We start from the raw sequence: 122,712 nt of genomic DNA on the forward strand, positions 1-122,712 counted from the left end.
GGAACCTAGAGAGGTCTTAAGGTGGCTGCAATGTTGGGTGAGGAGTGCAGGTGCACTTTTTATGGAATAGATCCTCGGTTTTCATCCCATTCTCAAAATTGTTTTTGATTGAAAAAGGGTAGGAATGCCTCTCTATTTCTGATTGGGCTTTCTGCCCTTTCTCCGTGATGGACCAGCCTTTTTTGGGTTGTTCTTTCTGGCTGGGGCCTGGAAGGAGAGGGGCTACAGGACTAGGTGGCAGAGCTGTCCTGCACGTGTGCCCCCAGGTTTGCAGGGTCAGGGCCCTGCGAGTCTTCTGACCTGGGGGGACCCCTGAAGATGGGTCTGCTGAGTCTGATGAGGTCAAGGGAAGATTGGAGGCATGTGGAGGCCCGTTCTGAGCAGAAGCAGACAGAGCAGAGCTAGCCCATGTTCTGCCAGCTGCCCTGGATTTTCTGTGGTGACTTCGAGAGTCGCTGAGAGAGAGCTGGCTCTTACCAGGCAAGACTTGAGTTACGACGCTGAGTAGCCGCAAATGCACTGGAGTGAGAGTCCAGAGACCCAGGTTCTGGTCCCACCCTGCCATTAACTAGCTGGGTCACCTAAACTCTTGCTTTTTCCTCATCTGTAAGTTTAAGGAGATGGATGAGATGCTGCCTCTCAAACTCCTGACTCAGACTCTTCGGGGTGGGGCCTGGGAAGTGGCAGTGATCCTTACACAACCACCTAGGTGTGTCTGGGAACCTTGGACCAGCTCAGTGATTCTCACCGACTGCTCGTTAGAAAGAATCATCAGGGGAGGGGACCTGTTGAAAAATGGCGATGCCTAGCTTCCATCCAGCCAGGCCAATTGAAATCGCCCCTCTGGAGGTGCATCCCAGGCAGAGATTCTGGTGATTTTGATGTCCGGTGAGCACCAAGATCTCGCCTGAGCTCCATGGGGAAAGGCCTGCAGTGGGCCCTCAAGATGGTTGATTGCATGAACGAGCGAGCTTTTCCCGGGGTCTCAGATGAGGTGCAGGACCTGGGTGCTGGCAGACTGTCTCGTAAGACTCCCAGGGACAAGCCAGAGAGTCTGGCTGTCTCTCTGTCTTTGTGGTGGTCCTGTGAACAGAGATCCCTCCTTGCCCGCTCAACCAGCCTTCCTCGGCCCAGTTCAAAGGGAAACAAGGCCAGTCAAATAAGAAACAGAGAGAAATATGGAGCCTTATTGATTTATTACAAAAACTAGTAAACGGGTTTCCTCTGGTTGGTGGAAGCACGTTGAGCAGGTGGAGGACAGGCCCGGCCGGCCCCGGGGCCAGCCCCCCAACAGATTGCATGGTCTGTGCCCAACAGGGTTGCAGTCCTCTGCAGCCACCTCCTCCCTTGCATCCTCCCTGAGCTTGCTTGTCCAAGGGACCGAGCCCTGTGGTCCTCTGGATCTCTGCCCCCTCCCACTGAAGGGAGGAGGGAGATCCAGGACCAGCCTCGGGGGGACCCCCAGTTGCCCTCCAATAGGCAGGAAGGAAAAGTGGTGGGGCAGGGAAGCAGAGCCCTCCACAGGCCTCCTGTAATGGGTGCTAGGGGAGTGGGAAGCCCTAGGACCCTCCACGCCCCCCTCAGCCAGAGTGAGTTGAGGCCAGGGGATGAAGGGGAAGGAGAGAGGGAAGGACGACTGCCTGGCCATGCCCAGAAGGAGCTTCCTCTAAACTGCCCTGGGGAGAAAGCCTGGTATGCTGGTGTGGACTGGAGCTGTCGCGGCTTGTTTGGGAACACTGTCCAAGACTGCAAAGTAGAAAATGAAAGGAAACCTTGCCAGGGCACTTAGCCCCCGTGTGGCACAGAGTCTCCCAAAGTTGGGCGCCTGCAGTTTCAGTCCAGTTGGTTGGGTGCCTTGGGGCCTGTGTGATGTGGGGGGATGCGTGGGGAGCTGGCAATAGATGGTGGGTCACATGCAGCTGGCTGCCTTTGCCCAGCCGGGGGACCTGAGGGTGGCAAAATCCTAGCTCTCCCTTTGGGACTCTTCCATTCTTGGGTCTGTGGAGTTGCTGGAAATCCCTCACTTCAGGTGCTACTTTGGCACACATGGAGGGGACAGGGTGACCCTTTGTCCCTTGGCTCCCTAGAGACACCCAGGGGGACAGTTGAGGGAGACTCCTGCTACCATTTGCTCTTCAGCAAGGAGCGTGCTCTCTGCCCTGGAGCAGATGCACCAAAGGCCTTCTTCATTGCCAGGTGAGTACAGTCACCTCACTGCCTCCTGCCTTGGTTTCCCCAGGTCTAGAAAGAGGCTGGTGAATGGTATACCCTAGATTCCCTGTAGGTGCAAAGAGGGCCGTAGGATTAAATGCAGAGAGGCCAAATGAAGACCTCGGCTACAGAGGTGGGACACCTGATCTGAGGATGTTGGGCTCCATCAGAGAACTTCCCTCCCATAGTTCTTGTCTGTTGAAGTTGGCTTCACCTTGACATGGTGGTACTGACCTCCGAGCTGTGCCTGCACTAAGGGCACCTGGGAAGGCCTAGCTAGTAACTCTGGATGCCCACCCCTGTGGTTTCTACGGAGCCTCACCCACTTCCGGAGGAATCATCTCAGTGTGTCTAAGCCTCCCTCCCATGGGAAGGTGAAGGGAACAGCAACTGCGGGCCTCAGTTATGGTCTCCCCAGGGGAAAGCGCCTGCTGCCCCCAAATTGACCCCTGTTGGACCTAACCCCAGTTAAGATGCTGGGCTGGAGCTGTGTTGCTTTCAGAGTGGCGGGGGAAGACCCTTGTGGAAGGAATGGTCTCTTCCCTCCAGAATCTGACTGTAGCAGCATGGGGAAGCCTGTCCCTGGGGATAGAGGTTGCAGGGCCCCTTCTGGCTGTGCTTGGGGCTGGGGGGCAGTAGGTGTCTGAAGACCTCTGTACCCATGTGACACTCCCCCTCCCCAAGACCCAAGGCCAGGACCTTCAGGAGAAGCTGATCAAGGGGTGCCACACCTTGTGGCTCTGGCCCCAGCATTTGTCCCAGCTGTCCAGGAGTTGTGTTACATGGGTGGTAATAGCCAGATGTGGCCACATTTGCCACCCCGGGGTGACAGGTCATAAACTTTGCTGTTTGTCCAGCCAGTACCCTCAGATGGTACCAGCTGCAGACAGTACACCTTGGGCATTTGGCTTTGGGAGGCTTTACTCCAGGTGCTGGGGTGTCCATCTTGCATCTGGGGTCCTGGGTCAGTCAGATATTGCTGGTTTGGCCACTACTGGGAGTGGGGGAGGGTCCCCGAGTGGAGAGGCAGGGCCTTAGGCAGTGTGGAGACTCTCTACCTCCTTCAGGTCTGAGCCAAGCCCTAAGCTCTAGCTCGAGTTTTAACAGAGGCCACGTGAGAGCTTCCTGATGCTCCCTCTCCCACCTGCGGTGGCAGCAAAGGGTGCCGGAGGCCCCTTGCTGTTAGGACACACTGACCTTGGAGGGTGCCCCCCCATATTTTTTTGGCGCATGGAGGAGAGAGGAAGGGATGTGGTGGCCCCTGAGGTGAGAGCCCCAATTCTAAGGAAGCCCAATGGGGAGGAGGCCTGTCCCTCAGTCCCCAGCAGCCCCAGGCCCAGAGCTAGGTTTCTGTGGGCCCACCTGAAGGCTCCTTCCTCATGCCCCTAAGAGGCAGGTCAGGCATTTCCAGTGTCCTCTTCCCTTTCCCTTTCCCTGGCTATGACCAAGTGAGTGGTGACCCCAAGCAAGACTGGCTTTGGGAGTGGACAGCGTCTGAGGAACCCCAGCTTTTCCTCCAGCCTTTATGGGGCTCTTGGGGGCTGGCGCGCCCTCGGCTGGGGAGGTGGGGTTGGGGAGAGGAGGGCGTGTGCCCCGGAGGAGAACCGTCTCCTGCCCCCAGGCCGGGGACCCCCACCCCCCACCCCGGTCCCTGGGCGCTGGCCCTCTGGGGGGCGGAGGGCGCGAGGCAGCGTCGGGCCGGCGGGCGAAGGCAGCCATCGCAGCCCAGCGGGGCCGGCGGCCGGAGCAGGCAGGCGGCAGGCAGCGGGCGGGGACTGGGCTGCGGCCGAGCGTCAGGCCGCGGGAGCCCCGGCCCGTCGGGGCGGCCCAGGGAGGCTCGTCCCTGCACGTCCCCGTGCACCGCGCGCCGCCGCCCGGCCCCACCCGCGGGCGCCGAGACGAGGCTATTTCTTTTTCGGGAAGAAGCTGAATCTCTTCTCCTTGTCTTTCTTGCCAAGGCTGGCGTCGGGGCCGGTGATGGAGGGCAGGGGCAGGCTCTGTGCCTTGACGCGGATGCTCTGCGACTCGTTGATGGCGGTGCTCACTCCCTGCAGCCAGGACAGCATCTCCTCCTGCAGGGAGGGAGGTCAGGGGCCCGCAAAGGATGGGGGGCCCTAGGGCTGCCCGTTCTGAAGGAGCCTTGAGATCAAGTGGCTTGGGTCTCCTCCACCTGCCCCTTTGTTGGCGGGGTCTGGGCTCGGCCTCCTGCACTTACCTCATCTTTGCCATGGAAGAGCCACTCGCTGCCATTGCTCAGCCTAGCGGGACAAAGAGTTTCCTGTCATGTGGCCACCTCTGGAGCCCTCTGCCTGGACACAGGGCTGGCTCTGATCCCACAAACCCCTGAGCCTCCTCAGACCAGAACCCTCTCAGGCAGCACAGCACCTTCTGAGAGAGGTAAAAATCTAGACCATCAGCCTCTTTGATTTGAAAAATCCCTGAGGGGAAACCCAGGCCTGGAGCTGGTCCCATATAATGGGCCTCTGCCTGGCCACTAATGCCAAATCAAGCCACCAGGGAAGGGGCAGTGGACAGGAGGGGCCTCACCTCAGCTTGAAGACGTGCTTCTTCTTCTTGTAGTTGGCAGCAATCTCACAGATGGCATGTCTCAGGGCCAAGGGCTCCTCCCCATGGTAGGGCACCCCCAGGGCCAGGTTCTTGGCATCCTTGTAGAAAGTCAGTTCGCTGTTTCTGAGCACACAGTACAGGTTGTTCCAGGACCTGCGAAGATGCAGACAGGCAGGTCACCCACAGTCCTGATCAGCATCTCTATAATCAATTCCTATAGCTTTACCATTTTTTCCATTACACCATTTGTGCCCTGATAAATGCACATTTTACTGTAAAAAAATTGGAAATTAAAATGATCTGCATATAATTTTACTACTAAAAGTTAACTATTATTAACACTATGTATTTCTTTCTAGTTTCTTTTCTATTCAACATACACTTTTTTATATTCACATATATAGCTAAAATTGGATTATACTGTATATTCAATTTTATGTCCTGCTTTTAAGCTTAACACTATATGATGAGTATTTCCCCATATCCTCAAATATTTCTTGAAAATAATTTTGAATAGCTATATGGTATCTATCATACATATAAATACTCCCTTTATTGGTGGACCTTATAATACTGGAAAATTCATCCACAATTTAAATAGCAATGTGATAAACATTCTTGTGCATAAATCTTTGCTTATAATTCTGATCTTACCTTGAGATGCATTTCTAGAAGCAGAATTATCAAGTCTAAGACCAACAATGTAAACTTAACTTTTCAAAGTATTTCCACATCATTAGCATCTTAGATTCTCACTACAGAACTGTGAAGTGAGTTGAGCAGGGTTTTGTTTTGTTTTGTTGCTGGTATATGCCCAATGTACTGTACTAGCACTTTTTAAAGAAACACATTTGTGCAAATCAAGGCTCATCTCAGCTGGTAAGTTTGGTGAGAACAAGAAGCTCGTAAGCTATGTGGGCTGACCTGACTCCACTGACAAACGGGAAACATGTTGCACTTTCACAGTAATGAACACTGAGGAACATTCAACTTTTCTTTTTCCTCCTCCTCCTCTTTCTCCCTTCCCCCTCCCTCCCTTTGGACGGCAGGAAGGTGGAGATCTAGTGGGGCACACAGCAAGGAGGACTGGAAGGTCAACCAGAGAACTTGACCCTACAAAGCCAGCTGCAGAGCCCTTTTACGAAGCCCAGCTTGGGATCCTTCCTCCAGCCCTCACCACCTTCTTTGAGCCCAAGTAAAGCAGTTGCTAAGAAGGAGCAGGGTCTTGGAGTTAAAATCCTGCCTTGGATGAATGACATAACCTCCCTGGGACTCTGTTTCCTCGTCCGGAATATGGAACCTCTATATCACAGGGTGACTGTGCAGACTGCATCAGTCCTAATAATGCCAGGCCTAGAGCAAGTGTTCAGTAAATGCTAGTTTCCTTTTCCTGGTAGACTCTCCATCTAAGCAGTAAACCCCTTCAGGCTGTTGGGCCCCTGAATTCATTTTTGGAATTTCAGATCGCTTTGGCGTGTCCCCCAGGACAGGCTCTGTGTGCTGCCAGTTGGCCTGGGAATATGGCTGCCCTGTTTCCCTGGAACCCTGGACTGCCACCTGAGGCATCCCTGGATAGACTGAATCCCAGAATATGAGTGCCTCAGGGTCGGGAATGGACACAGCCTCTGAATGAATTCCTCAGGGTCACAGAGTCACTGCGTGACCGCACTAGGAGGGACCTCTGGAAGGCATCTACGCTAACCCCACTCTTCCTCCTCTCCTACTTTACAGCTGGGGAAAGTGAGGCCCAGATTGGTTAAAAAGTGGGAGTTGATCAAGGATATGTTGTTAGGGCCAAGACCTACCTACCTATTACCCAGCCCTGGGATAACCACAGCTAGCATTCACTGGGTTCCTGCTCTGCACCAGGCGTGCTATCTACCGAAGGGGCTGTTCTCATCATCCCCATTTTACAAACGGGGAAACTAACTTAGGCTGAGTCACTTGTACAGGTCATGAGATTTGAACTCAGGACCAGAACGGAAGCTAGCCTTTTCCCATCATGCCAGGTAGCCCGGGGCTGGCCCAGACCAGAAGCAGAGGGCACCCCTTCCCCACACAGCCATGTTGCTGAGGCTCTGTTGGTGGAGAAGCCCCTGGGACCGCCCACCCCGCCCACCTGGGGCCCCTCCCCCACACACCTGTTGGATGCCTTCTTGTTGGGCCCCTCCAAGTCATGCTTGCGGCCCAGGTAGCCCTCCATCTGCACGCTGTGCCCGTGGTCCCGCTGGGCCGGCAGCGTTGTGGGCTCGTCACCCTCACTCAGAGGCGTGTCCAGGACCTTAAAGCGGGGCTCGGTGGTGGGCCTCTCATCCCCGCTGGATTTCTCGTGTCCTTTCTCCTGCTGCCCTGGCGGGGGTGGCGGCTGCAGGTCCTGAGGCCCCTGCCTCTCTTCTTCTGCCTGCTCAGGGGCATATGGGAGGAGCACAGCTTGCTGAGGGTTCTGACCCAGAGATTCTACTTGGCAAAACTGGGCAGTCCGCAGGTCCCCACCTAAGCCTGGCTCCTTTCTCCTGTGCGCCTTCTGGCTCTTCCTCAACCTGCTGTGGTGCCCACCTGGCCTGCTTCCGAGACTCTGCCCACACCTCTGCTCCAGTCCCACCTCCCCCCTACCTGGTCTAACAGAGCAACAGAAGGTTCTTAGGGTGAGCTAAAGGGGCCTGAGTGAGCTCTCCTCCAGGGGGGTTTCCAAAGCTGCCGGCAGAGCTCTGGCAGAACCCCACCTGGCTCCAGGCCCCTGGCGCTGCTTCAGCCAGGTACTCCAACTCTGACTGTATTATGCGTGGGCTCTGGCAAGGTTTCACATGAAGAAAGGTTCTGTTGCTATGACAGTTGAGAAAACACTTGTACTAGGGTGTTGAGTGGGAACTCTTCTGTCACCTTCAAACAGCGTCTAAAGCCCCTGTTCAAGCTGAGACTGTTCAAGCTAAGACACCAGGCCCTAAGTCTCCCCCACCACCTCATAAAGGGAGACCCAGACCCTCCCAGGCCACGGGGCAGGACTAACCCTGGCTGCCTTACAATCACCTCAGGAGCTTTAACAAAATATGCCCAGGACCCACCCTCAAGATGCTGCGTTAACTGGCCTGGAGTGGGGTCAGCACAGTGGTATTTCTTCATAAGCTTTTCATGCCCTCTGATGTGCAGCAGGGGTGGAGAATCAACACATACGGAGTCATTGTCCCGGGGAAAGGCTGTGGCTTTTACCTCCTGGCACCTTGCTGTGGAGGGCAGGGTGCCCCTGGTCCCTACCCAAGCCAAGTGAGGGGCTTCCAGTGGGGCCATGCACCATGTGTCAGGAGCCCACGAGAAGGGGAAGTGGACATCCCGTTCCCCAGCTGGGCACCTCCTTATATAGACGCCTTGCTGATCTGCCCTTGTACCTAATGCAGCAAGCAAGAGAGGACAGGACAGACTGGGGCAGCAGGGGCAGCCAGCCTCCCACTGCCCGGGTGGGGCAAGAATGCGTTAGGTGTATAGCCATCTGGCCAGAGCCCTGCCCCAAAGGCCTGACTGCTGGAGACCTTACAGCACCAGATAGGAAGCGTCCTGTATGCCCCCAAGCAGGTCGTGTCTGGATGCCTGAAGGACCAAGGGCATCGACAGCTAAGGAGGACCAGAGCCACCCCAGCCAGTAAGGAGACTCTGCCCCTTTTTCTACTCCCTACTCCTTGCCCCAACAACTGAATATGGAGTTCCAGAAGAATGCCAGGGAGGAGCCAGAAAAGAACAGAATGTGCTGCCCATTGTGGGTCCTTCAGACCATGGGTCAAAACCTGCAGTAGAGAAATGGAGGATGCGGGTTCCATATTGGACATCAGATTGAAGCTTTAAACTGAAACAGACTGGGTAGACTTTCAGTCTGCCTGAGATGGCATTAAGGAATGGGAAGGGGAGGCTCAATGGAGACAGGGGTTGGAAGAAATGTTTGTAGCCCATCAAATTAGGACTGTTCAATAAAAGGGTTATAAGTTGAGGTTGCAGTAAGATCTCATTTAAAGAAAGGCTAATGTGGCTGGTAAAGTTGAAAACCACTACCCTAGTCTAACACCTTCAATCTATGAGAAAACTGATGCTCAGCGAGGTTAAGTGACTTACCCAAGGTCACACAGCCAATGGATATAGGAGGCAATTAAGAACATGAATTCCAGAATTGGACAGGTCTGAGTTTTTAATCACATCTTTAGGGCTCTCATCTTTTCCTGCCTAAAGCCCCTTGAGAGTTGTGGCCAGGCCACACTCATCTTTATGCATCTTGCAGTATTTATATCTTTGAGTGTCTGCAATGAGCCAGGATTGGCCACAAGGACCTGGAGGTCCTAATGCCCTGCTCGGATCATTCTCTAGGAGGGAGGAAGGGCAGGTGTGGCAGGGATGGGGCAGGGAGCCTGTGGACCCAATCAGGCCAACCCTCTGACTTCGGTATAAAGGTCGGGGAGGTGGTTGATTAATGCAGAAAGTGAAGCCTCTTTTCACCCCCCACCTCTCCAGGGCTGCACTGCTCCTCCTGGTGATGGGCCAGAGCCCTCCCGCCCCTGCCCAGGGTCTCAGGGAAGGTGCGGTGGTAGACGGCGGAAGGGAAGCCCAGCAGACCCTCACAGCCATGTTCACCCCTCCCCGCAGCCTCTACTCTCCCGGGACTGGTTTTACTAGAGACCTGTGTGCCCACATTTTCTTCCTATACTTTCATTTCCATTTTCCTTCCTTTCAAGAACTGCCCTCTGAAAATAAAGGTGGGTTTTGCCAGGACTGCCTCCTGACTTAATCTTCTCTTTTGTCTGCTTCCTCCCAATGGGTGCCTGGCCCACATTCCCTGGCAGGGACATTCAGAGGCCATGGCCAGTGTGATCAAAAGTTATATGGCTGCATCATGGGTTGGCTTTGGAAAATGGGGGGTTTCCAATGTATGCAAAGATTTCTTCTGTGCTCTTGACTGTTCACGAGGGGACAATGTAAAATGCCCCGTCCCCTCCACCCTGAAGGCTGAGGCCTGAGGAGGAGCCAAGAATGGGGGTGAGAGTGCAGGTGTTTGGTGCGGCTGCTGACCGCTCCCCCCAGGCCCAGGGTTGGCAGGACCTCTCTTTCTCCCTGGCCTGGGGGACGGGACACAGATGAGAAAGATGGGGCATGCTTTGGGCAGGAGGGCCTCCTTTCCCAGGCCCCAGCGGTAAATATGCTTTGTGCTGTCTTCCAAGGAAGAGCTGGAGGAGGGAGGGGACGAGGTGACAGTTCTCCTGACCTGGAACCATGCCACGCTCTGATACAGAGATTCTGCTGTGGCCAAGGGGTGGAGGGATCTGTGGACAGAGCGCCAGGAGGGGGTGCTGCCTGAGGAGCCAGGGCCCAGAGCTGGCTACTCGTGTTGCCGTGGGGACAGGCAGGTTCTGCCCAGAGGCCCTAGATAGATGAGATGATCTAAGATTCCCTTCTATCCTCCATGCTGCAAGGTAGGAGGCCGGCTGCTTCAGCGCTCAGGTCATTAGGAGGATGCACAGATTACACCTACACTGCTGGGGTGTACCCAGCCTAGAGCCATCACCCAGAGAAGCTGGGGACACTCTGAAGGAGACGATGAAGCTACTTGGAGGAAATTCTGGGTGTCAGGCTAGGGTGGCTGGGGAATCTAGACCATAAATGGCAGTGACAGATGAGGGAGAATGGCCCAGGTTTGGGGGCTGGAGTAAGGGGAGGTGTTGCCTGCAGCGTGGAGCCAGGTTCTCTGGCTTGGGGAACAGGTGGGTGGGTGGGGCGTCTGAGAGGAGGGCGTGTGTGCTGGCTGCTGGGATCATGACGTCAGAGGAGGGCAAGGGACACAGTACTGGCTGCTAGTTGGGGGACATCAGGGGAGGAAAGGGCACAGACAGGAGAGCCTTTTAGGACCTCACAGGATTGTAGTCAAACAGGGAGAGGCCCCAGCTCCTGAAGGTTGGGGGATGGCCACCTCCGAGTCTTTGCTGTCTTGTAAGCTTGACTTTTTAGGGTCCTGCCTTGCTAGGAAGCTAGCTCGGGCAGGGGAAGCAGGCAGCGGTGGGGGAAGCAGGCAGAGGGGTTGAACCACAAAAGAGGTTCAAGAAGGGGAGGGAAGGCGGGCAGGACCCATACATTTCTTCTCTGGACTAAAGAAATTGAAGGTGTACTTCCAGGCCTTGCCAGCAGGTGGCGTAGGGGAAGAAACACAGGCTAACTCTCCAGCTCCCACCAGAAAAATAACCTGGTGTGTGACCACAGGGTTTTTGGAGATTTTAGAAGATGTTGAGTGAACCCAGATACATCAACAAGCAAGAAAACACAAGTGAGGGGCTTCTCTCTAAAGGAAATGGCGGTGAGAACCAAGGCATGAGGATGCACCCCAGAAAGAGACTGTTCTACCTTAGCCATACAGTGGTCTTGCCCACCTATAACACGGCAAGGCCTGAGCCCAGATTGTGTTGCGGGGGGTGGGGGGGGTCTCAAGGGAGGGGCACTCCAGGAAGGCTGGTTTGGGAGGCTTTGGCAATGGATGTTAGAATGCATATGAGGATGTTTAAGAGATGAAGCACTTCAGTGAGGGATGGTGAAAAAATGAAGGGAAAAATGAAGGACCAAATAACCACCTGGTAGGTGCCAGATGGCCTAACTCCATCTTCTCTTCCAGTCCTCATGCCCCCTCTGCAAGTAAGGCGGGTATCATCACTACCCCTATTTTACAGATGAGGGAACCCGGGGGTCAGGAGAATGAGTAACTTGCCCACAGTCACACATCTAGTGAGTGGAAGGTTGAGAATGCAGATCTGTCTGGTCCCAAACTCTGTGCTCTTGCTACTAAATCCTGCTGCAAGTGGGGCAGGTACTTTGCTCCAGAGGAAGGTACCCACCTGATGGGGCTCACGGTCTAAATGAGACAAGCCCAACTTATGTAAGACACATGGCTGACTAGCTGAGGCAGCATGATCACGTCAGAGACACACGGGAAGGGGCTGGAATTGGGGCTTGGGGCCAGATAAGACCTACTGCAGGACGCCTTAGGCAATCAAATAGCGCTGCGAGACTGGGGTGGGGTAAATGGCCACTTCTGCAGCCGAGGACTTTTACCCTTCCCCAGCATCCGATGTCTGGGCTCTGGTCCTCTGGGTGAGAGGTAGGTGAGAGAGGCTGTCAGCAGACAGGTTGGGAAGGCTGTTCAAAAGACAAGTGTTTGCAAGAGAAGAAAAGGAGATGGTTTGTTGAGTTGAGAGCAGCCAAAGAGATGAAGAGATGGCAACTTAGACTGGGCAGAAACAAATGCCTAAGGAGAGAAGGGAGAAGTTGTTGCTGAACAGGGGAAAGAGCACGGGAGGAGCTGCGGCTGGAGCAGGCCGTGAGGGGTCCCCGAGGATGGTGAGGTGCTCTCACAAGAAGTGGCATGCGGGGGCAGAGTGACTCAACACCGGGCCCCAGGGGCCGTCTGTCTGAGACGACAACTGGGAAGCCAGGGAAGACAACGGGAGGGGACACAGAGCAGAAAGCCACCAGGTAAGGTGAGTGAGGGGGAGTGGCAGACCCGGTCCACTGCCATCACAGGGAAGAGGAGAGCCAGGCTTCCTCTGGAGCCATCCTCACCACTCCCATCGCCGGTGTGGGCTCTTCAGGCCCCTGCCCTGCAGGAGTTGGTGGCTGCTTGATCCCTTGCTGACCCTGAGCCAGCCACTCATCATTAGAAGGACTAAGAAGAGTTAGAGAACATGACTCCCCCATCCAGATCCACCACCCAGTGGTCAAGTCAACAGCTTCAAATCCCACTTCTGCGATGCCTCCAGTGTCAACTGAGTCCCATCCTGACTCCATCAGTATCTGGGATGCTCTGAAACACAGCTTGGAAGAAAGAACTTAGGAGGAGCCTTTGGAGCGGTGGGGCCAGGAAGACCACATCTGACCAGAGCAAAGAGAGCTGGGCACACCCAGCAGCGGACAGATGTCCAGAAAGAGCCTAGAGCGGGTTTCTCTGGGGAGCCTGGAGTACCAGGGCACAGGGGCCAGACTGCAGGCAGACACACCCCTGCCACGCTGACTCAGGCATCCTGGGGAGACAGGGACACGCCCAGGTTTAGGGGAAAACTGACGTTCTTTCCAGGTCAGGTCTGCTCGTTAGGAACAAATACATGATTTGCATTTACTGCAAAATGCCTGAGACAGCAGCTCAGCTCCATCCTCACAGGGGAGGGGAGAAAGGACTGGGGAAGCTTGCTCAGGCAAGAAGAAACACAGCTGCGGCCTCCACACCCACTCCCTTCCATCCGAGGACGTCAGAGCCCTGCCGCTGGCCACTGATTAAAGCCCCGGGTCTGCCAGGGAGGCTGCAGCTGGGGGGAGTTACCCAGGTTGCCAAGAAGGCGACAGCAGCTGTCTGCAAGCCCAGTGCCACTCAGCCCCTGGGGCACCGTCCCTCACATTCACCAGTGCTGGTTACCTCCCTGCAGCCACAGCATCCTCTGAGACTACGGAAGGGAGAGGCAAGGGACCTAGGAGTCTCGACTCACCGTGTTCATCCCTGACAAGCTGCCCAGTCCTCTCTCTGGGGAAGCCAGCTGCAGGCAGACTTGGAAAGTCACGGGAAGAGTGACATCTGCGAGCTGGCTTGATAAGAGTTTTCCCTGACAACCTGATGATGAACAGCACCCAGGTAGTTGCTTTCTGGAGTGGCCTCGTGCCCCAGGGTTGCCCCTGTACCACAAACTGGATCTAGCCTTGAGGCTAGGAGGCAGACAGGGCATAATTGCCCCAAACCATGAACCCTGAAGACAGACTCTTGTCATAGCCCCTAGGAGCACCAATCCCTTTCAGGGGTGTCACTCCAGTTGTCACAGCAGCCCTGTTGGGAGAATTCCTAGAGCTGGCCCCGCTTCCCATCTGAAGCAGGGAACCAGGCACAGTGCTGGGGAGACTGCCCAAGGCTGTTTGCTGGGGGCCTGGAAGAGGTGGGTGACGGATCCTCTGCAACACCGTTTCTTCTCTGTGAAGCCAACCTCAACAATCATCTCACCAAAAATGTGACACGACGGGTTCTGAGGCACCCAGAGCCTGGAAGACGGGGACACTTAGCAGGACCCCCAAGCCCTTGCCAGAGCCACACTCAGGATAAGGGGAGACACATAAGATGGAGGGTGATGGGGTGAGGATGCCCCAGGCCCCGAGAGGAAGGGGAATGGCTGCGCCTGCTGCCCGGCTCCCCACCAGTACCAGGGGGCTGTCTTCAGGGCACAGACCTTGGCAGGATCCGAGGTCCGCCCCGCCCCTCTTCCCGAAACAGGACAAACACCCAGCCCTCTGCCTCTTCTTCCTCATCTCCAGCCTCACAGCGGCTGGCAACTGACAAATGAGCCAGATTTCTTAGAGCTCAAGACTCAGGACAAGATGAGAGGAAAGTGGGGAAAACCACCTCTCCCAGCCTCTCCCTCGATTCAGGCACACTGCCGGCATTCAGGAATGTTCTGGACTTTCTGTAATCCTGCAGAGAGGGTTGTATGAAGGCAAGGAGACCAAGGAGGATTAGGTGGTTTGTCTGAAGGTTCCGGCAGAATTAAGGACTAGAACCCAACGTCCTGACTCCCACATCTGCCTTTTCTAATACTTCGTTTCTTCTGCTTGGCCCCACACGCACTTACGTACTTACCTGCATGAACAGGTTAGTTTTTACCAGAACATGCTCTAACGTGGAAAGGCAATGAATTACACAATGATGTGCTTGAGGAAAAGACTGATGCAGGAAACAGTGCTCCTCTCCCTGCATGTACCCATGTGAGCATGCACACACGGGGGAAGGGAGGGTGGGGTGGGGCCTGCAGGGTGGCCCCTAGCAGTGTGCAGTCTAGACAGGGGTTCAGGCGTCTGGTCCACTCCCCTCTGTTCCCCAAGCAGGAAGCTGGCATGCACTAGTGATGTATTTCACATGAAGCAGCACCGCATGGGTCTATTCTACAGGGCACCGACACAGACCACACACGTGGGACAGCAGGAGAGCCACCATCAGTAATCCAGGCCTACCCCAGGGAGGAGGGGCAGCAGACAGCCGGCCCTTCCTGGGGGAGGCCTGCGGTTGCTGTAAAGGTTTCCCAGCCTGTGTGGGATCCATTCTCTTCTCCTCATATCAGAGACCAACTGGGTATCACGCCCTCCCTCGGAGTTTTGTGGGCTCAACAAAGGGCTTAGAAAGGAGCAGCAGCAGGAAATCTGTTTCCGTGAGGCCCCGGGCCTGGTGGTCATCTGATTCACCATCTGGTTTCTTCCTGGTACCGGGCACAGGCCAGTTTTCCCATCTGGGGGAGTGGCTTGCTCCCTGGGAAGGGTCTCAAATGTGGGCTCACTCTCTCCTTCCAGAGAGGTACTCAGGTCCAACCAAATTTTATTCCCCCAAACCCAGTGACGTTCAGGTGTTGGATGGAGGCGGCTCTGATGCACATGTAATTACATTTGACAGACGTACATGACAATGACACAAACAATGGATGGAGTTGCTCAGGTGGTCACAAAGGAGCCCGCAGACCCGGGACACCACTGCACGCAGACACATAGGGATGCACAGCTGAAGCGTAGGTGGGGGCAGGAGGCAGGGAAGGTTCCAGCCCCAGTGTCCGCAGTCCGTGCCAGCCTCCAGAGTTCTGTCTCCTTCCAGCGGGGACTGTTGCTGGGAAAAAGGGGCTGGGACAAAGTCCACCAGAGACCCCCACAGGTGACGACGAGAGCTTCAGAGGGAACATCTGGGAGAGACCCTCCAGTGGGAGCCCAGCAATGCCCTCTGCTGGACATAAAGGGCTGGTGCAGCTCAGAAAGGGAGGCTCTGGCCAGGCTGGAGGCAGCAGAGTGAGCTCCGAGTGTTAAGTGTTAAGTGTGAGTGTGTGTCTCACTCTCAGAAGTGTGAGAAGGGCTGAAATCTGGACCTGACAGGGATTTTGCACAGGAATACTCATTATATGTGCATTTTTCTGGAGTGGTTGGTGTACCAGAAATTTCCACCTAGAATAACAATCTCCCTAAACCCCCAAAAGTTCAGGCAAGCTCACCTGGGCCCCTGGAGAGGTGGGGTACATGCAGGGTGAAGCCATGCAAGGCAAATGCTGAATTCTTGCTGCCTTCTCAGTCAGCATCTCCCCTGGGCATTTCCCCAAAACCTGGGGTACAGCCTCCCAGGCCCCCTGCACAGACCCCTAGGTCCTTTTAGCTAAGGGACCACATGAAGCCATACGCCCCAGGCCTCTGGCAACTGGTCTGTCTTGGGTCTCTCCCTCCCCTCCCCTCAGCCACGACTCCAACACACCCTCCTTTTCTACAAGTTGTGGGGTCTGGCCCTGTGACCCAGAAGCCCCGGGCTCTCCCTCACTCCTGCAGGGCTCCTTCAAGTCTGTTCTTGCCTCAGAACCAGCTCCATATCCAAACTCACTGCCCCACAGGCATCAGGTGAGGAAGGGGCAAAGCAGAGGGGGCTCTGCACAGGAGGGAGGAATCTGCTACAGGGGGTGGCCCTGCTTCACTGCCCTACACGCCCCAGGCTGGGGCAGGTGAGACGGGATGGTCTATGTGTGAGTGTGTGCAGGGGGGACTGTGTTGGGATGGAGTGAGAGGGAAGATGGGGAACAGGACAGTGTATACAAATGAATCAGCCCTGTATAAACTGCTTCCCCTGATGAAGAGGGAGATGTCTTTATACAATAAAATTTATTACACCAGACAAAACCAAGCTAAGAGAGTCATGTCAGTGGGCTGGAATGTCAGTTTCTTCTGGGTTGAAGGGACGAGAGGAATTATTCTAGGAATTAAGAAATCCTAAGTAAAAAAGGAAGACTGATCTGAAGGAGGAGTCTGGGGGGTGGGGCAGCACGTTCCGTCCTTGCCTTCCACCCTGGCTGAGCCTAGTAGGGATGACCGGGCTCTGGCAGCAGCGACTCCCAGGAACTAGACAAATGGGACATGAAACTGACCGGGGATGTTCTCTCGGTAGCGGTGTGATGGGGACCTCGGGGAGCCTCCCCTGCTGTTTCGCCTTCCTCTTCTTGAGGCCTACAGAAGACACGGCGCCTTTAGAAACAAGCACCTCCCAAGGCAGTGCCGACCTCCAAGGCCTAGCTCCTCCCACCACCCCCCAGCCCAGAGCACGTGTCTCCCACCCCGGCCTCCTGGCAGCCGGCAGCAGTTTAGCAGGGAGCTGTTTAATCTGCCTTAAACTGAGAAATTAAGGCAGGTACTTTAGAAATGGACCTGGTTCCATGCAGAACGGGCCCCAAGGGCACGTGTTCAGGTGGCCCCCAGAGGGGGAGGCAATTCTCAGCAGCAGATTTGGGGGAAACAAAAGCTCCTCTCTGCCCTCAGGCACTGGATTTCTCTGACTAGGGGCCCAGGAGTGAGAAGTCACACGTGCATTTGTTCTAACGTCAGGGGGCCTGTTTCTGAGTAAGGGTACCCTCCTCCTCCCCGCCACCCCCCCCCCCCGGCCCCGCCTCAACAGAGTGCCCCCCACGGCCTGGTGCTCCCGCACTCACCTGGTCTCCTCCACAGGTCTGTCTGGGGTCTGGCGTTCTTTTAGCTCAAGCTAGAGGAGGAAAAGGCCAAGGGGGTCAGAGCGCCCACGAGGGGAGACGGCTCTCAGACAAGCTTTCTCTAAAGATGGCTCCCCGTACCCGACACACCCTGGAGCATTATCCCCTTTTGTCTCCTGCATTCAAAGGTCAGTACTTTCTACCTCTCCCATTTCCTTCCCTCTCTCCCCCCTGGGCAAGCCTTTTACACTGTCCATAGGTGCCTAATAACTGGCTGAGAGTTCCTGACTTGAGATACCCCCGAGGCGAGGCTGCCCTCCGCCCCAGCCCCCCAGCTCACTGTGGTGGGCTTCTCCAGGGCAGCAAAGCGCTCCGCCCAGCTGGCCGTGGACTTCTCAAAAGCCTCATGTCTCTTGATGAGCTTCTCCACACTGTCCACCGTGTGTCCAAAGTCCCGGCTGGCCAGGTAGGGTTCCTGGGCGATGAGCCACGCTTCTGCCACGGAGGCGTCCCTCGAGAACTGGCACACTTCCAGCACTGCCACGGAGAACAAGCCAGAGACCCACCCACAAGGCCCAGGGGTCTGTCAGCACACAGAGCTAATAGCGGCCACTCAGCAGACAGACATGGAGCTGGCGGTCAGGCAGGAGGCCTGCACAGGTGTCTCTGAACCGTATGGACACCCTGCTCAGCGGTGACCTGCTGCCCGAGGCCACTCCATCGCCACACTGGGCACTGCCTCATCTTCATTGATAGTTGTATTTTAAAAACACGTTAATTAGAACAAACTCTATTCTGAAAACAAAATGTAGTTTAGATGTCTCCCTTTGAGGAGGGCTCTCTTCCAGCCCTTAGCTGTCTCACATAATCGTGCATAAGCGGCCATGGCGCCAGGCCAGGCCTTCTTGGCTCAGGGCTCTGACCTGAATGGTGGGATTTTCTCCTGAGGGACCTCTCCTGAGCCCCCAGCTGCAGAGGACCGAGCTCCTTCTGTGCCCGACATGCCTCAGACCAAACATCTGGGATGCACCTGACCCCACCCCAGGCCGCAGCTCTACGGGGACACCAGCCCTGCACGAGGCGGGGGGGCAGGGGGGCAGAAGGCGGGCAGGGCGCAGGTGCACTGGCTGGTTAGAGGTAGGCTTCCAGCAGCGTGTCTGCAGGTCTTCTCTGTGGACCCTGCAGCCCTGGGCCCCAGAGCTTTGCTATGAGTGGTGCTGTGAGGGCTTTTCTCCAGGCAGCAGTGAAAATCCACCATGTTGTGACATCAACCCCCTCACCCCCACAGGGTTCTGGCCCTGCCCCTACTGGTTCCCGGGCTCCCAGGCTACACTCACACATGCAGAGCTGCTCCCAGCGAGTCTTCCACTTTTCGTCCATCTCCTTCCTCCTGGACACCACCTGCTGCAGCTTCTCTCTGACCTGTGGGGAGGAAGGGGGAAAGCTCAGGCTTCGGCAGCCTTCCCCCCCCCTCTGAGGTGGTATGCAGGGGAGCCCTGCAAAGAATGCTGGGCTTGGTCACGCAGACCTAACTTCAAGCCCTGGCCCTGCCACTTGTCAGCTCTGCAGCCTTGGGCAAGTTACTTAACCTCTCTGAGGCCAGGTGTGCCTCGCCTAGGAAGTGTGTTTCGCCAGCTCCAAAGCACACACACATGTGGGCGTTAGGCAGGCTGCGAGCCTGCTCTCCCCACTAAGCAGCCAGCTCCTTGGGTGGGTTTGGTGGGGCTCTAATTCCCAGGCCTGTACATTGCCCGATGCTCCACGAGTGAAAGACAGATGAGCCTCCTTGGAGGAACCAGAGCTCTCTCCCAGGAAGCTCTCTGGCCAGGCCAGAGGGGGCAAGGACCTGGAGAAGGCTCGTCTCTGTCCCGCCGTCTCCCTCACCTCCTCCGAGGCCTCGTGCTGCCGCTGCAGCAGGGACTCGCCGAGCTCCAGGCAGGCGCTGAAGTTCTTGCTTCGGGTTTCGATCTCCGCCTTGATGCCCTGGTGATACTTCATGAGCAGCTCCACCGAGGAGACATCCCTGGGGGTGGCGGGTGGGGAGGGAGTTTGGGGAAGGGGAAACTCGGGGTCACCCCGGCCTGCCTGACGCCCCCCACCTGCCTGGAGTCTGACCCCACTCCCTCCTCTCTCTGGCCAGCCAGGGTGTCCTCTGCCAGCCCCACCCCAGCAGGAACACTCATGCCCCAGTTCCTTCCATTGGTCAGTGGCCAGGGCACGGGCAGGGGCTGCAGGGACCCCAAAAGAAGCCTGGAAATGTTATTTGGCAGTAAAAAGGAAGGAAGTACTGATCCATGCTACAACACGGACGAACCCTGAAAAGATTACGCCAAGCGAAAGAAGCCGTCACAAAAGGCCACATATTACATGATTCTATTCAAATGAAAAGTCCAGAATGGGCAAATCTAGAGAGACAGAAAGCAGAGTAGTGGTTGCCAGGGGCTAGAAGGCGGCGCGGTGGGGACTGATGATGGCTACGGGGGACAGGGTTTCTTTCTGGGCTGATGAAAATCTTCTAAACTTAGATTGTGGTGATGGCTGTACAACTGTGAATAAACGAAAAACCACTGAACGGTACATTTTAAATGGCTGAATTGTATGGTTGTGAATTATAGCTCCATAAAGATGTTAAATATAAAGCTTGGTTATCAGGACACGCACCTTCGGGGCAGAGGGACAGAGACGGACCAACAATAATTGCTAACATGATGCAAAGTGCGTAGAGAGCCGTGGTCCCTGCCAAGGCTGCCCCCACCTCTCACAGACAACGAGCTCCTTCCTGAGTTGTGGGGGAACGGCCTCCCACATCCCAGCACTGGGGAAGAGGGAACAGTCTCAGACCTGCCCAGCTCTGGACATGTGAACCACTTATTTTCACCAACAACTGTGGTCAATGCCCTCACTGCAGAATCTGAATGGCAGATGTCTTTCTCGCCATGCTCAGGACTCCCTTTACTCTGAAATGGTCAGTCTTCCCAGCAGAAGCTGAGCCCCTCTATTTCTGCCTGGACCCAGCCTCACTTGCCCCCCGGGGATGCCTGTGCACCCACAGTCCAGGACTGTCTCTCCAGGGTGGAGCCCCAGTGCAGCACCCTGGTCTGCCAGCCTCAAGGACAAAGTGGCTGAGGAGTGGAGCTGCCCTGAGGACGCCCCCCTCACCTGGGCCTCTCCTGGGTCTCGATCTGCCGGATGATGCTCTCCATCCAGGAGAGGAGGTCTCGGACCATGCTGAAGAAGCGGAATTTGTCCGCCGTGTCCACCAGCTGCGTGCGGCGCCCGGCACAGGCATCGAGCAGCGCCTGCCACGCGGCAGACACCTCCTGCTCCTTCTTCTGGATGGTGTCTGCATTCTCCCCAGCGTAGGCCATCTGCAGTTCGGCGGCCACATCCTGGAACTGCTGTACCTGTGGTCGGGCAAAACCGGATGCTGTTGCCCAGGCAGACATGTCTCGGGCCGCTGATGGGCGAGGAGACTGCCTCCTCCTGGCCTCCTTCCCCAGGGCACTGGGTCTTCGGCCTCCCACCCAGTGGGTGCTGGGGGAGAAGGCTCCTTGCTTTGGTACCTCTGCCAACCCAAGGCACCCCTGGGGCTTTGATGAGGATTTGGGAATAAGAGGGACTCTCTGCTCTTTGATCTCCTCAGGATATGATAGTCAGAGTAACTACGTACCACACACTGTTCTAAACATGTTCTATTTAACAGCTCTCTCCATCTTCACAACAACTCCCTGAAGGAGGCACTATTATTACCCTTGTTTTTGAGATGAGGAAACTGAGGCACAGGAGGCTCAGTGACTGGCCAGTCACTCACACCAGTAGAGGGGCACGGTTGGGATTGGAAGCCTGCACTGAGTGCCTGTCCTTAACCACCATGCAGGCTGCCTGTCCAACGAAGGGGCTGTACCAGACCCCCTGTTAGAGGGCGGCCCCATGGCGATGAAGCCTCCTTCCTGAGACCTCAGTGGGGCTATACGTGCCTCAGGGTCTCTGGTACCCCCAAGGCACAAGAGCGGCACCCCAGGCCCCACCTCCAGCCAAAGGCCAAATCCGTCAGAGGTCCCCTTCTGGTTGAACCAGGGGCCCAACCTACCTTGGGGTTCCATCTCTCAGCCCCACTGGGTCGGTGCAGGACTGCACAGCCAGCCCATCTCTCCCTGCTCCACTGGAAGCCTGGCAAGCTCCTGGCAGCTGGGGCCACCCTCACCCTTTCTATCATACTCAGTTCTACGGAACCCTAAGACCCTGTGGAGGTGCCTCTGGGGGCACCCCAGTGATGGGAGGATGGGGGTCTAAGCAGATCTTGGGGTCCCCCAGCTCCCATGTGGAAAAGCTCAACAGCCCGGTGGCTGAGGGCATGGTGTCTACAGCCAGACTGTAGGATCTGAATCTGGCTCCACTGCTTAGCTACACATTCCCCGGGCAACTTATTTATCTTCTTGATGCCTTGCTTTCCTCATTCCCAAAATGCAGAAAATATCAGTACCCCGCTAGGAGGGAGGCTGCGAGGATTCAGTGACTGCACACATTGCTCAGAATGGTACCTGACACTAGAAGAGCGCTATACTCTTCGTGTGTTTGCTAATCACACTGCTACATAACCAGAGAAACTGCATTGTAAGGTATTTTATGCTTTGGGTTTTTGTGCAAGTTCAGCTTAAAGAATTAGTTCGGAAGCTAGGGAATGTGTGAAAGCCCCTGCTCCCTGCCTTCCTGCCCTGACCTGTTGCCTCTCTAAGGAGGCAAAATCTCCTAGTGCTCATTCTGGAGGTTTCCCCTCTGGAAGCCCGGAGGGCCCCGGGGAGTTGGTTGTGGGGAAGACGTGGAAGACAGGTCCCTGGAGCCTGCGGGTGGGCCACGAGGGGCAGGAGGCACCTGCACGCCCAGCTGGTGGAGCTCCCGCTCGAAGGCCGTGTGCACGCGGTGGAAGGACTCGGCGGTGCTGGCATCCAGCCCCACGTCCTCAGGCAGCTCGCGGTGCTTCTCGTCGATGAGGCTCAGGATCTCGGTGCCCGTGTAGAAGTAGCGGTGCAGGTCGTAGGAGGCGGCCAGCAGCTGCACACGGGTGTCGATGAGCTCCAGCAGGTCGGCCCACATCTCGTTCAGCCCGTCCTTCCACTCGGCAATGGTGGCCGCCTCGCTGTGGCCCGCGTCGATGAGCCGCTCGATGGTGGCATTCACGTTGTCCACCCGCTCCTGCCCAATCGCCCCAGTCTCCCGCGCAAAGTCCCGGAACTTGTCCCGGAGCAGCTGCACAGGGGGTAGAGAGAGATGTGGTTATGGGGGCTTGGGGGCGGGATGCAGTCATCACACCAGCCGCAGACCTTCCCAGGCGGCCACCACAACCACCTGGAGCCGCGCTCGCACACCCTCCCCAGGGCGGCCTGAGCTCACACGGGTGTGCCTGCATCTCTGCGGCATTTGGCAACTGGCAGGGTGTTGTGTGTGTGGAATGACGGCTCCTGCATCTAGTGCAGTCAGGGAAGACAAAGAAAGCGGTCGCTGTGAGTACTCACAGTAACGTGGTCAAAGTCTTGCCCCATTTCTGAGGAGGAGGCCACCACCTCCTTTTCTGCAATCCACTGCTCCAGGTCATCCGCCTCCCGCTTCAGCTGGAACAGGTGGTACATGTTTTCCAGCTTCCGCTTACGTTCCTCTGCCGCGTCCTTCAGCCCTGCGTACTGCTTGTCCACTTGCCCCTGAAGTCTGATAATCTGTTCCCTGGAATTCCAAACAAGACAGCTCTCAGAGACGGCGACGGAGGAGCCAGAGCAGCCAGCTCAGAGGAGCTGACTCCTCCCCAACCCTGCGGTAGGGAGAGGTGGGGACGCGAAGCACAGGAGAAATGGCAGCCACAGAAGGAACCATCCCTTAGACCGTGATGCCTCAGGGGATGACAGAAATATGTGCCCCTGGGAGGTGGTTCCTCCACACCATCCCTCACTCTGGGGAGCTCAGAGAGACACAGGAGGAACTTCTCCAGTACTCTTCCACAGAGGCCGATGGAGCAGCGCTGTCTGAGCGGGACTCCAGTAGCAGCAGGCCCTGCTCAGCAACTCAGGGAGGGACACGCAGCACCAGGGGCTCAGGCCTTGGGCAACTGGGGAGATGTTGGGGTGGCTGCTGAGGACACGCAGTCGTGAACGCCCTAAAGGCAACTGAGGACTGGGCCACGTCTGGGGGCAGCCTGAGGGGTCTGGTCCAGTGGGCTCCTGTTTACGGAGAACCCACACAACTGAACAGTCTAGAAGGGTGTAGGTTTGCTACTTTCACTCCCATGTAATGATTTTGCTGAGACACTGTGAGACCCTGAAGTACCTTCTGGACCATAAAAAGAAAAGCGAAGTTAGTCTTCGGTGTCTCTTAGCAGTGGAACTCTTCAAAAGACTGGAGTTCTCGGCTCACCAAGAGGGCAGTTCTGCTATTTCATTTTCTGATCTCTTTGCAAACCAGGCCTCAGTTGGCCCTGTTTGAAGTTCCTCACACAAAACCATGACATAAAAGGGAATGGGACCAGAAAGCAGTTTTCTCAAATCCACAGTTTTCGGGAAAACTGTTCTCGTTTTCCCACTTGGACCTGAAGCGGTCCTGGTTGGTGGGGCCCTGGCCTGACGCCCATGACCTGCCCACGTCACCAGGGAGGCACCCGCACCCCTCGGGGTGGCCTGCGGACAGCAGGCTCTGGGCCCGGCCGGCCAGCTGCTTGATGCTCCTCTCGTAGTCCTCCACCGCCCGCTGCTGCCGCAGGTGCCGCTTCAGCATCACGATGGCGCCCTCTTCATCCTAGGAGGCAGCGACCGTCAGCGCAGGCTCAGCCCGCCCAGGTACAGCCCCGCTCCTGGAGACGCCCGAGGAGGGGGAGCCAGGCTCGTGGGACACCCTACAGGAGGACCGTGCACAACACCTTCCTGCTACCCTCGTTTCCCAGCAATGCCCACACCCTATCCTCCTCTCGACTCGCCCGACCCTATCTGATATCTGCGCTTCCAGGCCCAGCTCCAACCCTCTGTCCCGTGAAAACTTCCTATATCATTCCAGCTCTTAGAGATCCCACACCTCACCCCTCCCCACTCCCCTAGCAGTTCATCAGCACAGAATTCATCGCACAAAAAAGGTGAAGAACCCTTGGGTTAGAGCAAATCTCAGCTGGCACATGGGGCACTGGCTGTGTACGTGCGCTGCAGGGTGTTCTCAAGAGGTGGGGTGTCCCGAGGAGGAGGGCTCCCCTGGACACTCTCCCCCTGCCCTCACGCCTCACACACCTGGACTTACAACGATGGGACTGCCCCCAACAGCCCCCCAGCTCTTCCTCTCGGCCTTGGCACCCCGCCCGAGCCCACCTCGGGGGTCTCGTCGGAGATGACGTAGAGCTCCTGCTCGCTGATCCAGGCCTTGGCCTCGCCCGCGTCCAGGTAGTACTGCTGCGCCTCGCTGGCGTCCCGCAGGCGCTGCAGCCGCCCGGCCGCTGCCTCCCGCAGTGTGTCCCACGAGGACTGCAGGTGCCCCAGACGCTCCTCGATGTCCCGGCAGTCGATCTCCGCCGCCTCCACCAGCTGCTGCCCTCTCTGCAGCACGTCCTCGACCCGTGGCGCATGGCCCAGGATCTCGTTCTGCAGTGTCTGCGGCCGGACAGCAAGGGCTCGGAGGCCAGGCCTTCCCACTGGGCGGGGGAGGCCAGCGCGACACCACACACCTCTCGCCCTCCCACTCAGGGAAGCTGGAGTGGAGCAAGGGGTGGCCATAAAGACTGCCCATGACCACGTGCCAGGCACTTCTCGTCGTTCTCCTGGGACTCAGAAACCGGCACAGATCAGTTAAGTAAGCCGAGGCAGGCGTGGCAGAGCCGGGATTTGAACATGGCTCTCCCTGATCCCAGAGCCTGTGCTCTTGACTGTCCCTATTCTTCCCATGTTTCAGCAGAGCTTGACTTCTTAGTTGTACACGGTGGAGGAAAGGAAAACACTTTTTAAATACCCTTTTGATATCTCATTTTAGTGGCCTCCATTCCATATAAAACAACAGTCAACAGTTGCCCGCTGTTCAGAGTTTAGGATTTTGTTTTGTTTTTCTCCATTTCTATTTCTCAAATCTTTTGTGAGCTTTGTATTATTTCCTGTTTGAGCCTTGGTCACCAAAATGGCATTTTTCTCCCACTCTGGTGACTGAGTCACCTTTGCCTTCAGGAGCCCACGTGTTACCTTCTGGGTCCCAGAGGCCCGAGGCTAGCTGCTTCCTGCACAGGGACTCTCGACTCCTTATACCTCCTCTCCTCCCTTTCTACAATGTCCCCACGGCCTTTGAAACCATCTGGAGGATGGGGCCAAGAGCAGTACACATGGGCAGTACAGTGACATCAGAATTTAAAATATAGAGAAAGCAACAACCACAAGTCCCCTAACTCGCTCAAACGCATTTTTACACTTTATGCTTGGAATCTCAATTCTGACAATTTCCCGTGGTCTACGCGATTGTGTTCATGCAACCCCTGGTGTCAGCTCCACGTGCCTCTTTACTTTCCCTGAGATCTTATGACCTCTCAAGGTATCTCAAAAAGGCGTTTCTCTTTCTCTTTGTAAGCCATTCTTTCTTAGACTCCTGTGCAGTGTGCTTACTTATGATGTCTTCTTCCCTGACTTCATTCATTCAACACAGATTTACTAAGTTATTTTCTAGGTACCAGACCCTGTTCTAGGTTCTAGGGACAATATGGAAACAAGATAAACAAAACCCTTGCCCTCATAAAACTTACACTCTAGGGGCCAGCCCCGTGACTTAGCGGTTAAGTGCGCGCGCTCCGCTACTGGCGGCCTGGGTTCGGATCCCGGGCGCGCACCAACACACCGCTTCTCCAGCCATGCTGAGGCTGCGTCCCACATACGGCAACTAGAAGGATGTGCAACTATGACGTACAACTATCTACTGGGGCTTTGAGGAAAAAAAAAAGGAGGAGGATTGGCAGTAGATGTTAGCTCAGAGCCGGTCTTTCTCAGCAAAAAGAGGAGGATTAGCAAGATGTTAGCTCAAGGCTGATCTTCCTCACAAAAAAAAAAAAAAACTTACACTCTAGTAGAGGAAACAGACGGCAAGCATGTAAATAAGTGAATGAATGTAGATAATGGGTTCGCTGGGGTGGACGCAAGCCTGGACTATCTAAAGGCCAGGGAGAGGGCCAGAATAGCTGAACACCGTGAAGGAAGGCAAAGTGAGAAGAGATGAAATTTAGAGGCAGGCAGAGGCCAGAGCAGGCAGCACAGTGGTTCTCAACCCTGGTTGCTCCCTGAATAATCTGGGAAAACAGACACAGCCAGGGCCCCCCCGAGAGATCCTAATTAATTGATCTGAGGGGGGACCTGGTGATTCTATTGTGCAGCCAAAATTGAGAACCATTGATGTGGCACCTCGCAGGATTTGTTCTGGCTGCAATACATAGCTATTAGAGCAGTGGTTCTCAAAGTGGGGTCCCAGGCCAGGAGCATCAACATCATGGAGGATCTTGATAGAAATGCAGATTACCAGGCTCTACTCCCAGCGTTTAATCCAGTAGATTGGGGTGGAGCCTGGGCAACTGTACTTTAACAAGCCCTCTGGGTGAGTCTGACACACACTGAAGTTTGAGAACCATGGCAATAGAGGGAATGATGAAATGGGATTTTGGCTTTAGCTAGGCTAGCCTAACATAGTCTTTACTAGGGCAGCCACGTTCTCCCAAGAAGTGATATTTCCCTTCCTGGTTAGGGGAACCCCATCCATATTTGTCTTGCCCTTCGCCTGAAATAGCATCCTTCAGGCCAGGGAATTGAAAATCCTTTGGCAATAATACTTATTGAGGCTTAAAAGAGTCAAAATCTTCAGGGTTGGAAAGACTAGGGTTGGCTCATTTTACAGTGGAGGAAACTGAGGCCCTGAGTACACTACTTTCTACCAGCCTCCCTCCTTTAACTGGAGGTTGTGGTGTTAACTGAACCCCAACCTCTACCATCTTCCAGCTCAGGTCCCTGCATGTGGCTGCTGGAGCCTCTGTGACCAGATCACGTCAACTGGAAGCAAAGGGTCTGAAGGAGCTTTTAAGAAACTTCCTTTTTTTTTTTTTTTTTTGTGAGGAAGAGCAGCCCTGAGCTAACATCCATGCCAATCCTCCTCTTTTTGCTGAGGAAGACTGGCCCTGAGCTAACATCCATGCCGATCTTCCTCCACTTTATGTGGGACGCCACCACAGCATGGCCTGACAAGTGGTGCGTCGGTGCACGCCCAGGATCCGAACCCGGGCCACCAGCAGTGGAGCGTGCGCACTTAACCGCTACGCCACAGGGCAGGCCCCAGAAACTTCTTTGAATATAATTCATTCAGGCCCTTGCACAGTGGCTGGGCCCGTGAGCGGATATTCTGGGGAAGAGGGTACTGTCTGCCATGACCTTCCTTCCCCAAGGAGCTGCAATACCAACTGGCACTTGGGGACACACCACTCTTCTATGGGGTAAGGACACTCCCCTTGCTCGTGGCTGTGGCTGCCCCCACTTCCTGACCCAGAGAGCAGACCAGGCAGGAGGGACTCTCCGCCCAAGAGTAGGGTCTGTGGCCAGCCCCTGGCCGAGCTCGGCGGTACTGCAACCCCATGCAGCTGGCCTTCCTGGAGGATGCAGGCTTCCCCTGCAACCCTGATACAAGAGGAAGTACACGTGCTCACTTCCAGAATTCTGACCAGGGCCCCAGATGTTCCCAATCAGGCCTAAGAGAGAGCAGATCAGCTGACGGATGTTTCCCCCAATGGCTCAGAGTCCAAGTTTAGTGGCTTCCTAATGGGGTTAGGAGCTCCATAAGTATCCTCATGTGTCTAGAAAAATGGGGCCTACTTACCCCGAGGACACTCAACAGGCCAAGCTCAGCCCTGGAAGAGGCAAGGCAGTGGTGGAGAGAAACCAGGAGCTACAGGCCTCTCTCAGGGAGGCCACGGATACAGAAGCTGTACAGCACATTAAAACCCCAGGCCAGGGCCTCCAGGTCCTGCACTCACCAGTGCCCTGATGAGTCTGAATGGCCCCAAATCCCAAAGCACCTGGACCCCCTCTCCTCTGTTGTCCTCCCAGAATTCTCTCTGCCATCACCAAAGCTGCTCTTTCTGCTATGAGACTACAAATACAGCCTGGGGACCCCAGAGCTACCAACAAGAACAGTAACCTGTAACCTGCTGTCACCAGCCTTCTGCAGGTCAGGGCTGGGCCTTCCTCCCTTGGGGGAGCAGGGGTAGGGAGGGGGCAGGTGGAACTGACGAGGTGAGGCAGGACTCACCTGGTTCTTCTTCATGAGCAGCTGCACAGTTTGCAGATTAGTGCCATAGTCGACCGACTGGGCCAGAGGCAGCCTCTCCTCCACCCAGAGCTGCAGAGACCAGAAGGCAGGGGACAGCTGATAACAATCATGGCCACCCTTTCCTGAGCACTCACCATGGGCCAGACTGAGCTCTGCCTGCCATGTCTCAATGCTTCTTCCCAACACTCCATCAGGGTTTTGCTCCCATTTTACAGATGGTACATTTTGATATTTTGAATTGAAGTGGCAAATAACTTGCTCCCCGTCACAAAGGGGGAAGGTAATGTAGCTGGATCTTGAACCCAGGTCTGTCTGGCCCCAAAGTCCATGAGTGAGTTACCCTTCACAAAGCACTGGCTTTACTTTTACATATAATGTAATCATCACAACAACCCTATGAGATAAGGGGGTGAGAGGACGAGACATCTGCTGCCAAGAATCGCCCTGGGCGGCAGCTAGTTATCCCGATGACAGCTGCCGGCTCAGCTGCGGCGGGTAGGGGCTGCGGCCCACGCACCGTCTCATCCTCTAGGTCCCGGCTGATCTGCAGCTTGGCTCTAGATGACTCCAGCTGCTGCTTCCTCCTCCCTAGGGGCTCCAAGAGGTCCAGGAACCGCTTCTCGATGCTCAAGTCCATGTCCCCCGCCTCCTCTCCTTGTGAGGGCACCTGGGCAAACAGCTCCCCTAGCTCCTCCTTCCGCACGTTCACTTGGTCCTCCACACGCTGAGACATGAGGGGACAGTGTCAGCACCAGCCCTGGCACCTGGGCAGTCCCTCCTTCTCTTCATCATCCATATCCCACTCATCCTCACAGGCCTGGTTTGAGCTCAGCCTCCCCAGGAAGCCTCCCTGGATGCCCCCCTCATCTCCTCCACAGAGTGTCTGTCCTGTTCTTCTCATGTGTGCTTTTATTAATCTAGTGGGACCCCTGTCTTACCCATTGCCAAGGGGTAGGAGATGGGTTATGAACCAGGAGACATTTCTGCATGATAAAGCAAGCCCAGCTAGGAGGAATGGATGGAGTACTCACTTTCAGGTTTCAGATTTGCTCCCCGAGACCCCCTATATTCCAACGTGCTCACGTGCCTTCAGCTTGGCCAACATCCGGTTGACGCTGGTCAGGTCCCTGCCCGGGTCGTCCGACCGCAGCTGGTCCTCCATGGCGCTGATCCACTTGTTGAGGTCGGCATGGGTCCGTGAGCGCAGGTCAGAGCTCCTAGCGGCTAAGAGGCGTTGGGTCTTCTCCTGCGTGGTGGCCTGAAGCTCATCCCAGAGCCGGTGCAAGGCTTCCAGCTTCTGGGACACCAGGGCCGCAAACTGAGGCTTCTCCTCCATCAGCTGCTTTCCTTCCTGTGTGGCGGAGGAGGAGAGCTCACCCTATGAGGCTGGATGGCCTTGGAGCAGCCCTGCTCCAGGTGGGTACACGGGGCTAACTGAGGGGAAGTCAGCGGGGCAGAATCTGCCTAGAACTTGGGTGAGGCTCAGCTGAAAGACTATGTACCCCCAGAATTATCTGCAGTGGGAGGCGGGACAGGGAGGGACATGGTTGGGAGACTGCAGTACGGGGAGCTGCAGATAAGGGTCAGCTGGTCCTAAAATTTTTTTTTTAATTAAAAAAAAATCCAAGATCCATCCAGGCACAGCCAGCATGGAAACCTCCCTGGGAATTCCACCCTGTCTAGATCATCTTCCCAGAGACTGTGCACTAACCTCTGGTGACATCTTTTAGTTACTGGGTTTCTCTTATCTGTTTTTCACCTGCATAAATGTGCCTCTTTTGGGTGGGTGCAGAATAATGTGACTTGGGCCCCGGAATACCTACAGCTAATAACAGTCATTACTTATGGAGTGCCTAATAATGCCAAGCACTACTCTAAGTGCTCACAACTCCCTCGGGGAGGTACTGTTATTATCTGCATTTGACAGATGAAGACACTTAGGCACAGGGAGGTTGAGGAGTCAGAAAGTATGGCTTGGAGCCTGCACCTTGAACCACTATGGACATGGCCTCGTGTGGATCCTAGGCCTCCTTCTTCCTGGACAGTCGCAGCAGGGAGGAGCAAAGGCAATTGACCCCCGGATCTGACTCCAGCCACATTTTGACTTGGGTGACTGGGCAAGCTCATTACTGAGGGGACCCTTGGTTCCCCAGCTACTAGGAGGATGAATGATCACTCCTCGGGAGTTCTGCCTATCTAAATGGTGAGGGTCAATGGTCCCCTGGACCACCTTGCTTATCTCACATACTGCCCTGGGCCTGGGCAGGAAAGCACCGGGGGCCCTGTTGAAGATGATGGAAGGCACACAGAAATAGCTGCTGTCCTGGCACTGGGGACGCTGAAGCTCTAACTAGGGTATCCTCAGTGTCCTGGACTGTGCCCAGACTCAGGTCACCCAGAAGAGGCACCAATTCTGAGCAGGCTTAACAAGACTGGACATATCAGGAGCTCTGCAGGTTTAACTACTATTTAGAAAGGTTTTTTTTACTTCCAAGGTCTATACTGTCCAGCAAGCTTCAGGACAGTCTCTACGCCCTGGGTGAAGCCCATTCAAGTAAGTCCAGCTGGGCAGAGAGCCCCCACCACTTGCTATACTTACTGCGTCGATGTTCTCCAGCCACCCTTGGTGGGAAGCCAGCTCTGCCGCAAACGCCTGGTGCTTCAGCCACTTGTTATGAAGGTTTCGCACTTCATCATAGGAGTCATCCTGAGATGTCAGCAGCTTGTCGTTGATCCAGAGAGTGAGCTGTGGGCAGAAAGTGGGTCCAAGGGTCCCTGAGTGCACCACTTTGGCCAGGGGCTCAGGGCAGGACCTGCTGCCCACCTCTGGCTACAGATGGAGAAGGCCAAGGGGAGGGAGTAAGAACACAGCAGGGTACTACTCTTCCCTCCGGATCCCTAACTCCCAGCACAGGCAACTTAACTCGTGTTGTCTCAGGGCTAAAAGATGGGCACTAGCGTGTCTCCCCAACTAGAGTGTGTGCGATGACACCAGGGATATTTATTCTCTCCATAGTTCTAGGACCTAGGACAAGGCCTGGCCTATTGCAGGAACTCAACGAGTGTTTACTGGAAGGATAGATGAATCCACCTTTTGGCAGTAGGGTGAGAAGTCACTAATAAACACAGGGAAAATGCTATCAGAGGAAGAAGCCAAGGGCAGATCCTATAATTAACATTGAGGGCTGCACTGTGATGAGCATCCAATGTTTCCAAGATGTCCTGGCACCATACCAGGGCAGGTTTGTGCCAAGGGCAGAGGCAGATAAAAACAAAGTCATTTGGGCTAAGAGGAAAGGGGTATGAGGACGGGAGCAGGAAAGAAGTCAGGGAAAGCCCCATTCCACAGGGATGTACTGCTAATAGAGGGGCCTGGAACGCAGGTTATAGTCCTGCCCTGTACAGCTCATTCCAGGCTAAGCAAAAGCCTTCTGAGTCAGCAGTTCTCCAGCTGGGAGGCTTGTTGGAAATGCTGCTTTCTCTCTCTCACCCATTAAGGTCTGATTCATCTGGGCTTGAGTGGGGCCCAGGAGTCCTCATTTCACTAGGGCCACGACTGGCTCCATAATTTGCAGGGCCCAGTACAAAACAGAAATGTTCAAAATTATTAAGAATTTCAAGACGGCAATAGCCGAGCACTAAACCAAGTGTGGGGCCTTTCTCAGCACGGGGCCCTGTGCAAATGCACAGGTCACACACCCTTGAAGCCAGCCCTGACCAGGGCTCTAGGTGACTCTGATATAGACAGTCCTCAGGCCACTCTTTGAGAAACCCTGTCCTCGACTTGACAAGTTAAAAGGTTTACAGATCTGAAAAAAATAATTGTGGAACCAAAGACTCTAGAGGCTGACTTCAGCTGTCAAGTACTTAGAGTTCCCCGCTCATGGAATCCCAGACTCCCGAGTTACAAAGGATCCCTGTGGACTTCCCACCTCGAGGGCACTCTGCTCCTCAAAAGGACTCTCCCACAAAGGGGCCTGCCTTGCTTGGGCCTCACCTCCTGGCAGTTCTGGAGGAAGTTCTGGAGCTCCAGGTTGTCTCTCAGAAGAACTGAGGCCTCCTGGGCCTTCTCGTCGTTCTTCTTGTGCCTGGAAGGGAAGCCCGAAGCCATAGTCACACAGAGCTGAGCCTGGGCTCCTTGCACAGCACGCCCGCCCTACCTGGCTCTGGCTCATGACCTTGGGGGCGGAGAGTACCTGTCCTCAATCAGCTGCACCTTCTCTTTGATCTTGTCTGAGTAGAGGTTTCCCTCAGCTACCAGCTTGTTTCCAGAGTCCACAGGACTCAAGACCTTATCCCGGTTGTTCTCCATAGACACCAAGAAATCCTCAAACTTCCGGATCCCCACCTCTGCAGCTTCCAGGGAGTCTGGGGGCTCCAAGTGAGCCAGAGTATATTCCTGTTGAAGCAAGTTTCCAGACAAGGCATGAAGACAAGCTAGGAGGTGGTGAGGGCACCAGCCAGGCAGGAGGGCCGTGTGCAGCCATACAGCCTATAGCGTGAATGGCGCCCCCTGGAGTTGTGCAAGGAAGAAGCTTCTCAGGCCTTGTCACCCCACCCCCATCCAAGGGCACCTGATGAACAGTGACCCTAAAGCCAAATGGAAGGGTAACCACCCAAGGGAAATGTCACTTCTCTAGCCTCTAACCGACCCAAGAATAAGGCACAGTTTGGGACACACAGCTGGAAAAGGCACGTCATAAGGAACAAAGAGGACTGTCCCCCTAATTAGCAGCTAGAGAGTCCAAGAAAAGCATAATTGGTTCCTGAGCCCTGTAGCACATTCGTAGACTCGCCAGTGCTGTTACTCATGGGGTGTCCCCGTCCCTGCTCCCCAACCCTGAATGCTTCTCCCTACCTGGTTGCTGAGGATGGCTTCAGCCTGCTTGGCATCTTTCTGAAACTCCCGGAAGCCGAGGCACTGGGTGAGGGAGCGGCTGCGGCTCTCCCACATCCGGTGCAGGGCGTCCCAGTCGGTATCCAGGCCCTCCAGCCGCTGGCCCAGGAGTAGGTACTCTGGGTCCGTCTGGCCGTGGATCGCCTTTTCCCCAGATGCCTTGACGTGCTGGTAGCTCCCTTGGTGCCCGTCAATGTCGTCCTTGATGGCTGCATGCTGCTGCAGGAGCTGCTCAGCCTCCGGGAGGGACTCGGGCATGTCCTCGGAGGCCACGGCCTTCTGGGTCACGGACAGCCAGGACTGGAAGTTATCCAGATCCTGCAGGAAGGCCTGCAGCTGGCTGGCTTCACCCAGCGAGGCCTCCTGGCCCTCCAGGGCTCGCTCCAGGCCCTGCCACAGCTCCATCACATACTTCTGCCGCCCATCAATCTCCTCCCTCTGCTCAGGGTGTGACTCCATCAGCTGCCGCGACTCACGTTCCAGGGCACCCACGCGGTCCCGGATGGCGGTCACATCTCGCTCCAGCCCTGACAACTTCCGCTGGATGGCGATGACGCCCGCCAGGTCTCGGCCCAGGTCCTTTGTGGACTCCACTACCTTTGTCTTGTCCGTGATCCACTTGCCAGTCTCCTCGCAGTCCACGCAGTAGTTGTGCACCCGGAGGGCCGAGGCCACTGCCGCCCGCCGTTCTGACACCATGGCCTGGAATGCCTGCCACCTGCCAAGGGGCACACAGTGGGGGGACACTCTTCCTTAACTCTTAATCCCTTCCCAGATTTCCCACCAGAGTCTCTCCCCATAGACCTTGTATGCTGAAAAAAGTCATCTACCGAACAAACTGTGGTGAGTAAAATTCATTTATCCAATTTTACCCAAGATATATATAACTGCCAATCAGATCTTTCCACCAGCAGGAGGCGAGCAGTGATGTGATTCCAACCATAAGCAAAGGAACACGACGCTTAGTTAGGCTCTGTATGTAGCTAAATTTCAGGCAAATATACAATTTCACTAGATTTTTTTAAACACTAAAGATAATTAGAAAGCCCACATTATCAACTTCAAGAACGCTTCAGGACGTAGGGACCCAGCTGCTCTAGAGGGACCACACAGATGCCTAAGACCACATTCAAAGTGCCCAGGGCCAGAAAAAATCACCTTGAATCTAAGGGAAAAGAGGCCTGATGAAGAAGAGGAGGAGGAAGAGGAAAGGGGGAGGGTAGAAGCTGGGATTATAATTAAAATGGATAACATAATCTTAACCTTCAAGTGCAGTGCCGGAATGAACCTGGGAAATGTGCAAAATTCTGGCAGATGCCCTGGGGCCTGGGGTTGGTCTGCAGCCTACAAGAAGCCCTTTCTAAAGAGCTGCCCATCAGCTTAGGCCCACCAGGGACCACCACCCTTGAACCTGGGTTTACTCATTCTGCATCACTGTATCACATAAGCACAAGAGAGTATGCTGAATGCCCATTCGCTAATCGAACCCATCTCTCTTGAATACCCACAAGGTTTAAGCATTATGTTAGCCTTTAGGATACTACAGACACAGCCAGACTTTGCCTTATGGACTGCATAATTTAGAGAAATTAAGAGCTCTCAAAATAAGTACATAAAATAAGTACAGTACAAAGTACTATGTACACAGCACATACTGGGCAGAGAGGACTAAGGGAGCTATAGGAGTGACAGGTGTGATGGTGGCAGGTGGCAGGTTTCGTGGTGGTCATCTGAGCTGTATCTCAATGACCAGCCAGTGCCTCCACTGGAGTGATCTACTTAAGGGTGGGGCACCGAGTACCTGGCTCATCTTTGTATCCCCGCACCTGGGGGATGGAGGTGGAGGGACTGGGCAGATGGACTGGGTAGTGCATTGTGAGCATTTCCAAAGTGTTACAACAGCTGCTAGCCTGGGTTGAAAGACAGGTCTGCAAACAGAAGTGAGAGATCGGCTGGGAAGGACCAAGACTGTCAGGAGAGAAGAGTGAGAGCCCAGAGATTTCTCAGCTCGCCTCCTAGACTGAAGTCCTGAGCTCTGGGGAATTCTGTGCCTGGCACACAGATGGTGCTGAGGCTGGGAAGTCAAGGGAAAGGAGCTGAAGATTTTCTCCAAGTTGGTCTGGAACCACCGTGAAGTGACAGTGAGCTGCTCCAGGGCTGTGAGATCTCCTGGGCCCGTCCAGAAGTCATAGGAGAGGGTCTGGCTGTGCACCCAGGCAAGAGGCCCTGGCCTCTTGGTGTGGCCTTTCCTTGGTGTGGCCTCACTGCAGCCACCCAGCAGAGGCACACAGGGGACGTGCTGGGGTTCGCGTCTAGTCTGCCTCCCAAACCCACTTTCTCCCTCTATTGCACCAACTCCAAAAGGGAGGAAGTTGACAGACCCACTCTAATCAGCATCGGCCAGGCCATGCTGGGAGTCCAGGTTGGGTCCTGGGCCCAAGATTATTACAAAAACGTTGGTGAACTGGAATACGTACTGTGGAAGGTGATCACCCATTCAATAAGTGTTTGAATGACTCATATGTGCCAAGCTTGGCAGAAGATATTTCAATTTTGTCCTTGTTCACTCGTTCACTAAGCAATTATCACGCAACTCCCATGTGCCTTGTGCCAGGCACTGTTCTAGGCTCTAGGATACAGCAATGAACAAAGCGAGTGCTTGCTCTCATTCGAGTAGGCAGAGACAAATCAGTAAGCCTGCAATCCATCGGGTGGTGATAAGTACAATGAAAAAATACAGCAAGGTAATAGGATAGAAGCAGAGGGGCTGGGAGGGAGGGAGGAATGTGACATTTCAATGGGCTGGTCAGTGAGGACTGCTCCAATAAGCCGACATGTGAGCTGACATCTAAATAAAGTAAGGGAGTAAGCCAAGTGGATGTCTGAGAAAAGAACATTGCAAACAGAGGGAACCTCAGACAATAATGCGCCTGGTGCGCAAAGCATGGTGGGCAATACATGAAGACACAGCTCTTTACCTGCTTACGGTCTGTTAGGAAAGTGCTTCAGGAAGAAAGTAACTGTAAAACAGGTAGAATGTGAAGCTCTAAACCAGTACAAAGGAGGGAAAGACAGATTTTCATCTGGGACATTGGGAGGGAGAGGAACACGCACTGGCTTAAAGGACAGACAGGACCTGAAACGTGTAGTTGGAGGAGAACGCACTCTGGTGCAGAGCACAGCTGGGCATGGAGGCAGGACTGCGGGTGGAGGTGAAGAATGACAGTTGTTTTTAAAAATATTTGAAGAGTTATTACATCAAAGAATCAGAATAAGTTTTGATATCTCTAAAGGGCAGAGCCAGAACCAACATGTACAAATTTCACTTCAATATGAGATCAAACTTTCTAACCAAAAAGAGTTGCCCCCAAATGGGATTGGTTGCATGGTGAGGGGGTGAGCTCCCCATCCCTGGAAACGTCTGTGTGGGTACATGGCTAGACTAGAGGACTCCTCAGGGACATTTCAACTCTCAGATTCAATGGAAAGCCATCTTACCAGTTCATCCCTCAGGTTCTCTCTCACCTAAGGACGGCAAGGACTTTGATGGACTTCACTTAGGAGCGTGCAAGATCAACATTCTCTGACTATAGCTCATTAAGGCAACAGATATATAGCCAACAAGTTCTTCCTGTGTCTCGCATATGCGCACACTCGCACACACATATACACACGCACACATGCGCACCCCCATTACCTCCAAGCCTAAAGGAGAGCAAAAAGGCATCCTCCTCCTCTGCATAAACCTCAGAGTTACAGAGGAATCTGCTGAACTACATCCCCATGTTTGGAGGCTGAGACAGTTGGCCCCGTTCTAGTGGCTCCAAGTGTCCCAGTCACCCCCTGCCTCCCTGTAGGTCTCCACTGTGCTGACCATTTTCTTCCCTAACCCCCTCCCAGACTGCCTCAGCTGGAGCAGGGCTTGGGCACAAGTGTGGGGAAAGGGAATGGCCATGGGGAGGTGGTGACCAGTTGGCATTGTGTGTGCGGGGCCCCGGGGAACACACGCGTGTGCTCTGTCCTCAGAGATCCCAAGGAACTCGTCGGCAATTATGCCCTGTACTGAAAGCACCCCCTCTCCAGAGGCTCCTCAGGGCCTGTTTTTTGTTCTGGCTATGAAACATGCTCAAGGCTTCCTGCTAAATATCCTCTCCATTCAGGCCAGCCTCATTATCGACGCTGCATTTTGGCGCAGGCAGGAGCTGTCTTTTACGGACAGTACTTAAGAGCTCTCAGAAAGCAATCTTCCCTGCCTAAGAACGTCTGGGGAAATGTGGCATGAGTACCATATGACCTGATTCTACGGGCGCACTCAGAACATCCTCTCCATCACATGGGATACCCATCCCCCGCAAAGGCACAGCATTTGCAGCTCTGTGAACACATTTCTCTTCCTGGGACGATCATCACACAAGTCTCTCCTCCTTGCTGCTATAGGTCCAGTGTCAGAAGGAGACTGTGGCTGAGAAAGTCAGGAGTTCTGAGGCTTCAAACCTGGCAGTGCATAGCAGGTGTCCTGACTTTTAGGCCACATCCCCGGGGGTGAGTCATGTGCCAGGAGAGGATGCCCCCAACCCCCAGCCCTACCCACACTCTACCTGGTGTTCAGGTGATCCTGGTACTTCTTCACTTCCCCACTGCGTGGGTGGCCACTGTCTACCAGGCTGTTGGCAGCGAGGTTCACGCCATCAATCTGAGCCATCAGTGGCTTCATCTCCTGGTCCAGAATGTCGAACCTGACATGGGCAGAGAAAATGAGGACTGGGGAGGCGGCAGCAGGCACTTCACTGCCAGTGGCCACCTAGTCTCCAGAACACGTTGCTCTTGCTTTTTCCTTCCACCTCCGAAATACATTTGACCAGGTAAGGGGGGCAGAGCAGAAAGATATGCTGACACACCCTATACCCTATTTTCTGGTTCATGGGTCCAATTTCATGCTAGCGTTTCCTGGACCAGGCTAGGAGAGAGTTGGTTACTTACTACATGGGCCACTAGCTCAACAGGGAGGCGTAGGGGGAAAAAGAGGTATGTGGCGGGAGCGGGGACCGGGGGCGTTAATTGCCACAGAGGCCTCCACCGCCCCAGCTGCTGCTCTTGGACTCTAATTCTACTGCCTTGACACCTTGACCTGAAGGATACCCTCCCCAGGCAGGTGCTCCGTCCCTGGGTAGGAGAAGGGAGAGCTGCTGCGGGGAGAGGCATTGTGTGGTGATAAAAGCTGACCCTTCTGGGAGAAGAGCCCAGGACCATACACCATCAGCGTGGGACCATCTCAGCATGCTCCAGGGAGTGACCTCTCCTCCTCGACTCCCCGGATTCTGTACTCAGAACGCTGGGATGCCATACAGACCTCCACAGAGTGAGAGCTTGTGGGGTTCCAGCCTCTCTCCTCCCCCTTAACCAGACCAGCTCCACTTTCCTCTGTGTTATATGTCAGGCTTTCAAATACAATTCATTTTAACAAAGGCTGCTGTAGCTGAAAAGTAACTGAATGCCTGGACTAGAAAGAGCCCCTTTGTTTTATTTTGAGGAAGGCCCCAGGGGGTGAAGTACCCAAAGCCACAGAGCCAGATTAGAACTCAAGACTCCCAGTGCCTGGCCTCTGCAAGAAAGGGCATCCCAGGACCCCTCAAAGAGACCCTTGCTGACCCAGAGGCAGTTCTCACACTAGGCGGCGGTGGAGCACAGGCCATGGTGCGGGCAGGCGAGGAAGAGAAGGGCCGGCTCTGACCTGTGCTGCACGACCTCCAGGTCCTCCAGCGTGTCTGGGATATCCACCTGGGCCAGCCACTTCTCTTTCTCGCCCATCCATAGCTCACAGGCGTCCGACTCCCCAAACACCGTGTACAGGTCCAGGGCGTCCTGCAGCTTCCGCTGACGCAGGTCCGCCTGGGCCACCACCTGCTGGTAGAGCTCCTGGAGGGCCTGCAGCCGATTGGTCACATCTGGGGAATCCCGAAACTCTTGTGGGAAGTCCTGGGCCTGCTGCTCCAGGTGCTCCATCACCCCCTGACTCTCCTTCAGCTCCTCCATGAAGTCCTTGTGCTTCTTCCCCAGGGCCCGCGTGGCCCCTTCATCCTGCCCCACGTCTTCGCCTGAGAGCAGCCGGTGGGCATCCTGCAGCCAGGCCTTCAGGTCGTCCGCATCGCCCTGGAACTGGAAGAAGTTCTCAGCGTCCTGGAGGTTCCTCTTACGAAAGGCGGCCAGCTCCTTCAGCTGGTCCCATTGGGCGGCCACCTCCTTGATTCGGGCCTCTATCTGAGGGTACCCAAACTGCTTGCGTGTGACCATGCCTTCAGCTTCCTGGAAGATCTGCCCCAGGTGGGCGTCTAGCCCACGGAGCTCATCCTCAAAGGCCTTGTGCTTGCGCTGCAGGATGAGCACACTGGTCAGGTCCTTGCCATAGTCCAAGGAGGAGTAAATCTGCTCCTTCTCCTTGATCCAGCTCTCAGCCTCATCCATCTCCCAGAAGAACTTCCAGAGCCGCTTGGACTGCTCCAGTTGGGCCTTCCTCCCAGCTGCCATGTTGCTCAGCTCCTCAAAGCACTGCTCCAGGTGGCTGACACGGTCCTGGATGACCTGGGGGTCGCAAGGCTGGTACCCTGGGAGAAACGGGAGGAGGGAGGACAAAAGGGGTAAAGGCTTCATTTATGGGCAAGTTGTCAGTCTAGAACCACATGATCTAGAACCTGTCTTTTCACTGGAGCTTTGGGATTGGATACAGGGGTTCCCAGTTCAGAGGGCAGGCCAGGTTCTTTATAATTAATTCCCACTACAACTTCAAGAATAAGGGAGGTTAAAAGTTTGGTCATCTGTTACTAGAAATGCACAACGTGAAATTATTTTTTAAAAAGCGCAGACACAAATTTCAAGATGATTCTTCAAGGAGGCAGCAGGGTCTCCTATTTAAGACCCAAAGCTATAAATCTAAACTGTCTCTGCTGTAACTTGAACTAGCAAAGAGGATGAAAGATGGACAATGCCTTATCGGTGCTTACAAACCCCTTCTGATTATAGATCACCAAAGCAGTTGCCTGCTCTCCAGAGAGTTCTGCTATGCCCCAGGCTTCCTTCTTGCACCATTAGTTGATGAAAGAAGCAGAATTCTAAAGCTAGATTTATCCAAGCTGAGGTGCTGGAGTGCTGAGCCAGTGGATGGGGCTCTGGCACCACAGGCCTCAACAGGGAGATATCTGCGGCCTCACCATTCCCCTCAGTGAACTGCAGGGTAGCCGCGGTGATGGCCTTCACTTTGTCCCCTTGGATGGCAATGTCAGCCTCCATCAACTTGTGCTTCTGTAGCAAGTCCTCGACCTCCAACAAGTGTTTCCCGAACTCGGCAGACAAGAGGTGAGCCTGGCAAAGAGGACAGACAGGGTAGAGGGATTGAAGAGAGGTGAAGAACCTACACACTAGGAGAAGAGACCCCTCCAAAGGGAGTGTCCGTGGTCTCTGGGCCAGGGTGAGTCAGATGCAGCTGGAAAATGGCTGCAGCTCAATATGGAAGATGCTACAGAGCAGGAACTCCTACTGGGGGTGCCCATCAGAATCATTCATGGATCATCTTACAGCTCAGGCTCCCCACTCAATCTCCTGCATGTCCCCTAGGTTTGGGGCCTGGGCATGTGTATTTTTAGAAAGCTCCACAGTCTGATGTGTATCCTCAGTTGAGAGCCACTGCAATAGAGGGAGAGGAGATTCAGACTTCCTGGTTGCCCCTGTCCTGGGAGGTCTGGATTCTAACCAGTCAGATTGTGATTACTCAGGGCCTGAGTTTCCAGGCTCCTGATTAATGTCTGTCTCTTCTGGGTCCTACAGGTTGATGCCTGTGCTACTATTAACCCAAGATTTCTTGATCACTAGGGATACAGGGGACCTGGGCTGGCGACTTGTCTGGAGCCCAGTGAGCCAAGCAGTCGATCGATAGATGCAGCCAGATACTGTGCTGCCTCAGTTTCTCCATTCTGACTCAGGGACGTGATTGGCTGAGAGGCATCTAAGGAAGCGCACCCTAAATGCAGGGCCAGCACTGAGGCCCGAGGGGGATGCCGGGAGTGTGGGGGATGGGTGGTCCCAGGGCTCACCTTGATCTCGTCCATCCAGTTGATGCTGTGCAGCATGTCCTGGAAGAGCTTCTGCAGCGCCAGTGTCGTCTCGAGTCTCTGGCGCCGGGCCTGCAGCAGCTCCTGCAGGTAGTTCCACAGGCGCAGGATGTTGTCCTTGCGCGCCGTGATGCGCTTCTGGTCGTGGTAATTCTCCTTCTCCAGCTCCTGGGCCAGGTCCTCCAGGGCCCTCACCCGCTCCTCGTAGGCGGCCGTGTCTGTCTCGATGGCCTCGTGCTTCTTCTTGGCGGCCTCCACGGCTGCCAGGTCGTACCCGAAGTTATCCTGCCCACAGGGAGAGAACAGGCAGCTCAGTGAGGCTCCCCTTGGCTCATCCCAGACGCAGAGACATGGCAGGTCCCTTCAGAACAATTGCTGGACGGGAAAGCCCATTCCCAAGGAGTTAGTCCTGCGTCTTTTTCAGGCAATCTTCTCGGAGCCCAGTTCCAAAAACTAAATGTCTCACAAGAACCTTTTTAAAAGAAGCTCAAGATTTTGCTCCTGTGCCATACATGTGAGGATGCTGTGTGTTATTACTAACGGAGCCCTTTCGAAGCCTGCTGGCACTACTACTCTGCCTCAAGTGGACCTGCCCAATTCTGGGCAGGAAGGGGCTTCTCCATCGGACTCCATGCAGCTATAAACAGACAGCCTGCCCCCATGCTACGTGGGGTGCACGCACACCCTCCAGATCTCTCAGAACGCTCGCTTTCCCCTTTCTGGGTGGAATTTAATTTGATTCCAAGCTCCAAGTGGGAAGGAACAGATGCTCTCATGGAGAATCAGCCCTGGGGTCAATTTTTAGCTAGGGAAATACGACACGGTTCTAGAGGCCAGAGTCCAGAAGGCACGTCTAACACACACAAGGCGCACTCTGTGTTCACCGTCTCCCCAGAGGACGAGTGTTTAAGGTCAACTTGAACCCCAGCTTTAGCTGATGCTACTGGCCCACAAAAGACCCATTTTTGGACTGTGAGGGTTGTTCCTAAAAATGAGACTCAGTAATCCTGGCGAGTTCTTCCTCAGAAGCGAATCTTGATCCACCCAATCACAGTGAGCAGGGCTGCAAGGCCTGTGAGAGGCTTATCCCGCTGCTGCTGGGAGGCCAGCTCGGGCTGCAGCCCAGCTGACTGCTGGGGGCCCTGGAAAGCTTCCCCTCTCCTGCCATCCCCAGAGCACCCCCACTACCTGGGCCACAAGGCGCTGGTTTTCATTGAGCCAGGTCTCTCTCATAGCGGCCTTTCGGTCAAAGCGCCGGGCCAGCTGCTCCAGCTTCTCCTGCCGAATGAGCTCATTTCTCAGGGCCAGCTCCCGCCGATACTCAGCTTCCTCCAGGCTTTCCCAGGCCTGCGTGAGGGACAGAGGAGAATCCTTGGGGCACAAGAGGAACACCTGGCTTTGGGGGTTCCATCTCTTTTGCCCGACTGTGGGATTTCTGAGGGATTTCAGAAATCATGCTCCTGGGTGAGGTGGTGGCAGATTCAAGTTCAGTAACAGCCTTTTGGCTTTCACGTCTGGGCAACCAAAGATTGGGGAGCATTGATCACGACCTCCCAGTTCCCTCTTCCCCTAAACCTGCCTCAGAACCTTGGCCTAATATGTTATTTTTCTCTGTGGGTGCTCTGTAAATTCCTATTGACTAAATGGATATCTCCATTCTATTTGAACTTCCAGCTGGTGTCAAGCCTCCAAACCTGTAAAATGTCATAAGGCATCTCCTTCCTGTTATAGGTAGTTAATATTCCATACTCCAAGAAACCCAAGGTTCAATAGAGAATAGGCGATAAAGCTGGCTCCAAAAAACGGACTCTGGGCATCTGAACAGGGGCTGAATTGACGGATGGTGGGTGGAGTTGGACCTCTAAGAACTAGGTTCAGATAGCACCCCCAAGTTGCCAGCATGTGTCATTAATAAAACCAAAGAAAGTGGCTTGGTTTAACCCTGTCCAGTGACCACTCCTTGTGCCCTTATCAGGAACTCAGTCCACTCAAGACAGTGTGTAATGGAAAACGTGCTGTACCCGGTTGATGTCAGACACCAGTTTCCCATCATGGGGCGTGTACACTTTCTGATTGTTGGCTCTCATCCGGGACTGGATAGTAAAAAGTAGGACTTCCAGATTCCCCTTCTCCTGAAACCTGTCAAGAAAGCAGAGGAAAGGAAATTTGTGTCAAGATCCCCATAGCCAAATTTTTTGCTGAAGACAGCATGGAATCCTGGCATCTCAGAGCTTGGATAGCAAAGCATATTTCCCTTAAAAACAACAAAAAAACTAAAGGGGAGCCATAGGTCTACTTCCCTGTGAAAACATCTATTATCCTCACCAACTGAGACCTAACAGGGGTTGTCTTTACAATACAAATCAGAGCAAACACAACAGCCACCACAGCGTTCACTTATCATTTGCTTCCACAGGGCAACAGCTAACTGGAGGAACCTGGTAATTCCTGTAGACATCAAGTTTTGCCAATCGATACAAAGAATCTCTCCCCTGTTCTGCAAATGATGAAGGCTTCTGACGCACTTTTGTCCGTCTCTCATTGAGTCAGTAAAAGCTTAAAAGCAGCGTTATCCACATAAGAATGTATCGCACTGAAAGTAACTTTCACCTGAGTACTAATGAGCCAGCTCTCCTGACAAGTCCCCAAGGCCAGATGCTTCCCAGGGAGGAGGAAAGGCTGGGCTCCGGGAAGCTTTTAGGTGTAGGAGATGAGAACTGGCAGCAGAATGGATGTCTGGGACTCAGGGTCCAAGCTCCAGGTAACTGGGCGCTTTCACACTTATGCATGAATGCAAGAATCTTGCCACTTCTACATCCCCCATGTGGCAGGTGAGGATCGGCTGTAAGCAGGGTCCCCACCCTGAGGCTAGCCTAATAGATCTGATTGCTCTCAGGCGCTTCAAGAGACTTGTGGCTCTGGATACTGTCTACATAGCCTAGAGATGTCACCCCTGTGTGCAGTGCCTGGTAGACACACAGGGGATGTTATCTCTACTGAATTTAGGACTTTAAAAGTGGGTTAGTGTCAGACCAGAAATCAGATAACTTGTTTATAGTGCATTCTAGACTCTGTGTCTCACCTTTCCCTGTTTGAGAGTCATGAATGAAGAGTGTGGAAGATGAGAGAGGGAGGAACAAGGCAGAGGGTACCACTGAGGAGCTAGAAATAGGCTTCAGGAGACCTGGACAAGCTAAGGGTGGGCGAGCTGGAATGCCCCATGTGTGTGTGTGCCTGTGCAAGATGTGCATTGTGTATGCACACGTGCACAGCCCCTGCACACACTGGAGTGGAGCAGAGGTCCCAAGATGCAGGCGAATGCTCTGCTGATGAGCAGTGACAGACGGGAGAGAAAAACAAGGATGTACTTGATGATCAACAAGGCCCCACACAGAGTGCTCTGGGGCTGAGAATAGAGGTCATTACCAGAAAACAAACCTGCAGCTCAGTGCACAGACGAGAGAGGAACTGTCTAGCACAGGTTCTTAGAAGAGACTCAGAAGCCTGAGATTTCACTCCTGCCCCTCCTCAGGAGTCTGGGAAAGGACTTTCTTTGGCTATGAGTTGGGGGTTACCCATCAATGCCCATTTCCTATAGGCTGATGGCTTGGGAGCAGGGGGACAAGGAGGGGATGAACTAAGTGACAGATGTGAAGCTCCCTAACCTCTAGGATATGCCTTGTGGATACACTTCTCAAGGCCCAGAGCCTGGCTCTAGCTTTTGGCAGTCAGTTTCTCAGCCACTGATGACCACTATCCTGAGTGCAAGGGCCTTACTTGGGCGGCTTCTCCACGGTCCTATAGGTGCTGAAGGCCTGCAGCTGCTGCTGGACGCCAGCCAGGGAGTTGGCGAACTTGCGGCTATTCAAGACAGCGATGGTCTGCTCGATCCAGGTGAGCAGGTCCGAGGCCAGCCCGCTGTACTTTTCAATCATCTTCTCGGTCTCAATGGCGTGGTCGATTACCTAGGGAATCACGTTATTATTCAGTATCATTAGAAGGGCAATGGGGACCACAATCAAGGTGCCCCCGAAATGGGGCTCCCGCTCTCAAGCCCTGGAGTGCTCTATGTTGGGTTTGTCCCCTGACCCCAAGACTCGTTAAGGCGGAAGGAGTGGACTGGAAGTGGGTGAAGCCCTCCACGTGCAATGACAACATCAGCACTCGGGCTCAGAAGCAGCTCCCCCCTTCCCTCAACCCTAGAAAAGATTGGTAAGTTCGCTCTGCTAGGACATCAGCCCCTAGAGGGGCCGAGGTCTTGTTTATTTTAAAATGCGTCTTAGAAATTGAGGGCTTCCAGGCACCATCTTTGCTAAACACCAGACGGCCAAAGATGAATGAGAAATGGTCCCTACGCTCGAGGAGCTAGGACCCAGCAGGGGAAAGGAATATGGCCTGAGGGCCTGTCCAGTGGGGCGGGTTCCTCGTATACCACGGGAGCCTAAGGGGCCTGAGACCACAATAAACCAACAGAAGAAAGCTCGTTTTGTTCCTGTGGGAATGTTCAGGAGACATGGGTCTGAGGGTGGAAGATGGGCTCAGAGCTGTGGGCTATGACGTCTTTCAGGACAGACCATCAACTTGCTTTGGAATTCAGCTTGGGAAACAGGAAGCTGACAATGCCTGGCTTCAGAGGAAGTTGGTGGGGGTGATCCGCACCCCCCACCACAGCTGGTGCCAGACATGAAGCTCTTAGGACGGAAAGGGAGCATCTCAGTCAGGGCCTGGGTGTGGCAAACAGGCAAACAAGATGACAGCCTGGTTACGAAATAGCTGGTTACCTTGCCGACACGCTTGCCCTCCACCGCCAGCACCTTCATCTTGGAGAAGTAGTGGTAAAATGCCACCACGTAGGTAATAATGGATTTCTCATCAGGATTTTCTGTGAAGACATCTGCAAAGGGAAAGGGTGTGCTCTCAGGACCAAACTAGAAGTCAGAAATGAAGTGCTCAGAGGATTTATCTCCTGTTCCTCTGCACGAAGTTCAACTATAGGCACCAAGTGACAACCAGGGGGGCAAGAATGGAAAAGTAACGAATGGGTCTGCAATTTCAGCGAGAGGACGAAATCCATATTAGGACACAAACTATGAAAGAAGAAAAGAGAAAGATCCCAAGACTATGATGGGCTCCCAATTGGGCCAGGTGAAGCGTCGGGAACCAACCTGGACCTGAAGAGCAGGCCTGGGGCGGAGCCCTGGCCCGTCCACCATCCCCTCGCTGTGCCCACGGCTTGCCTTGCACCTGGCCTAGACTCCTCCAGGTGCCCTGGCAGTCTGGCACTCCCTCTAGCACAGTGAGCGCCATCTCCCACCGTTACAGCAAAGGAATGGGTGCCAGCTCACCTTCAGGGTCGAGGAGCGGGATGATGCCCAGCTGACGCTCAGCCACGTTGAATGCGTGCTCCAGGTTGTGTCGGGCATTGGAGTCCTTCAGCTTATCAAAGTCAATCAGGTCAGGCCTGGGGATGAAGCCAGACTGTTAGACAGGTGTGGCCACAGCACCCCCACCAACAGGGCAGCCCTAGCATGAAGCAAAGACACTGGGCAGATGCAGGTGGCTCAGTGGGAGAAGTAGAAGGAGGAGATGGGAGCAGAGAAGGGGGAAGCTGTGAGCCCCAGCATGTTGGGAGGGGACAGTGGGCATGACTAGAAGCTTGAACAGTAACCTCCAGGTTGAGCGCAACACGTCCAAATACCCCCACGGGTTCTGCCTCATTCCCACAGCGCCCCTTCCTTCTTACCGGTGTTTGTGTATCAGGGCATTAAAGGCGAGGCCATCCTTCCAGCTGGAGGTGAAGTTGGTGACATTGACTTGGGGGTAGCTGCAGCCAAGAGAAACATTAAGACCTATAAAATCAATTCTTTTGGGATCCCAAGCAAGTGTACGAACTGAGGGGCCAATACACCAGGAGAGGTATGGACCCATCCCTTCTCGAGCCACTTCAACATGAGGGCAACAGTTAAGCCACATAAAGGGGCTCCCCCATAGGGTGGGCCCAAGAGACTCACACCCAACAGACCCTACATCTGACCCAGGCAACTCTGGAAAGGAATCTTGTATTCCAGGCCTCAAAGAATCAGGTCAGGATAGACTTTGCATCAGTTACGTGGAAGCTGCTACAGTTCTGGGTGATGATGTCTATGTCCCTTAGGGACGACAGTGCTTGCGGGGAGCAAGGGAGGAGGGACGTGGTAGCGGCTGGTTCCCAGAGCATACTCTGCCGTCTTCATCTGACACCATAACAGCAACGCATCCTTGGCCGAGCGCGTCTCATGACCTTCCTGAGTTTGGACAACGATGTCCTGAATCTGGGGGTGCGGGAACAAGAGAGAGAGGAATTAGATTTACATCTGGCTCCGTGCCTTCCTGCTCTCCCTGGAAGGCTCCCTGCTTTCCGCCTCCAGAGCCATCCATCTGCATCACCAGCTCTGCAGCAAGACCACACCCTGAGGCCCTGGGTCCCAGTGGCCTCTTTCCCTGCCTTGGTCAGCTGCAACAGCACAAGGACGGCTTCCTCTGTCAGAGAAGACAGCTCTCCCTTGACAACTCTAACAGGATGCTGAGACCAAACGACAAGACACCCTGATTCCTCCTTGGGAAGTACAATGCCCCGCAAGGCCGTGAACAACACGGAAGTTGGAAGGTACTGTATTTTGATTAGTAGCACCTCCTGCCTTTCCATTCTTCTCAATTCTGCTGTTATTACTGTTTAATCGTACGCACCCACGGAGAGTGAGACTGGACACCCAAGACCACTTGGATGAGATCTACAGTCCGCGAATTGTGTGCTCTCTTCTTCCTTCCTGCTCTTCCCCCCTCCCACTAGGTTCTTTCTGTCCCCAAACCAGCAGGTGGAAGGCCCTGCTCTCCTTCCCTCGCACTTTCTAATTTCCTTACCAACAATCTGGACCTTGAATTTCAGGGTGGGAAGAGAAAAGTTTCTGACTGAAAAACATAAAAGCAGATCATCTGTACTGTTTTTGCAATTTCTGAATCAAGCTATTTGAAAAACTGAAAAGTTACACATGTGAGGGGAAGTGGATAAAAAGCCGCTCTTCCAGCCAGATCTCAGCCCAGCTACCAATTTCTATCCTCTCCCTCAAAAGACTACATTACTGACTGAATGGCTCGCCCTGAGCTTCAGCGATTTGCGATGCAGAAGACGGTCACTCCCTCCTACAAGCATCATCCCACAGGACAGGTTTCTAGCCTCCTAGAACGTGCACAAATGCTCACACTCAATTCAGCAGTTTGTAAGATTCCTGAGCCCTGTCCGGCCCAGAGAGTCTCCCTCCACCCACCCTGCCTCCCCACCCCCGGAACCCACCTGGAAGCGTAGGATGATGGTCCAGATGAGGCCCAGGACCAGGCGGTGGTTGCCATCCACGATGTCGTGGGAGCCCATGTTCTCCAGGTGCACGCGCTGCTCCCTGAGGAACTGCAGGGCCTTGTCCACATTCTCCAGGCAGTGGATGCGCATCTTCCCCTTGGTGGGCTTTGGCTGAGGGACAGCATTGGCCCCCGTGGGCATGGAGGAACCTCACAGTCACCCAAGAGGCGGCTGCAGCCTGGACATAGCTCTTGTCATCTGCCTCCACCCTCAACCCTCCTGGCCAAACTCCAACTCCCATGCTCACTTCTTGACACTTTCCAACCCCATCCTTTCAGCAAAGTTCAGAGGTTCTCTCTCTTGAGCACCTGGAGCTCTACAACCAGGGTGCATCGGTACCGTTCCCAGGTCTGAGCAAAGCCTCCTGAGTGGGTGATAGATGGCATTCAGACACAAGGACACAACAGATGGTTAACTGAGCACTATGTGCCAGGCACAGTTCTAAGACTAGTTACTGCTGGTTGGTGACAACAGTGGCTTTTAATTTGGTGACTGATAATGAGTTCATCATCCCATTATCCTTTCTTCCCACCCATGAATGGCCCCAGCCAAAACTCAAGGGAACCACCATTGATGAGTAACCATATCATCTGAATGGCTGCAGTGGTCACTCTCTCTAGTGGGCTTTCAATGCAAGGTAAGAGAGAGAACTTCAGCCTGGAGTTGAAAAGGCAAGAAAGGAATGTGCGACCTTTTCATTCAAACCCTGAGGATCTTAGAGTACTTCATCAGGTACAGCTATCTTTCCCTCCACTTTACACGTGGGGGAAATGAGGCAAAGATAGGCCTGATAGGCCCAAGGTCACAGTGGAAGTAACTGAGCAAAACATGAACCTTAATCTGGTTCTCCCTCAGGGGCAACATTACTGCCAGGCAGGTTACAACCGAGGGGCCCATAATAAATTTCCACATGTAACACTGATAGAACACACAGGAAAATATCTTCCATGCTTTCCTCTTGGTTCCAAGAAGGATGCAAATTTCTCCAGCTAGGTAATGGAATCCAACTTAGCCTGTATGAGGAGGCTAAGGGTGGGCCCACTGAAGGCCAGGCACAGACGCCCAGACCCCAAGTGGAGCAAGTTAGGAGCTCTGTATGGCTTTTGGGAGAAACATGAAGGGGTGGGAGTGGCCAGGAGGAGGCAAGAAATTCTGAGAAGAGGTCAAACAACTCAGTCAGCCACTTGGACACCTCACATCAGTACGTATTGAAACCTCCCAAAAGAAGAGGGAGAAACCTTGGAAGTCTATGAGAACTGGAGATACTCCCAGACCATGTCTTTCCTAAAGAGAAGACATAGCATCAGCCACAGGGCCTCAGGAAAGGAGCCACGGCATAGGAAGGGACTTTACCAGCGTCTCTCCAGAGAGCACCTCCAGCAGCCTGATGAGCATCCGCCCATCCCGCAGGTCCTTGTAGAGGTCGGTGATGCGGCAGGGCACACGACTCAGGTGCGAGTTCACCCATTTCGTGAAGGTCTTCTTCTGAACAACTTCCCGCTCATCTGGGTGGGGAAGAGAGTCCTGGGTTAGGTGCCCGAGGTCTGCAAGGTCAATGTGCAATAATGTGGGGCCAGAAGGTTTTACCTTAATCCCAGGTCCCCCAATCCACGGCAGAGGAGGTTGAGGGATCTATTCTACCCGCTTCCTGGGAGCATATGTGATCAGCGTGTTGCCTTTTGGCAACATGGGTCCATGTGCCATGACTGGGGCAATAAAGAGGTAACTTTCGCCACCACATTCTATGCACAGTATCAAGACACCCCTAATTCAGCCACCTGTTTCCCTGTGCCCGTCAGAACGCTCTGTACCACTGTGCCAGTGAACTCAGATTCCAATGCCAGGTTTACCCATCCACCCAATATTCCCTCTGCCCAGAATGGTTTCTCTTGGCCCCTCCACCCCACCCTACTCCCTACACCTAACTCCTCATCATCCTTTAGGAGTCAGTGTAAACAGTGCTTCTCCAGAAAGCTTTTCCTGACCTCTAGCCTGGGTCAGGTCTCCCCCGTGTGCCCAGACCCCTCCATTTGCATTTCTCATTTATATCTCTCTTCATATTCGTATTAGTTGGAAGTCTGCCTCTCCTGCAAGTCTGGAGGCTCCTTGAGCCCAGGGAAGTCTGTCTGTCTTGTTCACTCTATATCCCCAAGGCCTGGAGCCTGGCACACAGTAGGTGCTCCAGAGCTGGAGTGTAGCTGACTGTATAGACATTTATTTGGCTCCTATTGATGGCAGGCCTGTGCTAGCCTGATGCTACATGAACTAAGATAAACTGCTTGCCCTCAAAGAGCCCCTGGTAGGTAGAGGAGATGATGAGCAAGGAAATAGTGAGACTACATGAAATGTATGGTCCACATGGGGTCAGGGACCCTGGAGGCTTGGCTGGGGTCTGTCCATGGATTATGCTATCTTTTTCACCCCCAGGATGGCAGGCAGGTTCTCCATCTTCAGACCTGAGAAGCTGACATGACACTCCCCCACCCCAAATCAGCATCAGCCCAAACCAGGCTTCTGGCCTATGTCGTACAGTTCAGACAGGGTACCTCTTTGCACTTCTGTGCAAATAAATGCCGTAACATGTCTAGTTAGGGCTGGGAGGTTTGGACAAGATGCTGGGGATAGGACAGAAGGCTGAGACAGCAGAAAGAAAGAGGGAAGGGTGAAAGATAAAGAGAGAGAAGAATGCCAGAAAAGATGGAGATGAAGGGTGAGAACAGAGGAGGAGGAGCGACCCTCTCCCTGCTGGGTTTAGTGAACCGTCTATGGCAACCGGCTTCTTGGCACTTTGGTTGAAGATTCCAGGCAGAAGTTGACCCGGCAGTGTGGCTGGGCCTCGGGCCACCGAGGATCCCTGGGGAGTGAGCGTGGGGGTTTGTGGGGGCCAGGGCAGACTCAGAGTGGCCCAGCCAGGAGGGACTGTCAGTGCCGTGGGAGCGGGTTAAATGTGTGCTCAGCTGAGCCCAAACCATGGAAGGGTTGGCTTCTTAAATTATTAAATATCTGATTTAACAACAACAAAAAGAGTTGCCCAGCCAGCATGGCCTCAAGGGTATAATGCTGGCGGTTCCTGAGGCTCACAGCATCAAATTCTTTCCTACTGTGTGGCTATTTTAGTGTTAGGAACTCAGAGCCTTTATTCACTTATTTATTCATTCAGCAAATGTTTACTGTACAACCATCAGGTGCCAGGTTCTGGGCGGAGGTGGGAATTCAAGGACAGGATAGACAGTCCTCTCCTCAGCAGACATACTCTATGATAAATACGAGGAGTGCTGGCATCACATATAAAGAATTCTATGACAGCCATCTAAACATGACTTCCAAGAAGAGGAAAAATACTACTGCTGACCATACAAATCTTAAATAAATACAAAATTGAGAAGGCATTCATTCATTCTGGGCCTCTGGGCAAAGTGTCAGGGGAAAGCCCCCTTACTCTTTTGTTGGCAGCAAATGAAACCACTTTCCCGATTCCAAGGACCGCTTTAGCCAAGTGTAACTGAAGTGTTAATGATATACCAGACGGAAAGCCATCACACCTATTCTGGGGCATGTTTAGATTCCACAGTGCCAGGCACAGTGCACAGTGCTTTCCCAGAAACCAGGTCTGTTCTTAAAGAGGCTCGCCCTTCCAAGGCGTGGTAGAGCTTTGACAAAAGGGCTGAAATTTTGAGCCCCTTTAGAGGTAAGTGTCTCAAAAAACTACAGTCCTTTCTTCCTTTCTCCTTTTCCTATCTTTAAGAATCTAAAAATTTCAGGACTTGGGTGCTGAGACCCATTTATTTGTGCTTGGCAAAGGGTAAGGAGGTGCTTCCAGCTGGGGACGTGGAATTTCATTCTAGCCTGCTGGGCTGGCACGTGTACTGGTGCAGATGCCAACCACCCTTAGATCTCCCCAGTTTTCAACACACGAATGCCGCCTCCTAGACCTCAAAATGTTGGAGCTGCAGGTTTAGAGCTTAGGCGGGCGGCCTCCCGGCTGCCTGTTATGTGAAGGCTGGGGTGAAACTGCCCAGAATCCCCAGCACCCTGAAACACCCTGCAGTGTTAAGACATGGGGAAGATTCGGAGAGGCTAATGATGATCCTAAGGACAGAAAAGGCCCAGGGGTGGAGATTAATTTCCATTAGCTTGTTGGCTCTGGCTGCTCCACATCAGCATGCTCAGCACATTCATTCCGAGCACGGCCCAGGGGCCCATCAGGAGTCTTCCAAGAGCAGGAGAGGCCGGTGGCCCAGAGCCAGCTGGGCTGGGAATCCTGGTGGTGTGGATAGGCCGAGGAGGTGGCTGTGCATTGGGCCGGCTGTCCCCAGGTGACTCGGGCCATCCTGCAGGCACCCCCTGTGGAAAAGAGGCCTCAGCAAGGCCCTACCAGAGGCTGGGCCTCATTTCCAGGGCCCTAACCCTGCCAGCACGGAAAGGAGGCAAGTCCACCAGCAGGGCCTGACTCAAGGCCACCAGAACCTTAGAAAACACTCATGCCTCTGCCCCATCAAGCCATTCCTGTCTGCTCCTCTCCCCCTCCTCCCCAGGCTGTGGACACCCTCACTCCTCCCTACACGTTAGGGCCTCCCCCAGAAAACTCACCTTCCTCTCTGACCAGAACTACCGGCTAGAACTACTGTCTGGGTGGCTGGGTGACCTTTCTTTTACCACCCCTTCAAAGGTTTAGTTTGCGGTCAAATAAACCCACAACACCAAAACTCTCAAATATTTATCCACTAATCAGTGAGTTCATACATGGAAAGTGCTTAAAACAGCACCTGGCACACAGAAACCTGGCCGTAAACATTACTATCACTGTTGTCGTCACTACTACCACCATCACGATGTGCAGGGCCCCGTCCCAGACGCTGGTAGGAAGCACACGGCAGGCTCATATTCCCCAGGGGCCTCACAGTCTAGCTGAGGAAACAAGACACAAACCCACAAGCAGTTAACTCTGCAGCCACACAAGAGATAAAGGGCAGTTCATTTTAATAATACAAAAATTGTCACAAGATAACACTGGATTAATTACCAGGTAAATGGCACATAAAATAAATGGTCAGGAGTAAGAGGAGAGAGGTCATTTCTAGGTGGAGCAGTCAAGGAGGGCTTGTGAAGAAAACCACTTTGGTTTGCAGAGGAGGAGGGGACAGGAGACAGAAGGCACCCAAGCAGAGAGGCATGAAGGACGGAGCTTGTTTAGGGGCTGCTGTGCAGCTATAGGTGAGAAGAAAATGTGTGGAAAAGAGGTTTTAAACCAGATGTGAAAGCCTTGAATGAAAGTCTAAAAAGTTTCGATTTAATCCTAGAGGCAAAAATAACTACTGACGGTGTGGCAGGATCATTTCCTGAAATATTAACTTGTAAGGCCCCCAATGATAATAAAAAGACCAAGTGTTTCACCTTAAATTTAAAAAGTAGTGTGCAAAATTTATATAAAGACAACCTTAAAAGGCTCCCAAGACACACAAAAGATTTGAACAAATGGAAAGGCACTCCCAGTTCTCAAATAGGAAAACAATATCATAAAGATGCCAGTTTTATCTCTTCTCAGCCTTTTGGCTAACATCAAGTGTAGCATCTGTTCTTATCAGTTTAATAAAGATGTCAGTGTACCCTAAATTAATCTATACATTTAATATTATTTTAAATTACATAATTTAATTATATAATTGCATATTATATATAATAAATATATAATTAATTGGGGGGAACTCGACAAACGATTAAAAAATCTGTTGGAAAAATAAAAAAAAATAGCTAGGAAAATTCCAAAAAAGAAGAGTAATAAAGGGTGACCAACCTTCCCAGGTGTTTTTCTCTATGATAAAGCACAGTATCAAGTTATAATAATGAAACCGTGTGGTACATGCACATTAAGAGACAGACACATCAATGGAACAGAAATAGTCCCCAGCACATACAGGCACTTAATATTTGATAAAGGTGGAACTTCAAATACGAAGGGGAAAAATGGATTATTGGGTAAAGGGTGTTGACAAAACTAGATGGCCATCCACGAAAAATTAAATTCATATCTCATACTCCAGGATAAATTTCATTTGGGTCAAAAATTGAAATCTAAAAAATTAAGCCATAAAAATACCAAAAGCAATCATGGCAAAATGTTTTTCATAATGTCAGTGTAGGGAAGGGCCTTCTAAATCTGACACAAAATCCAAAAGCCATAAAATAAAAGATTGAAAGTCCAATTACATTAAAAAAAAATTGGAGTGGGATAAAATACCATAAGCAAAGTCAAACAAATGAGGAAAAATATTTGTAACTCACATCATAAAGGGCAAATTTACCTAGTATGTAAAAAACATCTACAATTAATAAGGAAAAAGACCAACAATCCAGCAACATGGACACAGGACTGTGAACAGAGTTAACAAGAAAAAGTGATAAAAGTCTCTTAGATGGGTAGAAAGTTGTCCAAGCTATTCATAATAGGAGTACAAATTAAAAGCACAGACACACACCCCCAATCTAATACATGGTCCTTAATTAGTATGAACTAATCATAAAAGATAATTTTGAGACACCTTGCAAAATTTGAATAGTAAGTGGGTATTAGATTATATTAGGGAATTATTGTTAATTTTATTAGGTGAAATAATGGTATTACAGTTAGGTGGGAGATGTCCTTGTTTTTCAGAGATACGTACTAAAGTATTAGGGGTAAAATGTCATGATGATCTTCAATTTACTTTAAAAATACTTCAAACCCCAAATGGACAAGCAAATATGGCAAAATAATAAGTTGTTAAATCTAGGTGATGATCCATATACTTTTATCTCTACTTTTTTGTAGGTTTGAAATTTTTCATGCTAAAAGTCAAAAAGTAAAATGAAAGTACACCAAGATACTGTGTTTCACTTATCAGATGGGCAAAGATTGAAAGGTCTGATAAAATACCGTGTTTGGCAAGGATGTAGGGAAAAAAGCATTCCTATGTTGCTGGAGAGGGTATAAAAGGCAATTTGGCAAGACTGATCAGAATTACAAATGCACATACTTTTGGACCCAGTAATTCCACTTCTAGGAATTTATCCTACAGATAAACCTATACATTTAGGAAGTTATCTATGTACAAGGTTATTCATTGTATTTTTTGAAATAGCAAAAGATTGGAAACAACCTAAATGTCCACCAATAGAGGACTGTTTAAATTAAAATTGTATGTCCGTACAGTGGACTACTATATATCTGTAAAAAGAATGAGGAGACTGTTTATGTATTAACATAAACAATCTTCAAGATATACTGGGACCATATCTACGGAATATACATGTTCAATACAGCTGGAAACAAGCACAGTATAGAACAATGTATGATAACGAAAAGAGCTGGGAATACCATACAGACCATTTGCTAATATATGCATAAAATATTCCCGGAAAGATACACTGGAAACTGATAACACTGGCTATGGGGAAAGAACCGGGTGTCTGGGGGATCGAGGTGGGAGTAAATTTATTATTTGCCCTTTTATATCTTTTGAGTTTTGCCTGCTGGGTGCATATATTACTTATGCAGTACAGAAACAAGTGAGTGTTTCTTTTCCTAAAGAAAAATTAAACTGTTTTTCTCTCCCCCTCTCTCCAAGATATCCCAGTTCCTTTGTGTGCCCTGCCTCAGGGACTTTTCATCAGACTAAAATCACAAGCAGGTTAACCACTGAGCCACAAGAGAGTAGAAGGCAGGGAGGGAGAAGGTTTACGAGGCACGGAGCGCTCCCTTCACCACCACCCCCCGCCACCTCCTGGGGACAGAGCCCGGGAGTGAGGTCCGTGGGTCCTGAGGGAGCGAGGGCCACTCTGCCTCCCTGACTCTGCACAGCTACTCTGAGCTCCTGCCCTCTGAATATCCCCTACAAGAGTTTCAAAGCACAGAGCCTCCCCTCAGGGTCAAGGCTCTTTCCCTTCTCCAGGCTGCCTCTTGGCTCTTCCTTCACCTTCCCTCCTCCCTTCTTGGCAACCACACACCTGCCACTGGCCCCGCCCACTCTGGTACCTGCTTCACCTCCTGACATCATGGGCTTCTGGAAAGTTTGTCATCAAAAGTCCCCAGTGGGGCTGTTTTAAAAATAAGAGCCTGTTGGGGCCAGCCGGTGGCACAGTGGTTAAGTTTGTGAGCTCTGCAGCCCAGGGTTCGTGGGTTCAGACCCCGGGGGTAGACCTACACATCACTCATCAAGCTATGCTGTGGTGGCGTCCCACATATAAAAAGGAAGAGTGGCAGAGATGTTAGCTCAGTGACAATGTTTCTCAAGCAAAAAGAGGACGATTGACAACAGATGTTAGCTCAGGGCCAATCTTCCTCAACAACAACAAAAAAATCACAGGCATAATATGACCCTAGTTTTGTAGACCTATATCCATAGAAAAAAGCTAAAGCTGTGTGTTGTTATAGCTGGGTGGTAAGACTGTGGGTGACGTTTTTTTTTCTTTTTGCTTACGTTTTCTAAAATTTCTGCAGTGAACATATATTACTTTTATAATGAGAAACAACAGATGTCATGAAGAAAAATAGGATATAAAGCTCATAAACCCTGAGGAATAAATGACTGATGAAAATTTAAAAAGGTATCCTTATAGAGGAAGCCTGCATTTTTATCAGCACGTAGCCTTAAGCTATGGGTAAAGCGAGGTGGTCAGAAGACAAGTGAGAGAAATGGTACCATGGGAGGCCCATGGACCACTACTAGCCTGAGCCTGAAAACAATCATTTAATGTTGACCCTTTTCAAAGTTTACAACTTGGGATTTCTCTCCTCTTCATGCCAGAAAGCCAAGTGCTTAGGGAACCCAAGTGAGCAATACCTAACTTCCATGAACTTGTGACAAACCTCGATGATACAGATGCGAATCAATTATAAAGCCTAGCACAGAGGCAGACCCTCAGGGACACATCATAAATGACATTTGTGGCACAAATTCTACTCTTCTGGTTTAACTTTGGGGAGAAATTTTTCTTTCAACCAACCAACTTTCATCACAATGGTACTATGAACTTCTAAAACATGGTTCCCCTGCCCTTAAGGATTTAAAATCTAGCTGGGTTGATTCTCAGAGAGAACTTCAGGACGCTTACTGCATACCTGCAAACACAAGAATAGAGCATCTAAGACTGACTGTAAAAGTGATTAGAGTTGAACGCTAAATGCTGGTTAACTAGACTGGAGTACATTAATACAAAGGAATTAATACAAAGATTGTACAACCATTAAAATAATAATCTGCATAGTTACTGACATGAAAAGATATTCATAATATATCCTAAGAGAAAAAGGTTCTAAGAGTATAATACTACAGATGACATTTCAAAATTTACACGTATACATACACAGTCATATATTTATAGGCATTAAAATATCTCTATGGGACATTAAGAATGTCTTTACTTTTCTCTTCTCTGCTTTTCTAATCTTATTAGCACTATATATTTTTGTGTAATAAAAATGTTTACAAGATATAAAAGTAATCATCCTACTATCTTTTAAATAAAACAGGGTCTTTATATATTACAGGGAAAGAAAACAAATTATCATAGACCAGTATAAATCAAAAAAAATTTTTTTGAAGAAGGCTAGTTTTGACCTGAGGTTTGAAGATGATAATAGTTTTAGGATAGCAGAGAAGGAAGGGGGGTCTTGTTCAAAGCCCCTGAAGTGGAAACTGGCAAATGCATGTGTGTGTGTGCATGTGTGTACAGTGTGCGTGTTTGGGGCTGAAGGTGAGGAGCAGTTAACTTACCCGGAGCAAAGAAGGTGAAAGACAGTGTAGGGAATTTGAACTTGATAATCTAGGTAAAGAAGCACCTGGAGGTTCTTAAGTAAAGCAATACCTCATTAAAAATTTGTCAGAGGACAATGATTCTAACTGCCCTGTGTAAATGGGATTGGACAGGTGAGAGGGCGGAGCAGGGAAACCAGCTCTGAGGTGGCTGCAGAAGTCTCTGCTTAGGTGACATTGCCCCACTGACATGTGAACTATGGAAATAAAATGACAGGATCTGATCTGGACAACACCACAGAACAAGAATCAGCTGGCCCTGGCAGGTGACAGTATTTAGAGGCTATAAGACAGAAGTAAAAATGAATTCAGGGTTTTGATCAAAGGGGCTCAAGAGGCTGGCAGCGGAAGGAAATATGGGAAGGGGCTTCTGAGGTGGGGCACAAAGGAGGCGAGAATGCAGGCATGGAGGACATTCAAGAGGGCCTGGGAGCTGTAGCCCAAACAGCACCAGGATGATTTGAAAACCCTGGGATTCTGGTCCTGTCCTGACACTTCCTGCTGTGTACTTCCCCCGTCTATACAGGCAGATGGTAATAGCTATCCTCTGCGTACTTCAGAGTGGTTGAAGCGCCAACAAGATCACCTGGGTAAAAAGCACCCAGAGCACGTGGCAGCTATACAAACACGGAGCACTGTTATCATGCATGCAGGTGGTCTGCACGGAGAGATCACACAGGCTGAGCACATGAGCCAGAGGTCAAGATGGTCCCGCACTCAGCCTCGGCCTAGACTTTAATGAACAAAGAGAATTTCTGGAGAATCCACTGATTTGCCAAAAAGGATCAATTCCCTTTCACAAGCCGAGAAGCAAAGCTCCACGGTTCTGGGTAAAGTGGTACAGGGTCAGCACTGCTCCACAGCTGGCTTCTTCCCAGGCTGCCAGAGCTGGAAGGGCCTCGCGCATCATTTGGGTCAAGCCCCTCATTTTACAGATGAGGAAACTGAGGACCTGAGGAGCAGAAAAGTGCTTTGGCCAAGGTCACCTACCTAGGGGAAGCCGGTGATAGCAGCAGGAGGACAGAAGAATGGTATCACCGGGATGGACCGCTTTCTCCCCAGCTATGGCCACCAAACTGGCTTGCACTGCCACCTTCTCCTTCCTGGACTCTGCACAGCCTCCCCACAACCTGTTCTCCCCACTGAGGTCAGAGTGACCTTTAAAAACCTGAACGGGGGCGGCCCGGTGGCGCAAGTGATTAAGTGCGTGCGCTCCGTTGCAGCGGCCCAGGGTTCGCCGGTTCGGATCCCTGGGCGCACACCGATGCACCGCTTGTCAAGCCATGCTGTGGCGGTGTCCCATATAAAGTGGAGGAAGATGGGCATGGATATTAGCCCAGGGCCAGTCTTCCTCAGCAAAAACAGGAGGATTGGCAACAGATGTTAGCTCAGGGCCGATCTTCCTCACACACACACAAAAAAACCCAAACGTAACCATGTCATTTCCCTGTGAAAAGCACTTTGAGGAGTTGGAAGTGACTCCATCCCTCTGGCCCTCTACTGAAGACTACAGCTCCTTTCCTGAGAGCTCACAGCTCTCCCTGCTAAAGCTTCCCACCCTTTGACCCTTCAACCCTGCCACTCCTTTGCAAATAATCCCCTCATTAAACTCCTCAGCCATCCCTTTTGAGTTTCCTGCTGCTTCCTGCCAGGACCCTGAAGATGACCTCTGTGAAGTGGCTCCTGCCTGCCCCTCCACATCCACCCACCATTCCCCTCATGCTCTCACTCAGACAAGCCCCTACTCACCCTTGGATGAGTTGTAAGCTGCAGGTTATGTTATAAGCTCTTCTCGTTCTCAGTAAATCTTCATAGTATTTACCATAGTTTGTCATTATGCACATGTCTGTGTGTACATAGGCACACGTGATTATTCGATCTGCTTCCCTCTCACTAGACTGTAAAACGAGATCCCCTGGTTGATCTAGTTTCTCCCAGAGACTCGGCTGCTACCAGCCTCCCTGTCATTCTCTCTCAGTGACATGATAAAAAGAGAACATGAACAATTGCTACAGATGCTCTGAAAACAACACCCTAGGCACCTCTTCAGCCAAGCAGCATCCAGTGGAGGGTGGGGGAGTGGGTGCTGGCTGCTCCCAGGAGCCAGAAGCACAGTCAAGGCCTGGTGTCAGAGCCTGCCCTTGGGAATAAAGCTGACAGCCCACAGGAATGTCCCAAAGATCTCCATCTTTGAGGTTATTAACGTGGCTCACTCAGACTGCACCGCATGGGGAGGGAAGAAAGTCTTATTATTAACCTCGGTGTATTAATATTTGATAAAGCATCTTCACAATAATAGATAGCAGTCACCCAGAGAAGGGGAACAGCCTTGGTTCTGCGAAGTGTTCTCAAGGAGGAAGACAAGCCTTTATCAAGAGGGGAGAGGGGACAATGGGAGAAGGTGTTATGTCCTGGTCAGGAGAAACTGCCCTGGACCACACAGTGCAGGTGGCACGCTGGCCTCTCTTGCAGGTCTGTGTGCACAGGTAACTGGAAGGGTTGTCTGCGCCGTGGCCTGTCTGGGGGAGGGGTGAAACTCAAAATGGCTTATATCCAAGAGAAAGCTGCTGAGCCAATTATTTTTTTTCTTCTGACAGTACATTAAAATGATTACTGATGATTACAGATATTTTCATGAATAGTATATTTTCCCAATATACAGTCCCTAAATAGAACTCCAATTCAGGTTTTGAAAACATTTTCAAAACCTCTCATTAATGATACCATCGTTGTTCTCACAGGTAGCTTAAGAAGACATTCGGACCATTAACACCGATGCCTTGGTCTCCAGCAGCTGCATCTGAATTTGTCGACTTACCAGGCTGCCAAGAAGCTGCTGACCCCATCCCACCCTCGTGGTGGAATCCTGCCCTTCTCAGGCAACTGGGACACCTGGGCTCAGCGTCAGCCTGGTGCAGGTGTGGAAGGAGGCCCAGGGAGAGGCCAAGCAGCACCTCTGCCACCAAAGTCAGGAGGGAGCCCGTGTGACCCTCTCTGGGGAGTTCCCGGGGAGCCAAGGTAGGTGGGCAGGGAGCAGCAGGGTCTGAAGGCCACCGTCCTAAGGTTCTGATGGAATACCTGCCCGTCACAGAACTTAACCTTGGGGCCTGGGCACAGAGGGTCTGGAAGATGTTCAAGGTTCCAAGTGGTAGCAACTATGTGCTCCAGAGCACAGGGACGCAGCCTGCAGCGCACCTCCTGCTCTGTTGTGTCCTCCGAATTGTCCTCACCCAACCTTGCCTCTCAGCCTCGTCTCATCTCTAGTAAGAAGGCTACAAAGAGAGAACGCAGAAAGGCAGCGTGGCTCTAGGTTGAAACATTGCTTGGATTCCGATTTAAAGGCAGAACCAGAGTGGGCCACACAACTCTGTGCACTTTGTTTTAAAAATGCAGCTCTGTGTAGTCTATCCCTTAGCAATTCTTCAACAGGCCAAAGAAGGTAAAGGACATGTCGGTCCCTCTCCTTCTCACAGGCCTTCTCAGGAGGCCCTGGGCTGCTCTCTGCACTGCAACCTTCCAGATGCCTCTGTGCACCAAGGAGTTGGAAATCACGCAGCGGGCGGCACTCGGGAAGCAGGGATGCCAAGCTGTGTGCGTGTGTGAGGCAGGGGCAGGAAGGAGGCTAATGCACAGGCTTTTTCTTTTCAGGGTATCTTTCCTTTGCATTCCTCCTCCCCCTCCTCTCCAGCTGGGCCACATCTGCCCTGAGGCAGTATCCTCACCCCATCACTGGGGTCCACAACCTGGTGCCAGGAGGCACGCAGGCAGGGAGAGGCCTCCTCCGGGAGGAGGGGAAAGAGCACAGAGGGCGGGCATTCCGGCGGGTCAATTCCCTGCAGCCTGCAGTGCTTCATCCCTCATCCAGACAGCCACAAATGCTTACCGAATGGCTCCCAGTATGAAAAGGGGACAGACAGGCAATGGGGTGTGAGAGACAATGAGGTGGCTCCAGGAGACACTGGGAGCCTTGCTACTGAAACACGAAGGTTGGAACCTCTTGAAGGGATAAGAACTTGGCCTTTCAGCTGCTCCCCTTCCTCTAATCCTTCAAAGCAGATCCAAAAAGTAGGAAGGTGCCAGAGGCAGTCATCAAAGCAGAGAACGAACTCCCCCCTGTTCAGGAAGAAGCCTCGGGCTTCTTAACCTCATGAAGTGTGGCCAGCTTTAGAGGCTGACATTGAGGGCTAACATCTGCCCAGGGACCTACTGGGCAAATATTCCTGCTGGGCCCCCAGTCCTCCCCGTGGCATTGCCAAAGTCAAATCCATCCCCTTCCAGGAGCCTTCTGCAGCATTCTCTTACCCACCTCCCCCTTCACTTTAGTCAGGCTGATCTGCAGTTTCAAATCCGAAGTCATTCATTCTGGAGAGAGGTCACGTATTTGTATACCAACGTGGCAGTTTCCACGCAGAATAACCAGATGGCTTGTTTATTTCAGCCCAGGGAGGAAGAGCTGGAATATTGAAAGGCAGAAGAGGGAATATTTCCTTTGGAGCTGAGAGGAAGTTGACTTAAGAGGCAGAAAAGATGGAGTCCAGCTAACCAAATGCAAGTCTTCTAACCACGGGTCACTAAGTAAAAAAGGATCCAGAGGAGCTGCCATACCAGGAAGAGACCCAACAAGGCTTCACTGTCCTTTGGTTTCCTGGGCCTCCCAGGTCACCAAGCTGGATGGCAGAGACACAGCTGGGATCCCGGCTCGGATGGCCTTAAGGAGAAAGCACCCCCTACAGGGCATAGGGCTTCATCCCCATGGGCATTAGGTCTCTGAGACCAAGCCAAGAGCTCCAAGCACAAGCATTAGCCTAATTTCCCTGGTTCCTGGCTCTTTCTTCCAACCCAGGCCTTCTAAGACAAAGGAGAGTGGGGTTAAGAAGGAAGAAACAGGCCCTAGAACAGGCCAAGGTCACTGGGACAGTGCCTGAGCTCATGATCTTGAATGTCTGAAGTCGGGAGAAGAGAAAGGACAGAAAGATATTATTATTACTAAGAAAATTTCTTACAAAAACTAACATTTATCCAGCACTTTATTATTAATAAAAAGCTTTCATAAACTTTATCTTACTTGATCTTCACAATAACCTTGGGAAAGTACTACTGTCCTCATTTTATAAAATAGGAAATTGATTGGACCATCCTCCACAGAAGCAGTATTCAAGGTGGCACCAGGACTTGATTCCGGGTCTTGTGACATTTTCCTCCTCACTCCAGGACCTTCAATTTCAGAAAGAAAATGCCAGGCCAATCTCTCCAACCTTGCCTCACATATCTACAATGAAGATCACCACCATCTTGTACGAAACAGGACTGAATGCCTTCCTTGCTTGAATACTCTTAGGAGTGGGGGTGGCCGTGGAGCACGCTGAAATGATCAGGCCCAAAGGTAGCTTCTGCTTCCTAAGTGTCTTTGGAAAGGCTGACCCTGCCTAGACTGCCAAGGCAGCCCCAGAGACAGTACTGAAGAGAAAAATATCAGGAAGTTAAACTGGGGAAGACTGGTGCTCCCTTTCTCCTCTCTGCCTACCCACCAGAATGGGTCCACCCGCCACTCTACTTTGGATGTTCTCAAAGCTTTAGCTTCTCTCACAGGTCACTCAGAGTAGAGGAAAGTCAGTCAACTGCTTAGGTTTTTGTTTGTTTTTAAAAATCCTGAATGGACTCCAAACTTCCACGCTTACTGGTTAGCCAGATGTTCTGAATCATTAAGATCTGGGCATGCAACTCCACACTCGGTGGTTCCCCTCTTCCTGGACGCTTTCAGGTTCTTTGGTAGATAAGAGGCACACTCTTAGTGAGGAACAGGCAAGGCTGGCGAAGGCTCTGTCCTGATCGACCCAATCAACCCATTTCCACCAGCTTCCAGGCTGCTCATCAGATCTGACCACCATACATATAGGCCAACTGGACAAACTCTTGGCCCACTGGCCTGTCAGAATCACACGTGCCCTTCCAGCCTCAGCCCAGGGCCTCCTCCTCCACAAGCGAGTCCCTGATTCTCCCTGCATCTCCTTCTTTGCTCTCTCATCACTATTTAATTATGTGCCTTTCCTACAGTTCTTCTCTAGTTCTACTCATGCTAATTAATTATGAACATCATTCATTTTCCCTAATAGATCATAAACTCCTTAGAGACAGATATTAGGTTGAATTCATCTCTGCAGTTCCCCCTTCACTTTCATGTGTGGCTAGGCATTTAGCTTTACACATAGTAGGGGTACAACAGATAATTGTTAGAATGGAAATTACCTTGGTTTCTTAAAAAAGAGGGTATCTGTGAAACAAATCAAAGGATCCCTGCATAAAAGACAGTCCCACTTCTCAAACTGTCCTTTGGCAAACCTCATGGAGTATGGTACCCTTCTCCCTCTAGCTGTATCACCAGGGTCACCCTGGCCAGATCCAGCCGGCACGAAAGAGAAAGAAGGTAAAACCAGACTGGCAAAGACAAAGGGTTCCGAGTTTGGCTATTTAAAGAGATTAAAATTACATAAGCAGAAGCAAGGGGTTGGTGCTATTACACGTCCCAAAGGAAAACCAAGGAAAGATTTGCAGGGTGGGGGGGGGGGGGGTGAGGAGGAGATGAAGGAAGAAGAAAGGGAGTTTCCTGCAAAGAACAAGGACACAAAGGGTGATGGCTGAGGCCTGAGTGGATTCCCCCCTCAACAGGGGAATGAGACACCCCATTCCTTTTACAGGGATGGGAAGCCCAGACACTCCTGAGGTGCAAGATCATTGTAATCTCAGAGGGACCTAGAGCCCTGCATGCCACAAACTGGAGACCAAGTCATCTGGGAGCAGAGTGGAGGGAGGGAAGTGGAAGAGTATGACCATGAACTTCAGACAGGGCCGTGAGTGATGGGGGCGGTGGCAGAAGCACTCCAGAAAGTGCTCATGGGAAAGGCTGCACCCTTCTTACAAGGCAGAACATGAGAACAATCAATGATGGGGGACAAGTCTGATTTGGGCCGATCACTGGTAGAGCAGGTGGAGGAATCCACCTACCCCCACACCACCCATATAACCCCAACTTCCCTTATTGGCCAAGGACTTAGGGTCAGAATATAGCTACCCTGGGCCAGGCTCCAAGGAGGCATGGTCACAGGGATTGGTGGGGAAAAAAAATCCCAAGAATCAGATCTCAGCCAGCAGGAGGAGGAGAAGCCATATCCACTGGAGATTTAAGATCCACCCCCCCGCCTCACACACACTCACACACACACACACACACACACAGAAATCTATTATGAATTTTTTAAGTAAAAATCTAATTCCAGTTTAAGGATAAGAGGTTTAGTCCAGAAAATCCTCCTTTTTGAGGTGGTTTGGGGAGGATGTTATCTGTTCTCAATTTCCTATCAAATCACTCTTTCCTTTCGGGACCACAAAGAGGATGATAATCCAGGACGAGGCAGGAGATCAAGGTGCATAATGAGGCCCCACGCACCTCTGCCCAGCATCCAGCCCCTCAGACACTCCTTTACCCAGACTTTCTCTTACTTCTGACGTTGGCCACAGGTCATTCAGGACAGAGGCAGAGGGCAGGGCCCACCTGGCACCACCTCCTGCCTGGGAGGAAGTGGGGGACACGTGATAGCAGAGGCTACCTGAGCCTGTGCTCCCTTCCCAGGGGCCCAGCCTGAGCCACGCAGCCAAATCTCCATCACCGCCTTGCCAGGGCTCAAGCCAACGCACACAGAGGATTCACCACCGGCAGGGAGGGGAGTGAATCTCAGGATTATGAGAACGGCTCCCCTAACCCCCACAACCCCAAACGGTACCTGCCAAGGCCTTGATCCGGGATCTCTCAAAGAGCCTGGCTGAGCTGTTGTCATTATCCAGCTCATCGTCCAGGGCATCCCAGCGGGCATTGATCCGGCTGTACGGTGGCTGGTTGCCCACGTTTTCAAACTCCGTAGCCGATGTCATGTCAGCAGGCTCTCAGCAGCTACGCCTGCCTCAGTCTTCATGGAACGGTCCCTAGGGGGGACAGCAACACAGTCAGAGGGTTAGCTCCCACCCCCTTGGACTTTTTCTCAGGGGAAACTTATTCAGAGCATCCAACAGGAGTAGATCCTTGCAGGAGCAGCACACAGTGCCATCTGCCTGGCCATGCTTCCTACCCAGGGTCTCTGGGTCGTTGGTTATAAAATATTGCAGCAACAGTAACGGCGGCAGTGGCGGCGGGGATGGAGAGCTGCATGCAGCAAGGGTCAGGACGGCCAGCAGGTGGAGATATCAGTCACAGCAAGCCCACTTCCTCCAAACCGCTGCCACCGCGGGAGCACCAGCACCGAGAGGCGCGGCTCTCCTGAGAGCCAGAGGGGGATGAGCTGGGAGAGCAGCCTTATCCTGTGGACTGGGGCCAGGACTCCATCTGGGGGGAGGTGGGGACGGGGAAGGAGAGGGAAGCTGGAAGATGGCTGAGTCCAACTCAAACATGAATCAGTGGGGAGAGAGATGAACATGAGCTTCAAAATGCCACTGGTGCCTTGAAGCTGCGCTGGGGGAAGTTGACTCCTCCCAAAGACTGCCAAAGAGCCCTCCGAGTTCTTTCCCAGCAGCAAATATTCAGACAGCTGAGCTCTTGGTTTTGCCTTCTTTGAAGTGCGACCAGGTGATTGGACAAGGTCTCCTGTTGAATCCCAGCACAGACCAAGGAGCCCAAATGAGCCTGCTGGACCATCCAGGCCATCAGCACAATGGTGTGGTGGTGGTAGTAAGGGGATCCCACAGACAGGGGAGCTATGTGTGCTCATCTATGCAATGCACATGGGCATCAGGAGCACTGGGGCCTCATTCGCCCATCATTTATCATGTTTGCTCATTCATTCATTCATTCATGATTAATCCAAATAAGCAGCAAGCCCCAGGGAGGTGGCAGGCACTGTGCTAGGTGATTATGGGTAAGGCAGGAAGGGCCCTGTCCTCATGGAGCTTATACTCTGGCAGCAGGACAGATGATGAAATAAGCAATTACAATGCAATGTGACCTGTGCCACCACTGGGAAAGAACGGGGAAGGTGGGGGACTCACGGCAGGGGCTAGGTAGGTGTCAGGGGAAGGGAAGTTTAAGCTGATTCCTAAAGAAAGGTTGGAGGCATCCTGTGAAGGGACAGATGGAAAGAGATGAGTCCAAACAAAGGGAATAAAGAGCAGGTACAAAGTTCTGAAGGTGAGAAAGGATGTGGCAAAATTCAGGAACATTTCAATGTAACTGGAGGGTGAAGGAAGCATCGGGGAGAAAAGTGGGACAGGAGGCTAGAGAGCCCGGGCCAGGTCCTGAATGTCCTGGGCCTCTGGAAGAAGCCTAGCCTCCCTTCAGCCTTAACTTCCTCGCCTGTACCTGCCACTCAGTCATCTTCCCATGGAGCTTAAGGGACTCCAAGATCAAATGTGTGAGAGGGAACAGGGAGCCCAGAAACTTCAATCCAAGAGAACAAAAGGGGTAGGAAAGGAGGCTGTGAGGCAGATGAATGACAATGACAACTAGTGAGATGTGAGGAAAACCACTCCCTTCATAAGCGTGTGCACACACGCACCCTGATATCCAACACAGACACACACTCCAACACACATCCAATTCACACACACACATTCACACACACATGCACTCACATCCAAGACAGACACATGCTCCAACACATCCAACACACACACACATACACACACACACCCCAGCCCCACAAGCGGGCACACACTTGAAGAAATGAAGCAGCTCAGGATCCAAGTGTAGCTGCAGTGCTGTAAGCCCTTATTTCTCAGACAAGATCACTTCAGACTCTTTTTTCCCCAGTCGATGAATGAATCCCACCACATCCTTTTGAGGTAAGACAGGAGCCAGAATTATCCACCCTAAAGGCTCAAGGGAGAAAACCAAGGGCTGCTGCAGGGTGAGGCCTCCCAAGGTCATGGAGGGAATTACTGCCGTGGCTGCAGCCCAGTTCATCCCCAGGACCAGGCAGATTTTCGGGAAGCAGGTGGGGAGGGAACATGGCACATGGGGACACAGGGCATTCCCCAGCTTCCAGGGCCTGGCAAAGGTGTCCGCTACTCAGAGGAAGGGAAGGTGAAGGTGGGGAAGCCAGTCATCACCCCAAACACACCCCACGATTCCCGGCCTGTGCCCAGGAACACCCTTGTCTCCTTGGACAGCCTGTCGTCTTCCACAAATGGACACTCTGCTTTCAGGGCTGAGATTTCCCACTCCACTGGCTGGGGGAGGACTCCCCACTCCCCAGCCCTTTCCCCACTTCCCTGAAGCGGAACTACCACCAGCTCTGAGCTCTGAGCAGAGAGGGACTGACAGGCTGACCACCTCCCGCTGGGCCGCAAGCCGCTGCCAGATGCAGGAGGCAGGTGAGATCAGATCCTGCGTGCGGGAGGTAACCAGACCCTGGCTCTCCTTCTTGTCTTGGGCTATTTTTAAGAGTAGCCGAGAGAGGCCCAGGCCTGGGCCGGAGGAGTGAGATTACCTTTGCCGCGGCTCCGTAAATAGGTCTGCCCCAGAAAGATGAGCGTGAGCAGGCAGACAAGCAGGCCCAGCGTTCAAGACAAGATTGATGGCCCCGGGTGCAGAAGAGCAGCCACTCGACAGCAATTCATCCTGCTTAAAAACGCCATGTCTCCTGCGACCGCGGCTCAGAGAAGGCAGCAGCCAGGCAGCGGCTCTGCCGGGCACGTGAAAAACACATAAGTGTGTCTAAATACACAGTTCTAGGTATTTTTTCAGAAGGGTCAGGTCCCTGAAGACAAACACCAACGAAAGAAGATTCAGAAACTAAAGAGAGGTCCTCTTCCTCCTGCCCCCAGCCGTGCCCACCCCAGAGGCCTGCCCAGATGGCACTCCATCAGAGCCAAGGGGTGGGGGGTGGGCCAGTGTGCTCAGCGGCAAGGGGAGAATCTTAGAGAACCGAGTGTGAGAGGCAGCAGAGAAGAAAATAAGAAAACAGGAAAGCTACAGATGGTTATTCCAGGAAAACAAAACAAAAACCCCCAACGATGCCTAAAACTAATGCAACCCAGTGTCACCCACATCTATTTCTATTATGGTCATAATGTCCCTCAGAAGGCCTGGCAATAAAGAAACCACCATGACCAAAAAGAATAACATATGTTGGGGGCTCACGGTGGGACCATCTAACCAAATGGGGTTCATGGAAATGACATTTAAGTTGATACCTGAGGGGAACTTGGAGATGAGGTGATCCAGTCACATTTTTAAGGAAGTAAATCATCTATGCATCCAGAGTGGCCCTCAGTAAGTATGAAGGACAGCGAGTACAAGGCTAACATCAAACCCTAAACCGCACCTCACTCCCCTGCCAGCAAACCCAAGAAAAAAGGCATAAGAAGTAGTTCCTTGTCCCTTCACAGCCCAATTCACCCTCAAGCTCCCAAGAAGTCCTTCTCGTAACCCATCAGACCCTCGTCAAAGTGTAGGTGGCTCTTCTCTGGCCTGTGCAACTCTGCCCAGGTGAGCCCACCTTTCCTCTTCAACCACCTGCCTATCTAGCAGCTGGGCAGGCCTGTCTCCCAGTGCACAGCCCAGGGGCTCATCCTCACCCAGTGAGCTTCTGCCACCCCGAGCCCAGGTTATATTCTGAACAGGATGGTCCCTAGAAGACCCGCCAACAGTGCAGCACCAAAAGCTCAGCTGATGGCCAGGGCACTGACTTGCAGAAGGAGCGCCTGCTTGGTAAATGGATGTCACAACATCACCGACACAACCCACAGCTCCACCCTTCACGTGTGTGCCAAGGAACCCATCCACTTCTGAGATCAGGTGTTTAGCCTCGGAATCTCAACCTCATGTGCTATGTCCAGTTAATCCTTGAGTGGTTAGGAACCCAAGAAGTGGCTGCAGTGGCAGCTCCTCTCCCGCCTGCAGGGTGCTGCCGGAGTCCCAGCGAGAGCTCCCGCCAGCCCTCCCTGTAGCGCTGAGCAGAAGAAGATGGATGCTCATTTCTTCCCCTCCCCACGCCATCGCCTCTTCCCTGGGCCACATAAATGTGAGAAGCCACAAAGCCCAAAGATCTACTTCGGGAGTGGGAAATGGGGAAATACAGTGCTGCCTTAGGGTCACAGGTGTAGGTCTTCCTTAAACAGAGAATTTAGACCCACTCTACCTTTATTTTCTCCCTAGCTGTGAGGTTTGACCCCTCACCTGTTTTCTATTTTGTCCTACCCCCTAATGCTACTCCCACCCCACTTTTAACATATTTTGGTACATATTTTGGTTGCCTGACTGGCAACCCAGTCAGGAGATTAATTCCTAAAGTTTCCCTGGTAACTTTTCCACCAATGCATCTACCAAAAGGGAACATCCTTCCACTACCTCTGATCATAATCTCACTGCACATTCACAGACACCTTAAAGAAAAGCCAAATACAGAAACACACACACTCACTAAAACAGCAAGAGAACCAATGAGATGCCCAGTGCAGAGTACTCTAAACATATCTCCAGCCTTAACCTCCTTCCCACCGCCAAGCTCTAGTCTGGCACCTTCATCTGTCTACCAGACATCTCCACCTAGAAAGTACAGCTCAGTCTCAATATGGCTAAGCCTAAGCACATGGCTCCAAGGGCAGCAGAACAAGGGAGGTTCAGGACCATGGGGTGACAGGGAGGCCCAGGCAAGCATACCACCTGTGGGGGACCTTTCCAGCAAACAGACATCACCACCCGGGCCAGGCACCACCAGTGCCTGGACCAAGCTGCTTCCTCTCTGCAGAGCACATTCTGCTTTTTCACACTCTGTAGTTTCCATCCCGACTGGCCTGGCTACCAGTCCATCAGTGGCAGCATGTGGTTTGGGGTTCTTAAAGTCTCAAGATTCCCGTCCATGGTTGCCACCATCAAGGATCCCCATGCATTTGCAATATCCTGGTCATTGTAGTCCACTGCTGTTTGGTGAGGCCTTATCTTAGACCCTTCCACTCCAGTTTCTGTCACCAGGCAGGGACTTCAGGCCCACATGTCACAACTTGTCCACCCTCATCATGGAAAAATCTCCTACTAAGAACTGGCTTCAGTTATGTTGCAGCTGTTGGAATGAGGGGAGAGGTCACGGCTCCAATAGTTCTTACATGGATTTGGTTGGGGAACAGGTGCAGCTCAGCTCTGATATAAAGATTGCCCCATCAGCCCTCTATCTTAACAGCATCTATCAGCACCTCACACCCTACACAGAGGCAAATGTCCACTGGGAATGATTAAAGGAGACAGGAGAGATGATACTCTTAATATACATAATTTTCAATTATCCTCAATTGGGATTCTTGGGCTCAATATCTACATTTACAGAAAGCTATTACAACTCAGTCCTACTTCTTACCTCTCCCAACTGACTTCTTACGAGATAGCCACCGGTCTCCTCTCCCAAAAGAAGTAACATTCTATGGTAGTTAAATTGAAAAGTTGAATGCCCAATTTCTCTTCTTCTATGAAGACTTTCCCAGAATACCCACAGTGACCTCTCTCTTCTCTGATGAAAACTGCACAGGGAGGTAGTGAGGTCTCAACATTGGAAGCGGCCAAGAATAGCTTGAAATAATGGATTTGAAATAATTGTTGAGATATTTCTAATGAAGTAATTGATTCAGAAAAGATCATAAAAAAATAAAACCATCAGATAACAGATTGACGGGGAACTATACAAGGGATCAAGTTCCCAACACCTGAATTCATGGATGAATCTTAGCATCACTAAGAAACAGGACAACTAGACACTGTGTTTCTCTCACATGGCACAAGATGATGAACAGCATGACCAATGGCATTCTTGCCAAAAAAGTCAACTCTCAATCTGATCAAGTCTTTAGAGCTAACTTTCCATTTACAGGAATTATAAGAGATCAAGAGACAAGTTAAATGACAACATGAGGAAGCAAAGAGACAAACCCAGAATATGGGACATTCTGTACACATCTGACCCCATTTCTTCAACAAGTTAATGGCATTAAAACAAAGAGACAAAAAAAGAGGCAAAGAGTAGCGACTGCTGTAGATCAAAAGGGACTTAGGAGATGTAATAACCGAATGTAATGTGTACCCTATTTGGATCTTGAATCAAACAACTATCAAAACACTTTTTTGAGACAACCAGGGATATCTGAGTTATAGACTCAATATTGGATGATAACCAGGAATTACAGTCAATTATATTAGGTGTGATAATGACACTGTGGTTATGTAAGAAAATGAACATATTTTTTAGAGATGCTGAAGAATGTAGTGGGGGACGTGACATGTCATCTGGGATTTGCTTCAGCAAAGTGGGGAGCAGAGGAAGCAAGTGGGGAACCCCTAATAACTGCTGACTTGGGGTGATCCACACATGGGGGGCTCATGATACTAGTCTATTTTTGCATATGTTTGAAAATTTGTATAATAAAAATTTAAATCTAATAATAAATTAACATTTTATCAATTTTATAAAAAATAGTCTTATGCCCTGGGTACAGCTAGAACTCAGAATAGAAGTCAACCCCTTACCACGGCCCTAATGCCCGTCATGGTCCAGCTTCTGCCTCCCCACACTTGCTACATGTAATCTGCAAGCCTCCTTTCAGGTCTTGCAATTTGCCATTTCCTTCCAACTCAGGCTCTTGTGCACGCTGTGCCCTCTGCCTTGGACACTTCCTGGAGCATCTTTGCATGACTGGCTACTTCTCATTCCTCAGGTCTCCTCTTAGACATCATTCTCTTAGATAGGGAGCTCAAAGCCCTCCCCGAGCACCCTATCTAAAGTAGGTCCCCCCTTTGTCAACCTGTCTGGACACCCTGCTTGACCCCTTCATAGTACTCATCATAATTCTAATTATTCATACATCTGTTGGTTTACTTTTGGTTTTGCCTCTCCCGGCCTAGACTATAGGCTCCTTGCAGGCAGTAGCTATGTCTGTCTTATTCATATTGTATTCCAGTGCCTAGCAGTGTGCCTGGGACACACAGGTGCTCAATAAATATCATCCTCCTCCCAAAGGCCTAACTCTGGAACCTCTTTAAACCCCTCTATCCCACCATATTCCTTGATCCATGCTCTACTCATTCAGTTATGCCACTTATGTGTATTGAGTGCTTACTCAGTGTTTATTCATCACCAAGGCCAGTCATTACACCTCTGTAAAGTATCTTTCATTCATCATTCCTTTATGTTCTCAATCTTCTACTTTCCTTCAGGCCCTTACCGTTTCCCACCTGGACCTGTATAACGGTCTGTCCATGCTCAGCCTCTTTAATCCACCCTGCACAGCCCCCTCATAATGACACACCTCTACTGCGTAAGCTTTCAGCCACTCTCCACCACACACAGTCTACTCCAGCCCTACATCATTTGGGGCTGAGCTCATACTCTCATGTGCTAACTCTGCTCTAACCATGAGGGTCCATGTGTCCCCCACCCCCACCATTGTGGCATATACCTCTACAGCTTTATTTCTGCTACATCCCATATACTGAAATTTTGGCATCTTTTCTCTCTTCTTGCAATTTAAAACAAATACAATTTTTAAACATTTAGAGACACAATATATAACATTTCCCTAGAATCTGAATGAGGTCACCTTTCCCCTCCTATCTAACTTCATGGATCCTTTACTGCCTCTATGCCCAAGTGGAGGGGGCAGTCAATATGGGCTCAGGGAAAGCTGTGACGATCCACGCACTGACTCTCTCTTCTCAGTCCCACTCGCTCCCCCAGTCTCACTGCTTTGCCAAGTGAGGCCAAATCCTCATGGTCCTTCCTTAGGCCCGTCCCTCAAATCCTGGGAGGAAAATGAATTTTTAGCTTTTTCTCCCTTCAGTCTTCATTTTAACATGCTCAAGTCATCCTTATCTTAAATAAAACTCCTCATTGCCATCCTTTCTCTCTTCTCTTTCAGAGACAAACTTCTTGACAAAGTTGCCAAGGATATGAACAGATGAGTTACAGAAAAGGAAATCCAAAAGGCTAAAACCCTGTGAAGAGATATTTGGGCTCATTAGTTACCCAAGAAATGCAGATTAAAACAAGGAGGCACCACAGGCAAACATTATCAAGCCGGATAATGCGAAGTGTAGTTAGCGATGTGCAAGCAGGAACCTTGTGCACTGCTGGTAGGAGTGTACTGGCCCAGCCATTCTGGAGGGAAGCCTGCCAATACTCAGGCATGTTATGTATCTGCAACTCCACTCCTGGGCAGAGAGACCAAAGAAATTCTCACACAGGTCTAAAAGAGGACATACGCAAGGATGTTCAATGCAGCATTGACCGTGGTGGCAGAGAGGAGCAGATAACCTATGTGTCCATCCCTGGGGGATGGACAGTAAAATGTGGCAAATGTACACATGGAGGACACATGGCAGCACTGGAGGATCTTAAAAACATAGTGCTGGATAAAATAATTAAGAAACAGAGTGAGCTCTATAACACATTATTGACACATTTTTTAAATATATGCATATAAAACAACATATATATTATAAGAACACATACAAACAAAAAGAAAACTCTTAAACATATGAAAATGGTTGCCTCTGGGTGGAATGAGGGGAAGGGAAAAGGAAAATGGAGATAAAAGGAAACCAATCAACCAACCAACCAAGAGAGGGGCCTTGCCTAGAAAATGATGATGATGAACTGAGAAGTAAGATGCCCTCAGCCCTCTGCTCCTAAGGTAAAAAGATACAGTATATTTATCTATATTCATGAGAGCTTCCTCATCCCATACCCAGCTCACTCCTCAATTCACCGAAATATGGCTTCCCCCATCACTTCATGAAACTGTTCTCATCAAAGGTCACTGACACCTCCTTTCCTTGCTGCTTAAAACAACAGACGCTTTTCAGGTCTTATCTTGACTTCTCAGCAACATTAAGGTCTGTTGGCCATTCCACAATTTCCTGAAATCACTTCCTATGTCTTCCAGGACATGCTCCTTGTTCTCTCTTAACTCCCTGGCCCTTCCTCCTTGGCCTGCTCTATGGGGTACTCTTCCTCTGGCTGTCCTCTGAATGGTGATGTTCCCCAGCATTCTATCCTGGGCCTCCTCCACTTCCTCCACTGGCTACACACTCTTCTTAGGCTATGTCCCTGACTCCCATGACTTGAATTATCATCTCATGCTAATAGCGTCCCAATTTATCTCCTCAACTCCCATCCAACTGCCTTCTGAACATCTACCTGGAAGGCCCACAGGCCCCTCATACTCAACATGACCCTCAATTGAATCTATCACCAACCCTGTCCCAGTCCTTCCTGTCATGTTCCCTGTCCACCAATATCCCAATGGCCTCAACCAAAATCTGGGGATGTACTCTGCCCCTCTCCTTCTCTCTCAGTATTTCATCAATTCAGTCCCTTCAATGTCTCTCAAATCTCTATTTTACTCTGTCTCCACTGCTCCCCCTCACTTCTGGCCACCATCATCTCAAGTCTAGTGGTTTCCTGCTGATTTCTTTGTATCCATATTTGCTCTTTGCCTACCATCCCAACCCATCTCTATACTGTAGCCAGAAAGATCATCTTAGAATAAAAATATGGTAATGTCACCTCCATACTTTAAGAGCTCTTCCTATCTCAGAAGAAAGTTGGAAACCATAACAAATCCTAGTCAAAGCCCTTTGTGCTCTATCCCCTAGCTAAACACTATTTCCATCCAACCCTTCCTATTTCCCCAAACCCACATTCCAGCCATAATGAACTCTATTCAGATCACCAGCTCTCTCCCAACATGATCTTTGCACATGCTCTTCCCTAAGCCTGGAAACCCCTCCCTCTTTTTCAGAATAATTTCTCATCCTTCAGAACTCAGCTTAGCCTTCACTTCCTTCAAGAAACCTCCCATCTCCACACTATCCCCTGCAACAGTGCAAGGTGGGAGGGCTTCTTTCAGGTTCCTATCACACTCAGTGCTCATTTTCATCAAAGAACTTAGCCACATTGTAGGAGAACCATCTATTTCTCTGTCTTCCCCAATAGATTGTAAGCTACTTGAAGCCGGGACATCCTTATTTATTCTTTTTGTCCAACTTGCACACCATAATGCCAGATGCATGAAATGGGGCTACAAAATGTTGAAAAAATGGGTGAGAACTGAGAAATGCAGGGCACTGCTCCTTAAGAGGATAAGAGTGGCTCCTGCAGAGGACACACTACTTGGAGGCCAACCTGGAGGTCAAGGTGGTGAGGGGGCTGGAAACCCGGCATGTAGCAGTAGGGCCATGGATTCAGACTGGGCACTGGTGCCCGACATTGTCACTGTTGCCCACCTCCTCCTCTTTGGCTGGACTGTGGTGGCAGAAAGGATGGGTAGTGACAATAGGGCCCAAACTCCTACGAATGTCTACAAATCTCGAAACTTCTCAGAGCAGCTCTGACTCAACCCACGCCTCCATTTCCTCACCCAAAACATTGATGAAAGCAGCAGCTTCTCACCCAGAACTCTTCCAGACAGGGAAGTCCTACTCCGCCTAGCTGAGACGTCTTTTATAGTTTCTTTCTTGTGTCACAGAAATGCCAGTCATAGAATGGTTTCTATCCATACATCTCTGCACACAAACGAAAAGAGCTAAGTCGAACCTATAAATAATATATAAGTTATGGGTGCCAATTTAGTTATTCATTCATGTCAGAGCTTTTAAAATAATTAAATTAAAATTAATCTTTTAAAAGTTGCTTGGGCCCACAAGGACTCCTGAGGGAACAGGTGCTGGCTGGAGGATTTTCCCATCCCAGGCCAGGGCACAAGCCTGGCGCAGTGAGGCCGTCCTCTGGAGCCATACAGGAAGTTGCCTGCAAACAGCAGCTCCAGTCTTGCAGCAATGGCAAGTACAGCCTCTTTCAGGCCTGGCAGAGCCAGTTCCTGCATGCACGGTCTCCCAGGCCTGCAGAGAGGCCACCTCTCAGCCACTAGAGTCTATTCGGCCCCCTGCCCTAGGCTTCACTGACGGAGAACCACCAGGCGCGGGTTCATGCGGTCACTCTGCTGCCCAGCGTCCTCAGGATAAATATTTGGCTCTTTATAGGACTGCATAGCAAAGCCCAGGGCTAGGAAGGGAACCTGGAACTTACTAAGACCTTTATGTATATTGTCCCACTTAATACATACCCACACTCACAAACTGTTAGACATTATTATTGTTACTGCTATTATTATCATTGTTGTTCCCATTCTGTCAAAACAGAAGACCTGGGTTGAAATCCTAACTCCTGTACTTAGTAGCTGTGTGTTCTTCTATAAGTCACTTAGCCACCCTGTATATCAGTTTCCCCATCTGTAAAATGAAGGAAACACCCTATGCTTCTGTGGCAGCGACTGCTTGGGCCTAACAGTGTCTGGATTGTACTCTTTCTACACACACAGCATGGAGACACCTTCCAGTCGCCCTTGTAGGCAGGTGTGGCTGTGTGAGTGAATGAGCAAAAGTGACGTGCACCACTTCAAGGTCTTAGCCATAAAAATCTTTCCCATAATTCTCTTCTTCTTTCCCCTAAATTCCTAGAGCCTAGAGGATGAGGCCCCAAGATAGAAGGAACCTGATTTCCTGGATAACTGTGGGGAGCAAGGCCTCCTCCTCAATTTATACCTATTTACTCATCTGTGATGTGAGCAAGAAATAAAATTATATTGTAAAGTTCTTTATTAGAGCAGTTAGGGTACCCTAATTAACATACCTACCATTTACCACATAAAGCTGCTGTATAGATTAAATGAAGTTATATGAAAATGATGTATAAACTGTATAGTACCATATAGTCCCAAGATATTGTTATTTATAAATAATATACAGTATCTCTCAGTAACAAGTTTGTGGGTCTGCTCAACACGCACGCTCTCACAGCAAAAAGGAAAGTGTGCAGTAGGTGGAGTCTATTGTCATTACCCTATTGCCCTTTTGCAACTCTCTTTCCCTTTCACCCTGCCTCAGGCATCCATGCTCTCCCAGCCTCTCTTGATGCCAGGTTCCCCCATTGAGTTGAATGACCCAGTGGCACTCCTTCTTCAGACTTACCCTGCCATCCCTACTTCCAAACAAACTTGACCTTGACAACCTAATTTCCTATCACTGTAAACTCCTTAAAGGGAAGGATGCCATTTTCACCTTGAAGGTCCTAGCACTGGTAGGTGCTCAATTAGTACACGTTAATTGGATGAAACAGATGTATCTACCTTCCCAAGGAGCCAGAGTCTCCCCTAGGGAACAAATTTTAATAAGAGCCTTATGGAAATATAATATTTTACTCAAAGGAGGGTGATGAAAAAGGCAGTTTAGGAGCCAAACCAGGCCAATGGGTGAGAAATGGTTGGTCAGACAGGCTACTCAACATGTTCAAATCATGCAAAGGAGGCAATCTCTTTTGCACCTACAGAGAAAACAAGCTCTGCCTAGAGAGTCCCTGAAAAGTGTAGACTTAACTCAATGTACGACTTGTGCTAGGAGGCAGACCTGGGCAGGGAGAAGGAGCTGTCCAAGGTTAAAGAATGTGGCAAGAAGGGTGTCAGAATGAAGCCCCTATTTCCTGCCTTCTAGAGTTATGCTCAGACCTCTTAGCCTCACTGCTGGCCTGGCCATAACCAAGGGCTTTGATGAATTTGTCAACCCTATTCTAGCATCTTGCATTTGACTACAGAATCAAGACAAGCATTCACAAGTAGGTTGGCACTGTTTATTCATTAATTCAACAAATTTTTATTGAATAGCAGCCCCAAAACCCACGAAATACTTAGGTATAAATAGAATAAAATACATGCAAGATCCATAAACTGAAAGCTACAAAACACTGAGGAAAGAAATTAAAGATCTAAATAAATGGAGAGATATACCATGCCCATGGACTGGAAGATTTAATATTGTTAAATGTCAATTTTCCCCAAACTGATCTATAAATTCAATGCAATGCCAATTACAATTCCCACAGAATTTTTTTGTTGAAATCAACAAGCTGATTCTAAAATTTATATGGCAAGGCAGAGAAAATAGAATAGCAAAACTATTTTGAAAAGAAGAACAAAATTGGAGGACTCATTACCTGATTCTAAGACTCATTAGTCAGTCATCAAGATAGCCTCATACGGCAAACGGCTAGACATATATATCAATGGAACAGAATGAAGTCCAGAAATAGACTGACATACATATGGTCGATTGATTTTCAACAAAGGTGCAAAAACAATTTAATGGAAAAAGGATAGTCTCTTCAACAAATGGTGCTGAACAACTGGACATCATATGAAAAAGAAAATGAACCTCAAGCCGTACCTCACACCATATACAGAAATTAACTCAAAATGGATTATAGACCTAAATGTGAAACCTGAAACTATAGAACTTCTAGAAAAAAATAGGAGAAAATCTTTGTGATCTTGGGTTAAGCAAAATATTGTAGATTTAACACCAAAAGTATGATCCATAAAAGATCAGGTATTATAAAAGAAAAATTTGACCACCAAGAGTAAAAATGTCTGCTCTTCAAAAGATATTGTTAAGAGAATGAAAATACAAGATGTAGACTGGGAAGAAATGTTTGCAAGATACATTTTCTAATAAAGGACTTGCATCCAGAAAGGGAACTCTCAAAATTCATTCATAAGAACACAAAACCTCAATTAAAAATGAGCAAAAGATTTGTACAGAGGCTTCATCAAAAATATATATATATATGTATGGCAAATAAACACATGAAAAAATGCTCAATATCTTTTGTCATTAGAAAAATGCAAATTAAAACCACAATAAAATACCACTACTCACCTATCAGAATGGCTTTAAAAGAATTGAAAATAATAAGTGCGGGTCAGGAGGCACAGCAACCAGAAGTCTCAAACATTGTTAGGGGAGTGCAAAATAGTACAGCCACTTTGGAAAAGAGTTTGGCAGTTTCTTACAACACTAAACACACATTTACCATAGGACCCAGCAAGCCTACTCATAGATATTTTCCCCCTAGAGAAATGAAAAGTTAGGTTCACACAAAAACCTCTGTGCAAATGTTTATAAGCAGCTTTATTCATAATGACCCCCAAATTGGAAACAACCTAAATGTACATTAACTGGTGAATGGATAAACCAACCATGTACATCCACACAATGGAATACTACTCAGCGATAAAAAAGAATTGTTATACACACAACGTGAATGAATCACAAATGCATTATGCTGAAAGAAGCTAGGCTCAAAAGGCTATATCCTGTATGATTCAACTGATATGACATTCTGGAAAAGGCAAAACTATAAGCACAGAAAACAAATCATGGCTGCCAGGGTTAGGGCTGAAGAAAGGGGCTGACATCAAAAGGGCCTGAGGGAATTCTGGAGAGTGACTGTGGTGGTGGTTATACAACTGTATGCATTTGCCAAAACCTATAGAAATGTACACTAAAAAGAGGGAATTTTACTATATGTAAATTATACCTCAATATACCTGAAAACAAAATATTAAAACTAAAAACATAAACAAAAAGACTAAAACCACATTTATTGAGCACCTACTATGTAGCAGGCCCATTGTTATATACTCTGATAATAATCATATAGAATTATCACAATTTATTTTAAAATAATGAGAGGGTTTTCTCAAGCAAGGTACTGTAACGGAGGATATAAATGTGGTATAGACATCGATTCTGCCCTCTGGTTGCCTAAGACATGGATATAAGCAATGATACAACAAGACAGAATTATGTAAGTGTCAGAGGCATAACGAAAATGCCATGGGATTTCAGAGGCAGGAGAGAACACTGAAAGCTGGAGAAATCAAAGAAGTCTTCATGGAAGAGATGGCATTTGAGTTGGGTGGTGATGACAGGGAGTGATGATTTCATTGTCCATGTAAACAATGTTTATCAGAAATTTTTCTCATGCAGTTTCTCTTTGATCCTCCTAACAACCCTGTGAGACAGGTGAGGGAGGTACTATTAAGCTCAGTTTCAGTTAAACAAACTAAGACTTAGCAATCAAGTTCCTTGCCCAACACTTGGGTGGCAAAGCCAAGGCTTGAACTCAGGTCTTCTGAGAGTTCGGTTCATGCTCTGCTTCACGGTACACCCATCCAGAAGAAAAGCTCTTCCTTCTCATAAGATAGACAGAGACTGCTAATGGTCCAATTCCACCTTAGCATCTCTTCAAGAGAATGGGCTACTTCTAGCCTTTCTGGCCATTGAGAATACCCCATAAAGCCAACAGGTTTATTTGAGTCTTTCCTGCGTATGGAATGAGAGCCCCCAGAGGAGAGATTTTTTGTGACATTTGTTTAAATTCATGCTTTAAAGGTCTCAAAGTATCTTTTATAAACACTAAAGAAGCAAAAGCCTTGAAAGTTACAAGAATAATGCTGACTGCCTCAAATGCATGGCCACATACATCACCCTGAAACAGTTTAAGATGCACCTCCAGACATTGTAGAGCAAATTAAGAAAGCTGCACTCACTCTTAGAAGGGATCAGCCCCCCCAAAAGAACTCTGAGGCTATTCCAAGAAGCCTCTTTGTGACCTGAAGGAGAACACCTGTTCACACACCTCACCTGGCCGAGCCGTGACCCACAGAGCTCTCTCTCCATCACTCCTTCACGCGTTTGGGAGTTCATCTGGCACGCACTTGTGGAGCTCCTTGCTTTGGAGCCTGTCTGTGTGCTAACCACTGGGCTTAATCACCTTTCTCTAGAGAAGAAACACATTACCAGGGAGATGAATGTGGCCTCTACATTTTGCTGCTATCTCCATCCTTTTTGCCCATTGCTAATTTAAAAAAATAATGAGACAGTGCTGTTATGAACATCAATTTAATTAACCAAATATTTCCTGAATGGATATTATGTATGTGCTTGTAATGAGATGGTCCTTGTCCTCAAGGAGCTTACAGTCAGGCAGATAATTTAAACAACTGGAGAAACTGCTTTCTCCTTTCTATGCTCTAGTTTTCTCGCCTGGGTTACAGGGAGTAAATTTCTCCAGCTATTAAGCTATCATCAAATATTACTGAGAGCTTACCTGGAGCCACACACCGCACTTTAAACACCATCACATCGAATCCTCAGAACAACTCTGTGAGGCAGCCACTCCCCATATTATAGGTGAGGAAACTGAGGCTTAGAAGGGCCAGATTTGCCCCAGTCCATCAGCCAGTAAGCGATGGAGCCAGGATTCAAACCCAGGCCGTCCGGCTCAGAGCCCCTGCCCTGATCACAGCCCTGCCTGACCCGAGCCCTCTGCAGGAGGGAATGTGGAGATCAAAGGAACGGGCAGCTTATAAACAGTTTTTAAATCATCTGAGACAAATTCTCCTACACCCGGCTCCACACCAGGCAACAAGAACATCAAGAAAGGCAACAGGAAAGAAAGATGATCTACATCGGAGGCCAACGAGGCCCTCTAGGGTCACAGTTAATCCACACCCTGCGACTGCGGAACACAAACACGCCGGGTCTCCAGCCCGCATCAGACCCACATTTCCTCGGAGGACCTCCAAGCACCTTTTTCCCCCAAATGGTCATCGACAAGAGAAGACAGGAAAGCAAGGGGGGGAACTTTCCCAGGACAAACGAGTGGCAGAGTCAGAAGGGAAACATTTGTGTCTAATGCCCCGGCTCCCTCTTTAGTCCCACTCTATTTTTAGGGTCTCTCTTTAACACAGCACACATCTACCTATTTATGGAAGAAGGGAAACCCCAGCATGTGGAACTAGAAGAGGGCTTCTTGCAGAAGGTTTCCTAAGGTGCTGCAGTGTGATAACACTCTCCTCATATCTGTTAAAGAGCGCAGCAAATGTTATCATCTGGAAGCACCCAGGGCAAGGGTACCCCAGTTCTGAGCACTGTACATGGCCTACCCAGAAGCTCCCAACTCCACAGCAGGCAGTGCCTCACCCTGTAATCAGGCAGAGCTGCTTGCAAAATAACTGCTCCCACATTCCTCTCTTCAAGAGGCCTGACTGCAGAGTTTGGCTAGAGCAAAGGCAGCAAGAGCTGCCAAGCGCCTGCCGTTCCTGGGGAGGCATGTGTGCATGGCCAGGGTGGTGGACACACAAGCCAGGGTAGGTCATCTGAAAGGTGCGGAGAAGTGAGTGGCCACTGCTAAAATAGTCTGCAAGCAACTCCAAAAATCTTGCCACGCCTCAATGTTCTCTAGTACATGGAAGCAATACTCCTCCATTCAGCAAGGGCTTGAGCCAGCTTCCAGAAAGAACCAGAGGGTAGCACGCTACTGCCAGAAATAGTAGACTAAGGTGACTTTGATCTGGGGAAGTGAACCGGGCAGTGTGGTATAGTAGTTAGGGGCATCTGGAGGTAGATGAGACTCTCGGCTTAGCCACTCACTAGCTGTGTGGCCTGAGGCCATTTATGTAAACTCTTTAAGCCTCCACTTCTTCATCTATAAAGTGGAGTTAATAATAGCCATCACCTCACAACACTGCTGGTTGGATCAAATGAGATAACGTATTTAGAATCCTTCACAGAGCACCCGGCACGCGTGCAGCCCTGAGGACGTGCGGGCCACTAACATCGCGCAAGGTCTGTTGCTGCTCTGTCGCTGCTTCCACGATGCAGAAGAATGAACTCTCAGCCCCTCTTCGTGCCTCAGTTTCTCCAGTAATAAAACAGCAACAATTCCCCCCTCTGCTTGCAGTCGTTAAAGGGAATATGCAGAAGTTGAGGGTTTTTTAATCATCAGAAATATGTTATCCAGGGCTTACACGGCATGTACATGGGTACTGGCCATCTTGCCCTTTTGGGGCATCTGTCGGGTGACAGATTTCTGATTAAAACAAGTGGTCTATACTTCTGCATCTCTCAAGGTGTTCACAGTGCCAGAGCAGACACGAGGAAGCAACCATCTCCCACGATGTCCGAGCCAGGTCTATGGAAGAGACGCTCGGGGAAGAAGGCAGAGCAGTCACACTGCTGCTGCTCAAGACTTGTCATGTGACCCGCCCCCCCTTCTTTCCCTGCAACGAAGGGAGAAAGATGTTTTTACTCCATTGGGGGAAAAAACAACAGATCAGTGTCTGAACGTTTGCCACAATTCTTCACAACAAGCAAGGCAGTAACTTCCTTACTTTCTCATTTTTACTTGTCACAGCCCCATCACAACCCCTAGCTTCTCGTGCTAGAGAAAAAGGGATAGGAGTGACATTCTGCGGAGACTTGGTACATGTTCCAGGCTTGCTCCAGCAGCTGCCTTCCCTGGATAAAGGCCATCGGCTGCCAAGCCAACCTGAGGAGCTGGGCTCTGAGAGAGAGTGGGTTTGCAGAGAGGGGAGTGCCGCCTGGCACACCTTAACAGCTTACTCTCCACAGTCAGTCGGCAGACTGGGAGAATATCAACATTCACCTTCTTCTCTTAGCATTAGCTCATGTGCCCTGACCCGAACCATTCCACCACCACCACTACCACCACCAGCCTCCCATCCCAGAACAGAGCTGTGCTTTAACCCAGACAGGACCATTATTTACTTGGTGTATTTCCTTTCAGCCAACCTAACATGTTTTATTAGATTGTTTTAATTATAAAAGTAATGTATGCTAAGCCTTTAGAAAAGCAGTGTCTATCCATCCTCAAAATGGCGCATCCAAGCTGAGCAGAGAATCCTCACGTGAATACGTGACGGCTGTGCTTGCCAAGAGTTGCTTAGCGGGAGTCCCAGTGTAAAAATGATGGGCTAGAAAGGCCAACCTTCCTTTATTTTTACTGTTATCCACGATTACCAGTGAACGAACGCCCTCAGTGTGAACTGTCCAAAGATATTCCCATCCAAAACCTCTCCCCGCGTTCTAGGCAGCCAGACCTCCGGCCACTCATACGTGAAGGGATTGTGTCCCAACACACAACAGGAATTTGTCTCTCCAATGACAGACATCTGTAGACTATCATCACAGAAAACAACAACAATAGCAAAAACAGTAGCAATCATATTTAGTGAGGACTTAGTACATGGGAGGCTCTATGCTAAATATATAGCTCGTTTCGTTATCAATACACTCCTAAGAATGATTTTTACTTTCTCCATTTTACAAATGAAGAAATGGTAGCTTACAGAAGGGAAGGAATTTGCCCCGGGTCACACAACCGTGAGAAGCAAGGGGTGAAGAGTGCCCACACCTGCCGGACACTGTCTGACAGCATAACTGTGGATGAATTGCTGCTAATGATAAGTTTCAACTTGGTTACCAGCCCAGTAATTCACATTAACATTTAGCAGGGCTTCAACTGAAAAATGAAGATGCTAAGGTTCGCCACAAACACCTCCTATTTGTAAAAGTCAGATTTACTCTTCTCCTCTCCCACTCCCCATCCCATTTCTACCAAAAATAGCCAAACATTTCCAAAATACAGCCAAACTGCATTCCAGGATCCCACCTGATCTAACACCTCGGTGTTTAGAAAGCTGTCTGGCTCCTGTGTTCCCTTTGTGGCCTTGAGCTGTTGCTCTCTCTACATATAATACTCCCTTTTTAAACAGACAGACAGACGAACAGACATGGAAAACAAGCGAAACATTAGGAAATGAAAGATCCAAAGGAATCCATAACCAAACCAGCCCAGGACTGCCTGTATGAAAAGAACCCCTTCTAAGCCCCTACACATTATCTGGGCATGGCAGAGCTGGCCCGCTCCCCTTATTTATCTCTCTTTGTGCCCTGCACAGTGTGCTACACCCATTGCATGTGGACATCCTTATCAGAAAATATCCACTTAACAAGCATTTGCCTTTGAACAGAAGAAGCTGTTTAGCCCGCGAAACGTTGATAACTCTGTGTCTGCCAATTGGTACATACATTACGAACACATACATGAAGCTCACGAATACAGAACAGACCCTGACTGCAGGGCACAGTGGCATGTGTCTTTGGGAACTGCCAACCTATTTACAAGCTGTAGTCTTAGCTCTTCAACTAAAATACCTGCTACTCCCCTCTTCCATGTCAACTAGAAAATGAGGAGAACAAAACTTGCTGCTCTGTGAATACTTCATTCATTCCATAAATATTTTCTGAGCACTGTGCTCTGCTCTTAAAGTTTTACCAAACTATAGGATTCTAGGGATGAAAAGGAAAAAGTTGTCCTCTAGTCCTTCTGTGACACTAGTATTAGGAGACAGCAGGACCACCCATCTTGCAGACTTACCAAGATGTAACAGACTTGGACGCTATGAAATTACCATTTTTTAGGGATCAGAGCTTCCCATGTGTGTTTCCAGCGTTGTGAAATGATGGCCTCTGCAACAGGCTCATCTACTCTCTTCATTTTTGAGTCAAATTATTTTTGACTCCTTTTAAAGTTTACCATTTTGGTTTTTAACGTGTGTGTTATTTGTTAAATATATTTTATGGTCAGGCATTTGGGACCAATATTGATTTTTTAAAAAAATACACTCTACATCTTATGCATAAAGTAGGCAGACCACAGAGTTGAGATAAAATTTTTGTGGCTTCACGGTTCTTAGAAGATTGAAAACCACCACTGTAAAAGCACTGTTGCAACCACAGCCTAAAGCACCTGGTGAAATAGGAGATGCTGTGTTCCTGTATCACCTGCTGTGATCAGAATGAATGCAGAGAACTGTTATTCCTGACTTGTGGTAAGTAACTTGATTATAAAGCATCAGGATGACTGGAATTCCCTTCTCCCTACACAGAGAAGCCTGATCTCAACAACAGAACAAAGCCTACACAGTAATCAAAAGCTCTGCCCCATAAGTGGAGTGGAGAGTGGACCTCATTCTCCTTAAACCCTTGGAAGGGTCAGGAAACATTGGAGGTGGAGGAGAAGGGGGAGTTGTAAAGACCCTCAAAGCTGGGTGTATGGACTACATAGGCTGTGTGCACAAGGGCTACGGGGTCTCATACTTCGCAGAGCATGTTTGGTTAAAGGGGTCTAGACAATGACAGAAAGCCTGTGCAGGTACAGAGGAGGGGGAGCCACGCTCCTGCAAGGGCAGCTGAATACTCAGGTTGTATTTGTAGCTGGAGGAAAGCACAACAAAGATAAGTGTGTGCACCTGTGTTGTGGCAGCTGATTAATTCAATTAATATTTATTGAGCACCTGCAGGGCTCATGGCAGCATACTGTGGGAAAAGAAAAACAGTTATCTCCTGTCTTCAAGGAACTCATGATCTCATTACAATAAGACAATGACAGGGAGGTGATATAAGTGAGTATACTCAGGTACTGTAGGAAACATAAACATGCATGGCTTGTTTAAATTGGTTCTAAATATATGTCAGAAAGGGTCTTTGTCTCACTGATCCTACACATTCTTGGATGCTGATCACAAGAAAGTAGTCAACTCAGCAATCAGATTCCTTTCTGCTGCTAAGGTGAGAGGGGACATCAGGAGCTCCGGCCACAGCCTCAGGGTAGAGGAGCTGTGTGTGCGTGTGTGTAGAAGCACTTACCAAAAGCATGGATATCAAGGGACCTTGATTAAGCTATCAGGAACCAATCACCCACCAGTAGCACCGCCATCCTCGTATTTCTTAACAGCCATAAAAGCCACTTGTCTATATGTAGAATCACTCAGTGTGTGATTTTTACAAGCTATGCAGCCTCAAGCCTATCTAGTTTTTGGACAGGCATCCAGTCCTCAAAGCCTCAGAAAATTAAAATAGGATTTCACAAGGAAACAGTGATCCAACAGGCCTGTGAAGAGAGCCCAACTTGGCCGGTCTTCTCCTAAAAAATATCAAAGGCCAAAATCCTGGCCACATGAGAATGTGTGTTCCATCCACATGAAGAAGAATGGCAGAACATATCTGCACACAGCCCCTTCCAAGTACAATACAGAGTCTTGCTAAGAGGATCCTAATGTGGGCATCTAGGGGAGAATTTTCCAAGCTGTATCCACTGGGCCTTGGGTCGTGGGTGGATGAGTAGGGAGGAGCCTGTTCATCTATCCTTCAGGTACCTTGCCAGGTCAGCTATAGCTCCTTCAGGCCACACTGGCTTCGAATCAGAACATCAACTCAGAAGTGGAAATCCAGGGCCAGGAGGAACCACCAAACTCCTAAGTCAAAACAGCAAGCAGGACTCAAGAGAGTCTGCAATGAGAGCATTTACTTCCATGAGACACTGAGCCAGCTGGTGGGAAATGCTGGCCTGTCATATTCCCTTCCTTTTCCGGTCAGATCTAAACAAACCACTTGAAACTCACTGCGGAGTTCATGTATAACAGGGCATCCCACCCTTTGCTGTTGTGTCAGCCAGCACAGACCAGCTCTTGAAAAGAAGCATGCCTTGTTTCCCTCGATGCAACCCTCTCCAGGGGTGAGGCAGAGGCAGACACCCCACATCATCAACCTCACCTCCACTTCCTCACGGTCTCTGACCAGGTGATCGCACACATCCTTTATCTTTAAAGCGCTTTCATACCTCTCATCTGTGTCCTCATATTTATACTGATATCAAGATAAGATATTTAACGTCAACTTTAAATATCTTCTGAGAATAGAGGTATCCATGACCCTTTTTGATAATCTCTTCTGATGACTCATAACATCACATTTATAAGTTTTATGTTTTGCTTTCATTCTTTTACTGCCATTTAAGTCTACCTTTTTTTTTTTTTTGTAACAACTAAATGATGGTTCCTTCTATTTAACCTTCAATACAAAGACAGAAACCTGATTACAGGCACACACTAAGTCACTTTCACTCCGCTTGCTTTTCAATATCACAATCCAAATCCCTTCAGCCTTTTATTATGGATCCCGTTTAAAAATCATATTTATTTCCTTGGCTCTCGTTAACACCTACTTCAAATTCCCCTCATTTCTCTCTATCTAGGGGCTCCCGAATAAGACCAAGCCCTGCGTGCAAAGCTGTTCAGATGTTCCGAGATGATGACCTCATCGCTCCTCCAGGGTGTCCAGAATGGGAGCTGAGGATGGACCCTTGGGAACTCTCTCCTGTGGGTATGCTTAGGAAGAGGAGCCAGCAAAGAACAAGGGGAGTCAGGAGATAGCCACATCTGGAAGCCTTGGGGGAGGAAAATTCCAGAAGCAGGGAGCAAACAACAGCGTCCAATACCCCAGAGAGCTTTAGGTGTTCACAAGTGGTGACAACAGTGAGAACAGTTTCTGTTAAGTCATGGGGAAAGGAGCCCAATGCAAGTGGGAAGTGGAATAAATGAGAGCAAAATAATGTATAGCCCATCCCTTCGAAATGTTTGGTGGGAAAGGGTACGGGGCTTTGAGGGCAGGTAGACAGAGATGCAGGACCAAAAGAGAGTTTTATCCAGTGGGAGAAACCTGAGCTTGTCTATAGGCTACAGGAAAATAGCAAGAGAGAGAGACGGACTGAAGATTCAGAAGAGCTTAGGATCTCACACACAGGCGGAGTTTAACAAAATTTAACACTTATCATTGGGCAAAAAAAAATATTCGACAGCTTTCCAGACCCTTGACTGGATATAGCTCTTTCTCCCTCCACCAGAGGGTCCAAGTCTGTATTCCCTGTATCAATTATGCCTCAGCTGGTCTTGTAGAATTTCCACCAGCTGGGTCAGACCCAGAAACCCAGATGGGTGAGAGGAAACCTCCTCAAATTACCCCCATCCCATCCTCCAGGATGCTGGGAGACTCAACCCCTGCTCCAGGCCAAGGCCTTGCCCTTCATTAAGAGGAAAACTGAGAAACTTGGTATTATTTCCTGGTGAACAAAATAAGAGTGCTACTTCACCCCAGAAACTTCCCTACAAATGAGCTCTCTGTGCAAGAGAGAGGCTGGCTGAGAAGGGCTGCTGATGCCCCTCAGATGGGCCTGGCTCCGTGATCACCCCTTTCAGGAAGTGGCGCCTGAATGAGATCATCCTTGGGGCGCTTGCCCTTATTTATGGCCACTCGCCAGAAAGCAGGCGCCTCTCCCAACCACTCTGTGGTCAAATGACAGCAGGGACCCCCAGAACCAGTTGGCTCCGTGGAAAAGAAGGGCAGCCCTGATGCTCCACTAACCAGGCAAGGGGATTCCCAACCAGCAGAATGCTTTGAGGAGAGATGAAAAAGCAGCAACGGCTTGGAAAAAGCAAAAAGAGAGGGAGAGAACATGTAAGAGAGAGACAGAGAAAGAGACAGACAGTCAACGAGGAGCCTGTAAGAAGAAAAGTCTGGGTGGTTCAACAGGGGTGCACCAACACAGAGATCCTGGCCCATCACCAGAGGGGAACTCATTCTAAACAGTATTCTTTATGAAATATGAAAATAACACTCTAAAAAGTTATTCTTTATGGTTGGGGAGATGAAAAAGAGATTGTATTAGACAAAATATTTCTATCACAAGACATCATCACCCCTTGTGTTCTAATACAACGTAATTGGCTGAAGACAAATGCGAGCTCTTCTTTGTAAGTGGCCTCCAAATTTGGATTTTCTATACAATTCCTCTTGCAGCTGCTGGGTCCAAAAAACTCACAAAAAACAAACACACCCAAACAAGAACCAGGGGAATGCAGTGTCTGAGAGCACCAGCCGGGGAGGAAAGCTGATGGCTCCTTCACCACCATGATTGCCTCGGAGGGAACTCGCTCGAGCCTCACCCCTTCCCAACTTCTCTCGGCAACATTGCTGTGCAGGGCTGGAGCAGGATCCTGGTGGGACACCTGTGCCTTGCCACTGAGAGGCTCACAGGGCTCGGGTGCTGGGCAGAGCTGTGGAAGCACTGGCTGAAGCTCAGGCTCTGGCCCAAGGAGTGAGGCTTGGCAGATGGCAAGGACATACACAGCTCAGCTGGCCTCAGAGCCTCCTTGTCTAGTTCAGGGGAGGCAAGAAAAAGAAGCAATGTGCTAGTGCTGGGGGCTGTAGCTCCCACCAACTTCAGCAGGCAAAACGCAGTAGAGCCCAGGAGGCAGTCTCTCCAGGCATCTTGCTTCAGGAGCAGACAGGACTGTTGTTGTTTTACAAGGCAGCTCACCTCCTGAGAAAGGGGCTTCCTGATGCTCACGTTACAAGGTCGGGCCAAGAGGCTTTGCTGAACCTCCTCACCAGGACTCTCCACAGCCGCCACCTGAGAGGGAATATCCGGTGGGAGGGAGGGGCCTCCACCGCCAAGTTCTTTTCCCTCAGCATCAGACCATCCAACTTTCTCTGAGCCATTGACCTGCCTCTGGGCCATCTGCAAGCAAGCTCAGCACGACGCCCCTCCAGAGGCTTAGCCAAGTCCAGCAAGGAAGCAAGAGATACCATGTTTTGAAGGGAAAATTCAGTCCTGCTAATAGCTTTGGGATGCTCTAGGCAAGTCATTTCTCCTACTCACAAAGCCTTCTTCCACTTGAAAAGGAAGAGATCATACTACCCAACCTGCCCCAAAAGGAGTAGCAGGAGCAAACTTTGCAAAGATAATGCCTTTAATTTTCTAATCCCTCCATCCAGGGCGATGAAAGATTCCCAGGGTTTATGGAATGCCTGTCCATACAGGAGTTCAAAGCACCTCAAAAGATGGGCTCTGCCTAAAGGGCCGGAGTCCTCAAGAACTCGTTTCCTGGTGGGCAAGGATCGCTGGCACGAGAGATAAAAAGCAAGCTGTAGCTGTTGTTGACACGCTCTGGACGAGTTCACTACCTCTGTGTGCAGGGAATGAAGTTCTTAGTTTTCTTTCGGGACTTGAAGAAAATTTGGGTCCACGTTTGACTTTCCTTTTCATTTGTCCTTACGGTCCAGTGCATCGCCTTGGGGGATTAGCACCAGAAACCAGTAAACAAAGACTGGACACAAAGTGAGTAACTCCAGAACGCCGAGCATGAAACCCAAACACACAGTATGCCTTCTGCAAGCAACCAGCGTACAGAGATCTGATAGGGAGGGTATCAGAAAACCACAGCCATTTTAATCTATGACAAAGCCTCGAACTGGGCAAGTCTTTGCTTAGAAACTCTGGGTACATATTTGTGACAATGATCAAAGTACAGAAAGCATCCCTCAACTCAGTTTCTGGATCTCAGAAAGAAAAACAATCCAGATTCTGGAAACCATTTGAGGTGAATGAGAACAGCTATTCTTTGGAAAATACAAATTATTTCTAGCACAAGGAACTTCAAAGAGACATCTAAATTCTTGTCCTAAATTTTTGTTTTTTATTTTATTTACTATTGCAGGAATAGGGGAACCATTAGTTATCAAAAATATTTATGTTCAAAATTTTACACCATTATAGGATATGTTTCTAATAGGACCTTGGACTCATTGATTCTTTGACCCCTTATAACACATGAGACCAGCTGAAAATTACCAAATTTGCTAAAGAGAAACCAAGCTATAATGACAACAGTAGCCATCATTTTTGCTCACCTACCATGTGCCAGACATCTGACACACATTTTTATCCAGTCCGCAGCACAATCCTATCTGCAAGGTAGGTATCATTAGTCTCCATTTTACTGAAGAGGAAAATGAAGACCAAAAAGATTAAATTACCTGCTGAGGCTACAAAGCCTAGTAAGTGTTGGAATCTGGATTTGAAGCCAGGTCAGACTGGAGCCAAAGCACGTACTCTCTCTGCCATACCGCAGGGCAGGAGTTTCCACTAGAAATGAAGTCGCCTCACAAGGAATGGAAATTTACTATTCACAGCACAGTGAACAGAGGTTGAGGATCAGTACCAGGTGACACCAGCCAAAGGGGCAGCTGTGTTAAGCTTGGTTCATTTTTAAATCCTTTAAAGGGCTGGGCAAGTGACTTGGGGAAGCAGTAGATTTAATATATTTTGCAGATGAGGCTACAGTGGAAGACAAAAGAGACTAACAAGGGCACCATCTAGAGAAACTGGAAACACAAGCAGGGGATACAATGAGATCAAAGTCAGGAGTGGTGGGAGGCCCTGCCAGGGGAGGGGAAAGTGTACAGAGCTGGGACACTCATAGTGACTGGAAGGGAGAGAACTAGAGGGGAATCTGCAACTCGACACCAAGTTAGTAAGAGGAAGCGGGGGCCGGGGGGTGGAGGAAGGAAAGAGGAAAAGGAAAGCAAAATGGCAGTAAAATCTAGTCTACGTATGCCCGGGCCCTGCCTGGGAGAAGGGGCAGGTGACTCCCTGGGCTGCAGGAGCATCTTTCTCTATTCTGTCTGTTAGGAAGGAATGGAAGGAGTCATGGAGACCAGGCTTCCACTTCTCCAACAAACCTGGTCTCGTTTTACCAGTCCCCTCACCTTAAACAGACGACCCAGCCCTAGCAGTTTAAAACTAGCTCTATATTACTGGTCAGAGCAAAACCAAACCAAAACAAAAACACACAAAAGTAAAAACAACCTAATTTGGCATCATTTAAAATCTGGTTAAATAAAGTATGGTTCTTCCACACAATGCAACCATTTTGAATGAGGAAAAGCTACAGGTAGATATATGTGGAAAAATGACTTGGTGTATTGATGAGTAAAACAATGTAAACTGTTAAATAGTATACATAATATAAATATTTTTCCGTAAAAATAAATAGCAATCATATATTTTATTAGTATATGTATAAAAATGTTGGAGGAATATGCATTGAGTTATAGCAAATGATTATCTAGGAGAGAAGGAAGGTGGATGATGAGGAACTTTCATTGTCTATGGTCTGTATTCCTGCAATATTTTATATTAGTAAAATTTTGTATTACATTTGTAAATAGAAAAGAAGAAAATTTAAGTGTCCCTGAAAAGACCACGAGTAAAAAGGTATGCCTCCCACCTCATTTCAATGACAAAGTGTAAAATTGCCAAAACTTAAGTCAGATACTTACCACTGAATAAAGTACTTCATACTCCTAGAATCTAAGGGAATTACAGCAAATATAGCCTGATCCTTGGGCTTCTGCCCTCCCTATAAATAAAGTTTGGGATGGCTGGAGCTGGACTTCCTAGCAAAGAGACCTCTTGTTCATTGGGCATGAAGGAAATCCCCCAGTGACATGAACCAAGCAAAGAAAGTGCATTCACACCCAGAGAGCTTTCAGGAAACAGGATCCTGTCTTATCACCGTCAACAAGGAGACTCATCTTTCACCAACTCATTGAATGAGCCCCTTTGTTTCCCCTAAAGGATCGTCATATACTTTTTTTTTTTTTGGTAAGGAAGATCAGCCCTGAGCTAACATCCACGCCAATCCTCCTCTTTTTGCTGAGGAAGACCGGCCCTGAGCTAACATCCATGCCCATCTTCCTCCACTTTATGTGGGACGCGGCCTCAGCATGGCCTGACAAGTGGTGCGTGGGTGCGCGCCCGGGATCCGAACCCAGGCTGCCAGCAGCGGAGCATGCGCACTTAACCGCTATGCCACGAGGCTGGCCCCCAACGTCATATATTCTTTCTGTGCTTCTACAGAAAGTCCAGGTGCCCCAGAATTTGGCACTGAGAGGCACAAAAGGAGCCCCAATAAAAATTTAATTGTGCACGTTTTCAAGAGAAACAGGATCTGAGGTGGCAGGGGACTGAGAAAAGGGGAGGGGCATGCAGGTAGGTGCAAAAGTGTGAACGCAAGAATGTTTGCTTTATAACTATGCTTCCAAACGTACACGTGTGTCACATACATCATATGTCCCACAATAGAATGGTAAAAAAGGAAAGAGAGGGATGGAGCCTTCTCGGGATGCTGTAGGAGAGGTGCAGTAAGGCGTGTTGACAAATAAGTGCTGATGCGTCATTCTCCATGCCAGGCACAACTCAGGGCACGGAAAACAAACAGTAAACACAAAGTCCCTGCCCTTGAGGAGCCTGCCGTCACCTCGCTGCCTCCTGGAAGTGTGGGACGCCACCTGTCCACCTATCACGGTGCCTTGTATGCAGTAGGGGCTGGAGAACTGTTCACGAGCTCATGTGTTCATCTATGGCAGGGCAGTGCCGCACCTTCTCAGCCCCAAAATCGTGTTCTCCATCACACGAAACCTCCCTTGACCTGTCTCAAACCATCCTTTTCCCATCAGGTTCTCAGAAAAGCAGTCTGCATTCACTGCCTTCTCTTCCCCACCACGGCTTCACTCTAATGCCTGATAATCAAGTTTCCACCCTCCACTAGAGCTGCTTTCTTGAGGGTCACTTGAGCCTCTTACAAGGCTAACAGCCTCCTCCCATCCCTTTCCCATGTGGTCCCTCTCCTGTACTAGACACTACTAACCATCCTTTTTTCAAAGCTGGATTTCCATGGCTTCAGATTCCCTTGGTTCTTCATCCTCAGTATGTTGTGACATCGCAATCACATTCTCTAGCTCCTCTTCCCCCACCCATCCTTTAACTGTAGGCATTACCCAAATTGAAGGCATCTGTTCTCTTCCCTCACGGGATCCTCTCCCCTTTCTGTGCTGACTGAGACTGTCAGATGGACACCCCAAGTCCCGGCCCCTCCTGGGCCCCAGATTCACCCAGCAGCTCCACCGACACACGCTGCTCTTCTTCCCACTTACCACGGTCCACACTGAACTCTCCAACCTCCTCCCCGCTCTCAGAGCTGCTCTTTCTTTTCAGACAAATCTCAGGGAATTAGCAACACCAATCTCCCAGATACCTGAGCTACAAAGCTCTAAGTCATCTTTAACAGGTCTCTCCCCCTCACTCCAGAGCCGTGGGGCACAACGCACCTACCAGCAAATTTTAAGGACCTGCAAAAATGCTTTAAGACTTGGAGAAAAGTGATTGGCACCAAAGTGTAAAATTAAGACTTTAAAATAAAAATTAAGAATAATTCCAAAATCCCTTCAAATATGTTTTGACAGCAAAAACATTACTTTTAATACGTTTGATCATTTATGTGGTATGGCCCACAAAGATCCACAATGGGTCCTACCTCACACCGAGTCCAGATACTCTGACTTCTTGGAATCTCAGATTCACCTCCTCCCTTCCATTCCCACTGCCTTGGTTTAGACCCTCTTAAGCCCGTTATTATGCTTCTGCAGGGTGTCCTAAAACAGAGCTGACAGCATATCACAACCCTATTCAAAAATTTTGATAGTGTCCCCAGGACTTGAAATATAAACTACAAGCTCTTTATAAGACATTCAAAGCCTGCTAAAATCTAGCCCCAACCTACCTCTTGGGCCCCTCTGTCACTACATTCTCCCACTCACCCTCTGCTGCAGCCACACCAGACTCACCATGCCCCTATTCGCCCCATGGAATGCCCTCTCCCCTACGTGGCCAATAGAAAACTTGTACTGGTTTCAAAGACCAGTTCAGATGGCTGCTCCTCAGTGAAGGCTGCCTTCCTAAGATCCCCAGCCCAAACCAATCTTGGCTTCCTAGAGACCCTGGAGCAGTTTGCAGCACCACAATGGCTTGCCTCCCTCCGCCTTGGGTTACACTCAGTCTCACCTGTGTCTGCCCCATTGTGAAACCATAAGCCTCTCAAGAGCTGAGAGCTGTGTCTTCGTCAACTGCCTCTGTGTTTCCCACACAGCCTAGCACACAACAGACAATAATGCATCCTGAAGGACAGCCGCTTCTTGTCCCTCCTCCCCACACCATTCTGTCTACGCTCCACCGCTACTTGGTCCTCCATATCACTGCTGTGTGTGTAGTGGACCCTTAGCTGGATCTAAACCCACAAAACTTGGAAGCTATGGAAAACGCTTAGCTTCAAACCCACCATAACCACTCGTCCTAGTGTCTTAGATTTCAGACAGTGAGAAAGAGAAAGGCTTTGGGGTCAAGCAGATCTAGGTTCAACTCTGGAGTCTGGCACTTAACGGCTGTGTGACCTTAAGCAAACGTGGCTTGACTAGCCTCAGCCTCCTCATCAGCAAAATGGGAACTGTATCTAACTCAATGGACTACTGTGAGAAGTAAATGAGTTAAGGCATTGAAAGGCCCTAGCATGGCACCTGGCATATGACAGGGGCCCATAAGCAAGTAGCAGCAGGAAATAGAAGCAGGGTCCCAAATTTCTCAAACCATGTGGGCAATGTGACCTTGTCAGAAGTCATTCCCCTCCCTGGATGCTCATATAAAATAGAGATTCTTAGATCAGCATCACGAATTCAGACTCAAATTCCACGGTGCTGCTTCTAATTCTGAAAGTCATTATGGAGAAATAGAAGGAGCATAAGATACTATGCAGCTGTTAAGAATGAAAGAGATCATTCTCTATGTCCTGATAGAAAAAGAGGTCCAAGGTGTTTCATCAGTAAATGAAAAGGGCAAGCTGCTGTACAGTATGAAAAATAACCACAACATACACTTACATATATGAGTATGTGTATATACCTGTATATATGTGTATGCACATATATACACATGTACATACATATACCTACACAAACGTTTATGTACCTCCATCTACAGGTGTATGTCTGTATGTGCCTAGAGGGATATAGGGGAAATTAACAGTGGCTACCTCCGGCAATGGGTCTAGGAGTGCCATTTATACTCTACTATACTCTTTGCATTATTTTTACCACGGGTACATGATCATGTTATGATTTTTTAAAAAGCTATAGAAGGAGAAGGAGGAGGGGAGACAGAAAAGGAGGAAGGACTAGGCCACAAATCAAGAGCCTGGGGTTCCACTTACAGTCCTGCCACTAACTTTGCAACCTCAGGCAAATCCCCTCCCCTCTGCTGATATCCTCTATTAGCAAAACAGGGGAGTCGAACCAGATGCTCTTCGGGCATGATTTCTAGGTTATTGGATGACGGCTGCAAGGTGCATTGAGTCCATTTTATCCATAGAACATCTCTGAGATGTTTTGATGCTTTAAGAATCAGGTTTTTAAAAAGGAAAATACACATACTATTTCATTCTGATCCCCTTCACATTTCAATGAAAAAGCACTGGCACCATTTTACAGACAGAGAAACCAAGTATAGACTGTAATGATCACTTGCCAACCAAATAGACTGCTCACCAGACTGCTGTTTGCAAAGAATTATGACGCCAGGAGTTTTATAGCTCCCAGTTCATTCTGCGTCTCCCGCGCTGAGAAGGCACAAGGCTTATGCAAAACAAGCAGAAGGCACTCCTTGCTGGTGGAAACAGTGAGATGTAAAGGGACTTCCTCTGGGTCAGAGCATAAACAAACTTCCCTCCCAGCACATTTGGGAAGTAAGTATTGAACCCTTGGGATCATCTCCGCATCCCTCCCCGACCAGGACTGAAAGCTTCACCTTGAAGATGCGTTTCACTGCAGTCATTTTCTGAGCGTTTTCTGGGTCAGAAGCAGAGAGAGCAGTTAAACCGAGGCTGCTGATGAGTTGTTACATTGAGGGCACGGTGCTGAATTACGGCTCTACCACGCACCCACCCAGCTCACCCAGTGATGTGGTGAGAGAAGCCCACCAATATTTTTCCAGTCTCCCGGGCAAAGTGACTTCACACAGCTTTGAAGGCCAACGACCTGGTTTGTCCTCACAGGTGTGGGTCTCGCCTCGCCACCGAGGGTACTGACGTCCTACTCCAGAACAGTTGGCTCTGATTCTACCATCGTTACCTCACTCTCAATGCCTGTAAACACCTCCATTCTTCTGGAAACTTCCCACAGCGAGGGACCCTCCTGCTTCAGACTTTAAGTTGAATGTCTGGGCATCAAGATTTCCCAACAGTTTTAGAAAGCACATACAGAATGCACACATCCACCTTGCAGAAAAAAGCAGAGCCGGTTCCACCGAGCCCACATGCAGTAGCCTAAATGAGAAAAACCGAGACCAGAGCCTGGCTAAAACACTACAAAGCAAACTTTCCCTGTAAGTGAAAAGGACTGTTCACTCAAAAAGCATGCAGGCAGGCCACTAACCAGCAGTCAGCCTACTGGTAACTTCTCCTGTAGCACCTGGTAATGCTCGAGATGGGATAATGATCCCTGACATCTGTGGCATTCTAGAGCTTCTAGAAGCTGCTTTTGATTGACCCCACTCTCACTGTCACCTCTGATTAAGTTTGCTGTCTGTTGTCTGCTTATCACTGGCCTCATGATGCCCCTTCGAACTCACTGGGGCCTTCAGTTGTCTTGGCTGAGTCCCCTCCTTGTCTCTCTACCGCCAGGTCCCCTGCCCAAGGCCTGACTTTAACCCCGGGCACATCTTTCCAGGGCCTTTTGAGGGCCTTTCCTTTATCAGCTCAGCTCAGACCTCTCCACACACTTATGAAGGCCTCACAGCTCCACTCGCCTCTGGAAGCTAAAAACCAGCTCCCATCAATCACTGGACACAGAACGCAGCAAAGGCAGAGACCGGTGGGATTGCAGTAGGAGTGTGTCCATGACAGAGAGTTTTGTTGAAAGAAACAAAACACGCTCAGAGGCCTGAGCAAGCAGCATTCTAGTGAGTCCAGCCACTGGTGGAACTCACTTTTTGTCTGGGTAAGGCAAAAATGAGGGCAGAACAAACCAACTGATACATACTGTATATTTTACAAGGTTGTTTCTACTTTGACATGCCTTAAGGACAAACAAAAAAGATTAATGTATCCAGAGAAAAACAAAACCACTATACAGGAATTTTTGGTCTTTTTTCTGCAATGTTTTTCTTAACTCTTCAAAATTATAAAACAAAACTTGTATATATTGGTCTGAAACACTCTCTCAAAGAGCCTTTCATAGCTGCATTCTGAGGGTCAGCCTCAAACATTCACTGAAAAATGAGGTGGGAGTGACTATATTCCGCATGAATAACTAAATTTTTCTAGCAATAGACATATTCTGATGATGTAAGTTAAAAATCAGTTGTTACTCTTCCCTCCAGTAAATGGAAAGCAATTGAAGAATGTAGAGGTGGGACGATAGCCTCCACTCAGGTCTGAAGCATTCCTCTTCACTCCTTACTCCCACCCATCAATGTGAGCATCTTCCATGAACCCTTCATCATAATCTTTTATAGGGCAAAATTTGGGGGATTATTTACTGTGTTGAATATTCTTGAAACTTCCCCATCACCCAATTTAATCAGCATTTTCTTGAGCACTGCACATGAGCCAGATGCTGAGTTAGGCACCAGTATCCCACAGACACCAGACATGTCCTTTCTTTCAGGAACTCTATCTGGAAGAAAATCAGACTTGTAACACGACGAACCAGGGTACAATGCAAAAAGTGACAGCTTAAGAACTCAGAGTTGAGAGTGGTATCTTCCTGGGTTAGGGAAGAGGGAAAGCATCAAAGGAGTTATGTTTGAGCGGGGCCTTAAGGGATATATGTGTGTAAGAGATCACAGCTGAGGAAAGGGAGAAAGACATTCCAGGCATAGAAAACAGTAGAAGCAAAGTCATGGAGGCATGAAAATGCACCTCAAGTTGAAACAGTCACAAGCATCCAGTGTGGGGTAAATGGAGAGGGTATGAGGCTGGGAAGAGAAGTTGGAACAGATTCCCTGCCTGGCTGTTTAAACTTTATTTTGGGGCAACGGGGAACCACTGAGGGTTTTAAAGCAGTTGAATGACTCAGTAAAACTCATGTTTTTAAAAATAATTCTGAGGTCAGAGAATAAGATGGGTTAGGAAGGCAGAGACTGAAGGCCCGTTATTCAAATATAAGATAAGAACAGGGACAGTGGAAACTGAAAGAAAGGCACTAATTTGAAAATTTTAGAGGAAAAATGCACAGGAGCTGACAGCCGACTGGATGTGGAAGTGTGAAAAGAAGAAAAACCAAAAAAGTTGCTGAGGTTCTTACTTGGGGAGACAGTGACTACACGAACCTAGCCACAAAAACTGGCAGAAGAACAGGTTTGGGTGTGCAAGAGAGGGCCAAGAGGTCCGACTGCTACATGATGAGTTTGAGACATCTTGCTACAACCAAAGGAAGGCAGCTAGCAGATTGCTGTAAAGCAGATCTGGAACTGATGGGGGAGGCTGGGGCTAGAGATGAGGATTTAGATGCATTGGCAACCTCAACAATTAAAAGCTGGTATAGAGGAAGGAACAACAACAAAACAAGAAAGAAGTGACGGTAAGCAAGCTAGGAGGAGAAAAAGCAGAGCCCGGGTCCCAGAAGCAGAGGGAGGGCTTGGTTTCAAAGCAAGACTAGTTAGTTAACAAGGTCAAATGTTGCAGAGAAGTTGGGACTTGGGTCTGGAAGGAGGCCACCACATTTGACAAAACTAGACCTCTTCTAAAGCAGTTTTAGTCCCGCGGTACAGAGAGCCGCCTTATGACAGTGGGTATATTGTACAGTACTAATTAGCATCTTCATTCTCAGATGTCAAAGAACTAAGTCAGAAGTAGGATTCAGAACATTAATTATTTATTAAAAGCTAATAAGGGAATTCAAGCCTATTAAGGTTAAATCATTACAAACATCAAGCAACATATAAAGGTATACAACAAATTACCTCTTTAATTTCACACCATTAAAGATGCAGGATGAAAGAAAAAAAAGAAACTCTTAGAATTAAGAGCCATGGAATGTTAATCTTCACCCAGATATGGCAGGCACAGTAATTTCAAGGAAGCACAGAGAATAAATACGTGTGGGTTCAAGTCCAGCTGTGACCTTCTAGGTGTGCAATCTTGGGTAAGTAAACTTCTCTAAGCCTGATTTTTTTCATTTGCCGAATTAGGATAATAATAGAAATAAATACACATAAAAGCTCTCAGCATAGTGCCTAGCACATAATAAACGTTGACTTACTATTATAATAATGCTTCATTTCCAAGTTAAGATATATACAAACTCAATTATATATAATTGCAAACATTCATTCTTTAATTTTTTGATCAATAAGTATTTTTGAGCCACTCCCCTCCGTGCACCAAGCATGGCTCTAAGTGCTGGGAATTAAAAAAAAAAAAAAAAAAAAAAAGGAGTAAGACCCAATTCCCCATCACAGAAAGCATGGTCTAATGGTGTAGGAGGCAGGTTGACAGTTACAAAACAAGATGATCCGTCCCGTACAAAAGGAATGAGAAAGATGCTGCAAAATACAAAGGAGGAAGCACTCACTGCTACCCCAGAACCTGGTGAGGGAGAGGAGCTATCAGGCAAGGCTATGAAGATGAGGTAACACTTAGACATTACAAGGAAATCTACAAGGAAATTTTTAAGGATAATAATACATATTAAGGTGCCATCGCACACACAAAAAGCCCTGAAAAAAAATGCCAGAGGAAGAGAAAGTTCTTTGCCCAAGGGCAAACAGCAAGAGAAATGTTGCTGGAAGTAACCCAGACTCTTGTCATCCAGCTCAAGGAGACATTTTGGCTGAAATACATCATCACATAATCTTTACATCCTTTCCTACCTGAGTTTGGGCTACATGCTCTACGAGGCAAATTAAACATCTCCTGCCTGTCCTCTAAAAGTCTCCAATCTAAAAATAGGCAAACTAATATATGAAGAAATTCAAGAACTTTGATGACAAATGATCCCCCAAAGATAGTGTTCTCAAATAAACACTTCTCAAGTTCAGCTTGGTGCCAAAGGTGAGAACGTTAATCAGTTTTGCCCTTCCATTTGAAGACGTCAAATACCAGAGGAAAATATTAAAACCGCACGGTTTGGTTCCTTGAAAAATTAAAAATAGAATTACCATATGATCCAGCAATACACTGGAGTATACGTCTGAGTATATAGCCAAAAGAAGTGAAAGCAGGGTCTCAAAGAAACATTGTATAGCCATGTTCATACCCATGTTACTCACAATAGCCAAGGGGTAAAAACAACCCAAGTGTCCATTGACAAATGAATGGATAAACAAAATGTGGATAATACGTACAACAGAATATTATTCAGCCTTAAAAAGGAAGGAAATTCTGACACATGCTACAACATGAATGAACCTTGAAAACATCATGCTAAGTGAAATAGGCCAGTCACAAAGGGACAAATACGGTATGATTCCACTTATATGAGGTACCTAGAGCAGTCAAATGCATAGAGATAGAAAGTAGAGTGATGGTTGCCAGTGCTGGGTGGAAGAGTGAAATGGAGAGTTCATGTTTAATGGGTACAGAGTTTGAGTTTTGGAAGATAAAAAAAGTTCTGGAGATGGATGGTGACGGTGGCTGCACAACAATGTGCATGTACTTATGCCACTTAGCTTAACACTTAAAAATAGTTAAAATGGTAAATTTTGTTATATGTATTTATCACAATTAAAAAAATAAATTTAAAAAACTGCATGGTTGCCATGCCCATTAAATAACTGTTCTTCTCCACTTAGGGGCAAATGAAAACACCTTGTTTCTGACATTTAGATGCAATGCCATCTGAAGAGGGGATGAGAGCAACAGGTCAGGCACATTAGAAAGTTCTTTATCAAAGGAGCAGCATCCAGTTACCATTCCCTGGGAATGGACACCCTCAGAACCCACTCAGCCAGCTTCATTGGTAACTATCACCTGACAATTTTTTTTGCTGGGAAAGATTGGCTCCAAGCTAACATCTGTTGCCAATCTTTCTCTCTCTCTCTATTTTTTTTCTCCCCAAAGCCCCAGTACATAGTTGTATATTTTAGCTGTAACTCCTTCTAGTTCTAAGTGAGCTGCCACCACAGCATGGCTACTGACAGACGAGTGGTACTCCGAGCATCTCAATGGGTATAACAGGAGTGGTTCCGTGCACAGGAACCCGGGCTGCTGAAGCGGAGCGCATTGAACTTTAACTGCTAGGCCACCAGGGCTGGCCCTGACAATTTTTAATTAATATAATCCCCATGAACCAGCATCATCCCATTAGGCGATGATCGTCAAACTGCACATTCCAAAAATTACTAATCGAACTTCTATGGGCAAAAGCACTAGGCAGCGCTTTTATGTAAGACCCACGACTGCAATTCATAACTTAGTTCTTGCTCTTCAGAACTTACTGTTCTCTGCTCTTAGTTGAGCAAATAATAGATGGACACAAGGAAAGTTATATAATAATAATAAAAGAAGTGTATGATTATGTCCAATTAAGTAGTACATGAGACTAGCCCTTCAACAAATTTGAACAAGGGAGAGATTACCGTGGGCTGGATTGTTCCAGGATGACTGATGGAAACCACTCCAAATCTTGGAGAAATGTTCAGGACTCAGTAAGTAGAATGGGACAAACCTGGTTCAAGTAGACGGTTTGCAATGGGAAGTGATAAGAGATAAGGGTAGAAAAAGAGATTGGAGCCAGATTACAATGGCTCTTAAAAGTCAACTATATGAGTTTGTATTTCCACCTCTATCCGGAGGGGAATCACTGGAGGTTTTCGAGAAGAGGCATTATCTCAGTGTGGGAGGGGTTTGGAGAGGAAGACCCCTAATTGATAGAAAGGTAGACTCCAGGCAACTTAACGTATATACCTGAGGGCTATTAAGTTATAAAAAACTAAAACAAACACGTGCTCTTGCTAGGTTAAAGCTATGACTTTATGTCAGGCTATCTGCTCATATTTGCATTGAATTTTTCTTGAAGGATACACAGGAACCTTGACACTAGCAACTTCTAAGGAGTAGGATGGAGGCAGACGAAGGAAGACTTTTCCTTTTTATTGTATACCCTTGTACAATGTGGATACACTTTTAACCACGTACATGAATTCATTTTCTAATTTAAAGTTTTTTTTTTTAATATGACAACCAGAAAGTGTTAAAAAATGTTTGGGCTCTGACCAGCAAATTCAAAACATTTCTAATTATAAAGTGAAATACGTTTCCATCTTGTTGGTACCACATCTTAATCTCTATCACATAGTGGAGATGTTTTAAGAATGACCTAAAGTAATAGTACTAAGTACACAGAACTAATTGCACATCTCAGGCTTTACTTCAAAACAAACAGATGTCATGAGTCACCCACAATAAAACACCTCCTTTTTGGTGTATTTAAGTGAAAAGTCTGCCTGAGTCTATTCCAAATCAACCCCTCAACAGAAAGAAAAATCAAAAATAATAGCCCACAGTACATTTGACAAGATATATCCCCATCTCAGTAAATGGCTTTTTCATTTTTCCAGTTGCTCAGGCCAAAACCAATGGAGTCATTCTTGAGTTATTCTTTTTCTCCCATCTTCTACATCCAAATCCCATCGACTCTATCTTCAAAATCTATCAAGAAACCAAGTACACTGCACCGCCCCCACCACCATCATCCTAGTCCATCATCTCTAACCTGGACCACTACAGTAGCTTTCATTCCACTTCTGTTCCCTACAATCAATCTTCAACAGGACAGCGAGAAAGATCCTCCTAAAGCACAAATCTGAACAAGCCACTCCCCTGCCCACAACTGCCAGTGGCTTTCTATCACATGGCTAAAACCCAAAGTCCTGGCACGGCCACAAAGCCTGCATAATCCAAACCCCATTTCCTCCCCAACATCACGTCCTGCACTCTCCCCTTGCTCCCTCCACTCTAGTCCCACTGGTTTCCTGCCACTCCTTGGACACAGCAGTGAACCCACCTCAGGGCCTTCAGACTCAACTTGAATCTCTTCCCCCAAACACCCCCATTCCCCTCCCTTGCTTCATTCAGGTCTCTGCTCAAATGAAAACTCATCAGAGAGGCCTTTCCCGACCATCCTACCTCAAATAATAGAACCACCTCTCTTTTCCTTCACAGTGCTTTATTTTTTCTTTATATCACCTGAAATTATGATACATACTCATCTATTTGTTGTTGTTTAGTACCTGTCTCATCCAACTAGAATGTGTGCTCCATGACATTAGACTTTTTAATGCCATGTTCATGGCTATATCCCCTGGGCCTAGAATATGTCTGGCAAACAAATGATAGCTCAATAAATATTTATTGAAGATTGAAGTACAAATCAAGGCACTCAAGATCACTGGACAAAAAGAGGATTTTGAAGCCCAAAACGAGGCATAAGCATAATAATGTCCAGTAAATTTGAGGTAAGGGAATAAAAAAAGCCAAAACATCAATTGACAGGCATATAAACCCTGCATTTATCTATGGCACGCTGGTAATCCACATGCATGCTCCACATTAACTCATGCTTTACAACATCAACTGTGTACATTCTGGAGGGCCGTTCTTGAGGTTTTGTGGCTAATTAAAGAGTAAATACTATAACAAGTTTCCTCCTTCCTCTCCCCAGAGCCAGTGAACTTAGACAAAGTTCTGCTGAAGAAAGCAAGCAATCACTGTCTCAACCACAAGGTCCAGAATATTTAATTACTCCATTGAGGAGAAGATCTTGGAACTAGGAAACTGGGTCAAAATCAGGTTCTGCCATAATCTATCAGAGGGACCTTGGGCAAGTCATTGTATATTTCTAGTCTGGTTTCCTTGACTGTAAAGCAGAAATGGTGAGATCTTCCCTGCTTCTTCACATGGTCATTGTAAAATAAAATAAGATGCAGATATAAAACGGCCTCCTGAAGACTGCATGGACCATACATCATCTGTGCAATCACCACCTTGTACTAGCTGATCGCTAGTTCACATTCCCTTCACTGTCACTGGTGAGCTTTGTCTAAACAAGGATCTGATCAGGTCCCTCCCCTGCTCAAAAACCTTCATTGATTTCAACTTGAACCTTCAATGCTCTTCACAAACTGAACCCAAACCATCTTTTGGGCCACATTTCTAGCCCATTCCTGGGCTGTGCCCCACACAGCCACATGGAACTACTCTTCATTCCCTAACATAATTGTGTTCTATTGCACGTCTGTGCCAGATTAAACGTCTAGGCCCCCATCCCTGCCATCCTCCCTTCTTCCATTAGGGAAATCCTAGGCACCCCCCAACCAGAACCAGGGCTTCCTCCTGTGGGCTTTCTCTCAGAACATCCTTGCTCTCAGGCATCCTGTTGAATCACTGCTTGTTTGCAAGTCCACTTCCCCATCAGACCAGCAGGTCTCCATCTGATCCCTTTTCGTGTCCCCAGCACATAACGGTGTAATGCACACAGTAAGTACCCAATGTTGGCTCTTTTTGACTATTTCTCAAATGGCTCTCTCAGGCCTTTCCAGTTCTAACTCTCTATGACTTATGGCTTAGAGTCAGTATTATAAAAGGCCTTTTCTTACTTCCCCATCCTGGAGGAAATATGCTGGAAGGTGAAGCTGACTGACCACTCCTGGGAGGCTTCAGGAAACAGGCAGGAACTGAGCAAGGGAGAGAATGAGGTTAGGGACCTCTTTCTGGTCCACGTAAGTGATGTCTTTCAAATATGCTTTGTTTTATTTGAAGTGCTATGAATTCTCAAATGAGACAGACCAATATTTAATTCAGGTACAAACGGAAATGATTTTCAACTCATTCATTTTCAGGATTATCCAACTTTCTGCTCCTTTTCATGATAGTGGAAACTCCTGAATTGACTATAATTCAAAGGAATTATTGTTCTTTAGCTGTCAAGGTGCCCTGTTATTCTTTGCATAAATATCCTGGATGATCGGAGCCCAGTTCAATGCAAAGTCTATTTTTTTCTAGCCCTGTGCTCTTTCACTTGCTAAATTTATAGCATTCAAATGAAAGCAAGAAAGGAAGCCCCGCATTTGCCCCCACTGCTAACGTGATCTATGTCTGGGTTTTAACTGCCCTTGTAATTATACCCTTGGCCAGGTCTGCACAGGTATAGTGTAGAAATTAAACATCATGGCAAAGCCCGAAAAGGCCTTGTTGACGTAGGAAGATGAGGGCTTTGTAATATTTCCTGCCACCAGGAGAAGGAGAAAGAAAAATGAAATGTGGTGTGGGAATGTCATCAGCTACCCAGCAATCCATTGAGGATGCACTTTCTGCCTATGATGGCCTCTGAGACTGCGTGAGCTGTAAGGCTGGGGATCCCCTGGCGGTTTGATAGTCAGCCAAGGCTGGCTGAAAATGGAAGAACTTGGATTGCCCGGCTGTGAATGAAGAAATAAGCACAGCAACAAAGGGAAACATGCTATGACATTTTCTAAATATTTACCAAGGGGAGTTAATTCAGTGAGTGGAGCCAGATCTGACAGTGAATTCTCCTGACCGCCTCCTACAGCTTCCCTCCATCTCCATCTCCATCTCCAAAACCAGGTGACCTTCACCTCTCAAGGTTGTCAGAGGAAAGAAGCATCTCTGTGATACACCCAGCAAGTGCTACGTCATGATTCTGGCACACGGACCACTGCATTTACTCTTCCGCCCCAGATTTCTCATCTAAAGTAGAGAAGTAACCAAAGAGCTGTCTGTAAAAAACAACAGAGTCAATACAAACTACTTTTAAGATAAAATACTTCTTTCTACAGTAATTTTCAGCTAGTAACATCCATACAGTTTCAGAACCCAGTTTCCATGAACTTCCCTGCCAGTCCTCATTATAAATTCAAATTTCTCATCAGCCCACACAGTACAGTAATTTTCATTCTTGATCCTCCCAAGGTCAATTGATAAATGTTAATCTGCAGGTCTGAGGTTATAAAGAAACATGATGGGGGCTGGCCCGGTGGCATAAGCTGTTAAGTGTGCGCGCTCCGCTGTGGCGGCCCAGGGTTCACCGGTTCAGATCCCGGGTGTGCACCAACGCACTGCTTGGCAAGCCATGCTGTGGCGGCGTCCCATATACAGTGGAAGAAGATGGGCACGGATGTTAGCCCAGGGCCAGTCTTCCTCAGCAAAAAAAGAGGAGGATTGGCAGATGTTAGCACAGGGCTGATCTCAGAAAAAAAAAAAAAAAAGAAACATGATGGATAATGAAGAAATGTACTTTGTGTCACTTTAAACCTCCCACTTGTCATGTTTCCGACATTTTCAGGTCCTGGATATAAAGTATAATCTTGTGTTTGATTTTGAAATTTGAAATAACACACTTCAAGAGTAATTTGGTGATTAGATTAGATGAGTTTAGATTAAACCAGGAATCTGACAATCCCAATAATTCCCTAAAGTCCTTTCCTTCCCCACTGCCCTAGAAATGCTACATAATTATTTGTCTTAAGATTTGTACTGTCTCAAGATAAAGACGTACATATCTATTGTGTAAAATGGATACATTGTACACCTAATAGGCAATGGAGAGATTATGGAATAGTTCAGAGTTTAATGCTCACTAACTTCTCTCTTGCCTATCTCTAATACTGTTTTTTTTTTTAAGATTTCACTAAGGGCCCCCTGGTGGCGTAGTGGTTAAGTTCGCGTGCTCTGCTTTGGTAGCCCTGAGTTTGCAGGTTCGGATCCCAGGCGCAGACTTACACACCACTTATCAAGCCATGCTTTGGCAGGCGTCCCATATATAAAGTAGAGGAAGACGGGCACGGATGTTAGCCCAGGGCCAATCTTCCTCAGCAAAAAGAGGAGGATTGGCAACAGATGTTAGCTCAGGGCTAATCTTCCTCATCAAAAAAAAAAAAAGATTTCACTAAGATGAAAGTATTGGATATTAAAACATCTCTCTCAAACGAATCATACACCTCTCAAAATCTCCCTCAAAGGAAAAGAAAACTTCAGTGGTTGATTAGGCAGAACTTCAGGAAATAAAGCCTATATTGGCCTTGAGAGAGAGAGACCAGAAAGAAATGGGCTAGAATGATAAGAAGCACGGCAGGCATGCACCACAGCTGCACACCCACAACCAGGTACACTGCAGTTAAGTCTCACCTTTAAGCAAGTAGCTACACAAACAGAAGGCTGGACTCAGGGATCTCCAAGGTCCCTTCCCACTCCAATAGTGGTTGCCTCATGAATTTTCTATAGTCATCCTCCGTCCTATCACACTGTCCCCATGCATCATCAAGCCCTCCTGGCCACTTCCAGGACTGAAAGGAAAATATGCTCTCAAAAAATCCATGCTTTGACTACTGCCAAATTACAGTTCTGGCCTTGAAACAATGACCTGAACATAATGGGCAAGGCTAAATACCTCTGAGCAAATAAGTGTCCAATACCATCTTCAGGCAGTATTTTTAAAGCTTCTCTGACGTATGCAGAAATATTACCCAAGGTCTTGAGAGTGAAAGATTGTGAGGTGAATAGACAATCCTATAACCAAACCTTTCCAACTTGTACTTCTATATCCCCTGCCGAATGTCTAACCTTAAAAAGAGAGTGAGTTTGAATCCTGGCCCCACCTCTCATCAGTGGTGTGATGTGAGGCCAATTATTTGATCTCCTTGAACCTGTCTCCCCACTTCTAAAAGACTGATAATATGAGCTACCTTGTAGAGTTTCTGTGACAATTAAATAGGATAATCTAAAGAAAACCGAGTATTCATTTATTCATTCCCTCATTCACTCAAAAATTAACTGAGTGTCCACTACCAGCCAGGCACCAAGCTGGGCACTGGTACATAAAAGATATAAAAAACGAAAGCTATGATTATTTTTATTTACCAAAAACAGTCTGTTTCCAGAACTGTGGCAGAACCATCAGATTTTGACTTTCATGACTAGTTCGAAACTTTCATTCACACCTAGTTTGCCTAAGATAGTCATTTTTAGTTTGTCAGATATGACCCCCGGTGGGAGCCTGCCTCCTGCCACATCTTTGCTTACCCCAAAGCTGATCATCCAGCAGGCGTTCTGCTAGAGGACACCTTCAGAACTCTTGGAAGAAGCCACGACCAGAGCAAAAGGTGGTATCCCAGCTCTCAGCTGGGCAAGCCACTCAGGAAAACTTGATATGCCTTGCTACAAGGCCCATCCTGGATGCCTGGGAGTTTTTGGGTGCTTTCAATTCCACAAGCAGACTCTGAGTCTTCCGAGAACTCGGGATTAACGGGACTGGCTCATCCCCAGTCATTGCGACTGGGCCACTGATAAAGCTAAGGGGTCTATGGGCCACATTTTCATAATGTTGGGTTCACGTCTTTCAGCTGTGCTTTACTCGAGAGTTTGATCAAGTTCTGAATAAATGACCTACCTCTGAGGAGTCAGCTGGTTTGGAGGCTAGTGGGCTCTTCTTCAGTGAGAACCTAATACTCCATTTCTTAAGTAGCTCACAGCCTGGGGGCAAGCACAAGACCAGCTGTGTTGGGTGCTGGGCCATCAGTACACTTAAGATTTTGCATTTACGGAAAAGAATTTTCAAAGACATGCTGGAACCCAGGGCTCCTAGCAGAAGAGTAAAAATCCAACCCTGGAATAGGAAGTGACCTGCCTGGGTCACAGGGTCAGAAGGAAGTCAAAGAGGAAATTCTAGAACAAAATTCAGGACCATCTGTGAAGCTAAGGATGGGTTAATGGATAGCACAGAGGTGCCTAAAATTTTTGATTTGCAGACTCCTCTCAGGAGCCATCTGAATCACTTTCCTTAGACACTGAAGTCTAGTGTGACCACCTCAAGGCTGTGGATTCTACACGGATGCCTCCTACCTGGAGGTGACAGCCTAGCCTCTCCTCACAGGAGTTCTCAGCACAAAAATACTGTCCCTATATTTCCCCCTCCCCCATCTGATGCATCTAAAATTAAAAAAAAAAAAAACGTGGCTTTTCATTTTTCTTCAGCGAGTTAAGAGTATTATTAACAACTCCTGATGCCTCTAATTGCTCACTGAAAACAGTGGTTTGGATATTAATAGGCTGTAAATCACGGCCCTACCTGGGGCTCGTTGTCACGGAAACAGTACTCAATCCCACAACTACTTCCCCACCCTTGAAAGCCTGGGCGAATCGGTGAGAGTCGGGAATTGTTTTAAAGCTGTTACTTCTCCCACTTTCTGCTATTTCTCAGGGCCAAGTTGCTGAGGAGAGAGGAACTGGTGAGGCGGGTGCGAGTAGAGCGGACCGCAGCAGCTTGCAGGAGCGGAACTGTTCGAAGGGGAAGGGGAAGGGTCCTTGGAGCATGGCTTGGGGCACCCCAATCTTTTCTTCCTTGTGTCCGCGCCGGGCCACTCTCTCCGCAGGGTTTCGGGTGCCCGGAGGCCGAGCCCCCTGGGCTGCCCTGCCCGTCCTCCCTGCCTGGGAGCTGGGCTGCCCGGAGAGCGCGCAGACAAGTTCCCCAGAAGAGAATCTGAGCAGCCCCCACGGCTGAGAAACCGGGCAGCGGGAGGCAGACAGGGCAGCGCGGAGGTCGGACAGGCTAGAGGCAGAACCCCCTCCGCCTCCACGCCGGGGTCCTGGAAGAGGCAGCCCGGGAGCAGAACACGCACCCCCTCACCGCCCTGGCAGCGCCCCCGGGCGACGCTCCAGGAGCCGGCTCTCCAAAGCAAGCGCCCAGCTCGCCAAGCACCTCCGAAGCCCACGCGGATTCCCGCGCCTCGGGGTGTTCGCTGCCGCAGCCGCCAGGGCCTCCCGGGCCCCACGCTCGGCACTCGGGGCTGGGCCCCCACCCGGTCCCCTGGGCCCCGCACGTCACGCGCCCCCTGGGCCCAGCGCCGCCTCTGCGCTGGCGCCGCGCGCCCCTCCCTCGTGCACCCGCACCCAGCCCTCTCGGGCCGTCGGGCCCTCCCGGGACTCACCTGCGCTGGGGCTGTAGCGGCGGCCACCCCGAGCCCGGGGGCCGCAGTGGCGGCGGCGCAGGGGGAGGAGGGCAGCGCGGGGCTCCTGGCACAGCGGCCGCCGGGCGCCTGGTGCTGCCGAGCCGCGGACCCGCCCAGAGATATAAATAACATTATCTGAGGAGGGACATTCCTGCCGGGGGACATCGCTGCTGCCGGGACCAGATAGTCCCGCGGCGGGGGCGGGGAGGCGGGGCCGCAGCCACCCGCAGCGCCAGGCCCAGCCCCCGCCTTCCCCACCCACTCCCGCACCTGCCAATCAGCCTCCGCGCCGGGGGCACCTGCCCGGCCTCCGCCCGGCTCCCGGGGCCAGCCTCCGCCTCCGGGCGGGCCGCCTGCGTCCCGGACACCAGATGCCTGAGCCGCCCGCATCGTCCCCATCGTCGCTCACCTCCCCTAACCTCGCGCTACCTTGAGCCCCCTGCAGCGGAAAAAGGGTTTGACTGCAGGTCGGGCCTAATTCGTGCGCCCGGAGCGGCGAGCCTAGCCACGAAAATGAGCCCTCCAGCCTTTCCCGCCCTGCATCCCCACTGTATACCGTCAGGTTTTTTAAATATTTTAAGAAACGCTTAGGCTGTAGGGTGGGCGAGGCGGGCGCCCCGGCAGTGCGCCCCCGCTGCAGCGGGGTTGATAGGGACAGATTGTTCCCGCGGGCTGGTGTGTTAGAAAGCGCGCTCCGGGGCGGGCTTCTCCTGGCTGGCGGGAGGAGCAGACGCTGGGAGGGCAGGGGTGGGCCCTCGGCCGGAGGCCCCCGCCCCCAACCCGCGGGCTCGGTGCTTCTGTTTCTGTCTGCAAACCTGGTGTGGGCGGGGCGGACGGGCAATGCTGGCTGGGCGATCCTGCGGTCCCACGGCGCTCGCACATTGCAGGGATTGTAATCAACAGGCAAGCTGCCACACCTGCCCACCGGCACCTCATGAGCGGACCGGGTGTCCAGGCGAGCGGGGGCTTCCTCACTGCAAGCCTGCGTGGGGTGGGATGCAGTAGGCCAGAGAAAACACTAGAACCACTAGTGCCAAAGAGGACAGACAAGGCATCTCCGAGTCACCCCGGGAGAGATTCATAAAAGAACATGGGCAGTTTGCAAGGCTGTCCATTTTCTTGACTTTCTTACGTTACAAGGTCGTTGTTCAATAAGGCTTGGTGGTACTCCTAGCTTGTAGCTCTCGTCTCTTTTCTCAGCAACCGTGCCCCGAACGGTTTCTCACCAGTTATCAGCCCAGGTAATCTCAGGTATTATGAAGATGGCAGTGGAGAGTAAAAACGCAAAGATGTAGAAAAGAGTTTTAACTTTGACTGATGCTGCCTGGTATTCCTAACAACGGAACAGTCTTACTCCTGAGTTATTCGCTTGGGAGTATAATTATACTATTTTCCAGGACTCACCAGGAAAAGAGTGTTCAATTGCCAGATGTGCATGCTTAGTTTATATATTGAACATGTACAAAGATATTTTGCTTTCTGCTGCAGCTACACTTCTTGAGTGGGCATTTAGACACTGAGATGTGCTAGCAGTGGGGCACACTCCACAGATATTACAAAGCCACAGAACTTTCCACCCCACCCCTCTGTTGTCTGGGCCCTCATTAAGTTCAGTTTCCTAAGAGACACTACTAATATAGGGAAAATGATGGAAGAATATTCATGGTCATCCATTAGGTTAGCAGTGATTGGCTCCCCTTTCTGATAACATTTAAGAATCCATTTGTTTATTGCTGAGTTAGAAACAGAAATGTCTTTTTTTTTTAATTGATGTTTTAATGGTTTTTAACATTGTGAAATTTTGGGTTGTGCATTTTTGTTTGTCCATCACCATACATATGACTCCCTTCACCCCTTGTGCCCACCCCCCACCCCCACTGCCCCTGGTAACCACAGCACAGTTTTCTCTGTCCATGTGTCAGTTTATATTCCACATATGAGTGAGATCATACAGTGTTTGTCTTTCTCTTTCTGGCTTAATTCACTTAACATAATATGCTCCAGGCCCATCCATGTTGTTGCAAATGGGACGATTTTGTCTTTTTTATGGCTGAGTAGTATTCCATTGTATATATATATACCACATTTTCTTAATCCACTCGTCAGTCGAGGGACACTTAGGTTGCTTCCACTTCTTGGCTATAGTGAATAATGCTGAAATGAACATAGGGGTGCATAAGCCTCTTTGGATTGTTGATTTCAGGTTTGTTGGATAGATTCCCAGTAGTGGGATGGCTGGATCATAGGGCATCTCTATTTTTAATTCTTTGAGGAATCTCCATACCGTTTTCCACAGAGGCTGCACCAGTTTGCATTCCCACCAGCTGTGTGTGAGGGTTCCTGTTTCTCCACATCCTCTCCAACACTTGTTGTTTTTTGTCTTGGTGATTATAGCCATTCTAACGGGCGTGAGGTGATATCTTAGTGTTGTTTTGATTTGCATTTCCCTGATGATTAGTGATGTTGAACATCTTTTCATGTGCCTATTGGCCATCTGTATATCTTCCTTGGAGAAGTGTCCATTTCCTCTGCCCATTTTTTGATCAGGTTGTTTTTTTGTTGTTCAGTTGTGTGAGTTCTTTATATAGTATGGAGATCAACCCCTTGTCAGATGTATGTTTTGCAAATATTCTCTCCCAGCTGGTTGGTTGTTTGTTCATCTTGATTCTGGTTTCATTTGTCTTATAAAAGCTCTTTAATCTGATAAAGTCCCACTTGTTTATTTTCTCTTTAGTTTCCCTAGTCTGGGTAGGCATGTCATCCGAAAAGATTCCTTTAAAACCAATGTCAAATAGTGTGTTGCCTATATTTTCTTCTATGAGTTTTATAGTTTCAGGTCTCACCTTCAGGTCTTTGATCCATTTTGAGTTAATTTTTGTGAATGGCGATAGCAGATGGTCCACTTTCATTCTTTTGCATGTGGCTGTCCAGTTTTCCCAACACCATTTATTGAAGAGACTTTCCTTTCTCCATTGTATGTTCTTAGCACCTTTGTCGAAAATTAGCTGTCCGTATATGTGTGGTTTTACAGAAATGTCTTTTTCATTTAAAAAATTATTTAAGAACCAAATTCTGGCAAGGAAAGCTCAAGAAAAACAGGCCAACTTAAAAAGCTGAGACTATCATATATCTCAAGTAGAAATTCTTGATCTATTTTTGAAAGAAAAAAATGAGAAATTATGTATTTATGTTTTTTTAAAGCCTTGTGTGAATAAACTTATTAAAGAAATTCATGATCCCCTAGAATTGCAGCTCTGCAGCTACATAATTCTACACTACATGAAACAGGTAATTCCTTAGCTACAGGTTTGTGCCACTGAACTGAAAAGTTGCACATGTATATTTCTTTGTAGCCTTAAAATTTGTAATTTTCAACCACAAGGAAAAATTAATATGATAAAAGCACCAAATCAGTGGACAGATTACCCCAGGATTTTACAAACCAGCTCAGCTACTTTACTTATCTCCACTTTAGCTGAAAGCTAAATAATTCAATACAACCTCATTTGCTCTGGAGCCTGTTATCCTGACAGCATCCCCAAATGCTTCACAGCTAATAGAGTTACAGTGAAATGATAAACCAGAACTGAGGGGGAATGGAAGTTTAGAAGTACAGAGGAAAAGGGCATTGTCAACTAAGGAGGAAAAAAAGATGGCAGATCCCAGGGAGTGGGAGGGTGAAACGGGGAAGAAGGAAAAGCCGATATAAGGGTTCGTAATTGAGGTCACTGTTGTGGGCAGCAGGGATTAATCCTGCAGGGACTTCCTGAGAAGAGTATAGAATGCCTCCCAGAATTGTCTATCTGAAGGATGGGAGATCGGCCCCCTACCCGTGTTGACACCCCACACTTCCAAGCTGCCAGCAAGCTCCCCATGGGCAATCTGCAGCTTTGGAAGAGTTCTGGGGCCAGATGGGAAGGTGTGCATTTGAGACTAGATGCTGTCAGCCAGGAAGTGAGGGGAAGCCCTCACAGAACTGTCTACCCAGCTCCAGCTAAAATTGATAGGCGAGGCCAAGAGGATGTAAGTTGGGATGCTAGAGGAATCTGACACAAGAAGGAACTTTAACTTTATGTCTTTTTCTATATTCTCTGAATTTTCCACAATGACCTTGTATTATTTGACAATAATAGAGATAATAAAATATTAGGTAGAGATTGGATCAAGATCGTGGATTGAGCACATGTATTTACCTTCTCTATCATCCCAAATCTCATAAAAAGATATGTCTTAAAGAGAACAGGAATCTACCGGCACAGAGAAATAAGAAAAAAGCCGATCAATTTTCCAAGAATTTTTAGGAAATCCTGCAGAGAGAGGCAGGATCTGATCTAGAGAAAAACAAAATCAGAGAAAATCAAAACAGGTTCAGGAGAAGGAATAGATTAGGGAAGTTTCAAGGAAGAGTCAAAGGACCCAAGAGTAGGAGGGGACAGAATAATTCCTTGAGGATCCTCCTCTGCCCTGCTATCATTACAGATGTTTGCCTGTGGGATCAAGAAGTTAGTAGGGAACCTGGGACTAGAGGGGCAGATGCCAGATATCTACAGACCCCCAGAAATGACAGGGAACCTTCACTCTCTCTGGATAGCATGTTGTGCCCTTCCTTCAAGCCCCTGCAGAGAGGCTGTGATAAAGAGAACAGGCAGGCAAATGCATTCTTAAATAAAAGATGAGCAGACAGTGAAAATCACCAAAGGTTTTGTCGGTATTTCATGATATTTCAATACTGTGACAGAGGAGTACCAAACTCAACTAATAGAAAGAAGTAATATCAGAGGAAACTAAGTTGATAAAGGAAACAGAAGATAAATTTAAAATGAATTTAAATTTTATGCAGCAAGATTTGAAAGGATATGCATCCATGACAAATAATCAGAGAGAAAACATAGATATTTAAAAAGTAAATTTCTGAAATTGAAAATTCATCAGCTGATAAGCAGAACAGACCAAGTTGAAGAGTAGATTAGTAGAAGCAGAAATTCTCTCCAAACACAGGGCAAAAGACAAGGAGATGGAAATTTTGTGAGAATAGTTGAAAGCCATGGAGTTGAGATCCTCAGGGTCCACTATCTGTCTAAGAAAATTACAAAAGGAAGGAAGAGAGAGAGTGGAGGAGATAATAAGGAAAAAGAATAAATGTCTCAGAATTGAAGAAAAATATGAATTTTCAGATTGTAAAATCCCACTGTAGAGCAGGATGCAGATTTTTAAGTATATTTTACAGGTTTATATACAGTTTAAAGTTTATGATTTTATTTATAAAATCCAAGAACTTGAATAAAATTAAATCACAAACCAAAAACTATAATAAACTAGACTAACTTGATGTGCCTTGAATTAAATTATTCCTAAAAAACTATTTTTACGGAATCACAGAACCAAAGTTATTTGTTTGAAAAAAAAAAAACTACTTTGAATTGGAAATGAATGTATATATCAGAAAACCACTTAAAAACAGAAATACCAAACCAAATAAACGTGATCCTCCCTGATGTTCCACTCATTCAAATCCCTGCTAACAAGAATAGAGGAATCAAGAACACATGGTAATGTACAGAAAACTTCAAAATTGTGCCTAGAGCCCAGAAAACATTAGTTTCCCTCTTCTTTACCCTTTTACCAAGAGATGCATTTCATGAAACTAAGCTGAAATTTCCATTCCATTTCTGGAAACATCTAAGGGAACCACACCTTCCACAACTCCTCAAGACAAAGCAGCAGTAGGACCAATTGGAAAAGCGCACCATTTACAATATAGACAGGCTGAGGACAAGGGACCAAACTTCCGCTTCAGAGGCCTCAAACAGAGTGGTCGCTGGAAGGAATCTGAAAGCCTGCAGCAAGCGTGCAAATACCAAAGTGATCACCCACTGAAGGTGACACCTTCAGTGTCAGGTGACACCAATGTCAAATTTCCCTCCACCAACAATGGAAAGGAACAGAAGAGCAAGGCTTCTATCCTGTCATCCAGTAGTCTACGGAAGCACTCACCGGGCTGAGCATCTTTCCTTCTATAGCTGTTCCTGAGGTTTTCCTCCCTTTTCAGGATTAGATTTTCTGGTACCTAAAGGATGGGAGCTTATGCAGGTGTAAGAGCAGGCTTACACGGGGGGTGCTAATGAACTGTGGCCTGAAGGTACTTAGGTTCTGCAGTTGCCTCGTTCAGGCTATATTGGTTTGCTAGAGCTTGCATAACAAATACCACAGACTGGGTAGCTTAAGCAACAGAGATTTATTTTCTCACAGTTCTAGAAGGTAGAAGTCTGAGATCAAGGTGTCGGTAGGGTTGTTTCTTCTGAGGCCTCCCTCCTTGGCTCGTAGCTGGCCATCTTCTCCCTCTCTCTTCACATGGTCTTTCCTCTGTGTGTCTGTGTCCTAATCTCCTTTTCTTATAAGGACACTAGTCATACTGGATTAGGCCCACCCATGTGACCTCATTTTACCTTAATTACCTCTGTAAAGGCCCTATCTCCAAATACAGTCACTTTCTGAGGTACTGGGGCTTAGGATTTGGACAGGAACTTTGGGGGGACATAATTCAGCCCATAACCCAGGCCTCGTCTTTTCTCACATGAATTGTTTCTGTCAGCCTCCTGACTGCTCTCCCATTCTCCAGTTTCACTCTCCTTCAGTTCTTCCACAGAGTAGCCAAAGTATACTTTCTAAAAAACAAATCTGATCATGTCACTCTGCTATTTTCAACCATCCAGTGGCTCCCCGGTGCTTTCAGGATATAATGTTCCGGTTCCCAGTACTTAGCACAGTACCTGACACACAAGATGTACTTACTAAAGGCCTGACGACTGAATGAGTGAATAAATAAATTAATGAACAAACATCATGGAAACTGAAGGAGGGTGCAATTTTGGAGATCAATCAAAGAAGTAGAGAATTCAAAGTCATTTCTGTTTGACTTACAAAAACATATTTGTGATCCACCAGCTGGGACAGAATATTTGCAAAACATACATCTGACAAGGAGTTAATCTCCATAATATGTAAAGAACTCACACAACTGAACCACACACAAAAAAAAACAACCCAATCAAAAAATGGACAGAGGAAATGAACAGGCACTTCTCCAAAGAAGATATACAGATGGCCAATAGGCACATGAAAAGATGTTCAACATCACTAATCATCAGGGAAATGCAAATCAAAACAACACTAAGATATCACCTCATGCCCATTAGAATGGCTATAATCCCCAAGACAAAAAACAACAAATGTTGGAAAGGATGTGGAGAAACAGGAACCCTCATACACAGCTGGTGGGAATGCAAACTGGTGCAGCCTCTGTGGAAAACGGTATGGAGATTCCTCAAAGAATTAAAAATAGAGATGCCCTATGATCCAGCCATCCCACTACTGGGAATCTATCCAACAAACCTGAAATCAACAATCCAAAGAGGCTTATGCACCCCTATGTTCATTTCAGCATTATTCACTATAGCCAAGAAGTGGAAGCAACCAAGTGTCCCTCGACTGACAATTGGATCAAGAAAATGTAGTATATATATACAATGGAATACTACTCAGCCATAAAAAAGACAAAATCGTGCCATTTGCAACAACATGGATGGGCCTGGAGGGTATTATGTTAAGTGAATTAAGCCAGAAAGAGAAAGACAAACACTGTATGATCTCACTCATATGTGGAATATAAACCAACACATGGACAGAGAAAACTGTATTGTGGTTACCAGGGGCAATGGGGGTAGGGGGCAGGCACAAGGGGTGAAGGGAGACATATATGGTGATGGACAAACAAAAATGTACAACCCAAAATTTCACAATGTTAAAAAGTATTAAAACATCAAAAAAAGTGTAAAAACAAATTTGTGATTTTTCTCAGGGGATTCACTTTCCTACTTATGTTTGAGTATGGTTATTTAAATGAATTCACATTCCCTGAGACATAATTGGCAATATTTGTGCATGAATTTCACCAGCGCCTCAGCCACCTTGGCACATACATTCACACTTAACTTACTGTCTGTGGGTAAAAAATGGGGTCAATTAAGTGGGTTTTGTGTGCACACCATCTACCAAGTTCACTTATGGGAGCAGGAGCCTAGTATCTTCCAAGGTCTCATTCCTAACAAAGCACAGCAAATACAATGGTGATGGTTCAGCTGCGTGGACTTCTGTCTCGATTTGCTCCACCTCCCAGCGCCATTTTCAGACCTCATCCTTGGGCAGTGGCCCTGCTCCATTCCCAGCCTCCAATATGCCAAAGCCTGAGCACACAGGATTAAGAGCGTAGGAAGGTGGATCAAAAAGCATTACACGCAGAGAGTAGATGTTGTCTGGACATTAACACTCTATCTTGAGTACTCCACAAAGTGGATAATCTGTATGTGGACAATCAAGAGTACCTAAACCTGAAACCTTTGTTCTCTTCCTCTGTGAGTATTTATCAACCCAGAAACTCAAATCAAGGGGAGAAGATATAATTTAAAAACCAAGTTGTTAATAAGGAATGACAGCTTAGAGTTATTACAATCAACCAGTTAAACAATTTTGTGTTTATATGATAATTATTGCCAGCATACATGGTCTTGTTAATTGCTTTTGTTAGTGAGCCGTTAGCAAATTCACAAATTTCTTTTCATAATATTAACCAAAACCTTTGGGAAGTTTTCAATAAAGTTTGGGAAAATACTGCAATAAAAGACTCCATTACCTCTGCAAATTCGACTCATTTTCTATTCTGTGGAATATTTCTGCAGCTGCTCAACTTCTGTTTGAGTATTTCTTCAGTGCTTTAAAGTCTACAAGAAACTATAATTCAACTAAAACATGATTTGTTTTGTAGAGTAACCAGTTCTTATCAAAAACATCATTTTTCCTCATTTTCCTTTGCAACTGGCAAATTCTATTTTTAAAAGGTTATCATTTTCTTTTTGTCAAATGACATATAACCATTTTTATTCAATTTCATGAAGTAAATTGCTATCATTATCCTTATTGCTAGATAAAGAAACCAAGAAACTCAGAGTTCAAGTAATTTTCCAAAAATCTCATAGAACTCCAAATCTCTTGCTTATTAAAGAGTTTTTTTTATCCTGGAAGCAGTGTCTTGTGGTTTTTTTTAATTAACAGATTCCCATGATATTTAATGTAGATAATCTATATTATAACCTAATATTTTAAGTCAAGAATTTAGCCCCAAATTATGCTGAGCATACGCAAAGTATCAACTCTATGCTGCTTGATCTAGTCCATCGTTATCATCCAATCACCAAAGCTCACTTAATTAGGCATCCAGCCCTGGACCTTCCACAGCAGAAACTGAAACAAGTGAAAGCTATAAACCCTTCTCTTGGAAGAGTTTCAAAGCTGTGATGAGCATCATGTTCCATCTCTGACCCCAATCACTGCCTAAGCCTATTTCTCACGTCCCACCCTTCACCTCTACTAATTACTGCAAGAAATTGATAAGTAGGAGCCTGCCCTGTATGATTGCAGGTGCTTGAAATATTCCCTTCCCTCATTCCAGAGGTGATATAGGAATTGCTAACTTGTCTCATAACTAAAACAAACCTTAAAATGCAAATGACCCTGGGAGGAGTTAGCTTTTAAGGTAGATCCTTTTGGCTATAGGAATAAGAAAAAGTCAGTGCCACTTAGTGGCATTTTAATAGCCAAGCAGTTTTTTAAAAAGAGGGTAGCAGGGTGGAGTGGAAAGATCAGTAGATGTAGAGTCAAAAGACCTGATTCTACTCCCCCTTAACCTCTCTATGCCTCAGTTTTTC

The 122,712-nt window shown here is 49.0% G+C and overlaps 1 protein-coding gene and 1 pseudogene across 2 annotated transcripts; one reads left to right on the forward strand and one right to left on the reverse strand.

The window, feature by feature from the left end:
- Nucleotides 1-4,084: 4,084 nt before the first annotated feature.
- Nucleotides 4,085-113,108, reverse strand: SPTB (spectrin beta, erythrocytic). Of its 2 annotated transcripts, XM_058567109.1 has the most exons (36): nt 112,931-113,108; nt 66,530-66,728; nt 50,314-50,465; nt 48,898-49,071; nt 47,787-47,878; nt 47,311-47,391; nt 46,913-47,028; nt 46,349-46,461; nt 45,345-45,532; nt 43,589-43,706; nt 42,756-42,914; nt 41,550-41,852; nt 40,671-40,821; nt 39,197-40,067; nt 38,064-38,201; nt 33,427-34,183; nt 32,765-32,967; nt 32,566-32,656; nt 31,168-31,314; nt 29,656-29,919; nt 29,086-29,292; nt 28,548-28,637; nt 24,602-24,880; nt 23,914-24,044; nt 22,778-22,982; nt 22,137-22,511; nt 20,424-20,668; nt 19,149-19,287; nt 18,602-18,686; nt 17,605-17,801; nt 17,268-17,317; nt 16,710-16,788; nt 6,921-7,213; nt 4,759-4,932; nt 4,427-4,469; nt 4,085-4,283 (listed from the first exon to the last, which is right to left on the reverse strand). In XM_058567109.1, exons 2-36 carry the CDS (start codon nt 66,675-66,677, stop codon nt 4,116-4,118), a joined length of 7,026 nt encoding a protein of 2,341 aa, XP_058423092.1. In that variant the 5' UTR covers nt 66,678-66,728; nt 112,931-113,108; the 3' UTR covers nt 4,085-4,115. The 2 variants fall into 2 exon arrangements, with proteins under 2 accessions (XP_058423092.1, XP_058423091.1); XM_058567108.1 differs by lacking the exons at nt 4,085-4,283; nt 4,427-4,469; nt 4,759-4,932; nt 6,921-7,213 and having other exon boundaries at nt 14,840-16,788.
- LOC131421314 (U2 spliceosomal RNA) lies at nt 54,494-54,606 on the forward strand (annotated as a pseudogene).
- Nucleotides 113,109-122,712: the final 9,604 nt, after the last annotated feature.

Source organism: Diceros bicornis, chromosome 24 (genome assembly GCF_020826845.1).
Source record: "Diceros bicornis minor isolate mBicDic1 chromosome 24, mDicBic1.mat.cur, whole genome shotgun sequence".
Classification (NCBI taxonomy): domain Eukaryota; kingdom Metazoa; phylum Chordata; class Mammalia; order Perissodactyla; family Rhinocerotidae; genus Diceros; species Diceros bicornis.

Excerpts from the sequence above, each read along its gene's own strand:
- SPTB (XM_058567109.1), bottom strand. The coding sequence starts at position 66,677 with ATGACATCGGCTACGGAGTTTGAAAACGTGGGCAACCAGCCACCGTAC. Across the intron at positions 38,202-39,196 it reads CTGGAGGTCGTGCAGCACAG|GTTCGACATTCTGGACCAGG; the intron begins GTCAGAGCCGGC and ends TGCCCATGTCAG. Across the intron at positions 7,214-16,709 it reads CTACCGAGAGAACATCCCCG|CAAGCTGTGCTCCTCCCATA; the intron begins GTCAGTTTCATG and ends CAGAACCCTCAG.